Raw genomic sequence first — 144,179 nt, 5'->3', positions numbered from 1 at the left:
TATTGAAAGCCATTTTAACCTGAAGAAGAAGAAGATGATGTGAGTTTGATATTTAGTTCTAATGAGAGCAAACGTCAGTTGCTGCTTTGGTCTGGTTCCCGAGGTTGCTATCATTATATATTTTCTTGCGTGTACTCAGACTTCCGATCCGATACCGGTGCGTCTACAGCATTGTCTACACGTCGCCTTGATATTGCAAATGACGCACGAGATCACAAAATATTTGCTAAAATGACTTAGGTATGGTATAGACGTATAAACAAAGTTTATAATGACTTTTTAAAAGTTTACAATAAAATCGTACCTATAAAATATAAATAATGGCTAAAATGTAAAGCAAATAATAGGAAAGTGCTGTACTTCCATTCGTGACGCAACGTACAGCAAATTTATATAGTAACAAATCAATAACTGTTATTATAGATAACAAATTTAAATAGAGTGACGTAGATCGAAACTGGAAATCAAAAGAAAATAAACGATTTTTACTGCATTTTCAATTTATCTTAATTTTCGCCACGAAAATTCTTAAAAGAACTTTAAAGTTAGTTTTCGATTGCTGAACTTAAGTAAAATAAAAAAGCATCTAAACTTAGTGATGTTAATAAAGATTTTTTTTGCTTTATATGGGGATAACTACAATTTAATTAGTCATATTATTACTTTGACAAATACCAAGACAAAAAATAAGTATTGCGCAAGTTCAAATATCTCAAACTTAGATCAGAAATCGCCCACTTTAATTAAAAAGGAACTGTCGGATTTCCATAAAAATCATTAAATCCAAATAATTATCAAAGAACTTATGCGTACTCATAAAGTACGAGAAGATATGAATATAATTATGTACATTGGTAATCCATTACATCTGTGTAAGTGGTCTCAGCTTCATAATGCAATAATTCAACAGACTTGCGCAATAATTGACAAATAATTTCAATTATGTCGACGTGTTTGCCGACAACTAGCGTATCTTTAGAGATTTGAGTGATGTCGGCAAACCATGTCGGCGTGTTGACATACGAGTACGTACATCATAGACGCCCGCGCCGACCAAATTAACAGTACTGATCTTATTTTTGTATTAGGAACCAATATTGAAGTAAAACTTCTTTGACTTGTGGAGTAAGCTGGAGAATGTGTGACGAGAGCGTTATGAAAAGTGTGATCGGGCGAGGCGAACGGAGCAACAGAGAGAGGTGCGAGCACACACACTCTCTCTCTTTCTCTCGTAGTCAGCTACATTTCGTTTTTCTAAGACACAGTGCAGGCCTATTGCTAAAGAAGTTTTATAACTTCAGTTGTGTAGTCTAAAGCACGCTCGTTTTTTTAGAATTTTTATTAATTTTTTAAACAATTTTATTAATAATTGTGTTTGCTGGCAAACGGAAAAAACTGATTTCAATTACATCAACAAGTAATACAATGTACGTAGACGAAAAAGTAGTCAAGTAAATAGCATTATCACAGATTAATCTAAAAGTTGTAATCAGATCTCGATGAAATTTATATGTGACCACATGATAAACATCAGCTTTTCAAAATCGATAAAATTAAAAATCTTCAAAATCGGTACACACAGTAAAAAGTTATGCGGGTTTTTGAGGGTTTCCTTCAATTTCTCTGGGATACCATCATCAGATCCTGGTTTTCTTATCATGGTACTACACTTAAAATATCTCCTTTCCAACAAAAATAGAATTATCAAAATCGGTTCATAAACGACGAAGTTATCCCGAACATACATATATATATAAATACGGTCGAATTGAGTAACCTCCTCCTTTTTCGAAGTCGGCTAAAAATAAATATAATGTTATATTTGTTTATATTTAATCCATAAAAAATATTTAGATACAATTTTAAATTGATTGAAAACGATATGCTATTTCAACTGATAAAAATATTTTTGACATTTTTTTGATAAATATTTTATAAACTGAGTAATTCTTAATGTAAGCTAACAAAGAAATATCACGTTTGTCTACATAAGTTCCAATAATTTACATTATAAAGCAAATATTTTCTCTAAATGTCGCATTCTTTTCAAATTTATCAGGTATAATCAGGTACTTCCTTTTTGTCACTATCTATTTTACTGCGAGGAACTCGCCTTGATCATAGTATTATTAACTACAATTAATCTTAGGTAAACTTGATTGATTGTAAATAAAAAAAGTTTTTAAATAATTTGACTAACATCTTTTATTTTTATATTAATTATGAATATTTTATGAAAAATAAAATGAATGATACCTTTCTACCACGATAACATTTATAATATTAATACTGTGGCTGGAATTCAGTCTTAAAACAAAAAAAAAAAAATGATATGTTAGCTTAATTATGTATTGTAATATAAGAAAATAAATATTACTTGGAATAATTCAAAAGTATCAAATAATATCAGCGTTGAAATTAAAAATCAAATATCAAACGAGTCAATCTTACTACATACAGGTAATGTCTGTTTCACAGTGGTCTCCTAAGGGACAAATACCGTTGACTTCATTACCATAGTTAAGGCAATTTAAATTGTTTGACTCAAAATCGATAAAAAGATGTGTTTGAATCAGTGACGTTGCGTGGTTTTGCGCTGCCCAGGGCCCAACGAAAATTTTTCACCCCTACCAATATATTTAATTTTTTTCAACAAATTACACACACAACCACCAAATTACAAACAGCACACTCATTACAATAACAATTTTCATTGTGTTCATTAACCGACTTCAAAAAAGGAGAAGGTTTCAATTCCACTGTATTTTTATGTGTGTAACATTGCGGACGCATTTTGGAATTATTTTTTTTTTGTCAATTGAAAAAATTGTGCTGATTTGTCGCCCCCCTTTCGTTTACCGTCCGGAGCCAAGACCCTTGGCACCCCCCACGCTACGCCACTGGTTACCTTTAATTCAATTGTGATAAAAATTTATTGTATTTTTAGTATAAAAAATTTTCACTTTATAGTTTTTATAAGTTTAGTCTAATTGAGTGTGTGATTTTATTTATTATCGTTTTTTCCCAGTACAAAAATATATTGTGTAGTTGAGTTTAAATTAAAAGTCAAAATTAGGGCAAGATAGGCACATAATAAAGTTATAATTATTAAGTTCTTCGACGGTTGTATGGTTGGTGTGGACGGTTTGCGTTTCAATTACGTATGATAAAATTTGATGAAACCGTAAGTAAACACGGGAGAGCTACGTACGCACATCCAATACTAAGTCAAAATCAAAACAACTTTATTCAAATAGGCTTCAAAAACACTTTCGAAACGTAATTTTACAAATTAAAGTTTTTAAAGTGATTATTATTTTTAAAAGTAAAGCTACCACCAATTCGGAATGTAGATTCTGCACAGAAGAATCGGAAAGAAACTCCGCAGTTTCTCTTTTGAAAATAATCATACGTTTTTCTTTTCAATAGTATAGCATATAATACTACATACACTACTACTAGCGTATTATATTTTAATCTATATAAATAAAAATAAATCACCGAAATGTATGTACGCGCGTGACTTCTAAACGGCTGCTTCGTATGCATTCGAATTGTATTAAATATTTTTTTCAATCCTCAGAATTAGGTTTATGGAAAAAGAAAATTTAAAAAATGTATATATTGTCGGATAACAAATATGGCGGTATTTATTTCACCAAGTCAGCTAGTGAAATATATTTTATTTTAGTTTATTGAATTTTTTAAAAATACCACTTTAGCGTCTTATGAGAATCAAAAATAAAATCTACAGTAATACCATTTAAAATGATCCAACGCTTCAATATAAGCGCTTACCTAACATTAAACAAAAAAATATGATTAATTTATTCTCTTATAAATTAATCGTTGTCCTCTCGCCACAATGGCTTGACACATTAAATATAATTAATTAATAGTATAACAGTCCGCATTCAAATATTCTACTGCTGTTTGAATGGTGCCGACTTCTAAGTAACTATTGTGAAGTACCTACCTGCAAGTGGCGCCGTAGTTTTTAAAATTAATGATTTAGGTTATTTTACCTTCATCTTCGTATGTCTAATGTTTAATCTAATATCTTTAAACAAGCAATTTTTGTATACATATAATACATGCATAATATAGTAGAGGAATACTGATAGTTTTTGCAACAGTGCGAAACTGGGGCGGGTCGCTAGTATATATATAATCTGAATATAGGTATAATCTGAAACGACTCCAACGATTTTCATGAAATTTAGTATGCAGGGGATTTCGGGGGCGACTAATCGATATAGTTAGGATTCATTTTTAGAAAATTTCGTTTTATCCCTGGTTTTTGGCTGTAAAAGTGGCTACAATATCGTTAGAATACGAAGGTAGAGTAATATTTTGTAGCAATATTGCAAAGGACGTGAAACAGTCAACAGAAAAACATGGACAGTGAAAAACCTACCTCAATAAATGATGTTCAGCTCCATCATCAGTCTGAGGTTGCGAAAAGTTAATAATTTTGTAAGGATTGTGTGAACGAAGGTAGATCGCAAGGACTCCACTCAACCGACCAATGCAGTCATTGCGGATTATTGTTGGTTTGAGCTGATGACCTGGCCAATGTTGTAGGTGTAACATCAGGAATTTCATCCAGGTCAAATAAGCTTTCAACCCTGTTGCGCGTTTCATCCGGAGCGCGAATAAAAATGCAGCTATCGCCTGTCCAGCACATCCTGACTCCAAAAAGCTCTCGAGCTACCAGGAACGCTTTCCGTAACGTTCCGTAACGTTTGGTTAAAAATTCAGCCTTCAACCTTGTTCTCGCAAACCATACCTTACCTGGAATAATCACCTCACTAAATTTTACGACTATTGGCCTAGGTTTCTTGCCTGTGGATCGACCAAGCTGGTATGGGGACTTAATGCTAGTGCTAGATAAGTTCGGACGGTTGAGATTTTCAGCGACGAGACCGGTGATGCGAGCTGATACATACGTTTTCAGATTTGTCTTCGGGTACTCAATGAAACAGTAGCATCTTGCGCTGTGTTTTCATTTCCTAATAATTCACGATTCTGCTTAGAAGCTCGACTTGGCACTGGAGCAGAGAGAGCAGTCAGAATGACAGTCATGAAAGCATTAAAATCAGATGCCAATGAAGAGGAAGTCAACAGTGCAGCAGTGGTGAATCTCTTACCAATTCTTGTTGAAACTCGCTCATCCGTTCATGGAACATTTTCGTCATTGCTGATAACTTAATGCTCACTGAATCCATAGCAATGTGTTTTAAATAGGAATATTGTAAAATTTAAAGGACCATTACTTGCTGGTGAGTGGTATTATTCAAACACGAAAAAATTCATGAAAAAAGTTCTAATTTCAATTATAACAAATTGTAATACTAAAAGTTTTAGCAGAGATATTTAGAGGTTATTATCACTACACACCAACCCGCGAAAAAAAAGTTAAATATTAATTTGTAGGAATACATCATCACCATCAGCTCTCAGAATCTCTTTTTGGTTGGAAAAGAAAATGTGAGTGTTGGCTAAATTTATTGCTATAATAATAATTTCGAAGATTCAATTCGATAACGTAGTATAGTAAGTTTGATCTATATAGTTGCATCATCATTTGAAATTTGTACGAAATTAATACTAATTTGCAAAAGATACAATATACCTATCGTGCTTGGATTATAAATATTGATCTCAATAAATAAACGATTTATAAATGTGGTTGGTATGTTATAAATGGTTTTTGCTGATGGTAGAGCAAGATAGAATGAGGTAAATATGTATTAAATACTTTATAGAGCGCTAAAAGAAAGTTAAAAAAAACAAAAAATTAAAAAAAACAACAACTCTGTTCTAGACATAGAGATTTCATAACTAATATTTTGAACTACATCGACATCATCAAGCTATGAAACTCCTTAAAAGAAGTTATAGAGTAAATACTTACCTTTCCTCTAACAGCCTACTTTCACCAGATCCTCAAAGAGACAGTATAGGTTTTTATATAAAATAAATATTTCTACAAAATATAATATTTAGATATATTATCTGTACCGTAATCAGGCTAAGCTGTTACTAATTGTGAATACCTTTCCACAAGATGGCGTCGCTCGCTCATTACGAATATTAAGTCTAGCTATCATTCGACCCGCCCGATATCCTCTCATTACCACGACCATGTAATGTAATTTTATATTACGAAGGAAATATCACGGCAAATATATGTTTTAAGCGCGGGAAATAGTCTCTTTGCTATGCTGGTAATTTTAAAAGCAAAAATGTCTTTTGCGAACGTAAAATCTAAGTTTGTTTACACAGACTGTGTGAACATACTTAGTTTTAGTTTTATGAGTACTTCAGTTCTATAATTTTATAATGGGTTTTTAAATATCTTCCTAAAGAATAGGTCTTATGTATCAGATATATCAGGTCGTCTACGATATATAGAAAAACCATGTCGACATTTACTTTACAATTTCTTTATTTCAATCTGAACACCATAACAAGTTTTCATGGTTAGCTTAGAATTAATTAGATTGAAGAAAATACGTACATTATTAGTACATTTATTTTCGCGTGTATTTGATTTGAGGTATAGTATAATTTGGTTAAAAAGTACGTAACGATAACGTATACGATTATGAATGACGTCAAAAGTTGACATGAGTTTTAGTTTTTTTTTCTCGACGTCAATTTAATTTGGCAACTTTTTATGGGATCAGTGTGTTTATATATCACAATAGACGTCACTATTTCGGATAGTGTTTGGCCGCAAAAAGACTTGTGTGTTCTTTTATAGCCTGTCCTACTTTTAGATAAATTATTAATTATTCTATCTACATTTTATCATTGAAAAATTATTAAAATAATTCAATTGTAATGCAAAATGCAACGTTTATTTGTTAAAGAAAAATGAGTTGCGTGCGAGAACGGTACGCCTTCTCTAATTTGAGTCACTAACACTCGAAGAAAAAAAGTATATGATTATATTAATTTATATCAAAATGTAGCGTATTAAACGGTAGCTACATTTAAATGAAGGCGACGGAATCAATAGAATAACCCTTATTTTATTTCAAATTTTGTTAATATTTAAATTTTCAGTAAGGTATGTCACTGTATAAACGTTGTAGGTTTGTAATATATTACAATAATGTGTCAAAATATGAATTGTACAAAGTTGATGTCTGTTATGTTAAATTATTATTCCAATCGGTTCAGTAGTTTTCGCGAAATAACCAAACAAAAAAACCGGCTCTCCATTTATTAGTATAAATATTCTTAAAACTGGAATCAGCAGCTGTCGCGATACGCTTGAAAAATAAATATCAAAAACCTAAACTAATTAATGTTATTTGTTCGCTAATTATTGATAGATACAACTTGACAGATTTCTAACAGATGGAATGGATCATAAGATTTTCGACTGCAACCAGTTACGTCAACTTTTAAATTTACGTTTTAAACCATTTTTCCTTGCTTTCACATGCAAGAAGCACACCAAAACATAAACAATAGCTCTGTATTCTGAAACTTGAAAGTTATGATGAGTCAAGTGGTAGCGATGAAAATTGTTTTTCTCTTTATTGGGAAACGTCTATGAATGAAAATGATAAAGCAATTGAAACATTATAAATAGTGGATAGCAAATGAAATACAGTACCCCGACAAAATATTCGCTAAGTAACCAAAAATAAAACCGTAGAGCGCTCTAGGACATTGTCACTTCTATTTCATCTCAGTTTACATTTGTAGAGGTATAATTCATAACGTATCATTAGGTCCGCGATACTGATTATTATTCTGGGAATCGACACCGTTTACGCAGAACACAGAATGCTGTCTACGGCAATGGTTCTCAATATTCCCATGATACATTTGATCTTACAAGTTACTTTACGTTTAACGAAAATCAAGTCGCTGATTGGAGTGATTTATATAATAATTTGGAGAGATTTTGAAAGGTTTGAGTGTCTGTGATCGAGTGGCGTGTTTAGAGATCGATCGAGGTGATCGTGGGATATTTCAGACCGTGATTGACAGTTGATTGTTTTTTTTTTTATCGTGAAGAAGTAGCTTTTGCAGCTGTAAGCAATAATTACTGTAATCAAATTAAAATTGCGTCTTACTCGTACTTGAACTATAATAGTTTTATTTATTATTGCGTAGGTATGTTATTAGAGTCATGATTATCTGTTTGTAGAATACGTAATAACAAGTCTATTGTTATAATAAAACATTAATTAACACAATAAAACGAAAAATAAAATAATTAAAATGTTGTGTTTTATATTTCTCACATCACAAAGTAAAAGTTTAGTTTATCTTCGACGTCAAAATGATATTCTAAAAACAATAAATGTCAATAAAGCGACAAAATGCAAACATTTAAATATTTCCCTGGATATAAAAACGAAATTCGCGCGCGGTATCGATCGCATAATAACAATAATCGATTCTCACGATCGTCAAATCGGACTCAATTGGCATTCGAGATTCTAATTGTGGTGAAACTGACAGCCATCAATTTGCCGGTGCCACGGCTTCTGTTTCCCTTAGGCTAATATAAATACACTATCTGCAACTACAACACGACGATTTCAGATTACATGTACCTTACCTCTCTGTATAAAATAACTAAACTGATAGACTTGTATACGTTACTTTTCTCCGTACGTAGTCGAAGTTCGACTTCTTAATGATCTTGTTTAAATTTGTACAATAAAATTTTCAATAAAGAATATTGGTCAAAATATAAACAAAAATCTATAAAATTGGAATACAAAAAGCAAATGCATTTAATATATTTCAAATGCTTGAATTTGGAACATGTTTTTATACAATAATGTGGTGCTCTTACATAGAAACATAGGTAACGTTAATTATATTAGTGGCGAAATGATAATAAAATTGACATTCGAGTAACGCATTCGTGACAAAATATCAGTTAATATATAACATTGTTCTGTATAATAGTAGTTAATGAGATAATAATGTCAAAATGATGTGATTTGGAAATTTTTCGAGGATCGAGGATCGCGCTCGCGGCGATCGTGACGACACGCGAAATCAGTGGCTCCGATTTAATTTAGGGATATTGATTATAATTACATTGATAACTATAGTAGATTTAATAATTCTTTCGCAAATTGGATTGAAACTAAACACAAAAATTGATCTTATGTTTTGGCCTATAAATTTTTTGTTATCAATTTTTTTTTATATTATCATTCATTCGTTCATTTCTACTATCGTTGTTTACTCTCTACTAGCTGCGCTCAGCGTTTCCATGTGCCTGACTTATGATCTCGCGGGAATATCGGGATGTAAAGTAGCATATGCCTAGGTCTCGGAGCTATGTATGTATCAAGTTTCATTTCAATCAGTGCATTAATTTTGTGCAAATTGTAAAAAACACACATCCATCCTCGCGTTTATATTATAAAAGTTGATATTTTTTTAGTTTTTATTATAATTATTTACAAGTAAAGTTTTGTTGTTATTGCGACTATGGATGTTTGAGTTTTGTTTACTTACTTAATATTGTGGTGATTTACACCTTTGTAATTTGATCTGAAAATGTATATACCACATTAATTTTAGCATCGAGGCCGTATTTTAAAACATTCTAAAAATATGACTGCGTATGTGCCAGTGACACTAAATTTAAAAAGCAATTTACGGTAGGGTACTCTCATTTTAAACAATTAAACAATATCGAATTATTTTTATGTATGTGAAATTTTTGGAAACTTATTATGAACAATATTATGGACCAGAGGCGTAGCTTGGCGGCTGTCAGGGGGTCCTTAGCCCGGGCGGCAGATGAAAGCAAAACAAATCACCATTTTTTTTTCAATTGACAAAAAAATAATTTCAAATCGTATCTGTAATGTAACATACATGAAAAATACAGTAAAATTGAAAACCTCCTCATTTTTTGAAGTCAGTTAATAAACTTAATCAAAATTGTGCTTACAATGAGCGTGTTAAATTATTTTAGTAAAATATATATATATAAAAGTACGGTAGGGGCGGCAAATACCACGATACGCCACAGTTACGTCACTTTAAACCAGACCAGTTATAATTAATTATATGTACAAATTCTGAAACTACTTATTTGTATTAATGGAAGTAAAAACCAAATCTACATCGCAGTACCCACCTTTGAATTGCATTTTTCGTAGCAACTTCTTAACTATTTGAGAGCTCTGACAAAGATCCATAAATTATTTTCGATTCTATCGAGACAGGGAGCGTGGCTCGAGCTCCCGCCTAAATAATATTTAAATTTAGAACAGCGAAGGGATGGGACATGTGTGTCGTAACGCGTTTGGCGAAATGTGATTACAGTCGGTAATTAACGAGCTGCTATTTACGTCGCTACCAGACTATTAAAATATTACCACTCCGCACCAACAAAAGGGAGGCGACCGTTTCGGAATCACAATCCTTCGAAATAATGACGAGTATCATTGTATTCGAGAAAGTGTTTTACCGTTGCCCAACCGTGTCGCGGCCATTCTGTCCGGTGTCTTGAAATAAAGCACGCTTTCAATTGCAGACTAATTATTCCAACACGAGAAACTCATTCGGCGTCGTCCGTTTTTACGTGTAAAGAGAGATTAGTCGAGTCGAACGACACTCGCTCAAAGGGGGCATTGTGATGCGGTCCGATAATGATGATATGTTAAGAAAAGTATTACATTCTGACCATAATGGAACGTTGAAAAGGCGCATTTCTTATAAAATTTCATTGGGATTCAGCGCTCGTCTCGTGGCTCGTCGTCGGTGTGTCACAGACTCCTGCTTATGAATAAATTACGGCCTCACATTAATTTATTGATTGTTATTCAAATTGGGTTTCTCAATCGGAGGTTGGAGGTGATGCCTGTCTCGTTCTTTGTTGGCGCGACGTTTTAGCTTGAAACCGTGAATGTCTATGAAGGGGAATTGTTTTCAATATTCAATTATGAACAGTTATTTGCGCTTGTGAATCGGTTGCTAGTTTAAATCGCTCTAGCGCTTTTGACGTAACGAATGACATTGTTACATCCAAATTAGGTGTACTCGTTTGATTGACAAGTGCGCAATTTCACAAATCGACGATACCTACATTATTAGTTTCTATAAACGGAGTTTACCAGTTGACTGTGTTTGATTTAAATAATTTTAAGGTTAAATATTATTAATAAGAATGATATCGACTTCGTCAAAACGGTCGGCTTGAGTTGTTGTGGACCGTTATTTAAATAAATACGTAGATGTACGTACGCTCGCACAATGGGATATTAATTTTATAGCTATGTTTACGACTCAAAAGCGATAATAAAGTTTATCAACAATGTTAACGAGAATTAATATAATTATATATATTGTGAAGAATTACGGCCGCCATTTTGGCTTCGTTCGCCATCTTCTTTTTGGAACCGATCGACTTTAAGTTATTATTGTTAATGATTCTAAGAACGAGTCGCCTGTTTGTAATGACAAAGAGACTTTTTATTATTTGATCGTTCGCTCGTTTCTGTTAATTGTTACGGGGACGTGATTTTAATATATCATGCATGTTTACTGGCCTTCTTTATCGCGTATGCTAATTAGTGGTTTGTAAGTGTGTGCAACACGGTACGTATGTGTGAGTTTGCGTGAGTCTTATACCTAAGTACATATTGTAATCGCATATAATAGTCGACGAGTTCATAATCGAATTACCTACTGATAGGTACTTATTTTTTTCTAAACCAACAATAAAAAAAAGTGTTATAAGTATGATGTGTGCATCTCTATCGCACTGTAGATTTATAAAGGATAATCTAACTCTTTGTCTTTTGTTTTATAAATACTCAACACAACAGCTATTTTAACTAGTGAAGCATTGAAAGGAGCTAATGATTTTTATATGCAAAATAACAAATGCATATAAAAATATTCTGTAGAGGCAGTAATTTCGATTATATTAATAATTTAATAGCTACAAACGTATTATAATTAGATAAATGTATAACAATGACAGCAATCCCTGCATTGTGTAGATCAGTAGCACTAAGCTCACTATAAGCGCCTCTGTAAAGCTCCCGACACACTACTTTACCAAAGCGATGCTAGATATATAGCTAGATAGCTAGATATTGCATCATATTGGTTACTGAATTATTGTATTTTGTATAAAAATATCTTAAAATGAGGAAAATTGAAAAATAATAATATGACAATTTGTAAACCTGTGTTTGGGAAGTCCAATAATGAGTACAAAGTATTAAAGTAAACTGTGTAGTTAGCATTTTAGATCTAATATAACAAGTAAGGATAACGGAATGATCGTAAAATACTAATTGTATTGTGTATTGTTTGAATCATTTCTTAGTTCAAGTTTTTCTAGTGATTCTTTATTATTAGTCATATCTAATATGATATTTTAGAAAAAAGAAAAAGAGGATATTTTTTTATTTGTAATAAAAACACTATAATTAATATAATTATATTATTAGTTTATCAAAAAGCTTTTTGTTATATATTTCCACACCCTCAGTGGATTAAGCCTTAAAATGACTTTCAAGTTTTCTCTGCATTATACTTGCTGATACGACACCCAGTGGGGTCCTTACGACCTCTTGTGTTTGTAAATATACCAAGTATAAATTCAGAGGGCTACTCGCATATCATCATGTAAATTAATTTTATATTAATAAGAAAGGTAATATTAAATATATGTATTGTTTTTAGGCAAACAAACCCCCTTTTTTTAACAAATTAATCAGACTAAAATGAAAATATTTGAATTTCAATATTGAAATTTTTATGTAAAATTTAATATTTACTATATTTATTGTTGCTCATTTAGAACACCCGATATTTCTGCACTATTTCAAGCGATATAGTCATAAGCGCATTCTGAGTTATCTCCGATTTTCCAAGTTTACTATCGAAATTTTTAACATCCTAAGTTTCAGTTTGGTTAAATTTATGATTGTGTAACGTTAGATGAAGAATGATATTCGTTATTTAATCTTAATTACTAATCTTAACAGGTTTATTACGCGCTTTTTACAGTGTGAGTGAGTAGTCTCTTCGTTTTGAAGTTACAAGTTATATGCTCACTTAGCTTTTTTTTTTTTTTTTTTTTTATACGTGGGGAAAATCCATCATGGATACCCTCCAGTACGGGGGCGCCAGAGGGTTATGTCAGACTCCTACTGACTAAAAACCACCACGTGTGAGCAGTCGTCCGCCTGAGTGGGGCGAGATGGGGTCGCGTTAGCATTCGCCATCTCACCCCGGATATGCTCACTTAGCTACATTAGCCTTAGCTGCGACGACTCTTAAGGTTCTAATTTTTGCTTCTGCATGTTTTATCATAGACACTGTAGTTCTTAACGTTCCTGCGTGTGTTGCGATGAGTACGGCTACTCTCTTTACGCACTGCAGTACTGTGTATGACAAGAAAGTGCCAGGTGATATCGGAAGTTGTCCGTTTCCATGTTTCAGAGATAAAACTAAAGATATGATAAGTGAATGGTGATAAAAATACGGGAACAACAATGATAGGCGCAGGTTACTTCAAACTTTTAATAGAGATAATTATTTGTTATCTTTGTATTTATGAATGAAATACTTAAATGATACACTTAATGAATACATTTTTAAAAATTAAAATAGGAACTTATAAATTTGATACTCTATACCTACTTGGAAACAGAAAGAGTAACTAAAAGTAGCTGTTTTATATTTTATTTAAAACACAAATATATTTTTTTCCATTGAGTAAATGATTATGTAGCTGAATAGTTTTTCAATAGACATCAATCTAAAATGATGCAGTCATTTGAATCAAGTAATGAGTAATGAAAATGAATGAAGTTAGTCTTTTGTGGACGTGAGATGTGACTTTATTTATATAGATTACAATGGCTATCCCACGGGATAGGCCGAATAAACTAGGCCTCCCATATCGGACGGTCGAGGGTCTCCGCGCTACGGATCCTCCGCCCTCTCTGTTTGCCCTCTCCACTTGAATGTAAAGTTGTCACACAATTGCTTTGTCTTGTGTGGTCTCGTAACTACAGTAGCCATTTCGCCTTTAAGGACTTATGTAAACTGAATGATTTTCTAACGATATTTACTATTTCAATGCTTTTTTAAGAATTGATAGAATCAGTAGTAGGACAAGGTTTTAGTTTATATATTATGACATTTTGAAGATAAAGAGCATCTTAGTTTATTTCATTGCGCTAATTTTAAAATTAAATCAATTGATTTGAGATATTTACCTATGATCTATTTTTATGTAAGACATGGACTGTGTAATGGCAAGACTTTCGAAAATGTCACGTTGCGGCTTGCAGGATCGGAGTAAGGAAATAAAGTAAGTCAAAAACTACCCTATTATTCACATTTCTCTACTATCAACTCAAGTACCTGGATGACCGAGTTTAGCTCGGCATTTTTAGTAAATCGTGTTTTTTGGAAATCATATTTAAATGCGAATTAAATATTGATAAAATGTGAATAATATTTTCCGATTCTACCGATATAATAATAAAAAAATATAAACTGGTTGTTTAAATAAAAAACATGAGTGCAATTAGAAAAAAAGGAAATAATAATAATAATCGATCAGGTGGATGGGGATTTAGTCTTCTCGGTCGGTCCCGACCGGCCGATTTCCCACCTAAGCAACTTTATTGACAATAGCGAAATTTACCTTCGTATTCTAACGATATTGTAGCCATCCTTTCATTGCCTAAAAACAGGGACAATACGACATTTTCTAAAAATGAATCCTAACTATATCGATTAGTCGCCCCCGAAATCCCCTGCATACTAAATTTTATGAAAATCGTTGGAGCCGTTTCAGATTATATATTCAGATTATATATATATATATATACTAGCGACCGCCCCCTCCCCCAGTTTCGCACGGTTGCAAAAACTACCAGTATTCCTCTACTATATTATGCATGTATTATACATATAAACCTTCCTCTCAATCACTCTATCTATTTAAAAAAAAACGCATCAAAATCCGTCGCGTAATTTTAAAGATTTAAGCATACATAGGGACAGAGAAAGAGACTTTGTTTTATACTATGTAGTGATATATATAATATCTGAATTGGTCGTTTAATAGTATTAGATTATCGTGCTTGACTTTAATCAATTCATCATCATCATTACAGCCTATACAGTCCACTGCTGGACATAGGCCTCCATAAGTTTACGCCAAAAATAGCGTGAACTCATGTGTTTTGCCCATAGTCACCACGCTGGGCAGGCGGGTTGGTGACCGCAGTGCTGGCTTTGTCGCACCGAAGACGCTGCTGCCCGTCTTCGGCCTGTGTATTTCAAAGCTAGCAGTTGGATGGTTATCCCGCCACCGGTCGGCTTTTTAAGTTCCAATGTGGTAGTGGAACTGTGTTATCCCTTAGTCGCCTCTTACGACACCCACGGGAAGAGAGGGGGTGGCTAAATTCTTTAGTACCGTAGCCACACAGTACTTTAATCAATTGATTTATGTTAAAGATATTTCTATGGTGTTATGAAATGTCACTTAATGTTATATCAATGGCGTGTTTATCAATGTTTAAAGCGACGTCGTAACGTTCGGTTCCTCGAAGTCGCTACAAGCTGAACACCACGCCTCTTCCTGTGCCGGCCTCCGCGAAATTTTATCATTAGTTTTATCGTTTCCAATTTATTAAAAGCTTTTTTATATACTCATGCATGCATATAATAAACTTTTGTGACTATACATTTGTATGTGTCTGATAGCTTACGTATGCAAAATAGTTGGTAAAGTTCTATATATATAGTTTTGTATAGATATTTGCTCTCCCGAGTTCCGCACCGACTTCGTCCTAAGCCGAGGTGCGATCTCGCTAGGAGACACCCTTAGGATGGAACGAACATCCCGAGTCCTTCTAAAGGGCTCCCCTTCTTTCACGGCTGGAAGTCTCAGTACCCGGTCACCCTACCCGGTGACGCTGTAAGGGCCGATAGGGACAACAGTTCTAGACAATCCGAAAAAAAGCTCACCCGAGGCTACTGCCGTTTATTTTCTTTTTGATAGCTCACGCTTATAAATTACAGTTTTTTTCGGAACGATGTACTAAAAAACTCTACAGTAATTTCATACTTTGTAGACGGGTAGTGAAGTGCCCTGTGCATAACAAACGGCCACAGACCATGAAACAGTTCTTGAAATAGGATAAATCGATCATATGATAAACATAATTTGACGTCTTGTAATTATTAGTTTCTATAATTTTTTTAAAAATGAAATTAAAAATAGTATCCATGACTACAATATTTATTATTTGTAACGATTTAAGTCGAAATCTTGGAATTTAATTTTAAACCAAGAGTAAAGAACAACAACTCTGTTCATTCATTTATTTATTTTTTGACGGCTGCCTTAAAACATAACTATGTACGCGTTAGTAAAATTTAACTGTAAAACGCGTGGTTAATAAAGTCTAAATCAAGTTGATATCAAGAGTTATGAACAAATATACTTGGAAAATCACATCCCTACCTTTTTATTTATTTAACAAACTAACTAATAAACGAAGAATTAATATTTTTAAACTAAAAATGTTTCATATAAATCTATTAATAATAATTAATAATATAAAAATTCTTATTAATAATAAATAAAATCGATTAATATTTCAAATCGAATTGGTTACGTGTGAGGGAGTCACTAATTTTAAATTTTCTTGAACTATCAAAAAGAAAATAAAGGAATGGACAGGGTATAGTGCAAAATTTCAGAAGTAATAACAAGTCAATTAAATGTATTCTCCTATTATTTTTTCTTTATACTATCGATTAGTCTGTTTATATCAGCCCGATAAAATATTAGAGTTGAGTCTTAACTCTTAAACTTTTAGTTGTGAAACAATGGTCGCTCTTTGATGACTTAATTATATAATTGTTTAGCTGATTCGAATGTAGGTTTTGTATGCGATATATGATGTGTTTGGGTGGTTGAACGTTGCAATAAAAATGTTAATAGTACTGACGTGTCTCTGAGGGTGTTCACGGGAGTCATTCTCGCGCTGTGCATGTTTATTCATTACACTTTAGCTCATGAACTGCACTTAAATTAATGTGAACATGCATGAGACATGCTACTCCATTCTAATTTAGATTGATTTAAATTTAAATGCTATGTGGTAGTTTCATATTGAAAAAAATTACAATCGAGTTTTTTGTTATTGTAAGATGTATAGATGTTGTACGTTTTTTGTATACAGTAAAATTATTTATAAAAAAAAAGTTTGAAAAAGCAACTGTTATTGTAGTCTGAACAAGAACTTAAAATTACCAGCAATGATGAGAGGACATTAGTTATTATAGAAATCATATAGCAGCATTAAGCTGCTATCAAAGATTAAAAATCGACACTCTTGTCGAATCCCTCTCGAACCGAATCGAACTAAGCAATTTATAGTTAATATATGTATATTTAATTATTAATTTGTGGTGTACAATGAAATATAAAATAATAAGTAATAATGTACAATTTATGTACAAATCAAAGCAAAAAATATGGCTATAAGAATTATGTACCTGCAAGAGAAAGAAAGGGTACACTAAACAATGAAATAATTGCAACACCTTTTATGTTGCGTTACTTGTGTAAAAACTTTAATATTAATATTGTGTCCTTTCTTGGAACTTTTTTTTCGAGGAATTTTGAAATCCCAAGTATTAAGGATTAGGAGGCTTTCGGAAATCATTTCAGATAAGGTTTACATATTACGTGCTAATTCTATACGACAACCATTCAGTAGGATATAATGTAAAATCTTAATATGTATAAATTGTGCGTCACTCCTAAGCTATTTAACCGATTTTAATCTTTGCACACCGTGTGCAGTTTTATCCAACTTAAAAGATAGGCTATATTTTATTTCGATATACATAATTATTATATTCAAGAAAAAAAAGGCGCTAAAAAGTTCGCCAGGTCGGCTAGGCTAGTTATAATTTAAACAAATATATAATAATACTTTAATTATGTCTTCTGTCTAACATAGTTCACAATTTAACATTTAGAAATGATGATAAAACTTAATGTAATTATTGAGACGAGTAGTTAAACATTAATATATTTTCCATGTCCACTAACAACAATGTCTATACATTAACACTTAAATGTAAACCTCTAATTATTATTGAGTCTAGCACCGCTTTATAGCATTCTTTAATAAATAAAACTGAAGTATAATATAGCAGGGCTTTTAAATTTGGTGTTCAAATTCAAGCTTTGGTGTTTTAAATTTTTTTACTCTACTGATACTACGTGCTTAGTATCCCATGCTTGTCAGTGCTTTTGACCTATCAAATAATTTGGGGTTTTAAATAAATATCGTTTTGTTAGTTATCTATTAGCACGTGTTAGTTGGAGGATGTTATGGTTAATGGAATTGATTTGGTCTATTTGTATAAGTTTTGTGGAGTTTTAATAAAAAAAAAAAATATATGTCAGCAATTCACACACCGCAGAAGCGAAACTTCTGAAAAATCGTAGGAAGGTCGTTGCGATTGTCTATTGTCGATCATCATGGTCTCGTGAAAAAGGTCGTAAGCGCCATGCAAAACGCGTCAGTGCGTTTTGAGCAGTAATGTATTCTATCCCATTCTCTCCCAAACATTTATGTGATTCTTTCTTTATCGTGACGTATTTTTCGTTTCATAGAGTTTCAAATCACAACGATTCTAAAAAAGTTTCACTTCAAAAAACGACCGAAAAGTTTCCTATGCATTTTGACAACGTCAGCTTTTATTGTACGCGTTAAGATTTATAAAATAATTATAAATTATAGTTGTTACATAATTATTTTATCCGAAATTACTGAACTAATTTCAATAATTTGTTAAAAATAACAATATAGATTTTCCTGAAGTAATTATATTATACATAGGCTATAAAATACCATGCTGTAACTCTTATTAGTGAAACGTTAGAAAAAAAAATACAAACAAAAAAGTATAGGGGCTAAAGATTTTTTTAAAATAATGTTTTATGAAATAATTATTCAAAGTATAATTTATGATTAGCTTTTAAAATATTGAATTAAATTTCTTCTGCGACCTTAATGAACGTTAAATAAAATTTACATTGTACGCGCTTTGAATTCATTATTCGTGTTTGAAGACCAACGCCTTGATTGTGCAATTATTTGAATAATTTAACTGCAAAAATGAAATTGAAATAATTATATATTTTTATTATTTTTGAAGTTGCTGCAGTAGTTTGTTAAATTGAAAACGAAATTGATAAACGCTACTAGATACCTGTTAAGTGTACTAAGTGATATGATGTTTTTCTAGGGGCTGGAGGACGCCGAGCGTGTGTGGTCTTTTAAAAAAACCTCGAGAAGAAACAGATACGAAACATCCTATATCACAAAACGGAAATAAAAACATTTTGAACAGTGATTCATTGCAGTAGGGTCTAATTTTAGATGTTGTTATATTTGGGTCAGTATGTTTGATTTTTTTGTAAGTGTAATAGCGAAAGTGTTAGTTTTGGTGAAATATAAAAAACTATACTTTTATGCGGTTATGATTGCAATCGGATGCGGAATTATATTAACATCTGAGAATGCAAATTAGAATAAATTTGCAAAATGCGAGATTCACGCCAGACGTTGTGTGGGCGAACCATTGTTCTTTGAAATACTGTTATGTCGCTGATTTGTTTAATTACTGTATTATTCATTTTTATTGAAATTTAATTATTGACAAAATATTTAATTTGTAATTGAAAATATATGAGAAAAAACTAGGATCAATAACTTGTTTCCATTTTATTTCAGTGACATTTTGAAATTTAAGTTAAAAAGCATTAAATAACAATGCAATTTTCATACACATATTTTGTCAATGTCACTTAAGATGCAACACCAATGATGTTGATCGCTGTAGTCGTGATCATTCAATAAATTTAGAAGGAAGATGAAATAGTAGTAATTTCGTTGATAACTATAATATAATTTTATTGTCTATCAAAATGGGTACCGGCGTCCATTAATAAGCTAATGACAGCTTAGTTTGACAGCTGGTTATCGCGCCATCTAGCGGAAACAGTGTGATAGCGAGCGCGCGCTATACGTCAAAACACAAGGCCTTTTGATTTAGTGGCCGTTTCATCGAGAACTCCTTTGATTTATCAATAATTCCAAGCATGTGAGCTTGGTATTTTTAAGCACGATCTTACTTTCATGTCATACTATCTGAGATTAATCATTAATTATCGTGTTCGATGCGTATTCCGTATTATCTGATTTGGATGAGTAATTCTTTAATATCGTACTGGGAATGTCGAAATAAAATATTATAGCGTGTATTATGACGAAGTAATCGTACTGGGCCTGTTGTTATTAAGAGAGACAGATAACGTTTATATTTGAACTGACTGTTTATTGTTGAATTTATTACCGATTCTTCTCAGCAGAATCTATCTATTCTTATCAGTTCCGCAACGGTGGTAACTTTCCTATTATATAAATGGGTATTTTTAAAGACATAATAATATGATATCAAAAGTGCTTATGAACCCTATTTTAATGAATACGTATTTTTTTTATAAAGTAGAAGATTATAAAAGTTATAGTATTATAATATTTAAATAACTTTATAATCTTCTCATATACTAAAGTTGTTATATGAAATAATCGAAGACAGTTTATATGATGTTTTGTGTAAAAGTCTTCAGGAATTAATATTAGGAAATTAAAAAAGGCGAATGTGAGTTAAGCTGCGATTGTTTGTAAATAAGATGCGCCCGCGTCGTGGGGTGCGGCCTTAATCGGAAACACGAAGAAAGTGTGACCATTCGTACCTTTTATTTTTAAAAGATCATCATTGAATATATTAATGTATGGTATTTATGTTTGTATGATTGTACTATTTTCTCTAAAAAATTAATATTTTGTTACAGATTTGGAATTGTGCAATGACATTAAAAAAAGTAAGTAATTTTTTATACTTAATTTTTTTTTTACTTTTACTAGATTTTTTTTCTGAATATAATTGTGATTTTATAATCTGCGTATATTCACAATAAATTCATTGAGTTATAAAATCAAACCTCCTTCAATAAAACCATCCTCTTTCATCAAATGTATAGTAAAAAATATCATCTCGGTAATCTAATGATAACATCTTAAATAAATCACAATAACGATTTAGATTCACGATGGAATTGTTATGATTTATTCAAACGTGGGTCGATGTGAATAAACCTATATATTAACATAATACAATGATGGTTGACAGATCGGACGGATTCCATCAAAATATACTATATCTGTACCGCGACTATGTCCCTGATACAAAGTTAATGTGTGTTATACATGGATTTGTCAATAGTATAACTTTCCGGTTTTACTAAAAACGTTACAATAATAATTTTTATTAAAGAAATGTTGAAATGAAATATAACGAGGCTTTGAACTTAGTAAAAGTTTTGTTCTCACAACTAATTGAAATAATAATTGGTATTTTCAATATTAACTAATTTATTGGTATCGTCTTACAATTCAGCATATTTATATGTTTATTTATAATTTTACATTTTCGAGCCAATAGAGTTTTTATTAAAGTTTATGTTTATTTAAAAGTAAATATAATTTCCTTACATCTTTTCATAAGTACATTTTACTAAAAACTTTTCTCATTGATTAAATAAAGTTAATAAAATTTCAATACATAACAAACGGATAAAGGTTTGTTTTTAATATTAAATATTAAGGCTGACTACACGTATCGGACTATTCTTCGAAAATTGAAACGCAAAACGGAATTACCACAGCATTCTTGATTACGCTCATAAAGAAATTCAGAAGCAATTGATTCTTTTCAAGTCCATTGTATGACAGTTGTTAAAGTAAACGTCAATTATGTATAAACATGGAATGACGAGTTTACACTAAATTGAAAGTAGGTACTATAATTTATTATATTATCTATAATCCTTAAAAAATATTAGATAATCGCCATTATGTAATTATGTTGTAATTACATTTTAGTTAGCAAAAATTAGTTTGGTTTCTGTAACAACTCTCTCGTAAACCTTAAGCAAACGAGAAGAATGTATAGAATAGAGTAAGAGTATAAAAAAAGAAGAGAGAGGAGGTAAATTAAAAAGTTTACTAAATTAATGACTCTCCAAACGTCTGATAATTTGTGGTCAGCTTAAGCGAGGTTTTTTTTGTCTCCTCTTATTGAAATCGTCGTGACGTTATTTGAACGCTATCGGGAAGGGTTCTTATTGATTTTGACTGTTTGTTTTGATGGTGACTTTTCGAAGGCTAACGTAAAATATACAACCGTTGTCTTTTTTCTTTGAATTAAGTAAAACACACTCATTACGAGATAGCTTGGTTTGTGTAACTTAAAGATCTTATGTAAATAAATTCAATAAGGGTCGTTTGGCAGTAAGATATTATTTTTGATGTATTTATATTAATTAAAATGTAAAAGTATTTATATTAATTTATCTTAATAAAATAAATCTTTAAACGTATTTCCAATCACATGGTCGTTGACTTAAAAACGATTTTATTATAAATTTGTGTTGTGTTTTGTTCAATGTACAAACCATTATGTTGTCTGTCAATCATTAAAACAATAATAGGCTTATCTTAACAGAAAAGAGAAGAAAGATAAAGATAAGACACGAAATATTAAAATATGTTACCAAAGAAAATAAGTCTTTACAATATTGATGAGTGATATTTAAACATTAACCGTCTATAATATACTCGTAATAATATGCATGTCAAACTTTATATCGATATCCGACATAAGTATTTGAATTATATTAATGATGTCGATTGTCGATACGCGACAACACATGCCTACTGGGCCGACATCGATATGATTGATAACAGCACTGCTCGGTCTTTGGGTGAACGTAGATTTATAAACATTGCTACCCATCATTTAAATTTATTCCCAGGGCTATTTTATATATCAATAATCAGCTAAATAGTATTTCTTTCAAGCAGTGTTGTGTTTCTGTGGTGAGTAATAAGGAGACCAGAGCTTCTAGGAAAGGTCGGGTATAGGGTCGGCAATGCGCTTGCGACGCTTGTGGTGTTGCAGGCGTCTATAGGCCACGGTAATCGCTTACCATGTAAGCCGCACGCTTGTTTGCTGGCCAAGTTTATTAAAAAAAAAAAAAACATACAACTACTACCAAGCTTGGTTACATTAAATGTTAGGTACAGTTACAAAATGGTATCCATTTCGTGATGTGACCTATCTGCGGTTATACCATTAGTTTCCTGGTCTTTACGAGCACCACAAACGTTCAGTAATTAAACTTTGGTCTAACCTTTAACGATACCGCATACGCCATTGTCTCAACTGCTATGAAATTAACAACAATGTATATATATAATTGTAAAGCTGTTTTAAACCTACTTATTTGGTATTAGATGATACACGTAACTTAGTCTACATTGCCTATTGGTACAAAACTACTTTACGACAATATCAATACAGTTTCTATTGAGTTATAGTTGCACTTCTTAATACTGTATTAAGTTGAATTTTCCCCTATCACTCGATTTTCCTCAATATTCTTTGTGTATTTATACCTATATTATATCAGACGGTTATAATTTTATTACACGCTCATACTACATAATTATATGTATATAAAATTGTTTTAAAAAATATTAGTTTTATGTTCATTGATATTAAATAGTAAAAGATTTGTTGAGTACTTCGTTCTTTGATAAAATATTTATACTTAGACAAAATTTTGACAACTTGTTACACAAAATATTCTTGAAAATGATTGTGAATAAAAATGTTAGCAAAGTGTATATTTTAAATTCCTTGAAAGATTACTTAGTTTATATAAAGGAGAATTAGTTTTCTTTGCTTTATGTATGCATATGATGTATATTCAATATAACCATATATGTATATGTATGAATAGACTGTATTATTTCTTTGAACGACGGAAGTGACATTAGCTCGAGTTGTCCAACACTGAATATCACATCCTTTCGGTATCTTTATTGTATTAAAACCAAGAAAAACAATTAAAAAATTGATTGACTAGTTAAAAACTTAAAGAAAAACATTATACGTATTTTTGTATTCACTGAAGAACTAGTTTCAGGTATTTAGGTATATAGATATAGAACAAAACATTTGTTATGATTAGTTATGTACCACTAAGCCTCTAACATATTTGTGTGCATTTTACCTACTTATGTACAAAATACCGTCCAAATATACAATTTCTTCCTCTTTTGAAGGCGATTAATTAATTATTGTTATTTGATATGAAGGATTTTTTTAAATTGAATTATCGTGTCTCAAACATAACATAATTTTGTGATCTAAAAAATGACGGGACTTCCTGGACTCCCTTCCTCTAAAGCTCATCGGTCGCGGCGAATTCACGGATTTATGATTTTCCCTTCTGCATGACTCAGTTCAAATAAGCGAGAATCACAAAGGCTTTTTATATGCAATGCAATGATCGTTGTTTACAGTTTACGGAACTGAGTAATGTAAACACGAGAGAGCCTTGGCGTTTACATGACAAGTTCATGTTTTACAAAATATTAATGTCATGTGTCATTCGATCGCACGGAGTGATCGAAAAGGGTTCAATAAGTATTGTATGTAAGCAAAGTTATACTTTTAGTTTGACGGTCCACTTAGCGCGACGCAACGCTCGGACTTCGAAGGAAAACGACATGTTACATTTATAAAGATTCTTCGAACTATCACCCCGCGGCGGCGCGGGCGCGCCTACACACGGCACGCAATAAAACCGATCGATTATTACCTATTTGTGTGAAAAGCGGAAGGAATAGGGCCAGCCAGCGTTGAGGTGTGCTGCAGGCACGAGCGACCGTCGGCGACGCTCGTGAGAAACGTCAATATTTAAACGGCTCGCGTTGCTACGCTTAGAAATTGTCTCAACGATTTCGATATTTTCCAATGTTAAATATTATCTTAATAGTTCGTATGACCGATGTACCGGCGCACTCTATTAATTGCTCATCGATGTTGTCGTTCGCCTTGCGTCATTTGTACCACTGTGCTAACATAGATTTATCTCGATTCTAATTCGAAAGAACCCGTTTTTATTTGCGCTTTCTACGCATAAATAAATATATAATTATTAAGGTATATTAACGCCGCAGTATGTAGCACGCGTCAATCAAACGGAATGTACACGAAATCCACCGATTTGTTACTCCGCCATTTTGAATCATTTACAAAAGCATCTGCCATTTCGGTGACAATAATTAAGAGAGGTATTTGTGAACGACCGCTTTCTAGTTTTTGTTTTTCTAGAATAATTATCATTACAATAAGCCATACGTCCACTCCTTCTTATCGGTGTTGCGGTACTTTGAATGAAAATAAGTACTTGAATTATATGTCGTTTTTTCTGAAATAGTTCAAATATGTTTTATTGACAAACTATTTTTTAAAGTCTTACAAATATCAAGCAACATTGCTAATGATCGAGGAGAACTGAACGCGAGTTTGTACGTAATCGACGCTGAAAATATTTTAGCGAGTATTTGAAGCGTTAAACAGCTGTTAAGCATGAGTTAGCGGCGCGTCGCGTCCAGTGCGCTGTGATGTGTGCCGGTGACGGCGCGGCGTCACGCCGTCAATGGGTCAGGTTATTTACCTCTCCTTATCACCTTTTGTTTTGCTCAAACACTTGGCTCATTTTGAATAGTTGTAGTAGCTTCCTGCCTTCGTACGTACGTTCAGTGTTCGATGTATGTCAACTAATTTATTGACCGATGTAGTCGTCACTTTAACTAGATCGCTTTAATTTCGGGGATCCTTTTTTCGTGTCACAAAAAACTGATAGGACAAAAAGCGTTAGATGGAATGTTTGAACAAGATATCATTGGAGATCGAACAGTGAAGGGCAACAGTGAAATAGAAGGAGCCAAGCTATTCGAAGGGATATCTAAATATAAAAGCATCGGAGGCCGATCGGCGATACAAGTCCTTGTGTCCACATTAGCATCTCGACGCAGGAGTGTGTGCAAACATTGAGGGTCATCTGATGAAATGTTCAAAGGCTTTTAGTTCCCGAGAATTATTAAATGAAGCCCCAGGATCGTAATGTAAACACCGCGTGTTTGTCGAGCCAAGAACCTGTTGCTTTGTCGACGGTTTGATGTGAGGTTCGACTTATTGGCGGTTATTTTATGTCCGCTAATGTTAATGTTACTGCGGCAGTTAATAACGCAACATTGTGACATACTCGGAAACTATCCTTCTTAAATGATATCGATGTGTGTCCGCTTTTGTTCGATTTTATGCACTTTTATGGTGACTATTGAATGTCAACATTGAAAAGAGATGCATAAAACTATCTCATGCAATACTATGGCAGTTCCTATGCAATTAAACGATGATGCCTTATGAGTAGGACGGACAAGCTTATAACTTAAATAAGTATCTTGTACAATCAACGATTCCTTCGACGGTTACGCAAACTCGAAGGCAGATTTCCCTACACCGTCAACAATGCATTGCACAAATGAATGTCGCAATAGGTTCGTCAAACGGCAGATATATGTGGATATCTAGACAAACACGTAGTTAGGTCTAGGTAAACACGCAGGTAGCAGCGATCCTGGTGCTAACTCTGCTAATGTGTGGACAAAGCTGGTCGTGACGGATATCGCTAATAAATGTTCCAGGGAGCGAGAATGCGCGAACGCTCACATCACGTAGCCCTCGGGATCCTTTTGTTTTATTTCCTTTTGTCAGAATCCTACAGGTTTTTTGAATCAACAATTAACTACAAATTAAATTTCATACCAAGTTAAGTCAAGTATAATGTGTACAGTATTAAAAGAAATTTAACAAATCAAATATTAGCGATTGCGATTGAATATCAACGCTCTCAATAACCATTCGATTGACACAAGTTCTCGATATTTTTCAAATCACGCTTTCGCACCAGCGATATTTCCAACGTCATTAACAACTTAACGAACAATATTTTATTACTGGTGTATTTACATTGAATATCAAACAAGCAAGTGAACACGCCATCTTTATTACAAGTTTCTATTTGATTACGAATCATAAAAGCTACTCGCATATAGGCGATTATGATTGCTATATCTTTATACTCGTATATATTGTATTGAGTCGCGTCGGTTTCACTGAGAACTTTATCTTTAATAATCTCGTCTCGGATTAGGATTCAATATTCGTCGTAAAACAAATTTATGGCCAGTAAAGATTCGTCTTCGGTAATATTTTCGTAAAGTAGCGTTTTTCTAAGTATCGCTCATTCATTGATATCGTTACAGAATTTACTAACGCGCTAATATAAATCTTATGGCCAACAAAATTAGGTTTAAAGTCTGCAGCATGCGTTTCATAAAGGCGTTAATCAATGGTGTGTCATTCTGTTTGTATCGCAGCCAGTATTGGTTCGGGAATCTTCTGAGAATGCTGTCGAGTTCGTTCCTTATTTGTTCAAGTAGTAAGCGACTCAGTTTTAAGGGCGTCGATTGACTTTACTTTCATTACTTTTTAAATAATCGCTTCGACAGTATTAAGTAGATTATATCGAGAAATCAATGTAGATAAGATTATACAAATAATATTAAGATTTACAATACACACTTATTGGCATCTAGGGAAGCAATTAATAATATTTTGGACTTAAATAACATTTTAATTGCGGCTATAAAAACTCTTTAAAAAGTCGATTAACCCAATAGGTATCAAAACTTCAAGCAGCTAAAATGTCGAGAGGCGTCGAGTACCTACATTCCATACGTAAATAGGAAAATCTAAGAATATGCAATATCTAATGAATACAACAATTTCATGTAAACGATTTCCAATGTAAAGCGGTTACAATAGATGTACGCATCATGACCCTTAGGGCATTTAGCTGCGAGCGGAGATAAACATTACGCCGTTTGAAGTGTTAAGTTGTAGTGAAATTCCGGTCACTTTTATTGACATATACATACAATATAACATATGGCCATCTTATCGAAATACAGTTAATGTTTTATTATAAAATCACGCGCCGATTTCGACATCTATTAACGCGCTACAAATTTTGTTTGATTAGAAATTAGCGTGGGTTTTGCTAACGTTAACCGTCTCATCTCCGTGTGTTGATTTTGTCACTTTGTTGTACGTGAATAATATAATCATATGATATAGTACAAATGTATTTACTCATCTAATACGTGTTTTGATACTTGTATCAGAAATCGTCTTATGTTTATTGATAGAGCGTTTAAATCAAATTGTGGTCAAGTAAAAAAAGCACGGAATTCAGTAGCAATTGTGAACCATGAGAAAGTTGAAACATAATAAGTCGCTTTATAGGAATACATTTATTGATATAACTTTTGAGGGTTCGGCATACTTTATTATTCTATTTTATTAAATTTATTATAATAATTTCGAACTATTGGCTGTTCTTATGTCATAAAATAAAGAGTTCTTTGTACGTCCCATATACATAAAGGTATATAGTACATACTTAATATAATAAATGTCCGAGTTTAATGATCTGTTAGACCAGTTTTATAGTTTTCAAACTTTAATTTTATATCTTACAGCCAGAATTGATAGCGAAATCTTACAAAAGTCTTGATTTTTTTAGCCTTAGAAACAAAATAGAAGTCCTTCAACCTATCTAGGTAGCATCAAAATAAAACTAAAACTATTGCTAATATGAAGCAATCGTAGTTTAAAATAAACGTAGGGTTAAGTCATGTAGATCGCTGATAATTTGCATCGTCGTTAATATAACATGTAAATATTTATAAAGATATATATGAAGGAAGTTTAAATAAAATCATTTGCAAAAGTGAAATAGAAAGAAGTTTGGATGGAACCGAAGGAGGACCCTAAAAAGCATCGTTGCGGGAAGGTTGCGTGTCGTTCCCGACGAAGCGTTTATCCGAACGAAACATTTCACCGATAATAACTCCACACAATATAATAATGCGAATAATAAATAAAAATGGAAATAAAATAATAATTTTAATGTCGTAATTGAGGCCGCGGGCCGGCGGCGACCGCGCTCATTTCGAACGATCTGATTACCTACCTACACTTTTGTTATATTGATTCCGATGGAACTCCAAGTACTCTGCTATCGGGACTGGTTCCCTGCCTCATTACGTTCGGTTCGCGTGAAATGGATCCGCAATGCCTTGTTTTCATATATAAACGCGCCATTATAACTAGCCTTGGGTCCGTAATGCAAGGTTTGTCATCGATGTTCGGTGTGGCCGATTTCTTGGAAAACGAGCTATTCAATAACAGATATTAAGCGCGAAAACATTGCAAGGAGAATAGAAATTTTGAAACTATTTGACGTTTATTGCAATCGTTTATGTTTATAAATTCTCGAACGTATTACTTTTAACTAAAATATACTCGTAGTAAATACTGATGAAAACTGTAACCTAATTGTTATATGATTTTACTCAATTGATAGCTCTTTTTAGACATAAGTATTGTAAAAAGTAAAGATGTATGTGTCGTCGGTAAGTTGTAAAAAAAAAGTTTGTGTGAGTAATTCGCGAATGAAATTTTTGAAAAGTCGTAGGAAGGTAGGCCTCAGCAATTTGTTCTATCGACGCGACGATGATCACGGTTTCGTGAAAAAGGTTGTAAGCGCCATTTACATTTCAACGATTTTTAAATCACAGCGATTCTAAAAAAGTTACACTTCAAAAATACTAAACTTGTTTTACTAATTAATTAGATTACCTAGAAATATCATATATATAATATTATAAAGGAACAGTAAAGTCTCTAGCCTTTACGATATAAATCTTTGACTACATTTTTATACTATGTATGTAGGTACATATGATAACAGCTTGTAATAAAATATATAATGTTTTGTATCTGCGTAAATTTAAAGCATCGTTATAGGTCCCTTCGGGTGTTTAGTATTCGCCATATGTCATCCATGTCGTTAACATCACATACATGTGCCCGAAACAATTTACCAAAGTTAGCGCCTCGGGCGAGATATTTTATCAACCGCAAACAAATACAATATACTGAAAAAAAAAGTGTGTATTTATGTACGCACGTTAAAAGTTATACGTCATTGGCTAGCTAACTTTACGTTGTTAACTTCTTCGTTGACTAGTTAACTTCAGGGTGTCGGTTTTTTCGTGACGGTGTGCGTGCACATCGTAAAAATTTACTCTTATAATTTTTCCCTAACACGCTAAAAGGTATTCACCTAACTTCAAAAATGTAACTTTAATATTTAATATAAAACAAAATTATCATCCAGATAATTTAAAAGTAATGTCGGTTTTAATTATAACTATTGTCTTCATTGGACATAACATTTCAAACCATAATTATGTAAACAGAAATACTACATAGATGAAATAATGTGGTGATGAGAGTTAATTTGTTTTATCGATTTAATATCTTGAATTACTTTACCAGCTTGCAAGAAAAGTGCTTTACAATTCCCGCTTAAATAAAACTGTTACAGGCAATAAAAGATCACGATCAAATCTAACATAAGTAGGGTAGTAATCGGTAGATTAGGAAAAGGAAAAAAGGAAGGCTTTCCTCTACTAATGTGGTAAATAAGAATACCTATGTTTTACCTGTTACTAAGTGATTACCATAGCTATAGGTACAACAGCATGAGCATAACAAAGGCGTTGACGACACTACCCCCGAACTTGACTAGGAGCTTTGACTACCTTAGGTACTCATAACAGAAAATAGCTCTATTCGAAAACAGTATTATTTGTCTGTGTTCTTCTCTAAGATTGAGATACGTCCGTCGGGCAGCGGAATGTTCCAGACTATGAACAAAGTATTCCCTGCTGTGGCATACCTCAATGGCTTTGCTTTCTATTATTCAAATAAATTTCGAGTTTAAACCACAAAACGAAGGAAATATAATATGTACGGAAATATAGCGGATGGAAATGTTAAACATTGTTAGTTATTGAAGTATCAATCAAAATGTATTTAGCGTTACCCGTACGTGATTGTTCGCGATTAATAGCTTACAGTGACCTGATTGCGCTGGCTTAGTGCGTAACCACACTAGTAATATCGATACGAGGTGTCGAGTAACAGTAGTAAAAGTTCGTTAATAGTTGTTCTCTATTTAAAATGTAGCTATTTGAGTTCGGTTCACATATTCAGAAAACGCATAGATTTGCATACGAACCCTTTAAATTTCGAACAAGATTTTGTCTAATTTCAACAGTTGGTGTGCAAGACGAAAATTAATGTAAGTTAATGTAATTTCTATGTATGTTTACATTTTGGATTATCTGGAATAACTAAATAATTAAATATCTTAAGCTAAATTTTGAAACGAAAGATTGTTTTTCATTGTTATTAATATTTTTAAACCACTCTGCAGCTGTATGACGAATTGAGCTCCTTTTTATTATTATATATTATTAAGTATTTACGAGCTACAATGTTCTATGCGATATGCTTCAATCTTCCTTCTCAATATGTTCATTTACATTATGAAATAAATGATATTAATCACAACGTCGAACATGCCAAATTAAGTTACTTTGTTTGCGTAAATGACCTTGGAGACAAAGAAAACATGAGGGAACTATTAATTTTTTGCTATTATATTTTATCAAATATAATTTAAATACAATATTTCAAAAAGAATCAACTTAAAGTTTTGAGTTATTATTATTATGAAGAAGTTTTTTTAATGTCGCCGTCTGTATGTTAGAGACGACGCAAAGTTGTTCCTACTTGTGTCGCAATCATAAAACTTCATTAGAAAAGGCAAAAGAAATCTTTTCACAAAAATAAAGCTGATAATCTCTCCACAATTGTTAAGAATTGTCAACAAAAAAAAAAATCTTTACTAATTGTTTGATTCGAGTTCTTCGGAACTGAGCTTTGTTCAAAATACCCCTGTGTCGATGACTTAGTAAGGCACGATAAGCTTCCATTGTTCCATAATTCCTATCATTGTTCCTATTTTTTTCTTATCTTTGTAATAATATAGTGCAATTATAATAAATAGATAACACGGTGTTACGTAAAAATTTTGAACTATTGTGTATGATGTAATAATAATAATATTAATAAAAACTCTTTTTTGTACACAGTACATACAGATGAGTACAAAAGGTGTACGATGTGCTACATTAATACCTATAGAAATAACTTCTCATTTTTCTACTTTACTTACAACAATATCAAACAATTTCAGTGTGAATTTAGACGAAAATACGTTTTGTACAATTGTTTTAGTCAATATTACCCCGTTGCGGTAAAAGGGTAACTGTTGCGGTAGCTTTGACTAAATCATACAAAAACAATTTTTAGTGTTTACATGGTACAAAACAGCAGTAAGTCTGTAATTCTGCAATTAAACAAAGTTGTATTTCATACACGCAACAGGACATTTGCAGAAGAACGACGTTTAATGAGTCTCAAGTGAATTTTACCTTTTTATATATAATCGTCTGACGCCTCGCGACATTTATAAGTAATTGCCGTTTTAAACAACTAGTCCACAGGACACCTGCTTTTCTCTTATAATTTTAAAATGCACCAATTACTTAAGTCGAGACCCCAAACACTTAGATATATAGAAATAGAAAAATCAGAATACACTTTGTTAATCCGCCTGTGACGATACTTATACGATTGTTCGAGAACTTATATATACGCACTTTATTATAAAATATTTAGTAAAATTTAAATAAGCTGTTCAGTTTTAAACATGGCAAAAATTCAAATTCTAAGTTTTTCTTTGTCTTCCACAGTCTGCGCGTTTAGAAGGCGAATCCTCCGGAGAACAATCTTGTGAGAGTTCAGACGAGGGTGTAGGTCAAGAGATACCCTTGATTCATCAGTCGCAACACCTACCGCAGCATCAGTCCTTGCATCAACCCCCCACACCACCACGTCACCATATGCCACACCATAGAAATTTAAGCCATCAGATAAACAATCATCAGATTAATCACACCCATCAGAGCAACTCACCTCGACCTATGGATAGAGAGTCTAAGGTAAGTCGTCTTTTTATACTAAAAATTTATATAAACGTTTTGCCTATTTTTAGAACTGTAACAGGTTCTTTAAAGTAAAGTGGAAAAAAACTACTTAAACAAATGTAATTTTTATTTTTTTCTCTATTTCTCGCAGTTACGTTTTATATAAAGAAAAGACGGCTAGTCTCGCCAATGATTGAATTATATTCTTTGACCGGTCGAAGCTGAGCGCTTTACCAGTATAATTATAGTTAGTGATCGATACTTCAAATATCATATCATTCTCGACATGTTCGAGTCCTCTGACTAAAAACAATCAACTTATTTCTATTCTATTCTATCGATTTTTATTTTTCACAATGAAGGACTAATTTTAGAATGATAATAATGGACAAACTATTTTCACAGGGACGTGATGACTTCGAAGCTCTCAAGACCTCGTTACACCCTCACCTGTCTTCTTTGGCATCATTAGCACAAGGCACGTCGTTGTCGGCTCCCAGTAGCGTGTTCTCTCTCGCTGGTGGTAGTGCTAACTTCGCGTACACTCCACCAGCTTTCCTCGCCCCCGCCCCTCCCCCTCCCGCGCAGCCAGCAGGATCAGCGTCATCTTCCTCATCAGAGGGAAGTGCAGCCGGATGGAGTTTCGAGGAACAGTATAAACAGGTTCGTCAGGTATGTAGAGATTTTAATGTTTTATTTTGTGTTTTCGTGGCTTTTTTAGACGATTAGGTTGGCAAACAAGCGTACTTTTCACCTGATAATATAAACGTTACCGTAGCCTATAGACGTCTTTAACATCAAAAGAATTGCAAACGTGTTGCCAAAGCTAAGCTTAAAGCTGACACTGCCCAGGAGGACTGGCCACCTTACTCACCACGGAAACACAACACTGTGTCCTACCTGAATAAAAGTTTCTGATTTTAGAATATTAAACGTCACTTATTAGGTTTAAGTGTTATAAAAAATTGACATCGAGTGGTAACTGTTAGTGTACATAAAGCATAGTAAATATTTACTCGATAATAACATAATCATCGTAAACTTTTGAACCCTTCAAACAACCCTACGATACTTTATTCATAACTTCCATCACATTACGTCGGTATATCCAATGTGTGCTTTCTTTGGCACCCTGACGTAACCCGTTCGTTTCTTTGTTATATATTTCATTGGTCTTTACAAACGAGGGGTCATTTTGTCCGGATTGAATAATAATAATCTGTCGCCCGTAGCGCTTGATGGGGATAGTCGAGGGTTGCGCAGATGTAATTTTAAAATATATTTAGAGTAATATTATTTCACAATTCGTGCGTTAAAAATATAACAACAATTGAAAATTTAATGTTATTTTTTGCTCAACAAATTGGGGTGGGAAACTTTTTATAAGAAAGTCTACTTATGAAGTAAATGAGACCCACAAGCTGAGTTAATTCAGGATATTAAAGTGTTTTGACTGTCAGGAATCACTTCATTGTGATATTGTTTTCCCTTTGCTCCGTATCACCTTTCACGACGTGGGTGTTGTTAACAAGCTGTTAAGTCTTTTATCATCGGAAGAAAGAAATAAAATTATCGGCTTTCATTGATCACGCTTGCATTACCTTGTTACAAGGCGATTAACGGTAAGAATATGTAAAACGTGTGTTTAAGACGGCTGGATAAGGACTACCATTCATTATCATACTTCCCCGAAGCCCGTTCGCTTAAAAAAAACGGAAGAAGATCCTGTAATTTGCATATTATGTAATTATCTCAAAAACAATTATATAGAGGATTGGATGTTTCTCGAAAATTAGATGTTATAAAATAATTGTGATCTCTGGGCGGTAGTGTAAGTTTGCGAATAGTTAGCGCGAAAATCGCTTTGCGTTTTTTTAATGTATTGAACACTTGTAGATGCAGTTATTATATCAGAAAATTACTATAAAAGCCTAATAATATGTACATATACTTTACCTAAACTTCTCGCTATAATCGTAGTGTGAGGCCTTATTTTTACGTGGGGAAAATCCTCGTGGATACCCGTCTGGAGCCTGAGCAGCCGTCTGAGCAGACTTCCGCCTGAATGGGGCGAGATGGGGTACTGTAGCTGCATTTGTTTTTAAAAGAACTATATCAACAGCAATACAGCTTTTAATGCTTGGATAGATTGATTAATTCGTTGACTTTTTAAATTATAAATATGTGTAAAAATTAATTCTATCTTCATTGAAGAAAAACATCGTACAGGAACGCGCAGTATATTGAGTTCTTAATCCTTTTTAATGACTTAGTTTGTATTTTTGCATAACCTATGATATATTTAAATACTGAACAAGTATGAATTTTATGGGACTTAAACTGTTTTAATGGTTCAGATGTTTCGTCCGTTGCATAAAGTAATCGCATGAGTGGTGAACTTTTGCAGCGTCGCATATGGCACGGTTTTGACTAAAATTAACGTGTTTACTGCTTTTATCTCAGTCTTCGCGCTCCTTGCCTCACTTCAAAGGACATTCAATCGACTCCTTTGTGCTATGCGGATACTTTATAAATGTTACGAGTTTACGAATGAAAGTGAACCGTAAGTGGTTCACGAAAAGTATCGAAGTCTATTCTTTTTTGAATTTCGAAACCGTCTTTTCCACTTCCAATTTACGTATCCTCGTTACCTTAAAAGTTTCACTTATAATAAAAAACCTTTCGTGGATGTAGGTCAAAATTAAATAGCTTCTTGAGAATTATTACCCGATTGTTGAAGAATTATGATAAAGGATTCAATGTTTTACTATGTATTAAGTCCTTGCTTTCGCAACTTACCATAAGGCGTTGGTCAGGAACCTTTGTTCCTTGCCCTTTATAAGGGCACGCGCTAATTCCCTTTACTCGTAAATCGAACCGCATCACACAATGCGTAGCCACACAAAGAACCTATGTAATAATATTCTATTCTGAAGCAACATTGTGGAGGTGTGAATGTCGTCCAATTAAAATGTAGTGTTAATTTATTTAATCTCCATTTCTATTGAGCGTACAGACGCTAAAGTGATTTGTGAAGTTATTAATAATTTACTTTGAAATGTATCGTCGGCCGTCGCTTAGACGTATTTAAATAAATTAAAGATAAGACAACGTTAACAAAATTGCTTTAAGACACGCTGGATACTTTTTGACTTCCTATTATTAATAATTGTGTTTGCTTACAAATGAAAAAAAACGACTTCAGTTAAATCGAAAAGTAATACAACGTATGAACACGAAAAAATAGTCAAGTATATACGCATTATTAAATATAACTCGAAAAGTACTTGTCAGATCTCAATTAAATTTAAATGGAACCACTCGCGCCACCTTTCGTTTAAAAGAAGTCATCGAAATCGGTCCACCCAGTCAAAAGTTCTGAGGTAATACATAAAATAATACAATTGAATTAAGAACCTCCTCCTTTTATAAAAGTCGGTTTATTATAGTCAATTTTTTAAAATGCAAACTGAGGTAGGGCACAGTAGGAAATTTCCTGCTCAAAATTTGGAGCAGCCCGACTGTGGTAGTACCTCGACCTTACAGAAGATTACAGCTAAATAACACTGTTTTCAAGCAGTGTTGTGTTCCTGTTTGTGTGTAAGGTGACCAGAGCTCCGGGGGGAACTGGGGATGGGGTCAACAACGTGCTTGCGACGCTTCTGGTGTTGCAAGCTTAGTGTCTATAAGCTACGATAATCGCTTACCATCAGGTGAGGTTTACTTACATTATTATAATGAAAATAACTAAAATATTACATTAATAACACCATCAGTTGTAACAAAAGAAGCATAAATATAACTCCTGTATATTTTTATCGTATTGAAAATGAAATCCGTGAAGGCGCGATAAACTGAATTTAACATGCAACATTGCGGCGCGTTTGATACTGTTCGCTCTCGATTTGACGTGCTCGCTTTGTGCGATTCAAGCGAAACCACGGTACAAACTAGTTTTTTTTTAATACTACTAGGTTTGCAAATAAGCGCACGGCTCACGCGATGGTAAGCGATTACCGTAGGCTACACAGACGTCTGTACCACTAGAAGCATAGCAAGCGCGCTGTCGCGTCCAGGAGCTCGGGTGACCATCCTCACCACAGGAACACAATACTATATATAATACTTGTGAGCAATATTATTTAGCTGTGATCTCCTCTAAGGTTGAGATTCTTCCTCAGCCGAGCTGCTCCAGATTTTGATAAGGACATATCTTCCTGTGCCCTAAAATGTACATATTATTTAAAACTTTTTTTTTTAATTTTTACTACGCTTTGATAGCATTTTGTGTTTGAAGGTTATTTATGATGCTTTGATAGTAATTGCTAGGGTAATTCGTTCTGCAGCGTTTCCTATTCGTATGTAACGAAGAATATTTATTTATAAAACTAATATGCTTAAGTAAAAAATATTATCGTCTTGATTTTATTGAACATTATTAGACGTGTGAACTCTCTAATATTGCTATTTTAAATTTCTCTTATTTAATCATTTTAAAATCATGTTTATCGTATAACATACAAAAATAGTCATAATTTGAACACGACCGTTGTAGTTTGAAGTGGACCTAGAATTTACTGTCTAAAAGTAGTCTGCATTTGATTGACTAATCGTGGAAATTCACCAGAGCGTTATATACAGTACTTATACAAGTGTTAAAAAATATATTAAAAAGCTGTGTTTCAATATACAAATAACCAAATTAATTACTTACTAGAAAAGGATACCAAAGGATAGACAATCTTAAGGAATTCAATTGAAATATATTTCAAATTGGAATCATAATTTATTTCATTTCACGTTCAAACAGAAACAAATAACAATATATATACGAATGATACGCTTAATAGGTGTCACGTAGTTATCTTATGGGGCGCTCACGCCGGTATTGCATTTGTCAAAACCCGCGAAACACGCTGGGGGGCACCCTTGTTTATGGTGTACACGTTTGATTTATATAATTTATCACTTATAATTTCGCAATATATTTGTCATTATTTTAAGAACCACCAGATGCTATCAAAACGTTATTTCTCTACCGATGAGTTATATTCTTTTCGATTATTTTTAAACGCGTAATTTGTGAGTTTCTTTTTGATTTTTTTAGCGGAATTTACATTCTGGATCGTCGGTAGTTTCTCATTAACTATATTTAAATACGTAAGTATGAGTATAAATGCTATCGAAGTCTACTTGAATTAAGTACAATTTTGATGCCATTTATGAAAATTGAATGAAATATAATCAATACATATAATAAACATGTAAATATTTGTGCACGTTTATCTCAGAAACGGCCTATCCGATTTAGATGCGGTTTTCACTAATATATTGTGGGAGGCTCACTTAATATTTAGTGTTTGTTTCATGTCAATCGGTTTATAAAAAAAACATGCGAATTTAAAGAATCACGTTGAACATCTATAATAAATAAACCAAAAAATATATCCAAAAATGCTGTCCAAAGTTACTAACGATTACTTAATTTACTAAACTATTTCACGCGAACGAAGTCGTGGGCACAGCTAGTATACAATATATCTTTTTATTCTTTTGCTAAGACTTCTTATATATGTGTGGTATTAAATAAGTACCTACATAAATATGAGATTTATAAAAGGTTTAACGGCCATTTTATACAAATAAAGCGCAATTTTCCTACAGGGATTTGCGATATAATTTGCATAAATTATCAAGAACTTACTAGATCTATCAAAGATTAATCACGGTAAACTATAAAATTATTTACACAATACCAGAGTATTGTATCTAGTAGTTGAGTTAGCTTAAAGTAATGCGTTTAAATTACTACCAAACGGCTAAAAAGCTTGTAATCTTTGAAACAAGCTCGTTTAAAATGTTTTAAATGCACATGGTCTATTTGATTCGCCTTCAACCTTTTAAAGTGGTAGTAGGTTATGGGTGCGTTTGAAAAAAAAAACGAAAAAAATAAATGTGTTTTTTTTAATCTGGCAACTTAAACGATTAGCCAAGTGAGCCATCGAGCTGGTATTCGAGTGTTGGATATTTATTCCGTCTAGACGTGTTATCGGGTCGTTTCGATACTTTTATCAGGGTGGAATGTTTTATACACTCGAAATACACAATTTCGTAAAAAAAAATGTTTTTTTTTTTTTTTTTAATAGGTTTTTGCGGAAGTATTGGCATATAAACTTCATATCGTCATATATGTTTTCGTTCATTTCGTTATAAATAGATTATTTTTAATTTTATTTCATACGAAGTGCAGTCGATCGGAATTTATGCGCGTATTACGAGTATAGATAGATTCCTTAACATATTCTTAATGTTTAAGAATTGTTAACAAGCGATTTGTAATAGAATGTCATGTAGTAAATACATTAGGAAATTACCGTAGCTGTTTTTAACCAATTAGGTTAACTTTGAAAGCGTTTCGAATTTTAATAAGTCACTCAATACAAAATAGTTTGTATTATCGCTCTTACGTTCATGTCACAAATGAAACCAACTACCGCATGCTATTATCAATAATAATGCCTTTAGATAAGAGCTACAATCGCGTAAACATAAAAATCATTACACATGTACTTTTACCTATAAACAATAACAATGAAGTTACAAACAAATTAGTCAAACATTAAAAAACATTCGAGACTTCCGATCCTAATTAAGGCGTGTTTGAGTCGTTATTTTTTTTTTTTTAAGATTTAGATGCGGCCATTATCGTTAAATAGGCGATTTGTCGTTGCAATTAGCCCTAAAATGGTAAGTTCATAAATTGATACGATTACCTCTATCAACGATGCTATTAAGTCTAATATACACGACGCGTTCTGATTTATAGTTTTTAACATCAAATAATATTAAAATGTTTGTATTTTTTATTGTAGCTTTTGTCCAAATTTATTAAATATCTGTAATCTGTATATATATTCTTATTTGACGGTGATTGGTCAAAGATTATTATCTACACGAAGTACACTTTTGCCGGTAGATCGCGCCATTTTTAAAGAAGTACTCGTTTAAATCCTTACGCGGGAAGTTTTGTTGCTATTGACAGTACTGGAAAAAATATTTGACTAGAAAATGCCCGAGCATTATAAAAAAGATATTAATTTTTTTTTTTGTTAATTCTTTCTTATGCTCATCACAGCCAACAGTAATAGCATCGGTACGTCCTAAATTCTAGCGCAGCCAGTGGCAGAAAAGAGAACTAAGATCTGGGTTTATTATGGTGTACATGAATACTATGGAAAAGCCTATACCGTTCGGCCCGTTCCTTGATACTTATGCTTCGTGATTATCTATGTCATTTGTGTTTTAATAATAATATCCTTTAGATGAACATAACTAATGGTCTTGAGTAATGTATTTTTTATCTATGGTCTTTATCTTATTTAATTTTAAAACGAATACAATATTCAAGATGTTTTGAAAATATTAGAACTAATACTGCTAATTCTTATCCACGTACATTTTTATAAAATTGATTATTTTTAACTAGCCCGTTGGCGTAGTTTGTAGTGGCCTCGCTTTCTGTTCCGCGGGTTGCAGGTTCGATTCCCACCTGAGTCTGGGTGTAATATGTATATGTATGTGTGTGTGTATATATATAGTATATAATATGTATTATGTCTATGAATTTTTATCCAAAAAAATATTTAGCTATAACAGTCGGCTGTAACCTGTAACACAAACATTAAGTTGCTTAAATGGGAACAGACGGCCGTGTGTGTATGTTATAAGATATTTATTTATTTATTTATAAATAAAAAAAGTGTGCGTGTGTGCAATCCGCACTGCAGAAGTGATCTCTGAAAAGTCGTAGGAAGGTAGGCCGTTGTGATTTGTTTAATCGACGATGATCACGTTACGGTCTCGTGAAAAAGGTTGTAAGCGCCATGCAAAACGCGTCGCTTACGCCTTTTGAACAGTAATGTATTGTATCTCATTCTCTCCTATATATTTATGTGTTTGTTTCTTTATTGTGACTCATTTTCATTTTATCGAGTTTTAAGTCACAATGATTCTAAAAAAAGTTTCACTTTAAAAGTGTCTTTTTACCAGTTTAAACAAAACGAAACTAAATTTTAAATTGGAAACGAAATAAATAAATTGAATATTTATTACTGTATTTTTTCTGCGTTCATAAGTTCCGCACATATTATCGCACACTGATGCACCCCAGCTGACTGGTTATTTCTGGCTGACAGAGCGCGGGGGGGTGCATTGATAGCAACTCCGTCTGATTCGTCTGTCTATTGCAGGATTTATTATGAAAATTTTAATTAATCTATACAAATCAACAAGATATTGATATCCTTTATCATTATCCATTTGTAATATAGCGTATAATATCTCACATTAATCCTCATACTATTGGAAGAACAACACGTGGTCTAATGCAGTTTATAATATCGATATCGCAAAAGGACGCTAATTAATCGCAAAGGTCGATTTATAACACAAACATATAAAACAACAACAATTTGACAAACATATTAAAATACATTTGTCGATTTACATCAAATAACTACCTACACGAGTATTTTTATTACCTCCACGATCACACTAAACTTATAGTCATCCTCACATTCGCAAACTTTGTTTTACGTTTTACATGTTATCAATATAATGTACAAGTAATATTTTCTTAAATAATATATTTCGCGTGGTTTTGCCTGTTATTGCCAGGTTAACCTTTTTTTGGGTCATGATTTCTGTAACGTTGCTGTGTGTAGGTCATGATGCAAAACCTATAACTTTTTTTAAAGAATTCTATTTTCAAAAACTAAGCTAGTGAAGGAAAAAGCTGCTTTTCAATATTAAATTAAATAAATAAGCTATCACTATAGATTTTAAATTTTAAATCAACATCATGGTTATTGAAAGACTATTAAAATTACTGCAAATATTTCCTCAAAGTAGAAGTTACAACACAGCTTGACAGTTGATTGAAAAAGATGATCAAACAATTACGTACCATAACATAATCAGTTAGCGTAGTAATATAATTGAATAGTTTTGTATTATTACTAAACGTATATGACATCATACTTCGATCAATAATATTTACTTACATTTATAGATAAAAGGTATTATTTGTCATTGAAAAACTCATATCTAATACATTGTTATATATTGTTATACCGCTAATATTATCTTCTCATGATTCAGCCATTCACAACAAAATCATTAAGATAATATGTAAATAAATTAAAATATTAACATTTGAAAATTACAAAAAAATGTCCATGTATTTGCTTTAAGTAGGTACATCTATTCTTATATATAATATATCTTTTTGTATTTTAGTGATTGTAAGAAGGTTACATACCTACTTATGTTTCATTTGTAGTGTTCTCAGCGATATTATAATAACTTTAAACGATCCGGTGATTTTCGTACTTGATTATACAAATACTTAAATATTTAAATTAGTTTTTAATAAATAGCTACTATAATTATTATTAATTGAATATTATAAAATGCGTGAATGAAGTTCTATTTTCAAAATGGTACAGTTTGTTGAAATTTATTTTTAACAAATATAAATACAAATTAAATATGTATATTGTTAATAATTGCAAATAAGAAAGTGCATGAATGATGTTAAATTTTCAAAATGTTCACATTCGATATCCCGCCATGTGTATCGACTCAGCGCACATTAACGTGTCGGGTGTCCCGTCACTCCTGCAACGATGCACTATGCAACTTCTATTAATAAAACACGTTTTGTACTAAACGAATATCGAATTTGTCTGTTTATTTTAATTAAATGACAGCTTATTATGCTAAGTTTAATTTCTTTTTATAATTAATTCGAATTTAAGTTTAGTTTCAACATTAGAATAATTTAAATACTGTTATCGGGAGTAGTAACAAAGCTTAGTTATGTTAATACATACATATCTTAATTAAATTAAGTAATCTATTAACATTACTTCTCGATTCAGTTCAGATGTAAACAATGTATCAACAAATACACTAAAAAACAAAATCAGAAGCCAGTAAAACAACTTACTAAAGATAAAAGTTATGCAAGTATTCATTAAATCTTATTTTGATTCATCCTAATGAATTTTGTTTCCAGTTTTGTTTTAGAATAAACCATTCCTTCCCAATCAGTTTTGGGGGAACCACTTGAAACAATCAGCATTAAAAATTTATATTTTGTTATACAGCAACATCGAAGAGTTTGATTCAGTCATGATCCTAAAATATAGAAAGGTTAATAAGAATTTTTAAAGCTTAGCTTGCTACCATTTATTTATTTCTTTTATAGGTTTTAACCTATGTTGATAAAATCTTATATTCACGCTCAAACCAAGTGAAATCGAACTCATTTGAAACTTTTCCAAATCTATTGCCCTTTTTAATATTACTGACGTAAAACTTATTACGCACATTAAATTGACTTGGGGAGTAAGCTGGTGAATGCGTTACGAGAGCGTTACGAAAAGTGTGATCAGGCGAGACGAACGGAAGTTGAGAGGGAGATATAAGTTAGTGAAGATAGAAAGATTACAGTTCGTAAGTTTTACTTCAGTCGTGTGGTCTAAAGCACACTGGTTTTTTAACCGACTTCAAAAAAGGAGAAGGTTACTCGATTCGACAGTATATATTATATATATTTATTTATTTATTTTTATTTATTTACTCTTTATTGTACACCACAATATGCAAATATAAAATAATAATAATACAGACAACTTAAAAATGTGTAGTACAAGAGGCGGTCTTATGGCTAGTTAGCCATTTCTTCCAGACAACCCGAACTAGGATTAAATACTATTTATTTGAAGATCGGGTAGGTGGTGCAGTTACATTGTAATAAACTTACATACAAATATCTACACATTAATACTTACAAGCAATACATATATATACATTTGAATAATATAATATAATAAACTAATAAATATAACAACAGTATCTCATAGCACTTACAATCAATTTCGCCATAAATAAATAAAAATAATAAAAATTAATAAATACAATAAATAAATAAATTTAATTGGAATCGCCCTCAGTATTAAGGTAATGTATTTTAACTAATCTTTTGAACGTTGGGAGTGATTTGGCTTCTCTGATACATAATGGTAAATCATTCCATAGTTTAATTGCCCGAATGGTGAAAGACTGACTGAAAAATGTTGTTTTATGAACAGGCATTTTTAACATTAGTCTCCTCGAAGATCTTAGGGAAGAAGGGTCCCCGAGAAATTCGAACTTATCTTTTAAATAAGACGGAGCCTAAGGATCAAACAACGCACAGTACAGAAGAGATAAAGTATATATATATTTTATGTATGTTCGGGGATAACTCCGTCGTCTATGAACCGATTTTGATATTTCTTTTTTTGTTAGAAAGGAGATATCCTAAGTGTGGTACCATGATAAGGAAACCAGGATCTGATTGTGGGATCCCGGAGAAATCGAGGGAAACCTTCGAAAATTCGCATACTTTTTACTGCTTGTACTGGTTTTGATGATTTTTAATTTAATCAAAAGCCGATATTTATTATGTAGTCGCATTTAAATTTCATCGAGATCTGATTACAACTTTTGGAGTAATCTTTGATAATGCATATTTACTTGACTATTTTTTCATCTACCTACGTTGTAATTCTTGTCGATGTAATTGAAGTCGTTTTTTTTTTTCATTTGCCAGCAAATACAATTTATTTTAAACTAAAAAGTAATATTACATCAAATACGAATAATTACTGTAAATCATTAAAACAATGCATTGATATCACAAAATAATCTTATGTAATGCAATGTATGTTTTCTCTTTATATTATTCAGTTGATATTGTTAAAATCAGGCCATATTATTAATTAGGCAACGTTTTTTAGTTTGAGAAATATCTGTTTTTTAAATTAAAACTTCGTAAGTCTTATGTGTCCAATGAATTAGAAGATCGATTATTGATATTTTTTCTCATTTCATCAAATCATAATGACCACTTATTTTCGTAATTATCTTTTCTCTTCTTGTATTAAATATTAATTTAATAGCAAATGACAAAGATTAATTTTTTCGTTATTTAAAATTGCATGATATTTGCAATTGTTATCGTACACACGTCTTCATAAAAACATTGCATGATGTTAGTTTCGTATTACAAGAGGGCCACGCGCAAGGATTAGATCGGGGATGGTCTAAGGGAGCCTGAAATAGCCTCGCACGGGGCACAGGGAGCATCTGCCGGGTATAAATAGAACCCTTAGTAGTATCAAGGACATGAGTGTTTATGTCACGATTGTATGGAGTATGAGAACGTTGAATTGTTGTCTTGCCAATTACTTCACTTATTTAATTACTAATGCAAATTAGGTTGTTTTTATTGACTTAGTAGTCCATAAGATTAGTGTTACACTTCATTGTTTTATTATGTTGTCATTTTGTGTAGATTATTCGAAAAGTTATGTTTAAAGGGCAAAAAGGTTGCCCTGATTTAAAAATAAAAATTGCATAAGTTTTTTAAGAATAGTTTTACACTAGCTTGCAGTTTCTATTTAATACGGAATATTGTCTACGAAAGTCTCTTATTATGGAAATTAATAATATTCTTTTAAGTTCAATGAACTTGCAAGTTGTTTCCTATAAATCGATTTTGTTTGTGAATACAATTGAAATCATTCGACACTACTCTGATAAATAAACTTAATTATAAAATCTGCAAAGTCATCATTAGATACACTTATAAATTTGGAAGCGTCACTCATTAGTACCTATTACTTTACGACATTATATCATATTAATGACGTCACGATCATACGTTTGCGGAATGAAAAAGAAATCATATATTTATACAGCAACTTCCTCTAGTCCCCAAATTAAAACCAACATTTGGTTAGCAGTTTTTGCTCCGAACGTTCCAATAAAATGTTTATCACCGCTGCGTTCTATGCACATGTGACTCTTCACTGAAGATTATTCTAAAATTTCCAGATTGCCACCCGGGCAAAAAATAAATAAATCCATGAGCACAAAAAATGACCCAATCCTTGAGATTACCATGCCCTTGAAAACAGTTATTTATCGTAACGAATCGACTTATGGATAATGTCACAATCTGTTTAACTAACGATTGACAACGACGTATAAAAATTTACCGTACTACTTTACTGATTTCATTAAACTTTAGATTTATTAAAGTAATTAGTTTAATTATTTATAAATATAAACATAATTAGTATTTATATATGGATAAATAATTTGATGATCAATATTATGATATAAATAATCGATTATGTATTAACTTCTGCGTCTGTTTGTAGATATATTGATCTTATTTTTATTTCAAATATAATTGTATACATTATTATTTCATATAAATATATATATTATATATAAATAAAGACTATTGATTTGTACGTGTATGTGTGCTGTCAAATAAATAAAGTTGACATATTAATGACGATTCTATATTCGAATAGACGTCAAATGTGCGAATGTGGTAAAAAAATTTGTAGATCCCTTGCGCGTAATAAAGTGATATTGATTTACATGTGCGTAAGATATGTCGAAGCGAATATGTAAGTGTGCGTAAGGACGGGGGTGCGCGGGCGCAGCCGACCCGCGGGTTATCATTTCCTGTTCTCATTTTAAATTTACAACGTTTTTTGCTTACAGCGGGGGGGACCTGAAGCTTTATTATAAAACATGTATCCTGAATAGGGGCGTTTCTTTATTTTAACGATATTTTTTGATAAATGTGTTTTATTTTCGTAATTAAAAAGTAAATGTAAGTCAATGTACTGTTTTATAAAGCGACGTGCACAGGCAGAGCCATCGATCCGCTCGATAAAGTAAAACAATAATTTTATTGTGCAATTTATATGGGTAATTGTTTATTAGGTCGAGCACGCGGTGCGCTTTGTGACATTGTTTTTATTACCACACGATTCGATCCACTATGAACTTGCCTTTATACAATTACAACAGAAGTAAAATTAACAATAACAATAAATTAATCCAGCGACTTTTATTATTTTTATTTAGTTTATACTTTTTAAGATCTAAAAGGCAATAATTAAAAGCTATGGAATTAAAAATACCAACATTAGAGATTTATGCTTTATGCTACAATTGTGTTCTATTAAAATATACCAATATTGTTATATTGATATATTTGCTTGTAGCATTAATAAATATAAACTTTTACACATAATATATTATGAATACGTCTTTATCACTTAGGAATCGGTTCAAAATCTTTTTATGTAGGTATATACGTTTAAATTATTTTTAAGAGACATTCCATCTTGCCGTATTGTAATGGAAAAGCTAAATTAATATTCCGAATATCAACACAAAGGTGTTACGGTGGTTTAAGGTGTTATTACAACCGAGATGATATGAATAAACTTCGAGGAACTACGAAGAACAAAAACCCTATGAAAAACATCATTAATAAAAATTATATTTGCTTAAAGCATTCATGTGACTACACAAAAGCGATTGTTATGTTTATTGTATGTTTACAAAATGTTGCTCAGTTGGTATTAAATTGAAAACAAAATCAATTAGGTAGAAAATAAACATTGAAAGCTTTTGTATCATCAATTTTTTTATTTGCATAGAGTAAAATAAACTTATGCTTCCCATGTAACCTTTGTCGTTGATACATTCTTTTTAAACAATCGATGCCGTGCTGCGATTTTTTTTAAAACTAGAATAGGTTTAAACATGGAAATTACAATATGGCTCTCGTACCGAGACCAATTAAAAAGTCTTTTACACAGAATCCTAACATTTCCCCACAAAACAATCAATGCCTTTGATCAGGGCTTAATTGTGAGTTTCTGAGAAATCACTTAATGAGCTTAACGTAAACTACAAACATACAACCGATCTCATCGCTACTATAAATAAATAGGTATAATTAATCTTCGATAATTTACTTTATGTATAACGTTATTATTTATTTTTAATGATAATGCTATTTGTATTTCTTTAATTATTTAATTAATTGATACTCATTAATATAAAACTCATTTTTGATAAATAACGATTAATATACGATTGATTATTTTATTTACAAGGAATAATAACTATTTAAATAATATTCATCAAACAATTAATTAAATCAATGAATGGGATTTGTCCTCTAGAAGCGCTTCAGCGTTGTGAAAAGCGCCCGCGTCGCTATCCTATCACCCATAAGTCACGCGCTAGATTTGTTTGGACAGCGGCGATCACAAAGCTCGGCCTGCAACGTTTCCTCTTTACGACCTTCCCAACTGTAAAACACTTTGTATCTTTATCCATTGTTTTATCAATTTCAATAATTTATCCCCGACCGTGGACGGATCGTGTCCATCCACTCGTAAATAAAATGAATATCATGTGATTCCTGATTTTCCAGCGTAAACAACGCTGCCGATATGATATTCTTTCTATTTTTGAAATGCTTATGTTTAATTTTGAAGTCGATTATCTCTTAGATACGACTTAGGGTTGGTTATTTTAAGTATACGTTTCGTAAATTAAGGATGTTTAACGTGGTATGGTTCTTTATTTATGTTTTTATTTAAAATGTTTGAAAACCTAACGTCAGTAAGTTTTTTAAGAAAACCAGCCAGTATTATCTTACAAAATATTTATCTATCACTATATAGATAGAGACACCTTATATAAAAAATTGAATTATATAATTTATAATACCTTAATAATTAAGAAAATAAAAAAGAATTATTATAGCTTTTTAAAAGTCAGCAATAGAAAACCAAATATCCATTTTTTAAATATTTACCACATGTCGATTTGATGCTTAAATAGCTGCATGAAATGTCATGCAATTTTCACATTTATGCACACTATAAGTACAACTTAAAATTTGGTGTTAGTTTTATTTATTGATCTACAACCAATTGTAGTGAAATCGTAATAAGTAAAATCGTTTTCTACACGTACCTACCACGAATAAAATCACGGGTTGCACCTTGTTTTAAAATAAAAATTTATTGTAATAGGTATATTTATATAAATAAAAATGAATGTTGCTAAGCGCATAACTCGAGAATGGCTCGACCAATTCGGCTAATTTTTTTTTATGTTCCATAAGGCCTGCGTAAGGTTTTAATACTTAAAAAAAATACCTACTTATTATTAACTTTTGACAGAACAAAGTCTGTCCGGGCAGCTAGTAATTATAATAATTATGTTTTGAATAAGGAATGGCCGCTTAATCGACACATTTTATGTCCATTTTAAATTGGAACTGCGAAATATTTTCTATTAGAAATGATGATTAAAGTTGATATCGCACAATCAATCATTTGATTGGAATGAACGCAGTAAAACAAGCGCGCCACCTAGCGGGAGGGCGTGGCGTGGTAATGAAGCCAGTCCATTAACTCTTTACTAGCAGTTTATAGGTGTTTTACACACTGCTTTAATTATTGTGAAATGTGAGCCGTGAGTGATGGGGACTTGCATTTGTTTCCATATTTGCTGCATCAAGTAACAATGTACTATTATTTTTAATCGTTTTGTTGACAATGTTCCATTTTATGTGTTCCTCTAAAGGTCGTCTTCACCAAATTGCAAATTTTTAAATTATCATAAGCTACTTTTACATTTTCGTTTGTGGCCTAAGCTATTTAGTCAACGTCACAGCGTTTATCGCATTTTTTTAAATATTTTAGATACTTGCTTGTATAAAACCGAAAGGTGGCTCACTCTTTCATGGACCAATCGCGTAATGTCGAACACTAGTAGAACTTACATGTTAAATCGGCACAAAGGTTTACTATTATAAGAAAGTTAATAAACGTCAAATATTAATGGATTTCAGTAAATTCACCTCATAAATATCTCCCGTAGAGGTGTAAACGGCGTGTTAATATATAAAGGGACACGTGGTTCTTTCACCGTATGAATGAAAAATTGAAAACAATTCGTATTCAAACCGATACTTACAATTAAATACGATCTCTAGGGGATTTCAATATGTTAAAACAAGGAAAATTTTTTATATATTATAGTGATTTTGACATTTTAAAAGTTTTAAATTAGGATTAGGTTATTATGGCAAGCTTAAAATACGCTTTGAGCAAAATATCACTGCGATGTACTGCCAAGATGACGACCTAGTATATTGAGATTCTATTCCAAAAAATACATTGTAAAATGAGACATCAAAATAAATGTGTTGCAACATAATTAAAGGGGGCTATTTCGAGGGTTATTGACTATTGGGTGATAATTAAAATCGGACACAGATAAATCTTCCCCCGTGCGAAAGGAGGAGTGTGAACTATAATAGAGAATCAGTAATTGAGAATGAGTATTCAATTATAAAACGGGGCCCACTTGTGTCGATGTGAGGATGGATTGTGCGAACCGTGTAGTGTTCTTAATTGTTATCAATAATTACGATTGTAATAATATTATATTGAGCATATCTATGTATGTTAAAGTACTCATTAGGGTTGAAAAGGCTTAAAAAATAGATAAGTTTCTTTTACAATATTCTAAATAGCAGCCTAGTACTCAATGGCTTCATAATAAGATTTCCCCCTGTGTCATAGGTCTGTAATGCAAATAATTCACAGACCACGGCAGATACCTGTAAAAAGATTTGCCATGAATCCGCGACATCAAAGTAATAACTAACTGTAGTTAAAGATTCGTATGAAGTCGTTCTTCAGTTGAAAATATTGACAACACATGTATTAGTATATTGAAACTAAATCCTAAACTACATAATATTTACTTTAGAATAAAAAATATTCTAAATTTAAAATTCTCAATTTGAAAAGATCACACGATATTGTAAACATGACATTACGTTTGGAAATGGTGCAAAAAATATAATAATGTTTTGAAAACATCACCAGTAGGTTATGTCCGACTTCCAAACTCATCACTTTAATTTCAAATGTAAATGACGCGTTTGGATTGAGATTTACAAAAAATTTCATCACTATTCTTGTTTTTTTTTTTATTCTCTTTTAAGCAATTAGGCCTATTTAGACAAAGATATTACTTTCTTTTACGTTATTCTAACGGATGGAATTTTTAAATCATCATTCATCATCATTTCAAGATTGCTACTTTTAAAAGAAATTTACTAGATGCTTCTATTAACGGTTGAAACTTATTTTATTCCTTTCATAATCATGTCTAATACAACGTAAACTCCTTAAAATGATTTTAAGTTTGTCCACAATTTGTGTAAAGTCAAGTACGTCGCTATTTCACACGATTCCACTCTATATTTTTTCATGACGCGATCGTTTCAGCCATCGTAATTGTGTAAAGAAAATTACCACATATAATAAAAACATAATGATACTATATAAAAAATTATTAAATTCTAACAATATACTGTACTTAGAATATGTCGTCGACAAAAAAAATAAATAATAATTTTACGTGAACCATGAGTAATATTTACATCTTATCTATAAAAAAATCTCGATAAGCTTTCTATCTCGAAATTCGGAAGTTAATAACATGAGTCATGTAGATAATGTCTTTGTGGACAAAAAATAATAGAATAGAGAGACAACCTTTTTTATCTCTCATTTTGTTATCCCTTTCTGTTTTGTAATTTTACATTTTATCAAAACATGAATAATACTTGTTCCTATGGAAAGTTTGAATAAATACATTCCAGATGTAGCAATAGATATTAATGAATGCAATAGTCATACTTAATGATATACGGGGTTGCTATCTGAAAGAATGTTAATTACAAAGGTCTTTACCGCTTATAGCGATAGTGAGGGAAGGATAGTGCCCAGGAAATCGTTTATTACTATCTCTATAAAGGTGTAGGTATTCGAGCGTCTTCTTTGTATCAATAAAACTGTCGATGATTCATTTTTTTAAATAATAATAAAGAGTGCGTAATGTAGTGAACATTTTTTGTTTTTAAATGTTTATTATTGTATTTTATTTTGATCTTCTCGACCTATCTTTTGATTGTAGATTGCCATTTTAAATGCGGATGTCTTGTCTCGTCTTGTCTAAATGTCTTGAAATACTTTAAAAAAAATTAACAATATATGGTTTTATTTTTAAAATCTTGTACTATTTCTCTGTATATCCACCGGTATATTTTAATCTTGGCTAAAGGCCATTTGACTGAATAAACTAAACTCTAAGCTGAATTAAGCCGTTAGTGGTTACCGTAACTTCAGCTTAGCTCTGGACGAGAGAAACGTTTTTATATCTTATTACAGGACTTACAAGTTTTAAGAATGGTCTAAGCGTATATGCTTGAATTCTGTTTGTTTCCTAAGGTTCCACATCCTTACTGGCTGGCTTTTTCACTTGATCCCACTAACGTTTTTATTTATTTCACACATAAATACCAACAGTTATTCACTTCCTGTCTAATGATAAATCTTTTCAACTGTTGTTCTTATTGAATTAGTATTTTTTTCGTTTCATTGTTTCAAAGATCCTTTCTACTCGAATGCCGTAGACTTTGAGATGTTTCACTGTCACGTTTATTGTACTTATACAATAAATATCACAATGTGAATCGTCGCCATCTGTAAACAACCTTTTATTCATTTTCGATATAAAAAATTAATTCAATGTTTCAGAGTTCAGGTAAATTTTTTTTTTTTGTCTTTTTCACATCAACTAAGTCAATTTATAACGAACAAATTTCTTAACGTTAATGATTATACTGAAATTACCTAAAAATAGCTTGAGTAGAACCGAGAGAAAACTAGTCATATGGACAGACAGACTATGTTGTCGATTTATTTCTGGCCGTACCAAGACTTTGGTATTACTTAAACCAGATACTAAATATCGGAATATTTTAAATTGGTATTTATTTAAAGGAGTTATTTATAAACGTAATCATTTTATACTCAATCAAAGGAGCGTCGGGCAATAGATAATATTACTATACATATGTTTTCAAAACAGTACCTATTCGAAGTTTAATAATTGTATTAGATTATAACCTGGATAAGTTTCGATTAATGTTTCGATATCAAACCGATATGAAAAAGTAACGAAAAGTTCAACTTTTATGAACATTTAATGGAAAAATGTAGTTTCCACGAAGACATATTAAACTTTTAAGATTTCAATATATATATATTGTGTGTATATATGTGTGTGTGTGTGTGTGTATTGATGATGTGAGAATGTAGCTTAATAATTAATTTTAAACGGAATAACTCTTTTCATGTCAAAACTACGAAACTGCCCGTATCAATATTGCCGCCCGTATCTTCACCCGCCAGATTTGCCCACTTTACTCGGTTACAGACATATCAATAACAAGATGATCGCCCCATGCAACGTTGTTCAATACACGGATTTTAATTGATTATTTGTGATGAAATAATTTTCTGCCAAATTCTATATTTATCGCCACCCTTCGTTTTGTAATAGCATTGGGGCACGTGGGATTTGTTTGTAAGGTTGTTTAGTAAGCTTTGGAATTTCATTTAACACACGCGGTATTAAAATGTATGTTTTGATTAGATGATTCAAGTTATAATTTAAAATCCTAATAAATATTTAAGTACTAATCCTTATATTAATCGTAGTAAATATTAAAATCCTAGTTCTCGATTATAAAATAAACTTTATTTAGTATTTCTAGGTTTTAATAACATTACATACTCGTTGTTGTCTTACCACACATAAATTTGTGGTATTTATTTGTTAAACTATAAGTTTGTATATAATTATATTAGTATTTGGTATAAAATTTTTAACGTGACCTATAATTTGATCGTAAAACAAAATACCTATTTATAATAAAACAAACGTAATTCTTAGGATAACCTTGCACATTGTATTGCCAACGTGCTATTTATAATTACAACCTAAAACGTCTCGTAGGTACATACTGACTTATCTGCCCGTATTTCTTAATAAAAAATAATATTTTTACAGATAGAATAGAGCTGGAATTCGTTAAAATGAAACTATAGTGCTTTGTTACGGGCTGGTAGAAATTTAATAATTTTGATTGCTCGCAAACAAAGGAAAAAAACCCGACTTCAATTACATCGACAAGTAAAACAAGTTAGGTAGACGAATAGATAGTCAAGTAAATAGGCGTTATCAAAGATTGCTCAAAAAGTAGTTATCAGATCTCGATTAAGTTTAAAGTAAATCACAAAATATGCATCAGCTTGCGATTAAAACAAGATCGTGTTCATATTTCTAAATGTTTACAATATCAAAATGTTACAATATCAAAATGAAGAAAGTGAGATTTATACTAATAATTATTGTTTTAGTCCACATAGTTTGTTAATTATCTTAATACACGTATCGTTAATAAGCCCAAATTTAATTTGTTTATCAACGCTATCAATTAAATTACTTGTTATAAGAAAAATAATTGTTTATTCTGTTTGTTATGAATAATTTGTGTCAAACATTTTAATTTGCGTTCGTAAGATTATGTTTTGATAATAAATTTTAAGCTAAAATAACTTTTCACTTAATTAAATTTTTAGCTTAAATGGAAAACAGGTGAAGTGTTTAAGTAGATCGTATTTAATAGAGTACATTGTTGTTTCAATACCTGAAGATAAAAAAATAACTGATGTTTATTTATTTCATTTTGTAAGTACTTACTGAAGAAATAATTTAATTTGCATATAATCAAAATTATAGGGTAGCTTGTAGTCACTGTCTGAGCGTATGTTTCGACGTTCTGGTAAAATACAATCGTGATGTTTTTGAACTCTGACACGGGATTTTCATCCTAATGGCAGTCCTTTAGTGCAAGCTTTAGTGTGAAGCGTTTAATTTTACTGTAATGTCAATTCGGCTTGTGTACTGTTGTCAAAACAAGTTATTTTACAGTATATTTCTATGAATTATTTCGATAAAGTTTTTAGAAACAAAACATTACAAATTAATAAAGTTACGTTAAAAGACATGAACGCGAGAGCGTTTCATAAAATCTGGCGATATATTTTAGGGTCTTTTTATGTGAAACTTAATTATAGTCTTAATATGAAAAGATACTAAATTAATATCGGGATTAAAAAATGTTATCGATATAAATTTGTATAATTTATGACTTTTTAATAGGCGTTTAATCTGTTGTCGTTACCAGGAACAGGCTTATGATATGATTAATATTTAACCAAAATCAGTCACTATAATGGCATTTCTTAGAAATGTATCATTAAATTTTAACAAAAAAAGGAAATTGTAACGTAGTAGGTAGTTGTAAATATCACGTCACTTATTTGAGCCAATAGCTCACATGATAGATGGCGTTTGTGTTTCCGGAGCTACGCCCGAGGTTTGCCTATTATAGTTCGTTTCTTTGTTATTAAGACTCAAAATGTAACTTAACTTACAATGAATGTGAAAAAGAATAGGAGTCTTAGTTAAGTACAATGGTGATTAATAAAGACAATAAAACTCGAAAAAAACAATGCCTGCGACGCTCCGAGTAGAGGGGTAAGGGAACATGGCTCGGGTACAGGGTAGTTAGTTAGTGATTGTCCGTAGTCAGTAACTCGGTATTAGTTAGTGGCCAACCATCGCTGTTACAGCACTAGCTACTCTCTGGCTCTTCCGTAGACGCTTTCCATGGTAAAGCGCCATGAGTCCAACCGAGATGGTCAAATTTGATGAGGTAAGCAATTTACCTTATACTTTTCGTTAATTTTTTTTTTGTTGCAATAATGTTCGTTTTATTTATGCACGTAGTTATTAGTTTTGCATACTACCTACCTATATGTATCTGTATGATAATTTAATACCATATATATATATATATATATATATATATATATATATATATATATATATATATATATATATATATATATATATATATTTTTATATATATATCTGCATTTATTATTAAGTACTTATTTTTTTCTTTTTATTACATATGTTTTTATAAATTTTGCCAATTCTTTTAATTTTCATTTAGTTTTCTAATACTTTGTAGAAGGTTCATATGGAAATAATAATTAAGAAAATTGCGCTTAAAATTGCCGAAAAATATTCGATTATTTAAACTTCAGTCCGTCACTCAGTCTTTTCAGCTTATTGCCGTCCACTGCTGGACATAGGCTTCTTCCAGTTCGCGCCAGACATACCGGTTTTTAAAAATTAAAAAATAATTACATAATTTTTAAAAATTAATTTAAATTTAAACTTCACGTTTGGCAAATTACAAGACAGGACAATGTAACTAGCATTTATTATTTTTATTTCTTGTACCTTCCACACTACCAATGTTTCGGGGCTTATGTGTCTGTTGTATTATGTACCGCGCTGCATCATTTTCAGTAACACATTACTTACTAGTGTTTCCGGTGTTTGTGCGTTTGTTGTGTCGTGTAACATGGCCTGTTAACACATCACCAACGTTTGTCGTATTATGTACCGTGGCCTATCACTTCATTTAACAAATTATTAGCGTTTCTAGTCTTCGTTGTGTTTTGTTGTTGTGTGTACCGTAGCCTATAATTTCGATTGACATGAAAAACATTGATATTTCTCCATTCTACGTGACATTGGCGAAATCATCTTTGCTAGATTGGCACTGTTGGAAACCATTAATCTGAATGAATGAATGAACAAACATTGATATTATAATCAATATGTCGGTGGTGGTTAATCTGTGGCTGTTTAATTTTACGAGATACATTTTATAACCGGATAATGCATGAAACACAGTTATATTTAGTCATCACTATCAACGTAACAAATTTATGTGTTTTGGTCTTAGGATAATAGTTTAAGAGGTTTTATTTTTTATAAGAAGCATACTTATTGCATTGAATTATGTAAGTATGTGAAGATTTTGATGTTAACGAAAAAAAAAACTCAAAAAATTTCGTAGTCACACTTAGATACAGCCACATGATATCAATAATCGTGTTCATATTTCCAAATGTTTACAAGCGGTTTAACTGTCAATATGAAAATGAAGTAAATGAGATTTATACTAATAACTATCGTTGTCGTCCACATAGTTTGTTAATTAAATTATCTTAATACACGTATCGTTAATAAACCCTAATTTAATTTGTTTATCAACGCTATCAATTAAATTACTTGTTAGCAAAAAAATTGTTTATTCTGTTTGTTATGAATAATTTGTGTTAAACATGTTAATTTGCAAACATTTTTGAATATCATATCAAAAATTGACCGCTCCAGCGGGATTCGAACCCGCGTCTCCGACTGACCGTGTCATGTTAATTTGCGTTCGTAAGATTATGTTTTGATAATAAATTTAAGCTAAAATAACTTTTCACTTAATTAAATTTTTAGCTTAAAATGGAAAACAGGTGAAGTGTTTGAGTAGATCGTATTTAATAGAGTACATTGTTTTTTAATACCCGAAAATAAAAAAATAACTGATGTTTATTTATTTCATTTTATAAGTACTTACTGAAGAAATAATTTTATTTGCATATAATCAAAATTATAGGGTAGCTTGTAGTCACTGTCTGAGCGTATGTTTCTACGTTCTGGTAACATACAATCGTGATGTTTTTGAACTTTGACACGGGATTTTCATCCTAATGGCAGTACTTTAGTGCAAGCTTTAGTGTGAAGCGTTTAATTTTACTGTAATGTCAATTCGGCTTGTGTACTGTTGTCAAAACAAATTATTTTACAGTATATTTCTATGAATTATTTCGATAAAGTTTTTAGAAACAAAACATTACAAATTAATAAAGTTACGTTAAAAGATATGAACGCGAGAGCGTTCCATAAAATCTGGCGATATACCTATTTTAGGGTCTTTTTATGTGAAACTTAATTATAGTCTTAATATGAAAAGATACTAAATTAATATCGGGATTAAAAAATGTTATCGATATAAATTTGTATAATTTATGACTTTTTAATAGGCGTTTAATCTGTTGTCGTTACCGGGAACAGGCTTATGATATGATTAATATTTAAGCAAAATCAGTAACTATAATGGAATTTCTTAGAAATGTATCATTAAATTTTAACAAAAAAAAGGAAATTGTAACGTAGTAGGTAGTTGTAAATATCACGTCACTTATTTGAGCCAATAGCTCACATGATAGATGGATTTGTGTTTCCGGAGCTACGCCCGAGGTTTGCCGATTATAGTTCGTTTGTTTGTTATTAAGACTCAAAATTTAACTTAACTTACAATGAATGTGAAAAAGAATAAGATTGGTACAATGGTGATTAATAAAGACAATATAACTCGAAAAAAACAATGCCTGCGACGCTCCGAGTAGAGGGGTAAGGGAACATGGCTCAGGTACCGGGTAGTTAGTTAGTGATTGTCCGTAGTCAGTAACTCGGTATTAGTTCGTGGCCAACCATCGCTGTTACAGCACTAGCTACTCTCTGGTTCTTCCGTAGTCGCTTTCCATGGTAAAGCGCCATGAGTCCAACCGAGATGGTCAAATTTGATGAGGTAAGCAATTTACAATGTTCGTTTTATTTATGCACGTAGTTTTTAGTTTTGCATACTACCTACCTATATGTATCTGTATGATAATTTAATACCATATATATATATGGTATATATATATATATATATATATATATATATATATATATATATCTGCATTTATTATTAAGTACTTATTTTGTTCTTTTTATTACATATGTTTTTATAAATTTTGCCAATTCTTTTAATTTTCATTTAGTTTTCTAATACTTTGTAGAAGGTTCATATAGAAACAGTAATTAAGAAAATTGCGCTTAAAATTGCCGAAAAATATTCGATTATTTAAACTTCAGTCAGTCACTCAGTCTTTTCAGCTTATTGCCGTCCACTGCTGGACATACGCTTCTCCCAGTTCGCGCCAGACATCCCGGTTTTTAAAAATTAAAAATAATTACATAAATTTTAAAAAATAATTTAAATTTAAACTTCGCGTTTGACAAATTACAAGGCAGGACAATGTAACTAGCATTTATTATTTTTGTTTCTTGTACCTTCCACACTACCAATGTTTCGGGGCTTATGTGTCTGTTGTATTATGTACCGCGCTGCATCATTTTCAGTAACACATTACTTACTAGTGTTTCCGGTGTTTGTGCGTTTGTTGTGTCGTGTAACATGGCCTGATAACACATCACCAACGTTTGTCGTATTATGTACCGTGGCCTATCACTTCATTTGAGACATTATTAGCGTTTCTAGTCTTCGTTGTGTTTTGTTGTTGTGTGTACCGTAGCCTATAATTTCGATTGACATGAAAAACATTGATATTTCTCCATTCTACGTGACATTGGCGAAATCATCTTTGCTAGATTGGCACTGTTGGAAACCATTAATCTGAATGAATGAATGAACAAACATTGATATTATAATCAATATGTCGGTGGTGGTTAATCTGTGGCTGTTTAATTTTACGAGATACATTTTATAACCGGATAATGCATGAAACACAGTTATATTTAGTCATCACTATCAACGTAACAAATTTATGTGTTTTGGTCTTAGGATAATAGTTTAAGAGGTTTTATTTTTTATAAGAAGCATACTTATTGCATTGAATTATGTAAGTATGTGAAGATTTTGATGTTAACGAAAAAAAAAACTCAAAAAATTTCGTAGTCACACTTAGATACAGCCACATGATATCAATAATCGTGTTCATATTTCCAAATGTTTACAAGCGGTTTAACTGTCAATATGAAAATGAAGTAAATGAGATTTATACTAATAACTATCGTTGTCGTCCACATAGTTTGTTAATTAAATTATCTTAATACACGTATCGTTAATAAACCCTAATTTAATTTGTTTATCAACGCTATCAATTAAATTACTTGTTAGCAAAAAAATTGTTTATTCTGTTTGTTATGAATAATTTGTGTTAAACATGTTAATTTGCAAACATTTTTGAATATCATATCAAAAATTGACCGCTCCAGCGGGATTCGAACCCGCGTCTCCGACTGACCGTGTCATGTTAATTTGCGTTCGTAAGATTATGTTTTGATAATAAATTTAAGCTAAAATAACTTTTCACTTAATTAAATTTTTAGCTTAAAATGGAAAACAGGTGAAGTGTTTGAGTAGATCGTATTTAATAGAGTACATTGTTTTTTAATACCCGAAAATAAAAAAATAACTGATGTTTATTTATTTCATTTTATAAGTACTTACTGAAGAAATAATTTTATTTGCATATAATCAAAATTATAGGGTAGCTTGTAGTCACTGTCTGAGCGTATGTTTCTACGTTCTGGTAACATACAATCGTGATGTTTTTGAACTTTGACACGGGATTTTCATCCTAATGGCAGTACTTTAGTGCAAGCTTTAGTGTGAAGCGTTTAATTTTACTGTAATGTCAATTCGGCTTGTGTACTGTTGTCAAAACAAATTATTTTACAGTATATTTCTATGAATTATTTCGATAAAGTTTTTAGAAACAAAACATTACAAATTAATAAAGTTACGTTAAAAGATATGAACGCGAGAGCGTTCCATAAAATCTGGCGATATACCTATTTTAGGGTCTTTTTATGTGAAACTTAATTATAGTCTTAATATGAAAAGATACTAAATTAATATCGGGATTAAAAAATGTTATCGATATAAATTTGTATAATTTATGACTTTTTAATAGGCGTTTAATCTGTTGTCGTTACCGGGAACAGGCTTATGATATGATTAATATTTAAGCAAAATCAGTAACTATAATGGAATTTCTTAGAAATGTATCATTTAATTTTAACAAACAAAAGGAAATTGTAACGTAGTAGGTAGTTGTAAATATCACGTCACTTATTTGAGCCAATAGCTCACATGATAGATGGCGTTTGTGTTTACGGAGCTACGCCCGAGGTTTGCCGTTTATAGTTTGTGTGTGTGTTATTAAGACTCAAAATGTACCTTAAATTACAATTAATGTGAAAAAGAATAGGATTCTTAGTTAAGTACAATGGTGATTAATAAAGACAATAAAACTCGAAAAAAAGAATGCCTGCGACGCTCCGAGTAGAGGGGTAACATGGCTAACGGGTAGTTAGTTAGTTAGTGATTGTCCGTAGTCAGTAACTCGGTATTAGTTAGTGGCCAACCATCGCTGGTACAGCACTCGCTACTGATTTAGTTTTTTCCATGGTAAAGCGCCATGACTCCAACCGAGATGGCCAAATTTGATGAGGTAAGCAATTTACCTTATACTTTTCGTTAATTTTTTTTTGTTGCAATAATGTTCGTTTTATTTATGCACGTAGTTATTAGTTTTGCATACTACCTACCTATATGTATCTGTATGATAATTTAATACCATATATATATATATATATATATATATGTGCTGTGTGGCTACGGCACTAAAGAATTTAGCCACCCCCTCTCTTACCGTGGGTGTCGTAAGAGACGACTAAGGGATAACAAGGTTCCACAACCACCTTGGAACTTAAGAAGCCGACCGATGGCGGGATAACCATCCAACTGCTGGCTTTGAAATACACAGGCCGAAGACGGGCAGCAGCGTCTTCGGTGCGACAAAGCCAGCCCTGCGGTCACCAACCCGCCTGCCCAGCGTGGTGACTATGGGCAAAACACATGAGTTCACGTTATTTTTGGCGTAAACTTGTGGAGGCCTATGTCCAGCAGTGGACTGTATGGGCTGTAATGATGAATGATATATATATATATCGCTTTCCGTGGTAAAGCGCCGTGGGTCCAAGCGAGATGGTCAAATTTGAAGTGGTAAGCAATTTACCTTTATATATATATATATATATATCTTAATATATAAAATTCTCGTGTCATGGTGTTAAACATTGAACTCCCCCGAAACGGCTCGACCGATTTTAATAAAATTTTGTGGGCATATCGGGCAGGTCTGGGAATCGGCCAACATCTATTTTTCATACCCCTAAGTTATAAGGGGGGGGGGGGGGGGGTAAGGTTGTTAATAACATATATGGCAAAACAACGTTTGCGGGGTCAGCTAGTCTTCTTCTTTTTTAATATATAAAATTCTCGTGTCATGGTGTTAAACATTGAACTCCTCCGAAACGGCTCGACCGATTTTAATTAAAGGATTAAGGTTGTTACTAACATATATGGCAAAACAACGTTTGCGGGGTCAGCTAGTATATATATATTTCTGCATTTATTAAGTATTTATAAATTTGGCCAATTCTTTTAATTTTCATTTAGTTTTCAGATACTTTGTCGAAGGTTCATATGGAAACAATAATTAAGAAAATTGCGCTTAAAATTACCCAAAAACATTCGATTATTTAAACTTCAGTCAGTCAATCAGTCAGTTCAACCTGTTACCGTCCACTGCTGGACATAGGACTCAGCCAAGTTCGCGCCAGACATCCCGGTTTATAAAAATTAAAAGATTAATTATTTAATTTATAAAGATTAATTTAAATTTAAACTTCGCATTTGGCAAATTACAAGACAGGACAATGTCTAGCTATATTACTGTTAAATTTTACTAATATTTATTATTTTTATTTTTGTACCTTCCACACTATCAATGTTTCAGGGGCTTATGTGTCTGTTGTATTATGTACCGTGCTCCAACATTTTCTTTAACACATTACTTACTAGTGTTTCCGGTGTTTGTGCGTTCGTTGTTTCGTGTAACGTGCCCTGTTAACACATCACCAACGTTTGTGTTATTATGTACCGTGGCCTATCACTTTATTTAAGACATTACCAGCGTTTCCAGTCTTTGTTGTGTTTTGCTATTGTGCTGTTGTGTGTACCGTAGCCTATAATTTCGATTGACATGACAAACATTGATATTATAATCTATATTTTTGGGGTGGTCAATCTGTGGCTGTTTAATTTTACGAGCAACATTTTATAACCGGATAATGCGTGAAACGGTTGATTTTATTACATATCCATATCGTTACAATCGGATTAGAAACCCTTCTTACCGTGTTGATTTATCTGTCTTACAAGCTTTGAAATTTTTACTGCAAATGGCATTATTAAGGAGATTAATAAATTTACGATGCTCCTATAAAACGGGACATCAAAATTTTATCATCGATTCATCCACCTCGAGGGGAATAAGTAATTAGAATACTTTAATGTTAATTCGTTTCGTTAAATGTCTCGATATGTATTTACTTTTATGACTTACTTGCTATGTCACGAGGTTTTACACGTGTTGTGTTCCGTCCCGTGTGCTCGACACATAAACTTGTCAACCGGCTGACCTGACAGACGACTAATCTTGCAGTTTCAAACGCGCGAAGTTTTATAGTAAATAATCGTAACGTTTTCTAAAGCTTTTGAAGACTTTTTTACGCATTGATTTGGGGAGTAAGCTGGTGAATGCGTGACTAGAACGTTACGAAAAGTGTGATCGGTGTGCGAATACAAGTTGAGAGGGTGAAGTTAGTGAAGATAGAATGATTTACTTCAGTCGTGTGGTCTAAAGCACACTCGTTTTTGAAGTAAAACTTTACGTACACTTGACTTGGGGAATAAGCTGGTGAATGCGTGACGAGAGCGAACGGAAGTTGAGAGGGAGATATTAGTTAAGATAGAAAGAAAGAGAGAGAGAGAGAGAAAGAGCGTTACGTTTAGTATATGTTACTTCAGTCGTATGGTCTAAAGCACGTTTATACAGGCAGATTGTTGTCTATATTCCGTTACTTAATATTAATATCAATGCTTAACGCCATCTCTTGGGTTTATGAACAAGAGTCTCACACTTAGCGCCCTCTCTGTTTGTTAGGACACAAGTTATCGCTTTATTTCCAAATAAATTCGAATTAACCAGCGTCAGTATATGAAGGAGAAGATCTATGTCTTAGTCTTGATCTTCAGCTGACCTGGACATAATAAGTTTCATTGAAATCGGTTGAGTACTGAAAGCAACATAGCAATGAAATTAAATTGCATTAAAAATCGTTAATCAAGTGATTAATTTTAAATTCGACGCTTTGAAGGATTATTTTTGTTACATCATTATCATTATCATTATATATAATAAAACTAAGTTGATAAAATGTGCGTGCCGATAAAACTTTAAAGGAGTCCCGGCACAATAAAGGCACTTATGTAGTGTGATAGCTCTTTATCCCCCCTTGAACATGAAATTTCCCGTATTGACCTAAAGGGCGTGTTTTTAAAGATATAAGGGCTTTTCCAACCCTTCAACTTGGAAATTAAGTGTAGTGACGCCATCTGTTGTCGACTATTTGAACTTAATTCAGAACAAGGATTATTTGGGTTGCATTTCGAAAGGCGCTGCGAGCAACTGCAGCATGTGTAGTAATTGCGCGAAATTTAAAATTTCAATAATAAAGTTATTAAATTTAATGTATTCATACATCAGTAGCTAACTTATATTTTGAAGTTAAAGCAATATAATTTTAGTTATTCAAATTAGTTCTAAAAACATTTTAAAATTTAAGTTTTTAAATTTCGCGCCTTTACTACGTATGCTACAGCTGCAGAACCCATTGTTACGGTGGATGATAATGTCGAGAACATTCTAGAAGGTGTGAGAAAGAAAATATTCTCAAAATTTCTCGAATATCCTAGAACCTAGCTCTCTGAATATATAAGAGCCCGGTGTGGCCCGCAAGAGTTCGTTCGATTTGAACAGCAAAACAAGCGATTTCGAAACTAAAAGGAAAGAAGTTATTAAAAAAATAGGGATTGGAAATTTTTGTTAAATACCCGTGCGAAGCCGGGGCGGGAAGCTAGTTATAGTGTATAAGTATTTGTTGTCCCTTAAAAAAATGAGTTGAAATTTAATGTCAAAATAATTTTTTTCTATGTCATACTTAGTCACTCAAATGTAGTTATAAGTACATTACACATGTACATGTCATAACGATTCCATCACGATCGTACATGCATACGCATACGACGGGTGATTGACCGCGCGTTTGTTACACCTGCAAATAACGCGAACCATTCGCGAGGTGTGCATGTGTGCGTTACTTTATGCAAGTATGCTTTATGTGTGTTTAATTTTATGCAAGTGTGTGCAATGTTTGTAAGTGTGTGTTCATTAGGCCTTTTAGAGTGACCGTCCGATACTTAACATACATTAAGGGCTACCAACTTCTACTAACTTGATTAACTTTTTAAGTAAATTTTATTTACTACTTATTTCTGTAGCGTACAGAGCTTAACTCGCGACCGGGTCACAATACCTTTTCAGCCCCCCATTGGAAAACCATATAATATTATAAATAAATAAAATAAATAAATAAAGTCAAATAAACGAAGTCATAAATTCACTTTATTATTATAGAATCGTTGTGTAGATATAGTAAGTAATCTTATTTGTTTTATTACTTGCCAAGAATGCGTTGAACTTGAAAGGTAGGTAAAGTAACAGAGTGAAATATAGACTATAATTAATGCTAACATTAAACTTACAGCATAATTATAACATTTAATATAACCCTTAAAGTAATTTTGTTTACTATACTACAAATTGGACTTTAAAAAAATCTACCATAACAAAAGAGTTATTTTTAGCCTGATTTATTAATGAAATGTTATTTTTGAACGTTCCTTTATAGGTCGAAAAATAAAAAACTCACAATTATCTATGATAATTTCAAATTAGCTGTGAAAAATAACCGACATGATGCATGTATCAGTTTTTGCTTAAGTAACTTTAATTTTTTAAACATGTTTTTAAATGTCTGATAAATAAAATGTATTGACAAATGTTTATTCTATCAGATTTGTATATAGACTAGTGGTCGCCTGTATAGCGGTCGAAATTCGGCTATAATTAATTAAAATTATAAGTTGAACATTATTAAGGTTTTAATGAATTTATTATGGTTATGTTTGACATTTCAATATAGACAAACAATATTAATCTATAATCTATTCTCAATTTGACGTCAGACTTTAATGATAAACAAAATAATATATTTATGGGTGTGTGTGTCAAATACATGGTAGAGTGTGTAATGTTTTTTTATTAATTTAATGTACCTATATTTTATGTATAACTCCGCGTCCTTGTCCGCGTGGAATTTTTCAATATAGTTATTATTGAGTTCACAATTATAAAAAAAAAAAAACTAAAATAAAAGTAGCCCAAGTTACTCCTTATTACATCAGCTATCTGTTAGTGAAAGCCCCATCAAAATCGCTGCAGCCGTTTCAGAGATTAGACGGAACAAACAGACAGAGGGACGAAAATTTTAAAAAATTTCATTTTGGTATGGTGGTATTAAGTACCGTGTATCCATATGCGCTTACTAAAAAGCGGTTATTTTAATATTACAAACAGACACTACAATTTTATTTATTTGTATATAGATATTTTATGTTATGGTTATGGTTTCCTGCATGTTCCAACTGCTTTGTTTTCGACTGCTTTTCTTTCTTTTGCTCATTTTCCAAGAAGATATACCGATTGCTTGATCACCATTCGATAGTAAATAGTAGCTAGTATTGCAAATAGCGCGCACTTATACACCGTCCAAGAAACCGGTAAATCTATCAAAATATCGAATGATGAGATACTGGACTTTCTAGTTATGAATATTATAATGGCCATTGGCCAATTAATAGGCTATCAAAGCTGCAAATATTGTGAAAATGGTCAAGCAAGTACCACGTGCACTAAATGCAAGGTACATTTATGCTAAGTGAAGTATAGATATCGTTTTTGGGCTTATCACAATAAAACCTAAACCAATATTTGTATCGTATACATTACAAAAAATTATATGCTTATGTGGCCAGTAGCAATGTATAGTATAATATAGACATGTTTTTTTCTTAGTTTATTACTTATTACTTGTTCTTTTATTATTTTTTCCCGTGTCATTTTTGTCTCAATAAACTTTTGACATTTAAACATTTTTTTTTTACAAAAAATATATTACGACTTTAATGTAGGGAAACATTTCATTTTTTAACCGACTTCCCAAAAAAAGAGGGGGTTCTCGATTCGATTGTATTTTTTTAAATTCTAAGCAGAGTGCGATGACATGGACGCAAAACTGATAAATATCCGCAAAAAATAACTTAAACATTAATGTTTCGGGTATTTCCGTTATTTGTTGCGTCAGCCCTGCCAGTAGAAAAGACGTGCTATTTCTATTATGAATATATTATTACAGTTTGATTTAGACTATTAGTGTTCCTTTTTTTCTTCTTTATCTACGAATTAACATTTATTATATTACACTGTCACTAAATTTGAAATCTATTTTCCAGAAATCAATCATAACAAAAAAAAATATTATCCAGTAATTTTTTGTTTTTTGGACCATTCGGCGCTCCTTTGTGAGTAGCGCCAGGAGTATGATGCCTACCCCCCCCTCGCTACGCTTCTAACTTCATTGATTTAATTTTATTACTATTGACCCCATAATAATGCAAACATAATAATATTTATATAAATTTATTTCGATTGTTATATATATATATATATGTAACTTCTTATTATTCCATTTTATTCATATATTTTTTTTATAGTAGTCAAAGTAAAATCTCAAAAGTGACAACCCTAAACGTCACGCTATTCATCTTTCTCTTGTGACGAAATGTAAAGCGAAATAAGCATTAGAATTTATACGTGTTAGAGAGAGATGCATGTATTTGACTTTGTTTCGTACATTAACATAGGTCAGCGTTAACGTGAAAATCCCATACGCGTTAAATCCGATCTTTATGCTAAGTGTTAATACGGAAAATTACTTTACGTTTTTCTCAAGTAAAGACGTCAACTTTAATTATCATTTATTTACGTATGTTATGTACACTTCTGTTACTATTTAACCAACTTAAAAAAGAGGAGGTTACTCAATTCGACCGTATATATATATATATATATATATATATACATTTTTATGTATATTCAGGGATAACTTCTTCGTTTATGAACAGATTTTGATCATTCTTTTTTTGTCGGAAAGGAGATATTCCAAATGTGGTACCGTGGTAAGGAAACCAGGATCTGATGATGGAATCCCAGATAAATCGAGGGGAAACCCTCGAAAATCGTAGTGACGACTAGTGCGTTCGTTAATTTTTTTCGTCGTTTTTTTTCGTTTGCGAGCAAACACAATTATTCTAAAAAAAGAGTATATTAGATTTAGTGCATTACAGTATAAAATAAAAAATTTATAGTATATTTTGACTTTCAGGCTTTATTTCAAAAAAATATATCAAAATATGTCTTTTATAATCTATCGAATGTCAAAATGGCGTACTGCGATTAATTTAAAAAAAAAAAAAACTGCAAAATGCTAACATAATAATAATAGATTAAATTCAGTTTTATATAAAAACGAAATATTTTATTTCTACATAATAATACCTTTGTCATTAAAACTTAAAAAAAGGCTACATTTCTGCACTAATTATTATTTTTCGATGAATGAAAGCGTGTTTGAATCTCGCATGCACTCGCTAACACCATTTACACGCATCGACCGACGCTGCGACATTATAGCGCTTACAAATACCAATGTTTGAATACTGAGAAAGTGTTTATATTGTATGTTTTCGTCCTTGGTTCGATAATAGAAAATATTTTACGTCTTGGGGAGATTATTAATTAAAGAAATAGCATAGTAGCTGACCCGGTGAACTTTAACCCTCCATATTTTTTTTTATGAATGTGTATATATATAATGATTAGTGAAACATAACTATGTTCTTATAGTCATCTAGTAAATACGCATTTATTGTTTTACACAGGAATTTATTTGTTATTTTTTTTATTTGTAAGATTTTAGGTATTGTTTTAAACACTACTTATTAAGCTGTCAAAACAATTGGCACGGTTTTATTTTAATAGTTTTAGGTCAGTTTTCAAGATTAAAACTTCGGACTTGATACAAGCATTACATAAGAATCGATACGTTCGTATTTTTTATTATTCAATTTATCGGTAAACTTTAAAAAAATTAAATAAAATAAAAAATATTACTGAAAATGGTACTTATGTTGTTCTAATAATAATTAGCCTACAATGTAGACACGCGATTTATCCTATAAATATCTATCTAAAGAGTTTCTCGACCCAATAAAGTAATCCTATAAGCTTAAGATACAATTATGTCAAAAACGTTCTTTTTCAAATTCGCAATTTATCGGTCAAAGTGATTCGAATGAGTTTTCTTAGCTGTGTGAAATGAAGTTTTCATTTCATTTATTCCACTCACATAACATGTTTATATGAAATAACACTTTTTTCTATAGAAATGTTTAGTTAAAATAATTAATAATAGTTTGATATTGATTTCACTCTAATCACTTTAATTTATAGAATTCATGTGAATCAAGTCAAAACCATGTAAGCGTAGCGATTGGATGAAAATTAAAGGCATAAATATTTTAGATGTACGATAATTAAACACCTACATCACCTATTGCCTACAGATAATAAAATAAATAGTATAAATGTCAATCCGATACTTTATATTTTATACGGGTCGTATCAATAACATATTCGGTAAAGAGGTTTATAGATAATTACAGGGTGTGCTACACAGCATTAGGACGGATTAAAGCTTCGCGCCTCCTTGAAAGAGGGTACTATATCAAATTACTTTTTTATAAAAGGAAATTGTTGGGAAACTAATTTTATCAACTATTCGAACTGCCAACCTTTTAATTTATAGAATTATTAACTATTTTGAATACAGTTTTGCTAATTTCTAATCTCATTTTATTAATAATCAAGTAAAAGTGTATTTTTTAATTAATTAAATTATTGTGTTTAATAAACTATTAGTTTGGTAAGAAAAATAATAAGTGAAAATTCGAAATCTAATAAATAGTCTCAAATTGTGATAGATATAAAGAAAAAATAAATAAATTATAACTAGATAAAAGAGAACCAAAGAAAAAAAAAATTGCAGTTGATCTAATTGTTTCCCTATTAACAGTTTCAAAGTAGCATTGAATTGACCCATATGTATTCCTAACCCCTTAGTTTCGTCATTGTATTTACATTCACACCCATAACATTGAGTATCTATGAGCATGTACTCCCCTATCATGGGGCAGATAATGTAGACCCCAAAATGTTCATCTAATTGGAGATCAAAGGAGGGTGGTAATCGCGTACACGGCTTGCCTACTCGATAGTGTTGTGATTAATTAGATGTACTAATACTGGATATGGAAAAAAAATGCGTGCGTACAAAGTACACATGTCAGAAGTGAAACTTTTTTGGCAAACTAATTTTTAAGTCTCGTTATATTTATACAAATCTAAAGCTTTTGATTTCTGTTCCAACGCCATCTAGTTAGTTTGCAATGTAATAATATCGATATTAATGTTAACCTTTGTAGTTTCTATAGTACACGCTAGGTGGCTCCGTTGTTCGATAAAAACGTTGCACATCTTCGTGACGCTATTATTATTATTATTGCGCTTTAATATTCGTAAAAATAATTTACCCTTCATTTTTATTAAAGATTTAAAGCTGAAGATTTTGTTTGTTTTGAGCGCGATAATTTCAGGTTCTACTGGGTCGAAATGAAAAATTATTTTTGTGGATAGTCCATTTACCGAGAAAGGCCAGGCTAGATAATATTCTAACACGTTTTTTCCTAAAATTAACGCGAGTCAAACCACGAGGCACAGCTAGTGTTTTTATATTCATACATTACCTGTATCTCACATATTATAGGTATATAATTTATTTATTATATATTTAACAATTGTTGTTTAGTCTCAAATATTCTAACTAGAAAATTGATGTTAACAGTTCTTTTACAGATTTAAATACGAATTGAACTTAACATACGTTACATAAATAGCAAAGAAATCGCAATTAATACGCCCGAGTAGAAATTTTTTGGAGTTCCTTAGCAGGACCGGACCGGGCATGCCCGATCTGGACCGGATAAGGTATGTAACGCAGAAGATTGCTCAGGACCTTATACCGGTCCGATTCCGTACCTTTATATGGAGAAATTTATATTATGTAGTATTAGTCACAATAATAAGAAATATTGTTCTTAAATATTTTATAATATCTATCGGGTATCTATCGTCCATATCTCATCCAGTACCTAGTTCGTGGATTCGTGTTAGCGTTGCGTTAATGCTTAATGGCCGACAGAGTATTGTTTTTGACGATTACGAGATAACTTGTCCGGAATAATACTGGGGTGGTTATTCGGCTACCTATTATCGCTGGACAGTAGAGTAAAATACGTAAGTATGTACAATATAAATATACCTACAAAAATATTCGTTATATTTATATATGGAACTCTTCAATTAATTTATTTACTAAAGGATTTCCGATGAAGGCACTTATTCTAGTCTGTAAAAGATTTATATCATAACTCATAGTCTCGATCGACCCATATGTTATAGTCGTGAGTACTTAGTAATTAATGAATGAAAACAAATATTTAAAATTATTATTTATATTTAAAGTTAACGAAAATGAAGACGTTTCCTTTGTTTCAAGTCAATCAATCTGGGAAAGCAGTGAACGTTGTAACGAAGTGTAATTTTTGTGTAAACATTTGAATGGAAATCAGTTAGCGCGCTGACTGACTCTCTATCAAATATAGCGCGCTCTCAGGATGGACAGTGTCATACAATATAGCGCCAGCCCTGGGGACTATTTTAATAATTGTTTTAAATGCGTACAGTTGATATGCGAAATTTTTCATTTATATTTCCCTCTTAACGAACTTTAACCCGAAACTATATGTATGCAATAAAAAAAGCGCGTTTAAATAGTCTTTAGTTTCTTTAGGCTTAAAACATTTATAATGCCATATATCTTTAGTATAATGTAGTATAAATACATTATGTAACATACATGACAGTTGACTTCATCGCCCTAAAAACGCTTAAAATTACATAAGTTTTAATGAGAAACAATTGAAGCCTACCTCTTCGTATTAACGCGTATTATCACTAAGTGTTCTAAGAGGTTAATTTATGTCTATCTTCGGAGATCCGCCGCTCCTAGTTGAAATCCATTGAGTAGTATTTCAACACTGTTATCAATTGAGGCTTTGTTTAGACGGTCAACGAACTCGGGCTTGCCGCGTAACAATTAACTCATTTGTTCTATGTCCTTTAAGTTACAGTCGGAAGCGATTTGAAACATTAGCCTTCTCAATAGCAAAAACTTCTCATCATAATTTATTACTATTACTATAATATATATATATATGTTGAATGTTGAGTAAATGATTAATCTCATTTATGTAAATTTTAAATAATATCTATTCTAAATAATAAAAAATATTAATATTATTAAATATTTATAAATGAAAATATACTTTCTATGTTTTACGACCTGCCAGTGCACCTTGTACAGTACATATTGTTTGATGTGGTAGGTATATATTTTAATGACTATTTACTTATAAATAAACGCTCCGCTTCTGACTTGGACCGAACTGATTGTATATTTGTTTAGGTCATTAAATCCGTTTAAAACAGTAACAACGTACCTGAGGTCCCGCACCTGCTATCATAGCACTCGACTTTGTTACTTCTTCGAAAGTCAATAGGTATATTTCGTAACGCCTATTTATCACGTTTCTTAGAAAATTGATTGCTTTTTACCTTTTTACGATTATCGCTAAACGTTTGCTATTCTGTCGCTACAATGTATATTTGCAACAATTATTAATTTTGTTTGATATAAATAAGCTTTTTAGCTTTATGTACATTAGCATAAAGTAATAACTTGTTTTTGTTGACGAACTTCCGCCAAAACTAGTTAAATATAAAATTAATTATTATATCTTTATATTATTACAAGTATTGATAAATATTAATACCGTAGTAGCGTAGATCGTAATTTTAAAATAAGTAAAACCAAGAAAAATATTTTAATGCCATTTATTTATCTTATTACATTGTTGGCTACTTGTCACAAGATTGAACTCGCGACTTAGCACAACAGCTGTTTACCTAATCACTGCACTAACCGACCGTCCCCGTAAATCTATTTATTCAAATATCTATTTTATTACGTACATTATTAACCACTATTAATAATGGAACCCTCAAACTACCCTATTTCGTCATCGTTCGTTAAACTAAAAACCGTTTTCAGCGGAAGTAAACATATACATCTGCATATTTTTATCATCGGTATTTATATTTTGCGTAAGAAGTAACACTTCACGATTACCGGTACAGTTAAGTACGATCGTGACAAAACATTTTGTGGTTACATTGACTTCGATATAAATAAACACGAAGGGCTTGCGTCAAACTCGTCTAAATTATCCATTTATCGATGTTAGACGAAAATAGTTATACATATATAAATATCTACAGGAATCGGTAAATACTTTCTGCACTTATAAATCTAAGAATGATTACAAATCCACTCAGAAATTTAAAAGTCTAAAATTTTATGTTTGTCAACATCGTTTCTTGTCACAATTCATTGATGTTAAAGTAACCGTAAAAAGCTATCTAATGTAATCTCATTACCCATAAACATAGGTAGGTGTCATTAGCCATTTACTAATATTATTGTGTGTTCGCATATGATGGAAATTTGCATATATTTAATAACGGTTGGCATGTTGATATTGGAAACTGTCTTTAATTTTTATATTAGAACTTAAAACCTACTAATTATCTCACTAAAAAATGAATTATCTCTATCTTAATTAAAAAATCACGAGGGAGGCTTGTGCGAGTAACGCGTAACTAATTCCAAGTTCTATCGGGAAGATACTACGAAAGAGGGCCAGCAACTGTTGTAACGACAAAATGAAGATAATTTTCTCAGATTATATGAAATTATTGGTGATAAAAGTCGATGTTCTTTTATCATTCGCAACGGAAAGCGCTATTGGGCGATATAATTACCGTATATGTAAACGATTGGTTCGAAAATAGGTCAACTTATCATAACTCGCGTTCACACGACAAGACATTAGGTGCGTCGTTTTACTGCCATAGCTGATGGAACCTACAATGTAATTGTACGTGAAATGACAGGAAATTGCAATATACAAAACAATACCGTATATTTATATTGATAATTTTATTGTTGCATAAAAATGTTACGTTTTTACAACCGCAAGTTGCGATTACGTTGTTATTTTTACAATTTTTAATGTTTATCTTTACGATAAGCGTATAAATTGACAAGATTTGAAATTTCTCTTTTAATATTAAATGGCTTCAGTTCCAATACACGTTTTACCATTAATATACTATTTGTCATAAATATGTCTTTAGTAAAGCGTCTTCCCACTCGTTTATTTCACATATCGGAGCCATGTCGGTAATAGGCGGAGGTTACAGTACCGGCGCTCAGCGAGCCTAGGGCAAATAAATGTATATCGTCCCATCAAAATCAGCTCAATATTTAACCAAACTCAATAAGTGTAAATCCATGGCATTTCCATAAACGCTGTCTTACTTACTAGTGAGTACGGAGTTTATTTATAAACCCATCCCTCTTATATTACAAGTTGAATTATTGCTAGCAATTTGAAATTGTCTTGCGGCGGCGTGCAGTCGTACTTTAGTGTTCTCATCCGAACGCGTTTGTCTTCTCATTTATGTTGAAGAGATTTTATTTAAATTATTTTATAATATTTCTTATAAAATGCACGTGCTTAAGGTTAAACCTAATTAAACAACACGATTTTACTGCTAATCGAAACTAAACTATTTAGATTGTAAAATCGAAGCTATCCTATCTAATCCTACGCTAAGTTTTATATTGTCATTGCGACATTTAAAGTGTTTAAAACTAATTTAAATAGAATATAATATGAATTAGAATGACATTCGAAGATTATAAAGGGATTGAATGATGAAGGTTGCCAATAAAACGCAAACTTTATCGATACGAATACAATGGTCTATCAAATAATATTGTACCTTGGATGTGTTATAATGAAGCCTTGAACTCTTTGAAGAATATTGCGGTGATTCACATAATGGATTTATTTTGCATGCTGTGTTAAACCTTATTTATAAAAAAATTTCAAATGACAAAACTAGAAAAATCAAATTGTAACAATTTTACTGACGACTAGGTGTAACCTGCACGCGTTGCTACCCTTTTTTTATTTATTTTTTTGTTCGTACTAACTCGGAAACCTGTGTGTGCTCATGCACAACACTTTGCTAAAGATCGCGATATGATCAAATGCATAGTTTACGATTCTATAAAGGACTTACAGACAAACATTCATTTATATATGTTATATATATATATATATATATATATATATATATATAGATTAAGTATGACAAATAGTATAAATAAACATTAAAAGATAAGTTTGTCTATTAATATCACATCACTTATTTGAACAAACATAAAAAAAGTCAACACCAATAAAGATCTAACCGATCAAAATATGAAGTGCCAAGCTGTTGACAAATAATAACATTATTATTCATGTTAGATTATTTGCATGGAATTTGAAACAGGCAACTTTTTTAATTGGTAATAAACTTAGTTAATAATTGTATGAAAAGAAGTTAATACAGATAAAATCGAAGAGATCGATTATTTTTTTATTGATAATATTAATCGTCTGTCAGGCATATTTAAGTTACACAGCTGTAGCTATAATTAAATTGTTTTGTTTGACTACAGTTGATTTGCGCAGTTTTGCCTGCGTTGAAATAATTTTCTGCTAAGATCGTCCATAATTATTGTTAATATCCTACGAACCTACTAAATAAGATTGGTTTCGTCGAAATTAAAATTATTATAACGTATTCTATTCTGTCAAATCATCTTTGTTACTCAATTATGATGTATATTATAAACTCTATTATATCAGAAATCCAAACTGCAGAATTCAGATATACCAAAGAAAAAAAGCCGTCCAAAAGTAGCGACGCGTCAAAATATTATTTTTAATCTGTATTAGATTTGTATGTTTATTTATTCAAGCGGAAGGGGAGAGTCGGTAATTGGCACATGACAATAGGGATTAAGAAGCTTACAGTCGAGTTTTGTGATTCAAATATTGACGACCCGGTGGGCGACAATGCAGGCCTGTTATGATAATATTCCTGACGTTTCATACAATAATTTGTCCGCAAACTGTTCACATCGAGTGGCCGTTGAAATCTTTATGGTCTTTCGACGTCTGTTTTGTAATAATTGGAATGTATAATGTAGCGCGCCGCGGCTTGAGAACTAAAGGATGTATATTCATAAGTTACATTACTTTCTTATTTCTTTATCCTTACACTTTATTATTATTAAGTTAGCTTTTAAGTTCCGGTATTAAAAATCGGTGAAAATATTATTAAAACGCAAACACCGTAGACAAATTCGATTTCGAAGAAAATTATTCTATATATTGCGGTTGCGGGTTCGATCCCGCACATTACAAACATTTGTAGTGGTCATACAGGTGTTGCCGTGGTCTGGGTGTTTGTGCAGTCCTTGTGGGTCTCCCCACCGTGTCTCGAAGAGCACGTTAAGCTGTCGGTCCCGGTTGTTATCATGTAGGTACAACTGATAGCGATCGTTACTCATAGTAGGGAATATATCCGCCAATCCGCATTGAAGCAGCGTGGTGGATTAACTCTGATCCTTCTCCTACATGGGGAAAGAGGCCTATGCCCAGTAGTGGTATATTACAGGCTGAAGCCTATAGTTTATATAGAGAAGTAGTGCAGAATGCTAATATTTTTTAAAATTATGCATATAAAATACATAAAATGAATTTTAAAAAACATTACACACACCACTATGTATTTGACACACACACGCAAATATATACAGTTTTGTTTATTGTTAACGTCTGTGGTCAAATTGAGAATAGATTATTATAGATTAATGTTGTTTGTCTTTTCTTAATGTCAAACATAACCATTATAAATTCATTTGTTACTACACACACACACATATATATATATATTGACATTGTATAGTTTTATTATCACTTGTAAAGATAGCTTGTTTTATATTAGCATGTAAAAATCAGGGCTTTACTGTCTAAAGCTACGATAACTAACATAAATCATTCCTATCGTTGACTCGAGCCATGGATAATCGTGTTCAGAACGTTTTCGATTAGCGCCAACATCACAACTACTAGTTTTGTTTCCTTTTTTTATATTATGTATAATATGTGTATGTGTATTAAAGAAATCAATGTGGTTAAAATTTAAAAGATGGGTCATCCGTAGAAATATACCTATTACAAGTTTTTTTATCTTTTAGCATCTACACACGGTAGTCTATTCCTTAGGTAAGCAACTTAATGCTTGTGTTATACCCCATCGCAATACACCCAAACTCAGGCAGGAATCGCGCCAACGGGCTAGTGGATATTTTACATTATAAAAAATTGTCACTTTGTTTTAACTTTGATTGTTAAGAATTATTTTATTCTTGCATTGCAATCGTATTGGTACTCTTCTTGACAATAGAAAAAGATTTAGCTTTTAAAATACCGTTTTCCTTTTAACAACACTCTATTTAAAGCGTAGTGAAACAGGCTATGATTATTGTTCTTTGAAATGTCGCCGAACACATAGAAAGATTGTCCGCAACACATTAATGCAAATTCGTTTTTCGCACGCCATGACCTGAATGTGTCAATGTTTTAATGAAGCAAGTGTTCAAATATAAGGAGAGGAAATGGGAAGTGTCAAATGGTTTTTCGCTGTTCGTACACGGCCCAGTTCGTCCATCGCTAAGTGCCCTGTTGTAATTGTTCGTTCAATGCAAATAGCTCGTGTTTGATTGTCCGGCGCCGCAGCGTGTCGCAGCGGTTGGCTTTTGCCCGTTTCCAAGTAAACCGGACGATGTAGTTTACTTAACGGTTTTTCCCATATTAATACCACGTGCTCATAGATTTTATTCTGTGATCTGAGGTTTATTTGAATTGTTTGTATTAAGTAGATCGAATTTCATGTCTTTCTCATTGACGACAACTTGTTAGCTTATTCTATAAAAATTAAAGAATATTTTTTATCAGTTTTTATTTAATACACATATAAATATCTCTATAAAGTTTTGTTTCAAAACATAATTTTAAAAAAATATCTCTATCTTCAAAAATACTTAAACTATTAACTTAAATACGCTTTTGATGCATTTTTTTTATTTCTCATCTAATGAAATCCATGTCTCTTGCCATTGCAGTATTTAAAGAGACTAAATACTATACCGCCGTGTTTTCTACGTTAAAAGACTTATTCATCATTGGCTAGATCGACGTTTTCTGTTTTATTTAAATCAATAGACACTTTATCGGTTACGCCGTGAGCGATACCAGCATTTTATCTCTATTTAAAATTGCTAGTACTTTTAAGTGCCGGATATCGGGGCAATTATTGCTGATGACATGCGTGCTAGCGACGGGGTGTACCCAACGATCTAGATCTGTTAGTCTAATTGTTAAAAATTACTTTATCGGTACCATTTGCGTATCGTGTACTTATTTTAAAAATAATCAAGTATATATATTATTCTAATTTTAAAAGTTATTCTAATATTTTAGTTATTGTAATTTTTATAGATATAATAATTGAAGTAAGAGCACTAAGTTTGTAAATTAATAATGCCGACGATAATATAGACGTGAAAAGTGACTTGTCTCGTAAAACATTATATACGTTAACCAAGTAAACAAATTCTATGACAAGCTTCGTTTTATGTACAAAAGTATCGATTCCCACAAGATCTTTCCAACTTGTCGATATTCAAATTATTGTTTACGCTTTACGATGTTAGATTATTCATGAAGGTATGAGGAATGTAATGCATTTGCGATGTTTTTTTTTATCCGGACATGCGGGCGAGACGCACGTGGCTACTGTGCACCGTTAACTTCCTTTCGTGAATATAAATTTTTTTTTATTATTACTACCATCGCTACTCATCTAAACGCTGACATTATGTCTAAAATACAATTTACAATTTGTCATCGATCATAAATGACAGAATTCAATATTTTTATTTGTCTTTTAAATATATATTTCTTTAAATAATAAAAGTAGTTCTTGTCTCTTTTGTTACAGCTGTACGAGATCAGTAATGATCCTGGGAGGAAAGAGTTCCTTGATGAGCTTTTCGCGTTCATGCAAAAAAGGGGTAAGTAAGACGATGGACTTTAAATATTATTATTCATTTTCAAGATCGTTTGATATTACATGTAATTTATCATAAATTCAAAAGTTCAATTCATGATAGACGGTCTTTTAATATCCGACTGATTTAATATAAGCTATTATATAATAGAATAAGTTAGATGTAAAAGGTCTTTGAGAAGTGGTTTTAGACAATCAGATATAGGTTATCTCCTGTTACAAACGATTTTATATTGTGAAGATCGACATATTCGTGATAAGATCGCATATGATTAACGATGTCTGTACGTCTATGTAGAACTATTAGATGTAATTAGTTCGACTGTGAAAGATCTAGAATGTATTTAACGGCGGATTTAGTATATAATTTATTACGAGTTTTTCTCTTGGTTTTGATAACACAATTCTTTTTAAATCGAAGGAGTTTAGGCCAACAGTGTTAATTAAGTTGTTTTGGAAGTAAATTATTTACTTTGATTCCGTTAAACTTTTATCGGTAAAAAACTGAAACGTAAAATAATAAAGTCAGTCATCTATTTGATCCTCAAAGTGTATGTCTGAATTTCCAGTTTTGTTTATATAAATAGCGAAATTTCTACCGAATTCTTCGAGGACTAATTTATTGCAATACTAATGTTGTGAAATATGTAGTATATACCACAGTATTTCAAGTCGCCAGTCTTGATCTCTCTTGCTCTTTAGGAGGCAAGTATTATTTCCACTTTTACCTTCTTCTTTACATAAATATTAAAAATAATAGAGAATAATTTTTGTCTTTGGAAATTCACCATTCGTCTGTGTGCCGTATTCGTCAAGTTAATCATTAAAGGTACTTTAAATATCAAAATAGAAATAATTAAGCGAGATATTCTTTAATCACCTCGAGCGTTCAGATCGTGCGCTTGCGCACTTGATTGATAATCGTTGTCTGTCTCATTCGAACTTTGTTTAAATTTTATCTCCTCTCTCCTCACTCTTTAATTGATCTCCGTTGTTAATAGCGCCATCATTGTCGCTGGGTAGATCGTATTCATTATCAAACAGTCTTTTTATTTTTATATTATTCTTCATTCATGTTCATTCTTAGATTGAGTTTCAGTTAATTTTTTATTAATATAATTCGTTTTTAGTTAGACAATATTTTTATTGATTATTTAACAATTTGAACTTTTGGTTGCCTAGAAATTTCAAAATGCATCAATAGATGTTTTATAGCCAAATATTTATCGTTCAATATTCGACATTAAGAACAGTGCACGGTTAAAGTTTAATATTTGCTAAAAGCTGATAAAATATAGCCCATAAATCGGAATTAATAAGTGACTTCAGAAACAATTTTACGAGTTGGCTCGTTAATCGTACATCCTTGTCCGACTTGTCATAATTGAAATAAATGTTATAAATAATATTTACACGAGCTCGCAATAGTCCTCGCCGTGGTGATATCAGAAATCGGAATCGCACCGGGTCTTATCTGGTACGTAATAAATTATTATTCAATTTATCACTTGAGAACACGGCCAATAAACTTCTGGTTATTATTACGCGAGGAGATAAAAGCGTAACTAATCGTTGTTTTTCTTTCACGATTAATATTGAAAACCAATTCGAATCGAATTACTAATCGACATTAGAATATATTTTAATTGTAATACATAGCTTCGTGAGCTGTAATATAATTAAAATACTTGTTTTCAAAAGCAATCAAACATCTATAAAATTAAAGACAATGTTTGTTCGCTCAAGGTTCTAGTTATGGTCATTTGCTCATCGTTTTAATTACTAGAATTAATTTATTCGACTCGTCTCATCCAGCCAGCCTCCATTTCTGATCTGGTATTAATAATGTTTTATCATTTATTACCGCTCGTGAGTAATGAAAGTTAACCCGCCACGCCCCGCGCTGCACCGCACTCCGTCTTCATCACAGTAAAAAAAATTAACATCAAATCTCCATATCTTTTTTGTTTTTAATCAATCTCGGACGTTTAGTTAAAGTTAAAGCCAGCGACAAACCATTATAGTTGAGTTGATCGGGATGTCGATGTGGGTGTTCTTTAATCGGTTTTTTGATGTGAACCTAATTATCGATTACATTGGTTTTGCAATTACATGGAGAAATAAACGTATGTAAATGTATTTTGAGCCATTTTATAATTCATCATGCCATATATCAGTAAAGATTAGTTTGTTCTGATGCTTGTTGAAATCATGTCGATTTTGATACTAGTCGTTCAGTTTCATTTAAACTTATGATATCCATATTTCTTTCTTTTAATGAAGACTATACCCATATATTAATATAGTTTATTATTAATTTTTGTTAATTTTAAAGATTAAAAAACAATTTTTTTACATGTTAAATTTTTGTTTATAAAATAATTTTCGACTGATGGTCAATTAAGTATTTTTTTTTATTTTCTTATATTGAGGTGGGGAGAGGATAGTTACCACGTGACTAACTCGTTAGCATCTGATTGATCGGCCATCAACCCGCTTCTGTCTGACTTACTATACAGCGCGTGTATATATTTATCCACATTTTAAATAATTCTATATAGTTAAAATAATTTTACACGGTTTACTTGAGCTTTTTAAGCTTTCATTTAAAAAATATGTCAGTATTGCATGAACAATTTCGAGTAATATTAATTAATATGAGTAGTCGTTTTAAAATATATCTTATTCAACAGGATACAGTTTAATTATTTCTTGTTATGACAATGAAGTCAAAAAAAAAATATATATATATATATATATATTGATATAAACGAATCCACAGCCTGTATGCATCGGTATTGTTTTCACTTGTTAATAGCGAGTGGTACCACCTAATAACATCTCATTCGGATTCATTTCCCGTGATTAATTATCTGTTTAATCGATATAAGATGTTGTGCCAACAGCCATTTCCAGTAACTTACCGCTGTAAAACACCTCAATTTCAACCTTACCATCTACAAAATAAAGCCGATTTTGCAGAAATTGTTACCAGATCATAGATTAGATTAAAGTGTGGATCTATCAAACTTTTTTCATCGTCATCGAGGATCGCCTTTGTTAGATATTTAATTGGTGTCTTAAACTAGCTTTAGTTAATTCGATTTCGGCTTGTCTGCCCATTTGTTTGTGTCTGCTTAGCCTTACGAATGTTAATTTCTGAACTGATTGATTAGACGGCACTTCGATATATGGGCGTGGAACAATTATTGTACGAATGAATTCTGAGTGAACGATGGTATGAACGGGGTCGATTATACGACCGTTATTGTATTGTTGTTATGCGTCTAGTTAGGTAATTGTAGGATCGACATTTTCTTATGAGTTTTTAATATGTGCTAAATTGTGTGAATGAATAAAAAAATAATACATTAGTTCATACAATAGAACATAAAAGATTGGGTAATGCTGATTGCCTTTTGCTGCTGACGTTTCAAAGTAACATTTCAACAGACTGTTTTAGTAAGTAAATTCCATTTTAAATATAAAATAGAACTATTACTTATCCTGTAACATATAAAATTTTTAATGAAATTTTTAATTCGTTCGGCATTTCATTGAAGCACATTGTCACCTCAGGGCCCGAAATAACTAAATTAATGATAGCACGATCGCTGGGGAGAAGATTGATGAATGCGATTGTCACTGCAGTGTTACATTTTATTTAAGTGTTTGTTTTATACTCGCCAGCAGCTAGCTTGTTCTATCGTGTTGCGACTGTTATTAATTATTCAACCCCTTTTTTGATTCCTGTATTCTCAAAGTATGGAATAGTATACTTTGCTGGAATTATGCCTTATATTCGACTGAATTGTGTTATTAACGCCAAATGAGAATAAAAACTTTATAAACTTAATATACAATACACAAAGTGTTGGTCAGCGCCTGCGGTTATAACCTTCGTGTTATTTCAAAAATGGAAAACACAGTAAGTAGTAGTTAAAATGTGTCTTTGGAAAAAGATGGAAAATTTGGAGATAGTAAAATATTATGAACTATATCAATTTATTTACAAATCAATTTTTAATTCGTTCTAATTTTAAACGTGTTACGCGAAACCGTGCCAGCACCCTACATCTGACAGATCGTTTGTAATAAATCGGTAAACGTCAGTAGATAGCGAGGCAACATTGTGACGGTCATCTCGCGCCAATAACGGTCGAGTAGCGCCAGTCATGCAGGGCGACCCGCCTCTGACGTGCCTCAATGCATAGAATCAAGCGATTTACATTTTATTAGACAGGACTTTTCTTTCCCAGTGCCTACGTACCTATTTATTTTAAAGCGCTATATAGTAGTCATAAAAGATAAGATAAGATTGTAAACTAGACATGTAAATTTATTGACAATTTGAGCATTAGAATAAAAATAAATAAAGTATTTTAAAATAATCTAAACGGATTCTTTGTAGGTACTGTATTATTGCAATTTTTTTTTATATATTTTTATAATAACATTTTTGCTAAAAAAAAAAACGAGTATGCTTAAGGCAACACGACTGAAGTAAAACTTACGAAACATAAATCTCTCTCTTTCTATCTTCACTAACTTTTACCTCCCTCTCAACTTCCGTTCGCCTCGCCTGATCACACTTTTCGCAACGCTCTCATCATTCATTCACCAGCTTACTACCCAAGTAGCGCGCGTAAAGAAGTTTTACTACAAAAAGGGTTATGCTTATAAATTGTACCAGGGCAACAGAAGCACGCAAAAGTCTGCGTTCGCGTACAATGAATGAATAAGTCGAAAAGGTATATCACTGGATGACTTCGCCAGATAAACGTTTTTAAAGCGCTTAACGCCTAAAAAACATTGTTCCTTTTTATGTGATAATTAATGTGACATATATATTATTACATTTTTATTCGCGCGTCACTTGACTTGTTACATAAAACTAACTGCACATTTAAAAACCTCAAATGAGAACGAGCTAATTTCATTTCGAATTAATAAACCGTGATGCTATTTCCACATAAAAGTTTAATATTATACGAATTAGTTTTGTTTCACTCGAAGGAATTTTTAAGATTATGATCGATTATTTTCGTCGTGTTTTCACCGTTGTGAAAAATGCTTGAGACGTTTCGTCGACGACTGTGGCGTATCGCGATCAAACGAAACAGCTGCCTTATCCAAGAACAAATAAAAGTGTTATTAATCAAGGTTGATAGTGATGAGAACGGACTAAATCAAATTAATTTCTTTATTTTAGTTTTTGACGTCGACTATTTTGACAAAGAAATAGTTATTTGTTTTCTCATTTTATGTAATTTAAAACGTTTTTATTTTATTTTATTTACAGCTTAATCTTTTTTGTCTTCATCTAGTGTAGGTATTGGCTATATGAACATATTTTTGTATTATGATTGCCATTAAAATACATTTTAGTAACATCGATAGTAATTATACTGTAATGGCAATAAAAGGGCATTTTACATGTTAATGGCGTTAGTTTCTTCACAAGTACTTCGTTATTTATTAAATAGCAATTATTGAGGTGTAAATTAACGTTTTCGGACAAACTAAAACTTTCAAATGTACATTATATGCGTTGTATACTTATTTCTATGAAATTGAAGTTTCTATTTTTAATTGCTTTTTTTTCGAAAAAGTTTATATTTTCGTTGTCGTCGTATAGGCGGTTGTGCTTGTGAGCTCTTGTGTTTCCGGATTCTCGACACAGGAATAAATCCAAATAAGGCCGAATATATGAAGGCCGTAGAATATAAGATTTTATATTTATAGGTCTTAAAATAAATAAATAAATGTTATGGCAACGTCAACTCGAACCATGAAGTCAAACCCATCACTAGCTATTCTAGCTAGAGCGACAAATATTCGCGTGATATTCAGTCTCATTTGATGTTAATCTTAAATATTATTAATAAATCACGGCACCCGTCCGAGATTTTTTTGATGAAACCGTCTCGCCTACAAACTCTATTAATAAACTGCGTCGTCTTAAACGTTTCTTTTGTTCAAAAACTAATAAAATTTTATTTGAGTGTAGCTCTTTGATCATTTATGTGGAAACACATTATAATTCGATTTTCATTCATGCGTTCGTTCATTCATATTGTTTAAATACTTTAATAATAATAATATTAGGTCTGTTCACAGACTGCTAATAAAATTTCCGTTGCGCATAAGTTGCTCATGCCTTTACCTATATATATTTTATAATGGAAAATCTGTCAACATTTTATGTATTACAATTTGCTATATTCATCAGATAGCTTTATGTGAGTTTATAACTTATGTCTTAGAACACAGTATCAATTAAAATATCAGACGCATTTCAAATTTTTATTGTATTTAATCTGGTGCATATTTGTCAAAATTTCTCATAAAATTTTCTCATAAATATTGCTTGTGAACGTAAGAAGTCTTCGGTATTGCTACCCGTTAACAATCATTGCAAATATTACGTTGTTCCGTAATATATCTGATGACTGATGCTATGTATCGTCAATTTTATTTTATTTTTACGTCTGAAGCGAAACGTTTTGCATATTTTTAATGTTCATTAATAAAAGTCAATATGGGCCGTGACCGCTTAAGATAAACTTTGATTAATCGAGATATGAGTGATGGGGCGGATTAGCGATGCGCCTCGATATTTACAAGGTTCGTTACTTTTTTATTTTATGTAATTATTCGGTCATTCGTATATAATCGTTTTCGGATGATCAAATATTTTTCGTAATAATTATATCATTTATTATAAGCAACAAATATGAATTAGTACGATGAAAGTAGGTACCTACCTTAAGTCATATGAGACGTTACGAAATTAAAAATATAAACCAGAAAAGAATTTTATTATAATTCTTTTTCTTTAATTTTTTTTTTTATATTCGTCATTAAAATAGTTGCTATTTCAATAACGAGTAAAAGGTTTGAAAGGAATGTTTGGCTGTAAAACCATAAGCATTGGTCGATGACCGGATTTATGAAAGAAATTTAATTCGCGCCAAAAAGCATTGTTCGATATTCGCGCGTGTTTAATCGATTATGTTTAGGCATCGAATTCGACTCCAGTCAAGACTTAATTGATGTTTGAAAATTGAACCCTTATTTTAAATTTTGTTTTGTAACATTTTGATAAATAAATATTTGAGTTTTAATTTTTTTTTTTACAAATTATTAAAACGTACTTTAGATATAATTGCATTAATAAAAATAGTATTTTATTGTTCCGAGACTTAAATGCAATAAAAAGTTAACATGTGGGGAGGGGAGAGGGAGAGTGTGACCGCATTATAATACTAAAGACATGGCCCGCCGATTCTTTCCTCAGCAATTTGTATGAGGCTATTGTTGCCCGTCTGTCCATCCGCATCAAATACCCTCATAAATCATATTCGTCGTAAATTCGATATGAGCTACAATGAAAGATCTGTTCTTATTTAAATTTCGAATTCGTGTATGACATTTCCTTTTTTTAATAATGTCTTATAAATGACTCGCTATAAAAGGACTTGATGTTTCTGTGTTCTAGATTTGAATTTGTTTTTTTTTTTGTTTAGTACAGATACCTAAATAAATTCTAGCTATTACAGATTTTAATAACAAACATTATATTGCAGGTATATTGAAAAATGTGGTAATATTTGATAAAGTAAAAAAAGGTTTAATTATTATTTTTTGTGTGTTTTACTATTTTATAAATAAATAAATTAAATATAATAGACACGCGTTTAAAAGTTAGCGAATTGTCTAAAATGTTCTAGGTGAAATGTGAATGGATCTAGACTCTTAAAGCCATGCGATGTTTAGCAATTATTAATTATTATTCAAACATACAAAGTTGCAAATGTAGTAATGTTAAGAATGAGCTATTTCAACACGGACCACCTTTCTCTGTTACCAAATTAGCAAAAATAAAGGGAGGTTTTCTCTTTTGAAGCAATTACAGCGTATTATAGAGTCCAATCACAAATTGCTAGCTATTGTTGCTGCCGGCCCCACACATCACGGCTTGTTTACCCTACCGGCACGTACGTCTTACTTTGTCGCGACGACATCTGCTCTACGCGGAATCGTACTTGTGACCCTTATTCCGATGAGTTAAAAGTCAATAGCCGTAGTCATTTTAATAGTAAAATATTATCAAATTATTTAAAGCCTTACTTGTCGATACGACTTAATTTTATATTGATGGTTATTTATAAACCTTTTCTCCATGGCGAAATTCTTATCTCATCACGGAGGTCTTAGACCTTAGTAGATCGATTTGTTACCGATCGGAAACAAATATTCTGCCACCAACATACCTTTATAATGGGAAATATTGTTACTTCTATTCGATTTACAAAAAAAAAAAAATCTTATTTGACAAAAAAAAAGGTGTAAGTCTTTGTAATCTCTCTGACGCCACGGAGTTTACTCCCAGTTAATTGCTTTTGATATGATTTTTTTCACGTCGGCTAAATGTTTTATTGTGAGTACCTTTACCTGAACAGGCGCCAATATAAATTTAGAATTTTGAATGGTTGATGAATCATTCGCTAATACACGACAGAGTTGCACCTTATAGACGTAGGTATATGGTGTATGATGGTGTATAATTGTGATAGGGAAGGAATTTTATCATTGTTATGGTTTTGATAACGTGAGTGATTCAGTCATTGGGTATGTTATTCAATTAATAAATCAACATTGTCTTCAAATACAAATTAATATTTCTAATACATTCCGAGGAGTGGTTGTTATGAAATTACTAAACCTATTTCAATATGTTTTAAGTTAAATTATAATAAGTAAATATAACTATTGATTGATTCGTATATTTGACAAGTAATATATCGAATAAACATGAAATTTAAAGTCGAATAAGTCGGTTTACCTTGTATTTAAATAGAAATATATAAATTCGTTGTCACATAAATTTCTACAAACGGTCACACTTTTTACTGTCAGTCGAAAAAATTACTTAATATTACTTAATAAGTGAGTAAATTATGTTTTATCGTTATTCAGTCTTTTAAATACATAATTGTTCAAATAACCAGCAATAAAACACGTTGCTAACAGCGACGCAGAAGGAACGCGCAACAAAGGCCTATTCTGAAAATGTCAACAAGCCATAAGGAAATGGGGATAATGCACAGATTTGAAACATTGTAACAAAATGAATACAAATCGAAATTGAGTTATTCTGTAAATTATTAAGTTTGTTGTTACCAACATTTAGGTACGATAAAAAGTAAGCACGTAAAATAAATTATTCATAGTAGATTTTTTATAATAAGAGATTGAACTAAGATTCAACATCGTATACCACTCAACTCAATAAGCTTAATTTCAGTAACGATTTATGCAATGAATGTGCTATAATGATATCAAAGAAATTAAATAAAGTCACGACTGTTCGATAAGTTGTTCCTCGTCTGTATCGATCGTGATCTCTCGGCTAATTTTCTCTCCCGCTAGATGGCGTTTCGCGGAAACTGCGCCGAACGTCACGCGCCGCCCGCGCCCGCGAACATTGCTATATAATTTATTACTTATTTAGAGGTAATTGCACCCTTACCGCCCCCTCTAAATGTTTCTAGCGTGCAACTTATTCGCTTACCATTTTATTAATGTTTTAGCTGATATTAAGGCTTTGAGTTTAAATTATTATCATCAGTCAGATATACCAACTGAAATAGTTGTGTAATTGATTATAATTGGTATTTGGAAGTTGTTTGTTTATATTATAGCTGAAGAAAAATCAAAATATGTACCTTGAATAAAATAGTAATAAGAAATGTATCAGTAATGCCTGTTCAGAAGCAAAGGTAATCACAGATTTATATACAATAGTTTATTTAAAACTTTAAATGTACAAATAAACGACGATTATTATATAAACTCGCACATGAATTTATAAACGAAAAATTCGATAGAAATAGAAATGTAGTAATCGTCTATATTCAATGAAATAGTAACACGGAGGTCAGTATTATTTCATGTCATCGCTTCACACGTGAATCTGAAACTTGATATCGTACATTTGTAAACACGTCGACGAGATTCATTAATTAATCTAAATTTATAATCGATTAAATAGTTTTGTAATTCTAAATGCTATTTCAAATTTGAAGATAAGATCGCGAAAGTTAATCACGTAAAACCTAGACGTAAAACGCGTTGATGATGGCTGGCGCGTTTTAGTTTTTACAATAATGGTGCGCCTCGGTAAAATAGTACTGTAATAAAAATCATTATGACACGTTGTATGCGCTTAATTTTCTTCTGAAAATTCGTCAATTACAATCTGTTTACGCTATTCAGGTCTGTGCTAGGTGCTAGTTACTTGCCAGGCTGCTCACACGTGGTGGTTTTTTAGTTAGTAGGAGTCAGACATAACATTCTGGCGCCCACGCGCTGAAGGGTATCCATGATGGTTTTTCCCCAACGTAAAACTAACATAGCTAGTTACTTTGCTAACATAGTTAGGCACTCCTACTAGAACCGTCACTTCATCTAGCTGGAGAGCGTCCTAAGTTACGATTGCAAAGACGTGACCTGCACTCCAGAACATATCCTCTCCTACAGTTATCGATTCTACGAAAAATATGACCATCACATTTCCTTTATAACTTACTCATTATTTACACTGTCTATAACTTTGCTGCCATTCGTCATCTGACATTGGTGTTATATAGTCAAAATTACTGGGACAAGACAGGATTTCGAATACATATTTTCTGGTGTATCTCCGTCGCCCTTAAAGTAAACGAAGTCAGGGGCAGAGTTTATTATTAATGATGATAATAACTACTTTAAACTAATCTTTAAGATTGCGATGTAAGATTCCAAGTAATCAAAGCGAGTCAGTCTGCTCCAATTAAGTAATTATTCTTTATTAAATATAATTACACCGGGTGCAATTTAGAAATATCAAGGAGTACTAAATGTACATAAAAACAAGATAATAATATTTGTAATATGTTTTTATTTTTTAATGTCACATTCCAAAAAAATGAAAGCCAAGTATATCTATATATATGAGGATATACTTTAACTTGAAAATTAAATTATTAAAAAAAAAATTTGTTGCAGTAACAGCTTTTGTTTATTTGAAATATGTAAACATGTACCTACATGTGTAACAATAAATAACAACACGGCGCAGATATAGACAAAATAAATAATTGTGTTTTATCGCAAACGAAAAAAAACCGACTTCAATAACATCGACAAGTAAACGACACGTAGGTAGACGAAAAAATAGTCGAGTAAATACGCGTTATCAAAAAGGAGTTAAAAGATCTAATGGGACCACAAAACAAGCATCAGCTTTCAATTAAAATAAAAATCATCAAAATCGGTATACCATCAGAAAATTTATGCGGTTATAATACAACGTAAGGTGACGAAAAAATAGTCAAGTCAAAAATAGTCAAATACGCATTTTTAGATATAACTCGAAAAGTACTTGTCAAAACTCAATCAAATTTAAATGGGATCACATGACTGATGACACACACCACCTTTTGATTAGAAAAAAAAAAAAAAAAAATCGAAATCGGTCCACTCAGTCAAAGGTTCTGGAGATAACATCCATAAAAAATACAGCCAAATTGAGAACCTGTTCCTTTTTGGAAGTCGCTTAAAAAGAAACGTACTAGGAAGAGAGCTTACTGAATTAATGAATGGTTCAGTTACATAGGATCCAGTGGCCTATTTAAATATCAACAAATGAACTCCTGGACGAGATATAAATAAATCGGACTCGATTAGCATTTTCTCATTAATCACGGAGAGCTCTGTCACAACATGTCCACACTCTCTCTGATCTTCGTGCCGTGATCTCTCGAACTCTTGATAATGGTAGCAACTTAATTGCTTTCGAAATGTCGATTTTTCTCCATAGTGTGTGTCGAGAAAGTAGAATAGAGCGACGTTCTCATTATGAACCACAATGAAATATGAATCAAAAGCATAAACCATTAAAAGGCAATTGATAAATACTATTTTAATAAATAAAATCTAATCTCAAAAGAATATATAACCCCATTAAGAGAATTATTTTTGATCATGAACATCACAAGACTAAAGGCGCACATAGAAAAGGAACCAGTGAAGCGACAAATTGAAATTCTTGCGCTACTTATGATATCAGAAGAATAATAGACACGTCCGGAACAATCCCACAAAATATGTAATTAATTTTCATTTATCGTAATAATGGCAAACGAAGGCTGTTTATTATTGGATGTTAAGATTGGCGTATTTCCAGCTCGCGGTCATTGTTAGAATCATCGGTACATATTTCGTGATTATATAAATCAATATTTATTTTTCGTAGCAATGCTCGTTTTAGAATTGAATGAGATATTGCGAATTGAGTTTAACTCTTGTATAATAATCTATTAAAAACAAAATGAAAATAATTTGCGTACTTTGAATTCTTTGCTTTTATTACTTCATTCTCTGACGCCAAATCACTTATTATTTAAATGACGGAGACGAGACGATACAATTATTAACTCAAATCGTTTTTTATTTTGCTTCTTTAGTATGTAGCGAAAGTTTCCATTGAAGGTGAGATTTATACGAGTAATTTTGAAATTAAGGGACGTAATATAATTTATAATGTTTATATTTTAATTCACAACACCTTAGCCTTTGTTCCGTGCATCGTTCCGTCCTGATTTACACAGCTCTTTGATCATAGCGCACAGCCGTTACATTTGTTTCGCCGGAATGATATTAATCAAACACATTTATTGCGGTCGTATTCGAAATTAACTACCGTATATTAAATACTCGGTTCTTAGAAGTGGCTATCAAATATTTCCTATATTAAACCCGTTTCTGTTCTTTCCTGAAGTTTGTACGTTTTATGATAAATGCTTTATCATATCTGGAGCGGAGCCAATATGCGACATTAATGATGTGTTCAAATTGTTTTGTCATGTCATCTGTATGATGCGAAATATCGATGTGATTTTTAATAATGATCGACTCGAGGAGATATGTTAGCGTTTATGTTTCGACTTAATAAAACAAATAATAAAGAAGCAATCAAAGAATCCAGGGCAAACGAGAAGATACGGTATCTCCCGCGACGTCTGTCAAATTAGCATCACATACGAAAATAGCGTCATTCTAATTATTTTGATGACTCAACCGAAATACAATTAATCTTGCCGCTTCTGTGAACTGTCCGAATGATGGACGGTCTAAAATATCGTCGCATTTCGCGATAAATAAACTTTTGAGTCGAATATCGGATTTCGATTTCATCGTTGTTGCGTATAAAAGATTCCGTACGGGATTGGACGCCGGTGCGGTGCCGTGTCGGGAGACGAAATTTCAGGTAAGCCGTCACTAAGAACAAGAAGTGTTAATACATTACACTAGCAACCTGTCCGGATTTACTCGGCATAGGACGCACGATTGTGTGCCACCTAGATCATTAGCTTTAGAATTTTTTTTTAAGAATAATTTTGTAATCGCGATATGTTATGAACTACTGATTTATGTTAATCTACTGCACTTTCTCTTAAAATAAATGTTAGTAAAAACCGTATCAAAATACGATACCAGTCTTTGAAAGCCGAGACCGTCGATAGACGCGGTTAAAATGTCTTATAGCTTCGAATAAACTTAAGTCTGTTACCTAGAATTAGTTAAATCTATACCTATTTCTAGTGGACAGCGGAAATCATACGTCGGATCCCGATTCTCATTGGGAGATCGGCCAATGTAATTGTATTACGTTCGATCGAGTTCCACAGATCGGTAAGTTGAGACGACGGACGCTAGCGGATGTAGTCTTGATTAATTATTATTTATGAACATCTATCGTTAGTATAGTTTTGTCTTTGACACTCTGACACTAATATTTTTTTCGAAATATTGACAGGTTTGACATATCTGTGTAAATATAACAGATAAGATATATCTTACTTATCTGTTCATGATTATGATTGATTTTTCAATTACATCTTATAATATATTATGTTATATTTATTATTTTATTTGAATCTAAATTTTATTTATTGTTCACAAAATCTTAGTACAATAACAAATCAGTTCTTTGTTACATATTCTAAAACAGTATTTCGTTGTCCGCGAGCCAGTCGCCGCGTCTACGCAGCGTCTAGCGCGTCATCCCAACCGTAAATCATTTACCGAGAAATTAGAAACGCGGCTGAACTTGATCAATAAAACTCGGATCTAAATCCCCTTAAAATATGATTTCGAGTGGTCTAATCCCGCTCCGTTTTTACGATCGTATAAAAATTGATTAATATCTTTCGGTGCATTTGTTAAAGGTCACACAATGTTGCGTTGACCCATTTATTGGGATCAAGTTCACGATATTTTGGCGTCCGTGAACTCCAGACGTAACAAACTCAGCCTCAATTAACATAATTGAGTAAAATGTAAAAACAATTCGAGTCTTATATTAGACCGATCACATGAATACATTATTTTTTGATGATATAATTGTTCGCGGAGTATAAATTCTTTGTCTTCGAAAAGAATGGGGGCGTCAGTCATCAACGTCAAATGCTGATGATGTCCGCTTGGAATTTATATTTTTATTTCTCATTCGCGTTTCCGTGGACGTTGGCTCGACATGTGTCTACGTATTTGTCACCTTCTTTTCCGATATGTCACATACATTTACCAGTAACAAGTTTGACAGGTATTTTATTTTAATTCAATGCTCGATATTGAATTCACCGATTTTCTTAAACAAACGGAAATGAATACTATTTTATTTTTAGCATAGAAACTGCATTTGTCGTCTTAATCCAATATTTGTATATATTGTATAGTGATGTAATATAACCAAAGAAATAATTTATTTGGTTGATGTAATTTTATAGAAACAATCTCAGTCATCAGAGTGAATTAATACGATATCAAGAAAGGAATGCCACACGTAATAATTCTCGTTATGAATCGAATTTATTCATTGGCCACATATATTTTATTGTTGTGCCGGCTTGCCGTCCTCGCCGCAGGGCTCTATAAAATTATACGAATAAATAAGGCCCCGATCGACTTGTAATTAAAAACACAACTTATTAATAGCAGATTAAAGTTGTCGACTTTCGCGCCTCGCAACGAGTCCTGGCACCGTTTATCTTTTGAATAATAAATGAAGCTGCTTGTATATCGTCCTCAATAATAATAAAATTCCTTCACGTTTATTTATACTAATATATTCGAATTCGAATGAAAGTGTTTTAATCGAATTTGATTATATTTTCGTCATTTAAACACAAATACTATACTCATTTCTTTAAAATAATTTCCTAGATATATATTTTTATATGTTTGGCGTAATATTTCAATACGAATTACATTTATTGTTATAACAAATAGGACGGACGTAACACAGTCAAAGATCATTTTTCATTTTACATTCGATAATAAGCCGCGTCTTGTTCGAACACGTTGATATTTATGGCATAGTCCAATAATTGTTGAATTACAGTTCCGATCTCACCTCGGGCTATCTGGTATCTAGTAGGTATACTTATTTAGTATTATATTAAAACGAATATTATAAATTGCAAGTGATATAAGAAAATATTTAAATTAAGTTTTATGTATTTATAATATAATGTAGTTTTTTATAGCTGTCAAAATAGACGCGTTTTTAAATTAATGACGAAATTAACAATTTATGTAATAATGTGTAAATTAATAATAACTATACTTATTTTTCGTACTAAAAATAATCGATACTATTTTTGCTTTTTGGTATCGTATAAATACCTTTATATTTTTAGAACAGAAAGTAAAAAAAAAACGTTTTTTCCACGAACCAGCAATTTATTGATATCAAAATTGTGTCGATATATCAGAACTTATAGTGATCGTTTATACAAATGAAATTACAGATTTAATGCTATCGTTACGATACATGATTTATATCAAAAATATAACTCAAAAACACACGTTAAAGTTTACGATGTGAATTCAAGAATGCGAAGAGTATCAACAAAAGTAACTGCTTCAAAAACAACTAAATATGAGGCGAGAAGAGAACAATAAACCGGTTGATTTATTTTAATAAAGTAATTTATGAGCGCCGGCAAATTGGTCTCGTGACGGGCCGACTTATCGACTAACGAAATGCGATAAAATCGTTGTCGATACTCCGATAAACGCACATTATTAATGGTAAACTTATTGTACATCGTAATGAGTATCGACTTTCACTAGTGTTATGAAGATTCGATTATTTATTATACTTCCATACGTGCCTATGTTAATAACACTCTTATAATTCGTAAAATAGACAACATTAAACAAATCGAACATCGGTTTTCGTTCGAGGTTTCATCGAATAATCGTAATCGTGTAGTTCTGATAAGTTATCTCGGTCGTAAATTGGGCTCGTTCATAACTCGCGCGAGTTAATTACGAATAAATAAATAAATAATTGAATGTGAGCGGCCGCGGGCCTAATCGATCTTATCCGAAGTGTTCGAGGTGCTAACAAGGGCCGGCAGCTATCTCGATTTCGATTCCGTGTCGAAATGATATCAAATGTTCGCTACTGCAAATAATACCAATTTTTAATCGTTTGAAAATATTCAGACAGTAACTAATTATGTTTAATGTATCTTCCTTTCATTAAGTAATATTGATAATTTAAGTTTTGGAGAACATTCTAAATTCGTTTTAATTTAAATTAAACATTGGTCTATGTACTACTAAAACGCACAGTTTTAGTATAAATCAAAAGTGTTACACTAATTTATTTAAAGATCATTTTTTCCTTATTAGTTTTTAAATGAAGACTTATAACACCATTAAAGAGAGTTTCGCAGGTGTCAGTATGACATTACCAAACGTTTAGCCGTACCGTTTATGACAGATATTCAGTAAACGTAAGCGATACTACGGATTCCAAAGATAGCGTCCGCGGAAGACCATTGTTCTTTTTTTTCTCGGACGATTGACGCGTATCCATTTCCTAAAACTAATAATAGTACCGCCTCCAGTTCGCTATGAAATAAAGGGCATCACTCGTCGACTGACGGCCATCGAAATATACACAAGGATTCCGCTCGTTAGATGGTAATTAGCCCGCGGATCACTCGCCACTGTCTATTTAAAAAACAGTCTAAAGAATCGTTTTTATCCGATGGATTTTGGCCAATGACTCATTTGCGTTATTCGCAAATATTTTCGATCGAATTCACAGGTGGCTGATATATAAACTAATGTAAAAATATTATTATACTGTTCTCAATATTGTGTAACGTTTAACAAGTAAACGAATTCGAAAAATAGAAAAATAGTAACTAATTACATTACAATTATTTCAAATATTCACTTGATTGAAAGCTGTATCCAGGTCAAGCGTAGTGATGGATGAAGCTAAATTACCTCGACACCCCCCCCTCCCCCCTTCCCCCTCACTAACGAGCTATAGCCAAAAGATTATTTATAATAGTGATGACAGCACTTCCGACTTATACTTCAGATTTCGAGAAAGGATTGAATTCAAAAACTATTTCTGATTGCTTTCACGAAAGTTTTACTTGTCGACTGTTAGATAATTATAAATGTTAAAATGACATTGAGATTCATGCGGGTAAAATCACACGTTACAGCGAATAAAAGCTTATATAATGAGTTCGCAAATGCATCCAAGTAGGTATTTCATTTCCGTGGTCAGTATCTAAGTGGGCGCCGGATACTCCTTATCTTAATATTATCTCATCCGCGACACACGATTATGTACCTTTATGTACCTTTCTCACGGATGTCGAGGCGCTCAATTGTTTTATAGCAAACTATTTAACCCGCGCGCCTTCACCTGAACTGATGATGACGAAAAGTGTGACCTACCTCAAGGAACAAGTTTTCTTACGCAGGAAGAATTCCCAAAAATTGACTCAATATATTTTCAGATTAACGCCTTCAAAAATACTGACAGTTATAACAATTATTTATATTTTTCCGACGTTTAAAAAGATAAGCTTATATTACGTTTGTTTGAAGATCGAAATCAATTACGTTTTTAATTATTTAAGTAAATCTTTTATTTTAAACATACGTCGAAATAATTACCTCTCATCTTTACAATAATGTATATTTATTGGAATTTATCCAATATGTTAGCTCGTGTCCGCCACACGGACCTGAGGTTATTTTTATATTTCATAACCATATTTACGAGTGAAAACAGTAAGTCACAATGTTTTAACATTATCTTGATTAATTTTTGATAAATAAAACAATGATTAGTAGTAGTTAAAAATCTTTTATTTTGTTGCCATTGTATCCCTTTTTTAAATAGAAGTGTAGTAGTGAAACTTATTAAATAAAAAAATACAGTAGTTAAATGAAGTCACAACTTAACAGCACCATATACGCAAAATATATCTTATACATAATCATATCTCCGAATGAAGGTCGGCGGAAGTGATGATATTGAATAAAATATATCTACAACAAACGTTTCACGCAAGCACGAGATCTCCACTTTGATTAATTCGAAATAAATTCAGACTCCTATTCAATTATCTTTAAATGTCAATAGTTCAAGATTTGTTACAATCACGATATCTCGGAATTGGAGAATAATCGGGAACAAGAAGCCGTGTTAGCTGTAATCGTTTAAGAATTATCGTGCACTAGATAGATTGGATTTAGATCAACAATACTGGATCTTCGTATTGATTTAATTTAAATATGTAGATAGTAACTTACGTAATGTTAATTATAAAAATATGTATTAAACAAAAATTCATGAATTGCAATCTTCACAATGCCGCCTCAAACGTAAATCAAACGCGATGCGTGCCATTGTCAAACTTGGAACTTGGAAGTATATATAAGTACATGAACATTATTTATGTGGAAATCTCAAATTGACCCTTTACTTTTACCTCCTTCGCGCCGTGTGTGACACTGTCTCTGGTCCGTTTATGCTAATGGTGCATTGTCACAGCCTCCTCATTTGTTCTATCTGAGAAGCATAAGCCATTGTTGTTTTGCCCTTTGACTCCATTGTGTATTTTTTGTAACTACTGCGCCGGATTATTTTATTTCCGTTATAACATAACGCTTTGTTGTCTCGTACGCGTTATTAAAATTGAATTTACTTTTATAGGTTTTAATGATTTTGTTCTAGATAAATATAGGTAAATATTGATAGGTATACCTAGTTAGTAGTTTTGTGCAATTTCAAACTATTATAATTTCATTATGTATGTCTTCTCTGTCATTTAATATTTTATTTGACAAATTTGTTGCAATAAATCTATATCAAATTTTGACGTATCTACCTACCTAGAACTTACTTTATAAGTACCTATGTTGTTAATCTTAAAAACGAATATGTCGCTTAATGAAAATGATGGTTTAAAAAAGCTTTGTCATCACCCAGACGTTCCACATTGTAATTTAGATTGTCATTCAAATTAGACGTTAGGTGAAGCTTCAAACGCGGTGGCAGTATTTGTCTCGACACCTTCCTAAACCTATAGCTATAGTTTGGAACTTAATTCACTATCCTGCTACTTATCACTTACGACAAACTGTAAATAAGTTTAAAGTCAAAACTTGAAAATATTGTGACGATTTCTATTCAAATTTAAACTTTAAAAATAAACGAAAATTAGAAGAAATAATAGATGACAAAAATTTACTCAACCACGAATAAATAAAGAAATGTTTTAAGGAGGTTATGTATCAACAATGTACAATGGAGATTAGCAACATTGTGCTCGCAACAAAATAAATGATAAAGAAAATTAAAGGTTTGCGATGATATTTTACGATTCCCGTAAGCGACAAACGAAGCCCATAAAAATAAGTATAGACGTTAAGATATATTATTATAAAAATGCATAGACGGAAAACAAAGAAACGTCTAAGAAATATATGAAAATAATCAACGTTAAGCATTATTCCTTTTTTTTATACAATCACCAAAACATGTTCTCTAAAGTAAACGATATATACTCGTAGATATGAATTTGTAACTCAGTATGGAATCGTTGTCGAACTGGAAACAGTTAATTTTCTCGGTCCCCATAAAAAGGGTGAACATGACTACGTTTATAATAAATAACATTAATGATCTCTTGGACGATGCTACTATAGGTAACTTAAGCCAAAAATAATTAAGTACTCGTCAAGATGGACTTTAAGTATCCTTTATCGCATTACGAATAATGCATTTCTAATTACAAATATTTCTTCAACAATTCATAATTGCTTGCTTATTTAGCAATATAATTATTATATTATCTATTAATAAATATAAGTACGTATTATATTATTCTGTACTCGGTAGGTACCTTCTCGTCATTGAGTAACGTTTCTTCGCTCGATTGCCTAGTTTCTCTCGGGACATTGTGGCCTTTATGTTTACCGATAGTCGCCACCATCATTTCAAGGATTCCATTGTTGCATTCATCGCAATGATCTGCCGTAGTTGCGTCGCCTTTAGCCGCATCCGACATTTCCATTGTTGTAATTTTATTGCCGGTGTTACCGTCCTCGCCGAGGTCGTAAAGCACGCAACAGCGTTCGATACTATCTACCGCGATCCGCCGGGGTGTGATGGGATCCGCGACCGCAGCGCGCCTGTTACAGCGAACCGAAGCCACCGCAACGTCGATTTTCATTCGTTTCTAATAAATTGATACGAGGCGCGGAGCGACGGCTCTCGAGGCACGCGATTGGTCGAGCCGTACCATGAACATCGAATACTCGGGCCTCAGTTGTAAATCAACTTTACAACCTTTAATTACAGATATTTGCCCTCTTATGTGAGTGTACGGGATATCGGAGGGCTGTGCTCGCGAAAATATCGCATAATAATGGGTATTGACCTGTAATGGCTCGCCCGTAGGTACCATCGGCCGCCTTTGTCTTGATTGTTGGAGCGAGAGAATATACCTTTCTGAATGATTGCCAATTACATCGAATGGCCTCCTGAATTCCACTAAGCGATGCAATATTTAAATATCCTTCGCGGTTTTGATCTGCGTCCGTATAAATGATTTATGCGTTATTAAACTAAAGGTTTGAACGACGTGAAGTTTTAACTGTTTTTTTTTGTACATTTGACGCCAATGATATCTTGAATTATTTAATTTTTTTGGCATCAATCGCACGTTATTAATGACGAGACCGTGTGTTACATGCGTGATAAAACTGTCAGTTTCACCGAGTGATTCTAATAAGAAAGTGCTATTGTGCGCCCGCGCAGTTCCCCACAATGTTGCACCGGATAGGGCGGCTGCCATTTTAATGTCTCTCAGACGGAATTACGCTGGATTGTTCTCAGCTTTACTGCGCCCCGCGTGATTGATCGTTGTATCCTCAGCCTTATGTCATTTTCGAGCCGTATCTCTCGGAATTTGTGCAACAAATAACAAGCAATAAATAAATATTGAGTTATGATTACTTTCAAAGGTTATTTCACACAGAACACTCTTTATTGCGTATATTTTTCTATCCAATCAAGACCACATCTACTTAAATAACTAAATTAATCTCTTCTATTTATCTTTAATCGTTTACTCTTCCAATACTCATTAAAGATTACCATTTTCATATAGGTAGGTACGTATTCCAGCGGTACATAAGAACCAGTCTGAAGTGTTATAATTAATACTGAAGCACTGAAAGTGTGGAAATTAACACCAGTGTAATCGTATTTCTAAATTAAAACTTCACCTCGGACCGCAATAAATTCCACCGCTCATAAATCCGTAACGACTGTCTAAACAGGGGCTAGCTGTCGTTTATTACTTTAATGCGAATGAGAGATCAAATTGTCTAAAAATAATATCATTCGTGTCGATATAAAGAACATTACTTGTCCAAACTTCCATCCCTGCTGCGAGTATATCGAAACTGTTTTATAATATTTGATCTATTTCAATGTTTTAACAGCAACGTAACGTGAGTTTATAGTATCGATTCCCGTGGTTTTGTTCGTCGCATTAAATTTAATTTATATCCAAAATCGTAAACATTTTACAACCACATCGGTGTTAGTTCCATACGATTCGCATTTCGAACATATGCGTGATTCTATTTCTGTTTAACATTAATTTTTTTTTCGTTTATTTACGAATATGAGTTATAAATTATTGTACCTACAGTAAAATAGATAAGAAATTTCTTTTATTATACCTATTTCTCTGACTATTTTGACACGAGTAAAAATAGTTCTCATGTTAGACGTGAAGGGTGTTGATATTTGATTTAAAGTTTCGATGTACCTTCGATAATAAAAGCAGGGACGCGAGTGCGTTTAAGGCGAGGCGAGTAATTGAGATTGATCGTGTCTCGAATCTAGAGGGGCGGCGCAATCAAATGCGTATCAAGCCAATGAACGGCTGGCGACGACTCACCGAGGCTCGCTATTGGCCGCTCGCGGGGTTGAGGCATAAAGGGCCTTGATACAACTCTCGATAAGAGGTAGGCGTCGAGTGTCGATTCGATCGATTATAGCTCGTCTCGTTGCGAGCGAGCCGCTTGTGATAGGTCAATCGACTCGCCTAGATAAACACGTGCAACTTTTCTTCTCACGCGTCTCATACTTAATATCTTTAAAAACGCGACATAAAATTACGTTGTCTCATAAAAATGTAACATAACTCTAATACGGTTATAAAATTTGACCGGAATTTATATTCGCTGTTACTCTTTAAGGAGACCAGGGAATCAGTCGTTATTTACAAACTTTTATCAACAATCGGGGGCGTTTGTGCTTTGGATTTACGACAGTTGGGGGTATAGCGCACAAAGGCGAACCTTTCTAAGAGACATCGAGTGCCAATAAATATAAGAGGTGAGAATAATCGCTGCGAATGCAACACTGTAACTGTTGTATCAGGAAAGGATTCATTCTATTCGAAGCCTCATAAAACGGTCACGTAGTGAAATTCATAATACATATTTAGCATAAGGTTTCGTAGGAAAAGCAATAATTTGTCACAATTGGGCGCGATTAGATTGGCTCTGTCGGCGATTGGACATACATCGTAAATTACGGACTAACCGACCGAATTGCATGTGATGTTGCGTAGTGTGTAGTGTGTGTGAGGACCGGATTCCGTTGGCGGTCGGTTTATTCAAATGGCAAGTGCACGTCGCTCGGCGCACGCGCATCGAATCGCGTGTTTTCCGCCGGGGAGGCGGTTAGTGGAAATCGTTATTGGGGTGACTGCTTTCATAAATATTAGTTTTTGTCAACGTTTCCCTGTGATATGTTTTTGACTGGTATCTTTTAAAATTGATCTTTAGGTAACGATGATTGGTAAATAGGTATTTCCTATATAAATCTATCTTCACCTTTTATCGGAATTGGAAAGTAAGACTTTCATATCTCGATTGCAACTTACAAGTATCTAATGCTATAGTTAGTCAAGTAATCAATACAAAGCAACATATCTACCTATTCCACGATTGAATGCTTAACATCGTAAACATTTTCCCATCGAGCGCAAATTAAATAAACGCGTTAGAAACAAATAAGCGATCCTTCATTTGCTCCAATTTCAGCGCATCACTTTGTACTTAAACATAAGCACAGTAATTAATCTCTTAACGGGTGACGTTCGGAAACCCATCAGCCTCTCGTCCCGGATCCCGCGCCTCTCACCCCTCGCGCCCCTATCCATCGCGCCACCCCGCAGTAACCAGGGGAATGATTAACTGCAGACAGGAAGACGGATTGACAAATAGTCCGTTGGTATTTGCTAATGCCTCCAGTTCATCAATAAACGATACTAGGTCACGCCGTTTTATTAGAGAATTGTTTAACATTCGCGCCAAATTGTATCTATTTCTGTATTCATGAGTAACGAGAGTTTGTTATTCGTGAATAAATTACAATTTTATTTAACCACGATATTTACAAATACTTTTATTATTTATAGCCCGTAAGAATTGAGAAATATTTTTGCTATTAAAATTTAAAGTTATTATAACATAGAAATAAATTATAAGCAGTTCTGTGTTTAGCGTATTAAACAAACAGCGTTGTTTGTTCTATTCACGCGGTGATCGTTTGGAACGTTTTAAACACGGCACTTACATAACAAAACTCACCGTCGAGAGACGTGTTGTCTATTATTCGTCACGTCATTACGTTAACAGTCGAATTGCAGTAAATCAAGTCGCGAACAATCAGTTTCCGCGGGCCACACCGGCTGAGCTAAATCCGTCCGCGATGCGTCGTAACGCATCGGTACGAGTCGTAAACGATCTGACGCGCTCGCGCCTTCATAAATCATCAATCGTGCGATGCGTTGCGATTTAACATGCCAGTGACTTTACTGCCCTTACGTTTCCCGTAAAGGGTTTAACAGCTCTAAACAGAGCACGGTTGTTGCATTCGATAACTTTAGAATTGTCGTTTTATTAGTTGTATTTCGACTAGGAAATGTTAAAATAGTTTTAACGATGTTTTGCTTTCATTGTTTATTCATACACAATACATAACCTTAAAGTCTTATACAACTGATAGCGATTGTTACTCATAGTAGGGAATATATCCGCCATTAACCCGCATCGGAGCAGCGTGGTGGATTATTAACACTGATCCTTCTCCAACATGGGGAAAAAAGGCCTATGCCCAGCAGTGGGATATTACAGACTGATGAGCGCGTATTAATAAACTTTTGTCTGCTAATATTATGTTTATCGCTAACTAATTTCTACTGAAAGTTAAGAATTATTAATAAATAAATAAAAAAAAAAAACATAAAATTTATGCATCTTTATAAACTTCTTGTGTATTTTAAAATTAAGTAATATTTGTATATTTTATTGTTGTGTGATATATTTATATTTTATTGTTACAGGTTCACCTATTAATAGACTTCCTATTATGGCAAAGTCTGTGTTAGACTTGTATGAGCTGTACAATCTTGTGATACAGCGCGGTGGGCTCGTTGAGGTCATTAACAAAAAGTTGTGGCAGGAAATTATAAAGGGACTGAGGCTACCTTCTTCGATAACTTCTGCTGCATTCACCCTTCGAACTCAGTAAGTAAAACCTAAATACACCCATTTATGTACAGTAATTCCGGAATATATGCCCAAAATTTTTTCTTTTACTCATAATTCATAAAATACAAATAATATACATTTGATTTTCATATGTGCACTAACTTTGGTCCTTCATTCAACAATATGAATTTTCGTTGTCGACTAGTTAATAAATAAACCGTGTATTTTAATTGGAAAATGAATCTGCATACCGGGATATATCTACGCCTCAAACGAGCTATATATCCCTCAGACTTAATTTTGTGTAGGGAATATACGCCCTTTGTAATTTATTAGGTATTTCTTTATTAAAGATGTGTTTTTTTTTCGGTAAATAAGAACAAAGGAACCTATAAAAAACTGGAAAAAACTACCCAAACCGGTCTAGCCTTTATAGTAGGTATAGTTTTGTGGTTTGCAACAGACTTAACAATTAATTTTTATTTATAAAGACAAATATATAATTTAGTCCAAGATAACAAAACAATGTGGTCCTCCAGGAGCCCCTCCATTTTCGACACTGCTTTACCTTACTAACTCTCACGACTCGGAGACAAAGTCTTACGCACAATGGACGCACGTGAGTCGCAAGCGACGCTGACAACTTCATAATTAATAACCTCTAACTCATCACAACCGATATAAACCCTACTTTATAACCAGAGTTCCTTCACCTCGACTTTTGTCGGTTCTCACAAAGGTGTTATTCTAATTCAAACGGTCCATCGTTACGCACGACATTTACTTTTAACGCAACCTCCTTATTATGATTACTAAATACTCTGCTTTTCACTTACCATGTGGATTTCACATGGAAATTTTGTTTTTTATATACGAGATCAAGATTTTTTTTTGTGTATTTTCTCTTAATTATTACTGTTTCCTTTTTACTGATTTGCCTTTAATTAATTGCTTTTATCCGAAAAACTTGAAACTAAACTAAACGGTAAAAAATGAACAAATGAAAAGAAACAAAAGAGCAGAAGTTATTATAATTACATTAATATCTTTTGAACTGGCGTGAGCAATGCCATAAACAATTGTTATTTCATCTCAACACGTATAAAGTTTCAATTTATTGCGATAGGGTTGAAACATTTCTCGATTATTTATGAATGATTTCGTAGATAAAACTAGACGACAGTAATGACGAATGTCGTATAATTAGCTTCTCCGTTTGACAAAAGGTAGCCGACGTTTTATGATGCTTCGGTCCGTGTATTGTGGGTAGCTTTATATGAAACGTTTTTTATGAGCTGTAATGAACGGTTGAATTCGTTGACATTGTGTCCCAGTAATATTGAATCGTCATAGAATAGGATTAAGATTGTAATAGTCTCTAAGTGATAGCCTTTTGATAATTGAACTTGGAATATGATTTATATGTGTCACGTATTTCGATTCGGTTGTGTCGAATGACTTACAAGCGAACATCAGACGATATATGAAAGGCTCCGATTACAATAGATCGGTTAATATATAATACGTATTATAATTTTATGATGCATGTACTATAATTTGAGAAGGTTGGTTAATGTTTAATATTCACGTGTAAATTCTAAATATCTTAAAAACTATTATGTTAAACACTAATAGTTGTTGGTCGTAATCTCTTTGTTTTTGTTATTAAAAAAAAAAGCATTGATCAATTAGAAATAATAAGCTGTTTGGCTACGGGTATTAAAATTACATGATTATTTTTTCAGTTACAAATATTTCCTCTTTCCATACGAAGTGTACCAGTAAGTAGTGATGTGCCGGATATTTGAGTTAACGAATATCTGTAGCCATGTCCGCTTTCGTTACTTTTTTATTCGCCAAGAATACCAACAACAATATGTGGCAAAATTATAAATTAAACGAATATTTCATGAAAAATTAATTAAAATTAAACATACTATTGTGTTATCAGTGCACGAAGTGTTAATACAAAAGAAAATAAAATGGACAAAAATTAAAAAAAAGTACACGCTCTTTTAATATGAAATAAACACATACAAGTACGTATGTATGTGTGTCACATACTTACACCGATACCTGAACTGATTTATGTACAAAAAAACTCTGATAATAAAAACTCTTCTAAAAAAGACCTAGAAGTGAACTCTTAAGACCTATGTTGTTTAATATTAGCAGACTGATCAGTATGTCTCGCCTATAAGTACTTTTACTAATGCGCGAATACGCCGATGAAATTCATTTCTAAAAGTATTGTCAACCGGTCGCGAAACTCATTTCATCTACCTATACAGACAGCATTATGTGTATTCACTAAAAAACGCCGAATTTATTCAATGTATTCGGAGTGACATGTCGCTCCGATTACATTGAACAAATTCGACATGAATGCTAGTGGTTCCAAATTGCACCAAAATATCCGGCACGCCACTGGGTGTATGCCTCGCAATTGTTATCAAATGATGATATCAATTGGACCTACTTATGCAAAAGGGAACCAATCCACACAAATGCCATAATCGAGATAATGACACAGAAGCTTTCAAAAATCAACCTTCTATCGACCCTGTAAAGATCAAAATGATCTGACAATTTTTACAGTATAAAACATTTCTATGACAAAGTTATCAACCAACATAACAGCAGTTGTTTAATAAACTAACAAGATCCATACCACATGGTCCTTTAATTTTTTATTTTTTAATCAAATAAGTAGAACCATGCGGGTTGGTTCTTGTTTGCATATTAAAATAGGTGTAATCCTATAGTTTACAAAGATTCACATTACTTGTTCCTTGTTGATATAATTTTATTTACGACGTCTAAGAAGTCATGTCCTTTGTATCTGTGTTGTGTAATAAATCCTCCTTAAAATTATTATTAAAATGTTTCAGTAGAAAAGAGATTAGCTCATTTAAAAAGTTTTATCCCCTAGGATCATATAATGCGCAAAATATGTTTTTAACTGCTTTAATAAAAGAACAAGCTGTGAAGCGTCATTACGTTGCAACTGACAATAAAACTAAAATTTCACAGAAAAAGAAAAAGTCTTACTCTCGCCAATATTTTCTAGATGGTGTATCAGTTTGTAGAGATATGTTTGACAAAACATTACAGACGTTGGCAAAACGAATAAATACGTCGCTTTGTAAGGTGCGATCGCACAGTTGAATTAAAGGAAATCGTGGTTCGCATGGCGGTTGCAATAGAGCATCTCCTGAAAGCGAGGAGTTTTTTATTAACCTTATGAAAAGGTTGTCGACATATGTATTATCGCCGACAAAAACAGAAGGGGTTAAGTTTTTGGGAGCAGACAAGACTTTATCAAAAATATACGAATTATACGTCGATGAAGCGAAAACCACTGGCGTGAAAATATTATCTGCTGCAAAAGTCAACCAATTTGTTTTTACAAAATTAACTAATTGAGGACTGACATGAAGCTAGCTAAAGATGATCCCACTGTCGAGACTCTGACTTTTGACCTCGAAAACACGTTACCTCTACCCCGTATACCTACCTACAAATATCGTCTTTTACAAAAGACAACTCTGTGTACACAGTTTAGGGATACATACTGGGAGCAAAGACGAAGCTTACTGTAATGTGTGGGTAGAAGGAGAAGCTGGCCGATATGCTCAAGAGGTGGGGTCTTGCCTCATCAAACATATCATGGAAAGGCTTGATGGCAAGGTAAAATATTTGATTTTATGGAGTGATGCGTGTGGAGGTCAGAACCGCAATATAAAATTGATCTTAATGCTGAAAGCCATGTTGAATGAACATCCAACTTTAGACCAGATAAATATAAAATTCCTTGAATCAAGGCGTAGCTTCCTCCCAAATGATACAGATTTTAGAAAGATAGAATGTGCCCTTAAGCGTCAACAGAGGCTCTATACACCGGATGATTATATTCAGGTTATGAAAACTTGTAAAAAAAAACGAAACCAATGCATGTACATAGGATGAAAAGTGAAGATTTCTTGTCATCATTGAAGTTAGAAAAAAATATAATAAATAGAAAGAAAAAGATACGGAGAAAAAGTTTCATGGCTTCATACCAAAGAAATTATGATTAAATAGGATGAAATGTTCAAAATTTACATGAAAACTAATTTAAATGAAGATTTTAAGGTTGTGGATATAAAAAAAATGTTCGCGGAAGACAATATTTTATAACAAAATCGATAATGGAGCCACTTTGGCCAACAATGAAAGCTGTCCCTGACGCTAAGTTAAAGGATTTAAAAAGTATGCTACACTTAATTCCGCAAGGCACCCATGATTTTTATGTAAAACTTATTGGAAAAGATGATATAGAATATTATTGAAAAATAAAAAAGGATATGTTAAAAGAAATATGGGAAATTGACCTGAAAAACATTCAAGATCGTCTTCTATATCATCTTTTCCGATCAATAATAAAATAAATAAATAATAATAAAAGGGTATGTTAAAAGAAATATGGGATTTTTCATTGTTTTCCTATAAATTTATAAAAATTAACAAAGAACCAACCCACACAGAGATAATTTTGCAAAAAGGAATCAACGAGTTTTCCTTTTATTATTATTAAAAATGCCAATGATTTTCCTCAATATTATATTTGTATACATAGAATAAATGATTTGGTACAATATTAGAAATAAATTTTATTCAAAGTAACAAACAATTTTACTGTATACAAAATTTTGACAAAAACGGCTTTTTCTCAAAACTGTCAGTGTGTGGGTTGATTCTGTTTTGCGTAAGTAGGTCCAATTGTGCCTTATTTTTCATATGTTATAAAAAAGAAAAACATTGATATCTAACTGGAAATTTAGGCGTACCTATTTGAACTTGATCTGAAATATTTGTATTTCGATTACACATTTTTACTTTTCAGGTACATGAAATATTTGTATGATTTTGAATGCGAGAAGAAGAATCTTTCCACTCGGTCTGAACTAGATGCTGCGATAGAAGGGAACAAGCGCGAGGGACGACGTGGATCTGGAACTTATGAAGCACATCACTCAGCGATGTCTATTGTGAGTAGTGGCCGTTCTTTTTACACTTCATCATTAATATGTATATGTCGGCACTTGCGCTGTCGTACGCAATTAGCAAGGAGGTTATAAACAACAGATTATTAACCAGTTATAGATTTATTAACCAGTGTGATCTCATTCCTACATATATATTATATATTAGAGATAAAGAGAGATGAGATAAAAACTTGGACCTAAGAAGTTGCTAGTATCTTAGAGGATGTGTTCCTGTAAGTTATATCAACAATAAAAACTTAATTTCGTCTTCAAAGAGCAGGGCAAGTAATCGAATTGCTTATTCGAAAAATTCCTATATTAGTAAGTCTATTTGTTTCTCAATCATAAATATTACATTTGATGTTTTAGGAATTAGTACACCGGTTGTTGACAAAGCTTAATTTCGTTAACTTATACTCATATTTTTAAAACTTTGAAATAAAAAATTTAAAAAGAGTGTAATAGAGAAATTTTAAAAGCAAACTATTTTTAATATAAAAATAATAATAATTATTATTATTATTGTACTTGATAACTTCAGTAACTGTATGATTCACTATAGTCGAGTACTCGCTTACGGCAAATCCTCAATTTTCTTTTTAACCGACTTCCAAAAAAGGAGAAGGTTCTCAATTCGACTGTATTTTTTTTAATGTATGTTACATCAGAACTTTTGACCGTGTGGACCGATTTCGACAAAAATTTTTTTTTAATCGAAAGGTGGTGTGTGCCAATTGGTCCCATTTAAATTTATTTGAGATCTAACAACTACTTTTCGAGTTATATCTAATAATGCGTTTTTCTTGACGCTTTTTTCGTCGACCTACGTTGTATTACTCGTCGATGTAATTGTAGTCGATTTTTTTTTTCGTTTGCGAGCAAACACAATTATTCTACTACCGACTTGCTCATCGATGTATATTACTGTTACATTTCTAATTATTGTTTAATACAAATACCTACACTTTACCCGAGTAGAAATTTTTTCGTCTTCCTTGGAAGGATCGGACCAGCCATGCCTGATCAGGACTAGATAAGGCATGTAACGCAGATGATTGGTCTGGACCTGATCAGGATGAGATGAGATTTCCTGATCTGGACCCGATCAGGAAATCTCATCTCATCCTGATCAGTCGGTTCGGTCCGGTCCTTTCAAAAAATCACAAATGTATATTCTTGAAAAAATTGTTTAACAAAAAAAGCGAATTGATATTATAAATATGTTACATAACATAATTATTATGATATTTATTTCCGGTTATTTTTTCCAATGTATTATTTATTTATGTTTTTACTTTAAATATTAATTATTTTTATGTTATTAATTAATTAATTATTATTATTAATTAAATTTTATTTATTAACTTCTAATAATTAACTATTTCCTATTACTTACGACTGCTCCACTGTGTAGAAATGGACTCCCTGCTAGACTGTCCCAATAACTGTATATACCTATACTAAGTGCGCTCAAAAACATTAATAGCGCGATTCAGGCTCAGTTCGCGTAATTTCTTTCAGGCTATCTTGATCTGGACCGGACCGGGTCCTGATCCAGTGTGCCTTACTATACTTGATTATATTTTACATCAGGCTATCCTGATCTGGATCGGACCGGGTCCTGATCCAGTATGCCTTACCATACTTGATTATATTTTACATCAGGCTATCCTTGTCTGGACCAGACCTGGTTCTGATAGAGCTTGCCGGATCTGGCATGCCTCATTCTATCCTGATCCGGTCCAGATATATGATCTGGTTGAGCCTGACCTTTTTTCTAGTCGGGTATCTGGTTCTGTGAGCTTTGAGCTTTTGCTGCGTGATAGTTATAACTATAAATTAATATTGTAATGTTTATTTATCCTAAGTAAATAAAAACGCGGTCCTTATTACAATAAAAGTATCAAAACCGATAAACTAGTACAACGATTGAATTTCGTTCTAGTCACAGATAAACAGAGTTGCGCCGGCGCCAGCAAGTCTCGCCCAGCTGTCACCGATGCAAACGCTTGCCATGTCCTTCTCTGGGATACCTCCGCGTTTGCCTCAGATGCCGCCCTTCCCGGCGAATTTACTTGAAGCAGTAAGAATGTTTCAGCAGCAAGAGATATTGAGAAATGGTAAGAATTTAAGATAACAATTGTGTTTTTTTCTCACACAAAATATACCGACGCCAATTTCATTATTAGAGCTAATAACCGATTTAGTGTAGTGTTGTGTGAAGGCGCCTTAACACCGACAGATTGATTACGGATTCGATTATTTGTATATCTACAAATATTTATTTTTGGTTTGGATGTCTTTCCTTATGGGTCTCCCCAATGTTAAGGAACATCAGCCGAGTGAAGTAGAAGTAGAGTGAGAATTCGGTTGTTATCACAAATAGCTGATAACGATCGTTACTCATAGTAGGGAAATATATCCGCTAACCCGCAGTGCAGCAGCGTGGTGGATTAAACTCCGATCTTTCTCCTTCAAAGAAAAAGAGGCCTCTGCCTAGCAGTGGAATGTTACAGGCTGAATGGTGACTAAAGATAACTCAAAAACTATGCTTAGAATCTCGAAAAGAATTCAAGTAAAGTAGTTGTCATGTGTTCAGCGGTGACAGTCACTGAATGGAGAAGCATTGGGTAGCCTACATTTTAATGGGTTCGGTAGCTCTTGAGCTATGAACAAACGTTCATTAATACATGCATATAGAATTTGCTAGGCTATAATTACATAATCTGTTTGACGTTTATTACATTAGAACCTTATAATTTATTTTTTTTATTTGTACTTTTAGGTACATGACAGCATATACATTAAACGAAAATTTAATCATGTAGAGTTTTAAGTCGTGTTTAGTTAATACGTAGGTAATTGTATTCGCCTATAATTTGGAAGGAAGTTAAACTTTTTTTATTATTAATTTTATGTAATTGTACTGTCAGTTGGCGTTTTAAAATAAATAAATTTATTAAAAGCTGCAGAATCGCCCACATCGCCTTCAAACATCGCCGCCCTGGCCAATTTCGAAGCTAGCCAGGCGTTTTTTAATTTGACTCCACACTTCAGCAGAGCTAGCCTAGATCAGGAACCACAGCGGTGAGTATATAATCAATAATCGTCACTTACAAATTTATTGCTTATTCGGGTACGAAATAGCAAGTATGTCTTGCTCATATTTTCGGGGTAGTCCAATAAGGAAAAATACGATGGAGACCTTACAAAAGGTTACAGCCAGTTGATGCTGTTCTCGAGTAGTGCTGTAGTCTTGTGACGAGCAAGGTAGCCAGAGTTCCTGGGAAGGGTCGGAAACGCGCTTGCAACGCTACTGGTGTTGCAAGTATCCATATGGCTTCCGCTTACCCGTTTGTGTACAGGTGGACCGAAAGCTTGCCACCCTAGTGGTATAAAAAAGTGTGTGTGTACGCACGTAAGAAGTTATACTTCATTGGCTAGCTAACTTCACGTTGCTAACTTCTTCTTCGTTGACTAACTAACTTCAGGGTGTCGGACTTTTTTTGCGACGGTGTGCGCGCGCATCTTAAAAATTTACTCCCATCATTTTTCCCTAACGCGCCAAAAGATGTAAGTAGGTATAACTTCAAAAAACTATTCGTTAATTTTCTTAATATCTTTTTTAATAATCTAAACAAATAAATAAAACTGGAGTGTCTGTTTGTAATAATAAAATAACTGCTTTTTAATAAATGCATATGAATGTGTACACGGTACATATACCAAAGTAACGTTTTTTATGATTTTTGTCTGTCTGTCGGTCTGTTACAGCTAATATCTAAAACGGCTGGACCGATTATAACGGGACTCTGGTAGATTTAGCTGATGTAATAAGGAGTAACTTAGGCTACTTTTATTTTAGTTTTTTTTTTAAATTATAACTCTGTGAATTGAACAATAATTATTTTGTTAAATTCGAGGTCTTGTTAGGTTAAATAAAGAAATTAGTATTTTCTAATGTTTACGCGAATTTTACTCATTTAATAAAACACTTTTTTTCGGATTTTATCGGTCCTAGAGGTCCTCCCGAGACCATGGTTGCTGTAAAGTATCCGAAACGTCGGGAATCAAAAGTTAACAATAAACCGCGATAAAATCCGAAAAAAGTGTTTTATTAAAAAAGAAATTAGTAAAGAAAACGCCTGACACTCAACGGCCCCCACTAGGATTTTCTCCAGTGACGGGGGTCAGGAAACACACACAATACTCTCACGAACAAACGCCTAGACCACGGCAAATATCTGAATGGCCAACGCAAAAGTTTACTATATACGAGGATCGAACCCACAGCCGCCAGCGCAACAGCCACATTCCAGCGCTACTGTTGCGCTAACGCGGCGTAATTTTTGTATAATACATATTTAGTTCTCGGACGGTTAATTAATTCTGAAAATTTTCATAAGTATCATAAACAATTAACGCTAAACCCTAGGAAATAGTACACCAATACCTAAGGTATCCCTATCTGTTATTAAAATCCGTGCAGATATGCTTTATAGCGTTAAAATTAAGATATGCTGAAACTACTTATGATTGCTGTCTTTGTTTGTCATTTGCAAAACTGAAGAAGTTATAGTCTAACTCGATATTAATAGGTACGTGATTGCAAACAGAAAGATTAAGGAGTCCTATTTTTATCAAGTTGATATTATATGGAAAGAACTAGATGAAGATTCCTCGTTCAAAATCAAATATAGCTTTATTAAAATAAGCTTTCTTAAGCACCTGTAATTGTCACTTTACAAATCAAAATTTTAGTTATGATTAAAAAGTGAAGCTATTGCCATATTATTGAGGAATGGGCGAGAAACTCCGCAGTTACTCTTTGAAAAAAAAAAAACTGTACCTATTTCAATATAAAATTAACAAAAATTGTTTCAACAGCGAGGCGCTGAACCTCAGTGAGAGCCCAGGATCGAGCGGGTCTGGCGCTCACAGGCGTGAGGCGAGCCGGCCCTCCTCACCCGGTTTACCAACGAAGCGCCCTCGCTCGAACGGCCACGAGATCAACCATGGAGCCGGACCTTCATCCATCCCCCGTCATGTACAACTCCCAAACTCCCAACTCGCCAACGCATCAACATCTGTAAAAAAGGAACCCGAAATCTCCCCACCTCGTCCCTTCCACTTCGTTAATGGAAGCCTAAACGGAACGAGCGCTTTCATAATTAAGGTTATCGGTATGTGAGCTGTAGTTTATTCTTAGTTTTAGGAATTTACTCTATAAGTAACGGCACTAAGTGAGTTAGGACACAGCAGGAAATTTCCTGCTCAAAATATGGAGCAGCCCGACTGGGGTAGTACGTCGACCGTAAAGACAGCTAAATAATACTGTTTTCAAGCAGTATTGCGTTCCTATTGGTTAGTAAGGTGACCAGAGCTCTTAGGGTTATAGGGTTGGCAACACGTTTGCGATGCTTCTGGTGTTGCAGACGTCTATAAACTACGGTAATCGCTTACTATCAGGTGAGCCGTATGCTTGTTTGCCAACCTAGTTATATATAAATTTATTTATTTGTTTTTATGTTTGTTTGTTTCAACGCGTTTATCTCAGAAACTATTGGTTCGAATTGAATTTTTTTTTGTGTTGGTTAGTCCACCGAGACACGCTCATATTATAACGCGGCGAAATGGCGGGGAACAACCAGTAAATTATAACAATTATGACATGCTTTTTTATGAGAAAAAATTTAGAGAAGTCATATTAAGTGTTTTTGGAAGTGTTTAGCGAATTCACAATATTAAATTTTTATTTTCAGATGATGGATCCTCCGAGGGCCAATTATTAGTGTCGGTGGATGTCAATGGTTTAAAATACACCGGTACTCTCAAACCAGATCCAACACAACAAAATGGTCACTGAGATGGACCTTGATTTAATTTAGTTTGTAAATTTTTTATGTTAGTGTAATGATAGTTTTACACGGAACTTACTGAGACTGTCATTATAAGAGTGATCTGAATTGATATTTCGGTGATGTTTGAATTGTTTGGGCCATGATGGCTGCGGTAAGTTCCGTGTCAGTAGTTAAATTTATAGTTAGGTAGTTGACTTAGAATTAGTTTTATCTTTAAGCCATTTTCATGACAGCTCGTTTCAATTCATGAAAAAATTCACAAGAATTTTGCTAATTCTATAATTATTCATTTTTGATAACTTTGTTCAATATGATGATCATATTGATTTTTTTCCAACAAAGTTAATCTCTGTGATCTCTCATATCCACGTAAGACCCAGCCTAAATTTAGTTACTACGGCCTGTCTATTAGGTAATTAGTTTAGGATCAGTTTCATCAGACAAATAAATTACGAATAGATGAATAGAGCAGGACAGCAGAGAATAGACCATTAGGACTTGTTGCTCCTCAATTAATGAAACTATGACTTTTAGATTCATATTATCTCCCAAATATAGTGGAATTCCATGGTAAAAAAATAATTATATCGAAAACTTTTATCTGTTGGATAATGTCATTCGTCAAATAGTGTTATTCATCAACGCTGAAACAGAACCTTAGAGTAGCAGCGACCCATGACTCTCCGCTTTAAAAATGACAAGTTGACATCTTTAAAATAGGCGTGACGAAAGAGTTTCAAAACTTCTTCCGTAATGTGGGTACACATTTATTATTTACGAAAAAAACCTTTGTCGGTAATAAACTTAAGTTTAAGGAAGTTTAAAACTATTTTTCTATTATGTTTTCAAGCGTGCCCCAAAACGGCTGCAGGTGTCATGGCGTCAGTTCTGACGTCACGCTTAGGTAAACATATCGGGCGCGTTCCACCTAAGGCCCACAACGCCATCGACCACGACCGCTGAAAAGGATAACCGCTCAGGTGGAACGATAGAATGGGCGCCGCGTGCGTTGCGGACGTTTAGTGAAACGCGACCCTGAATGAGAGTATTGACAGCTGACAGCGGTATTTAACTAAGCTTGACGTCATGCGCTGTAATTTGTGCTTCAATCAAAATGGCCGATTGCAGTATTTTAATGCTTTATTTTATTGAAAATCATAATAATCTTATCATTTAAAATAAAACTAAACCAGTACTTTGTATTTTTTAAATATGAGTGCTCCTAAAATCATTTAATTGACGATTTTTGGAACAAAGTTCCTTATTAGATACTGTCGTCATGCCTATTAAAGATGTCTTCAAAGTCGATAACGTTTCTAATTGAATTCAGTCAATGTTTCTTTAAATCAATGAAATTGATTTATATCTTACGTTAAAGATTTAGTTCACGTAATGATTTTGGGAATTGTAAGGGGCCGCATCGTCTTAATGGTCAATTAGGTATTTGTGCCTTACGAGGATATAGATCGCGGAACTATGAAGTCTGAACACGAAACACTGACACTTGTCATTTTTAGTTTGCAGACATACGTTACGATGCTGACTCCGCATAGGGAATGTCTTATCTTAATTTTTAATAATATGTTTTGTGCATTAGGAACTTTTTATATTCGTCATACATACGTACCTATGTACAGTCTTATCTTATCTTAATTTTTAATAATATGTTTTGTGCATTAAGAACTTTTTATATTCGTCATACATATTTGTTGATTGAAAATATCAATATTACGATTCGCCTTTACATAGTTATATACGTAAGAGATGATTTATCTGAAATGTATATTTAAGAAAATATCATTTAGTTGTTTAGCCACTGTTTAACCGACTTCAAATATGTATTTATGTTCGAGGATAACTTCGTTGAGAACCGATTTTGACTATTCTTTTTATTTGGAAAGGAAATATCCCAAGAGTAAACCAGGATCTGATGATGGGATCCCAAAGAAATCGGGGGGGAATTCTCGAAAATCGTAATGATGACTAGTGCGTTGGTTAATTTTTTTCGTCTACTTACGCTGTATTACCTACTTGTCGGTAGTAATTGAAGGCGTTTTTTTTTTGTTTACGAGTAAACACAATTATTTTTAATGTCTGTTTACTTACTTAATAATCATAATTTCAAGTTTTTACACGCTTTTTATTAGCTTCACCTGTATATTTGTATGTTTGTATGTTTGTAACCGACTCCTTTGGACTTCATTTTGACCCACTTCAGACCGTTAGATTTAATTTAAACTTATCGAGAACCGATGAAAATACACTAATTTGATAAGATTATTCCGTCTTAGTTTGGTTTATTTATATAAAAGCGTGTTTGTTTTAAACTATTATTATTTTTTTAAGAGATATTTCCTTGTAAATATATCTAATAAAATGTATAATATTATTTATGTTAATCCTAATTATAACTTTAAATAATTTTATACAATTTTAATCCATGTAAATTTTTGTAAATATTTAAAGGATTAATAATTTTAGTATTATTGTATTTAAAACAATTAATAAGTACTTATATTTCCTCAAGCACATATATTTCCTCTTTTTTATAATACGTTAAAGTGACACAAATAGGTAAACTATTATTTAAAGCTGTCGCTATTAATATCTTTTCTAGAATGATAAGACAAAGTTACAACGCGCACTAGTTAATATTAGGTCTTTACCAATGAAATTGCCGTTTTTGATAAAATAAGTTGATGCGCTTTTTTTCCATTATTTTTATTGTTCAAAGTAATTACCCATAGAATCAATTCATTCTTGCCAATTTCATAGGTAAAGACCTAATATTATACATCTGTAGTGTGGCGTTATACCTCGATTTAGTGTTTTGTAAAATTACATAATATACAAAATAATTTATATGTAAAGAGTAAAACTGGGATAGATGCCTCACTTTTTAAAATAGTTACAATATATAATAGTTTTACCCTATACATTAGCTGACCCCGCAAAAGTTGTTTTGCCATATATGTTATTAACCCCCTTATAATTTAGGGGTTTGAAAAATAGATGTTGGTCGATTTTCAGACCTACCCGATATATGTACACACATAAATTAAAAAAAAATCGTTCCAGTCGTTTCGGAGGAATATGGTAACTAATATTGTGACATGAATTTCATATATATATATATGAAATTCTCGTGTCGTGTGTATATATATATATATAATCACATCACATCAGCCTATCGCAGTCCACTACTGGCATAAGCCTCCACAAGTTCGAGCCAAAAATAGCATGAACTCATGTGTGTTGCCCGTCGCGGGCACAGTAGTTATATGAAGAATAAATAAATTTGTAGCCAAAGTTACTTCTTAATACATCAGCTATCTGCCAGTGAAAGTCCCGTCAAAATCGGTCCAGCCGTTTCAGAGATTAGCCAGAAAAAACAGACTGTAGCATATATTTTTAATAGCACGTAGTTTCGTTCCTGCTGATGTATAATAGCACAGTTATGCATTAGCGTTGCTATTTACTCTTTTTCTAGGCGACTGATTTAATTTTTGGAATACCCTCGTATTGTATTACGTCGCGGTTCACCTTAGGGGGTAGTAGTGTCGCGACGCGCTGGGTTTGCTGTATTTAAGCCTCAGGGCGAGGGTTTGCGGTCTCTTTGTTGGATTCGCTCGCCGACTTAAGATCTGGGTGCAATTTTATTGTGGGTGAGTCATTGTAGTTCCTTATGGTTTAGGCTTTGCATTAGTGTAAATTGATTTTGTGAGTTTTGAAATTTGTTATAATGTCCTGGCTATGTAATTTTTGTATTGACTTCTTGTTTGCTTATTGCTGTGTAATGGTAGGGTGTGCTTTGTCTCTGGTGGGCCGTTTCCTTTGTCAACCCGGAGATAGTGGAGGGTTGGCTTCGGAAAGGCTCACCGTTTTGGTGTGTCCTTCCAGGGTCCTTGGTGTGGCGTTTGCGGCGGCGCTTGTGGATGGAGAGTGACCTCGTGGCGTCCTTCTGAAGGTCCGAGGACACCACATTCCGAGTTCTCTCGCAACCCGAATCACCTTTAACCCGAATTACCCACAACCCGAATTACATTAAACTGCTTCGGGAAGCGCGGCTACCGACGGCGAGACGACTGTTAAGTTTTTTTTTGTTAGCCCATTCTCCAGCCACTTGTCCTGGAATTAGGCAAATTATGTACTTTATTTATTTTATTCTGCACGGAGTAACTTTAGATTAAATTCAAAATGAATTGTTAAACTTGTTATTTTTTTTTATTTTTCATTATCCATAATTAATTTAAGATTCTGTAGGATTTTTTTTACTCTCTCTCGTGTAGTCACGTATTAGGAATTGTGGGTGACACTCTAACCCAATAAACAATTTGTTAACACGTAGCACTGGCGCCCAACGTGGGGCCCGAACCCACGACCGCACCGGGCGGTCTGCTGCCGAGAGCAGCTGCATTTGCTCGCTTCAGCAGACCACGTGTGCCGCGGGCACCTGGCTCAGTCCCGCGTCATACAAATTGCGTGCGTTACGTGTTAACAAATTGTTTGTTGGGTTAGAGAGTCACCCACAATTCCTAATACGCGACTACACGAGAGAGAGTAAAAAAAATCCTACAGAATCTTAAATTAATTATGGATTAAGAGAAATAAAAAAAATAACAAGTTTAACAATTCATTTTGAATTTAATCTAAAGTTACTCCGTGGAGAATAAAATAAATAAAGTACATAATTTGCCTAATGCCAGGACAAGTGGCTGGAGAATGGGCTAACAAAAAAAAAAAAAAACTTTACAGTCGTTTCGCCGTCGCACAGAGGGTGATTTGACCCAAAAAGCTGGTCAAAATTCAAAAATTCAAAATTTATAAATATTGGAAAATTTTGCTACTAGATAAGGACATAATGAATGATATACCGTAAACTTTCATTCACTCTTGCTTCGTTAAACATATCAATCAATCGTCATTTTACCGTCTCGTTTAGATCGTCTTTGTTCTATACGGTTTGCTGCGAAAAACAATAGAAATTTATATTTTATTTGAAACAAGATTAAGTGAAACTGAACTTTTTTATACAATGGATCTTTATGCACCAGGTATGTGTAATTAATGTTTATTAGTAACTTGGTATTATATTGCTTAGTATCTTTAGAAACAAGTTTTTTTCTAACTACCTTCAACATATTATTTATTTTATTCAAAGATTAAATACTTAAGTTTTTTAAATATGTTTCCCGAATGGTCCCAGCTTGTATTTTGTTTCTACTATTAACCTAATGAGTTGTGAAGAGAATTACATAAAATTTAGGTGCCACTAAGTGCCACTTTTGGAATGATATTTTTTTAATTAAATTGACTCTTTTACAAAGCCAAGTTTTATTTGTGTTCAGACACGTCGCGACGTTTGCTACGCTCCGATAAGTCTTCAAAGTCTTTAGAGGGACGACCAACACTTGATATTTTTTTTTCTCGTCATTGATATTGTCCCTTGCAGCCAATCTCGATTCATTTTCAAAAATTTATCTTCTGTTCTTTTTGCATCTATCCACCGTGACTTCATTTCCGACTTTAGCTTTGAAAATTTAATGATAAATTTTTTCCTTTCTTTACTATTTAAACTGTATTTATTTATTATTATTTCTTGTACCTTATCTATTTTTTCGCTAAAACTCTTCTCATTTATGTTCTTAGTCATCATATACAGAGTGGGGATGACAATACGACAAAAATTGATAACACAGGTAATACTAGTTTATAGGAGTATTTCAAAACCATCAAAAAAGTTCTAACGTCAAAATCAAAAAAATGATTTTTTCAAACAAACTAAATAAGAAAAATATAATAAAATTATACTACAACATGTGTGACTATAGGTTCACTGACCTGTTATGACGCGCGGTGACACAACGAACTACTACGAACTAGGTACGTTGGTTTGTTTGGTCGGTCATAGTAGGTTACTAAATTTTTAAATTCTATCTAAAATAATTATCTTCTTATAATTTAATTCATTAATTTTGACATGATGTCGCCATTAGTGGCCATATTTTTTAATTTATTAAAAGGTCTAATAATTCTATTTTTTAACTCATCAACTGTATTTACGTCTGTTGAGTACAAGTCGTTTGTTACAAAACTTCACAGAAAATGCGGGATTAAGCATTGATCTTCCCGTATCCTCTGAAAAGCATTTGAAATAGTGCGGCCATCGGTTGGACAAATACGGGTGTTCCCATATCTCTCCCGGTACTTCTGTATTGCTAAATTAGCCTTGCCGTGGCATTCTCCGTAAACAAAAATCATGTACTCCGAAGCTGTGTAATTATAACGTGGCATTGTAAATAAAATAAAAACTATTCTTACTACTAACGCGCCTAATTTCGCACAATTCACCTAATAACTATTAAACTAGGCATTTATTCTACGTTAATGTTCTTGTCACTATAAAAATAAAGCGTTAAAATATCGCACAATCACTCCAAGTCTTTCGAGATAATCCAATAATTAATTAAAACGAACAAAACTCGTGCGCATATGTAGAAAATTGACAAATCAACGCGTATGACATCAAGAAACATGAGTACCTAAATAAACGGCACAGAAACCACTGGCCGCTTGTCGCGTACGCGGCAACTCAGGGAAAAACCAAAAACAGGTTATAACATGTTTTGTTTACGCTAGCCTACGCACCAGGGCTGACAGATGTACGATTTTAATCAATACGATTTTTTTTTAATTTTTACTCATGTACGATCGCTAGACTAAAATCATACGCAAAATGTACGATTTTTATGTTCCTATTACCTGGAAGCATTTCATAATTAAAGAAACATCATTCACCGGCAAGCTTGAATTTCGTTAATTTCCCTTACTTGAATGAACCTACCACTTTTATATGAATGAGGACTCTTTGAAAAATCATATAAAGGCTGTATTTGTTTGCTTTCTAATGAAACTTATAATTTATCTTGTGGTAATAATTGCGACTTGAAAAAAAAATACATTTTGAAATAAAAAACAATTTGAAAATTATAAAACACTGGCTCAATTTGCTTTAAATTTGTTATGTTTTCCCCATTACAGTGCAATCTGTAATATGAACGAGAATTCAGCGAAGTTAATTTAATCAGAACAAAACTTAGAAACAGTTTATCCAATGATACCCTTAAGGGCACATTATTAGCCTAGCAATTAATAAGAAGAAACGAAAATGATACGAATTTTAAGCCAACAAATTCTTTTGTTAAAAAATATGACCACAGAAAATTTTGTATGAGTGTGACAAATTTTTCTAGCAGCCCTGGCACAGCCAGTTGTCCTTTACACCGTTAGAGTTAGACGTTCTCAGGGTCATTGCAACACACGTGCCACGTTGATTGTTTTTTTCAGCTGTTGCAAGATTTAATATTTTAATGTAATAACGTGGTATTTTATTATTAATAATTGTTGTTATTGTTATTTGTTGTCTTTATCGCATTTGTTGAGTTGCTCGAGCAAAAGTTTCGCGAATATTTTGATCTTGAAATAAATATAGTCAATGAAATACTTAAATTTATTAAATATTGTTGATATGCCATGTGTGCTCCCCGTGATATAACCTACTTGCAGAAACTATGTTAGATTCAGAATTTAGATTTTCAGAATTTAAAATTTAAGCATAAAAAAGAAACAATAAATTTTTAAAAAACAAAAATTATAAAAAGTAAATTATTAGAATCATACTGAATATTAAAACTATTTAACAAATGTTTTTAATATGTCTTAACACAACACTGACCTACCAAAATAGATAACAATTTTGCACGTTTTTAAATTACGCGTACGCGTAATATTATGTTTGTACCGATCGCGCTCAAAGGGTCGTTAACCTGCGGGTGACCGTTTATTAATGTTATACAACACGTAGTAATTTTAAAAAATGAAAAATCATATTTTTTGACTAAACTACTGGATGAATTTTATTGATTTTTTGTATGTGGCCTTGAAATATCATTACATATACGATGTCAAAGTTATTGTCGTATTGTCATCCCCACCTGTTATATACTGTGTCTTGATAAAACAGTTAACCCAAAAGAACCTACAACCATAAAATACGGTAAATAAATATCTGAACGCAAATAAAACTTTGCTTTGTAAAAGAGTCAATTTAATTAAAAAAATATCATTCCAAAACTTAAGTGGTAAACTTAGTGGCACCTAAATTTTATGTAATTCTCTTCACAACTCATTAGGTTAATAGTAGAAAAAAAAATACAAGCTGGGACCATTCGGGAAACATATTTAAAAAACTTAAGTATTTAATCTTTGAATAAAATAAATAATATGTCGAAGGTAGTTAGAAAAAAACTTGTTTCTAAAGATACTAAGCAATATAATACCAAGTTCTAATAAACATTAATTACACATACCTGGTGCATAAAGGTCCATTGTATAAAAAAGTTCAGTTTCACTTAATCTTGTTTCAAATAAAATATAAATTTCAATTGTTTTTCGCAGCAAACCGTGTAGAACAAAGACGATCTAAACAAGACGGTAAAATGACGATTGATTGATATGTTTAACGAAGCAAGAGTGAATAAAAGTTTACGGTATATCATTCATTATGTCCTTATCTATGACTATGCAGCAAAATTTTCTAATATTTATAAATTTTGAATTTTGACCAGCTTTTTGGGTCAAATCACCCTCTGTGCGTCGGTAGCCCCGCTTCCCGAAGCAGTTTAATGTAATTCGGGTTGAAGAGAATTCGGGTTGTGGGTAATTCGGGTTAGAGGTGATTCGGGTTGCGAGAGAACTCGGAATGTGGGGTCCTCGGACCTTCAGAAGGACGCCACGAGGTCACTCTCCATCCACAAGCGCCGCCGCAAACGCCACACCAAGGACCCTGGAAGGTCACACCAAAACGGTGAGCCTTTCCGAAGCCAACCCTCCACTATCTCCGGGTTGACAAAGGAAACGGCCCACCAGAGAAAAAGCACACCCTACCATTACACAGCAATAAGCAAACAAGAAGTCAATACAAAAATTACACAGCCAGGACATTATAACAAATTTCAAAACTCACAAAATCAATTTACACTAATGCAAAGCCTAAACCATAAGGAACTAAAATGACTCACCCACAATAAAATTGCACCCAGATCCTTAAGTCGGCGAGCGAATCCAACAAAGAGACCGCAAACCCTCGCCCTGAGGCTTATATACAGCAAACCCAGCGCGTCGCGACACTACTACCCCCTAAGGTGAACCGCGACGTAATACAATACGAGGGTATACCAAAAATTAAATCAGTCGCCTAGAAAAAGAGTAAATAGCAACGCTAATGCATAACTGTGCTATTATACATCAGCAGGAACGAAACTACGTGCTATTAAAAATATATGCTACAAGACAGACAGACAGACAAAATTTAAAAAATGTTATTTTGGTATATGTAATGTGTATACATCCATAAACATTTAGTAAAAGTGGTTATTTTAATGTTACAAACAGACACTCCAATTCTATTTATTTGTATAATATATATATACATTGATTGATTTTGGGAATTGTAATGGGAATGGAATTGTAATGGGCTGCATCATCTTAATGGTAAACTAAGTATGGGCTATATAACTAATAAATATATATTCTTATATATAAAATTCTCGTGTCACAATTTTAGATAACAAACTCCTCCGAAATGGCTGGACCGATTATTATGAAATTTTGTGTCCATATCGGATAGGTCTGATAATCGACCAACGTCTATTTTTCATATGTCTAAGTTATAATATAAGACGCAGAGGATTAAGGGGGTTAATAACATAGATGATATTACAAACTTTTTTTTAAAGAAGAGGGGGCAAACGGGCAGTTGACTCATCTACTGGTAGTAAGTGAAAACAACATCCACAAAAACAATGTTTGCGTGGTCAGCTAGTATATTTATAAATTTAGGTACGTAATATCTAAACATAGTTTTTACTGTATATTTTATTGAAATTGACTATTGTATCACTATTGTGGACTCATGTGTCTTACCCAATTAGTGAACACGCTGGGATAAATAACACCGGATACATTAAAAAAAAAATAGTTGGCGGTAGCAATGATGTTGCAATTTTATTTATATAATTTAAAACAAATATTTATATATAAAATAGCAACTTACAAAAAATGTTACTTAAGTTATTACATATTTTATGTAATTTAAATAAACGTAGTGTCATGTATACTTTCACTGCAGTACCTACAGTGAAACATATACGACAATTTTAAAATGTTAATATTTTTTTATTCCTTTATTATTGTACCATTTTTTTCCTTTTTTTTAAATTCAATTTTTATTAATGGTACTTAAATAATAAATAAAATGTCTACCTGTACATAGTACTCAATAAAAACATTTCAAAAATTTATTTTTTATTTTTATTTAAAACATATCAACAAGTACTTATTTAAATAATTCACCCATTCCTGCAGTGACACGAAATATTATAAAATATTTAAAAATAAATAAATTCGTTCGTCTTAATTAGCGAATATCAACGTCTTAAATTAAACATCTTCTAGTAGGATGTGAGTCCGTCGGAGGTCTGAATGCGTACCTCAATCATACACATACCATATCGTCACACAAACATAATATATGTACCTACCTAACAGAAAAATTATCTCAAAGTGGTCATAGAACCTTTTATACCAGTTTGAGGTTGTCCATTCGCATTCATACAAAGTGATGCACGGGTGCATTTTCTATATATTATCTTTAAATAAAGGTACAATCTGATTAAATTTTGAGCAAATAACAATCGTGAGATAAATTTTTAGACAGACACTAAAGGGGTTGCACACTAAAGTGTTTGTTTGTTGATTTAGACATTGCGCGTTGAACGAAAAATAAATAAACGTAATAAATATCTCATAACAGCCCCCAGAAGAAGGGATCCTTGTGTTGTTTCGTGTTTTTTTTTTTCGAACCCCGTCCCTTTCGTGTCTTACGTTATCAATGGACAACCCCTTTCCATAATCGTTATTTATTCAGCTTCCTCTTTATATTTTTAAACAATTAGGAGCTAATGAATTTCCAATAAATTTATAGAAACTACAGTAGTGACATCTTACAAAAATACTTCACACTAAATTAATTCATACGTAGGCCATCTATCGGAATTTATTACAACTAGAATTAACTCTGTGAAATTTCTTGACGCAATTTCTGTTAAGTAGTTTGAGCATTTAAGACTAGGTGGCGCTGTTTCAACATAAAATTGCAAAAAACTTAGAGTATACATTAATAATCAAATTATAAAATTATTACCAAATTACAAAATGAAGACTCATACAATGTTTCAAAATTAATTTTCATTGAATCAATCATCCATCATATTTCACAAAAAAATATTGTAAAAACCCTTGCCAACCCAATTTCATTTATCTTACACTAGTACCTGGGTGACCGAGTAAAGCTCGGTATTTTTAGGAAATTGTTTTTTTTTTTTAAAGCGGGCGTTTATAAAATACGTGAGATGTTTAAGGGGGGATGGGGTCGAGTTAAATCTCATCTAATCTTACGTTGGAGAGAGGTAAATATCACGCAATTATTTTTCTGATTTAAACAAAAAAAAAAAAAATACTATTTAGATCCATTTAATCCAGATTGTACATGCTTGAGATTTAATCTTAAGCGTAATCGTAATACGATTAAGATTATTCACTAATTCGTTCGAAAGAAAAATAATAATTTCAATAACAATCCAACGCGTTTACGTAAGAAACCCACATTTTGAAAAATCTCACGTGAGATTGGGGGTTGGGGGAGGGGGTTGAATAAAATCCACCAGGGGGGAGGGAGGGGCTGATAATTTAAAAAAACACCTCACGTAATTTATGGACGCCCCCAAATCATATTTAAATACGAATTACATATTTATAAAATATGAATAATATTTTTTTTTTACCGACAATAATAAAAAATATAAGTAAATAGGTATAAAAAGTCAAAAATAAAAAAATAATTAAAAAATAATAATGATAAAATATGAATAATATTTTTCGATTTTACCGACATAATAATATAAAATATAAACTGGCTATTTACATAAAAAATAACGAGTGCAATTAGAAATAAAAGAAAAACTGATAATGGATCTTGGAAACATGAGGATATGAAAACTATTATTTTTTTCGATCGATCGCGACCGGCCGATTTTCCCGGAGCTATTACATATTCATTGGCAAAAGTGAAAGTTACCTTCGTATTTTAGCCATTCTTCGTATTCTATTTCGTGGCCATTTCTTCATTGCCTAAAAAAAGGGATAAAACGACATTTTCTAAAAATGTATCCTAGCTAGATTTATTTATCTCCCCCGAAATCCCCTGCATAGAAAATTTCATGAAAATTGTTTGAAAATTGATTGTTATTGTTGAATTGAGCCGTTTCTGAGATTCAGATTATATATATATATATATATATATATATATATATATATATATATATATATATATATATATATATACAAGAATTGCTCGTTTAATAGTATAAGATTTGTACACCGCGCGCGGTTGCTATATATATATATATATATATATATATATATAGATTTATTTATTTATTTATTTATTTATTTATTTATATATACATACATATTTTTATTTTAACAGTAACAATGCCATTAAACCCTTATTGGGTTTGTCTTGGCATACCAGATGAAGGCTTTAGTATTGGCGATAATGAATTTGTCACCTAAATCACTTATAATAATAATAGTCAGACTTAATTTATTTCATTTGAATTTATACTAACAATACGCACTGGTTTGTCGAAGTCTAATCAAATAGTGAACGACTACGTATGTTCTATTTTGTTGTGTGGATCATGGGAGTACACACCCTTGGGGGACACTCTGTGAACAAGTTGCGGCGAATGCCCTAACTTGTCCCACAGTGGGACGAGCTATTCGCCCCACATTGATTTGTTGCTGATAACGGTTTTTTTATTTGTATTTTAAATTTTAGATTAACCAAAATGTTCTCAAGCTATTATTCAAGTACTTTAGTTAGTGACAGTGTAAAGAAAAAGAATTTTTAGTTTTCAATTACGTAGGTAGATACTTACTTATTTAAGTTTTATATTGCAGTGCAACTAAATAAATAAAAATAGTAGTAATTGAGAACCTACTTTCTTTTAATGTCTGTTCAACACGCGGAAAAGAGTTAAAATATACAAAATCAACAGTAATTTTTGATTATAAAAATTTTCTTTACCTTAAAAACCTTTTCCGGACTAATGTAAACACTAAATGAGTTGTTTAACGTTGAAGATCATTAACTTGTATTTATTTAATCATCTTGCCTTAACCAGACCGGTAAATCGATATGAACAAATTGACGAGTTGTTGACGCATTGGTCAGCAAGATTGGTTGATACGATATCGGTCACGAGTTTGATTCCTGCTTGAATGTTTGAATTGAATACACGTACATATATTAGATGTGACCTAACGTTGCTTACACCATTTCAATCTACTTAGGGTCGTTAAGCGATAAGCTCTAACATTTTACAACAATGTGCAAGAGTAATGCAAGTGCGTTGCTGACTCTACACCCCAGAGGCTCTTGTCGCCTTTATCACCACAGGAGTACAACCCTACTCGAGAGCAGTGTTATTTAGCTGTGACCTTTTGCAAGGCTTAGGTACTTCTTAAGTGGGACTGCTTCATATTTTGATCACGATATTTCTTGCTGTATGTACCCTACCTCAAAAAACAAACATATACAATGCAGATGAAAAATCATAAGCATAATTACACGAAAGAAGGATATAAGAAAAAGGTTATACAAACAACCATCCATCCTGACAAACGTATTTATAATATAAGTAGGATATACAAAATATATGTATAATATCCGAAGTTCCGAATATTAGAGTTGTCACTTGATGTCACTAGCCGCGATAAGATCGTTTATATGTATTAAATATTAAAAACAAAAATAATAGTAATTAAAACCTGCGGTCTTATATTGACGCCCTAACACTTTTAAATACTCAAATATATAAAAGCCTTGATTGCATTCGTGCTAAAAAATAAACTCAAATTTGCACCAATTAGGCTAATGTCAGAATTAATTCCAGAGAAATACAAATCACAATAAACGATTCAATAATTGATCGCTACAATCAGTTTTCTGAACTGATTCATACTGAAATAAACAAACAGAAAATGGCATTTATGCGCTGTTTTTATTTACGTAAATATATTACATAATACATCAATATTGAAGTGGACTAAAAGAAATGATTATCATTTACTGCGACTATAATACGAAAAAAATATAAATATCTATAACACACACAGAATAATTCAGTTCAGAGTTAAAAGCGTGGGGTGCTTGATATATTAAATGAAACAAATTCTACTTGCAACTATCTATATGCGGAGAGTTATAAAAACATAGTAAAAAGTTAATTTCGTTCGCACAGCGAAGGTGTTCGGACGTGTTTTTTGTAAGAGTTCATTTTTGCCCTATTCAAATTATGTCCAGTATATAAAGATACACAAATAGCATATTATTCAAGTCAACTGGGAGCTCAAATAATTTTGGTCCATCACGAGTGCGACACTAAAATTGTGAACTTCACCGAGAATTTATCATGCCGAAAGTATTAAGATCTCCACCAAAGGGTGACAGCCAAATCACTTTGTCCGACTCGGATATCGGTAATACTGAAATTAATATGGAATCCTTCTGCGGTGGCCAACGTTCTAAAAGACGTAGAGAATCCCCAGTTCAACAATGCTCGTCAGATGATCTTAAAGGACTACTCCTGGAATGGAAAGAAAGCCAAACAAAGGCACTTTCTAAACTCGCATCTGATATTTCAGAAATTAAAATCCAGAACCAAAGAATAAGTGAAACTAATAAAGAAATCGAGAAATCTCTTGAGTTTCTGTACTCCCATTTCAATTCATTGCATGAAAAGGTGGAAAAACTTGAAAATGAACGCAAAGCCGATCTTCTTCGAATCACTACTTTGGAAAGTAAAATAGAAGATATGGAACGCTCTATGAGATCCTCTACTGTGGAAATTAGGAATGTTCCATTAAAATACGATAAATTTGATAAGGCACAGTTATCTGACATCGTTTTAAATACTTGCAAAGCCATTAAAGTAGACATACAGAAAAATGAAATAAATGATGTTTTTGTCCTGAAAAGTAAGGCGGAACACAAAACAATAGTAACTGAGTTCAAGAGCAAAAACATTAAGCAAGAAATAATAAAAAAATCTAAAATGTACAACAAAAATAATCCGAATAACAAACTCAACACTACATCTATAGGATTAGACAATCATTCCAAGCCAATATACGTGTATAAAGCTCTCACTCCTAAAGGACGAAGACCTTTTTCCTAGTTCGTGATATTATGAAAATAGCCAATTTCAGAAGAGAAATGGACGGATTTATATTAGGAAGACCGATGAAACCCAATATATAGAAGTGAAGGATGAAGCTCAACTGAACAATTTGAAAATCCAAAAATGACTAGTATCAGAAGTGACGTTCATGTTTTACGACTAAAAGCTCTAAGGGTAATTTTTTTAGTTTTTTTGTTATATTATGCATACACATTTTTTCTACACTCCTCAATAAAACTTAATACAACTATAAATCGTCTATCTCATACACTGTACAACCAATTTACTAAGACAAATATTACGTACTCACACTTTCCTAAGATCCCTCACTCATACACTCACACACGCGCTCGTGAAATTAAACACAAGTGCTACAAAATACTTCATCTTCGTTTGTCACATTACTTATCTAAATAAAATTTGATTTTCTACAAAAAAATGCTACTAATAACTGTATTGATGAAATTAACCCTGGTGAATCGTTTTTAACTACAACAGAATCTAGCAAATATCTACTAAAGGGCTCACATAAAAGTTTAACAAATTTGACTCAAAACATTAGAAGTATTAGAAAGAATATGGAGGAATTTGAAATATTTTTAAGTAGATTAGAATTTTGCTGTGATATATAAATACTAACTGAATCGTGGATTAACAAAACTACAAACTTGCCTGCGCTATCTGGATACAATATAAATTACTCAAAAAATAACAATAATCAAAATGACGGCATAGTAGTATATACCAGAGATGATTTATCTTGTGATCTTGATGAAATACACATATTCGATGCAACATGCCTTACAGTTAAACTCAATACAGATACTTTTGTTTTTAGTATCTATAGGTCTCCAACTTATAGGAATATTAACAATTTCCTCGATTCATTAAATGATATTCTTAAGTTATATCCAAAATTCACTAATATAATAATAATGGGTGACATAAATATCGATATTAAGACAAATAGCATTGATAGTAAAGCTCCAGATTATCTCAACCTATTAGCTAGTCATGGTATCTTACCTAGTCACGAATATCTGACTAGAGGTAACAACTGCCTCGATCACGCATTGATCAAATCAAAAAACCCTACAAAAACTATAATAATAACGTCCTCCGTTACTGACCACTATTCAGTTGTCGTTGAGATGAGCGTGAACAAAATACCCAAACACAAATATAAATCAGTTATTCATAAACTAAACCATGATAAGCTTATATCAGAAATCGAGTCTTGTGACTTCAGCGATATCTTGTGTTCAACGGAGGCAAACTGGGCAGCTTGCCCAAACAACACGATTCTAAAGATAACATACTCTCGGTATAGAAATTTCTGCAATGACTTGCTTAAGAGAATAAAAAGATCATATGAACAGGACCAGTTAAAAAATGCTCAAAAAATCCAAAGACAAGCTGGAGACTCGTTAAAACCTATACTAACTCTCAAACTAATAACAAACTGCAATGGATCTACTAAAAATTAAGGAAACCCCAGATAAATCTATAGAATATTCTAATCAATACTTTGCTGATGTAGGAAAAACTTTAGCCGCTAAAATAACATCAACGTCGTGCGATCATCTTACCAATTTCACTTCGGATTGCCTTTCTAATACGACAGTGAACTCCATGTACATGTCAGAGGTTACGGATCAGGATATCTAAAATGTAATTAGCAACCTTAAGAACGACTGTGCTACCGGATGGGATAACATACCTACAAATATAATTAAGGCCATCAAAAAAAAACCAAAACATAAAAAAAAAAACAAAAAAAAACAAAAATACAAAAAAATTAGCTTCTCTTTTGACGCACATAGAGAATCTATCCATTAATGGCGGTGTTTTTCTACGGGCTTTTTGGATATCAATTGTTCATCCAATTTATAAGCATGGTGATAAAAATTCTATTAGTAATTATCGGCCCATTTCGATTTTAACAGTGTTCGATAAAATACTAGAGAAAATTATAAATAAAAAAATTCTTTCATATTTAGATAAAGAGAACATTCTCTCAAACAACCAGTATGGTTTCAGAGCCGGGAAACCGACTAAGGACGCTGTTTCTGATCTCTGTGAATTCGTAGGAGCTCAGCTGGATAAAATGTTTAAATGTGTTTCTGGATCTGGCCAAAGCCTTTGACACGGTTTCTATTCCCATGAGGAAGTTGGAGTGTATTGGTATTCGTGGCACTGTACACAAATTATTCACCGATTATTTACGTAACCGCAAGCAAAAGGTTAAGCTGGGAGATTATTATAGTTCTGATACCGATATATCCTACGGGGTTCCTCAGGGAAGCGTTCTTGGGCCTAGCCTATTTCTAATATATATTAATGAATTGTTCAATCTTAATTTACCGAACTGTAAAATAATCACATATGCAGATGACACTGTTCTGGTTTTTCATGACAAAATCTAGTGTCCCAATGGATTCAAAATAACTCTCTCACACTAAATGTCTCAAAAACCAAAGTTATATATTTAGGCATATCTAAGCGGTGTATCCCGGGAGACGGTGAGTACCCTATACGGTTTCACTGTTGTGGCTCAAGATCCATGCAAAATTCTACTCGCTCTTGTATGTGTCTCACTAAAACCGAAACTATTAATTATCTAGGAGTACAACTGGAAAAGACACTTTCATGGAAGAGTCATATAAATTTACTTTCCAAAAGGACTAGAAAATTAATCTACGTATTTAAAACGTTACGCCATGTAGCGGAATTTATTTTGTTGAAATCAGTATACTATGCACTAGCACAATCTATTATATTATATTGTTTAACATCGTGGGCGGTACCTGTAAAACGCACATGATTGAACTTGAACTTGCACAGAGAGCACTACTTAAAGTAATGACGTTTAAACCTTTTAGATACCCTACTAAAGATCTTTACCTTAACTGTGGCGTCCTCACCATTTGGCAATTATTTATTAAAGAAACCATTATAGCTCAGCACTCAAAATTAGTTTTTTTTAGAAGAAATAGCATTAGTTCGTCGTAAAGACAAAGTTTGCTACCCATAAAACAAGATTTGCGCATAAATTTCAATCCTATCTGGGCCCTTCACTCCATAATAAGATTAATGCTATTATTAACATTTACCCTTTAAATACCAAAAAATGTAAAGAAAAACTTATTAACTGGTTGAAAGTTCAGCATTATTACGATATTAAAAAGATGTTCACGCTAATAAAGTAAACAAACACACACAGATACACATACACACACAGATACACATTCACACACACACACGCACACACACACACACAGACACACACACACATGAGTTTAAACATGTACACTTAAACACACACGCACAATACGCACGCACACATACATGCACGATATATATACACACATACACACACACACACACACACACACACCTAACATACAAACAATAGTATGCATAATGTATAAATATAAATGGAAAATCTGTAAAAAATACATAATAACTATATCTAAAAAATAAACTGAAATAAATAATACATAGAAACGTGAATAAGTTTATAGTTGTTGTTGTCAAACTATACATTTTAGGTTGAACACAATGTAATTGTTACTCTACCCTCACATTAATTATTGTTATATTTTGTCAGAATGTTATTACAAATAGTGTACTTGTGATGAGCATGTAATGTAAATTTTTGCTTTAAATATGTAACGAAGGAGACCTACATCCAAGATACAGGCTATGCCTAGTTTAGATGTAGCGATGCAAAATAAGGAAATGTATAAATGTATAATAAAATGTATAATAAAAAAATCTATGAAATGTATAGTATGAAAATATAGTAAAATGCACCACACGTTTTTTTACTCTGAATTGAATTATTCTCTTAATAACTTAAATTTTATTATAATTTTATTTTGAAGTAATTAATTATGATTGATTGTTCGATCTTCTACTACTGTAATATAAAATCTTTGTAATTAAAAATTATTTTCTACTTTTTAGTTCGAGCTATAAAAGCGTGATTTTTTTTAGTTTTTTAAACTATAATTTATTTTTTCATTTCTCGCAATCTCTTTACTCGTACTTTCATGCCGCACAATATATCTTTATTTCATTCATCACCTTCTCTCACTCTTCTAATTCTTTATTTTTATTTTATCTTTAATTCTAGGGCAATGGAAAAGTACGGAATCAAAATTTTTAGTATCATCCGTTTGCGATCTTTCAATAAATAAACAAACCTACCTGCGAGCCTGCGACCGAATAATTACCACTGCGCCAACGCGTCTTTATAGTCTGTATCGGTACTAAATATTGCATCCATATACCTGAATTAATGACAACGTAGTATATGGTGTATACGTGCTTATATTAGTAACACCTGAGCCACTTGCTGTTAAGTTACCCCTTTCACTTGCACATGCGCTATCGGACTTTGAAATATATACATTACAAAATTATTTATTGTACACCGCCCTGGTGTAGCGGTGTGTGTAGTCGCCTAAAACACCAACTGTTTGCGGATTCGATTCCCGCTCGGGATGGATATTTGTATTCGTAAAAATATTTCTTTCCAGATTGAATGTCTGTCTTGGCCGTCGGTACCAGTTGTTATCATAAAGATCTGATCGCGATCGTTACTCATAGTAGGGCACATAGCCCGCAGTGGAGCAGCGTGGTGGATTAAGCTCCGATCCTTCTTCAATATGGGCCAAAATGAGGCCTATGCCCAGCAGTGGGATGTTACAGGCTAAGTCGAATAATTAATAAATTAACAAAATTATTCATAATCGTTTTCATTATTTTGATACAAATGTCAAAATTATACAAAAATGAATGTACATAATGTATACAATTGCTATATGTATATTTAGGTATATGTTTATCGTATTTTTATCTTGTAATTTTCATATTAATTAGATTAAAAGTTATTTAGTGTAACAACGGAAAAAAGGCATCAGATACCAAACGGCGAATTTACAAAATAACTTATGAACCTATCCTATGAGTTTAAATAATAGCTCAGCTTATAAAGTAGCGAAATAGCTAGAAAAATACTATCGAAAAGAAGTTAATATCGTTGATGACGTCAAAGGCGTGTATCAAATATGACAAGCAAACAAAGAGTTCTCATTACGAAAGAGCAGAGAAAGGCGAAGCGCCAGAAATGTCTTTATTATTCCTGTCGCATAGTATTTGATATTAAGGAGAAGGTACCGCAATTTAAGTTCTTAAAGTGATAGAAATAAATACGACGAGCTATTAGTATTTGTTGATAGAATTAGCGAAGAATTGATTATTTATCGATAACAATAGCCGACTGGTTAAAAAAGTCGTTCTATTAGATGTCTAGCTTTTAGCTAGCTAAATGAACAAAACAAGATCACAGCTATATAATACTGCTTTCAAGCAGTGTTTTGTTTTTGTGGTGTGTAGATCAAAGGTCCTGGGGGGATTGGTGTAGGGTCAGCAACCGCTTGCGATGCTTCTGGTGTTGTAGACGTCTATAAGCTACGGTAATCGTTTACCACCAGGTGAGCCTTACGCTTGTTTACCGACCGAGTTATTTAATAAAAAAAGAAATTAAAAAAAAAACCTTTCCACTGAAGCATATTAGTCAGCAGAAAAAACCAGGAGCTCTGGTGACTTACTAACAGGAATAGAACTCTGTTTGTTGTATTATCATTACGAAAAGCGTGATCGGGCGAACGGAAGTTGATTGGGAGATATAAGTTAGTGGTGATAGAAAGAGATAGAGTTACGTTTCGTAAGTTTTACCTCAGTCGCGTAGTCTTAAGCTTAAGTTGTTTTTTTACTTTTTTTTAAAATACGTTTTTTCTGTTTCAAAATATGGTTGCTATAAGTTTACGTACGGAATCCTAAACTGATAAAACTTGCAGCGCGCGTGATGCATTGCATGTAGCACAGTTATCGACCGATGGTGTAACGCGTGACTTGAACGTTAGCAATCGTAGGCTCTGTTCCAAGCTGATTAATTCTTTCCAGTCACACTAATGTTGTGAATGCTATAACATTCCTTACGATTATTTAAAATGTATGAAAGTAAATTCAATTTGTATATAACGTTAATACTTTATTTTCAAAAAAAAAAAAAATAGTAAAATTATTAAATTATCTTACAAGTTATGAGTTCGCTTAAATATTAAGTTAGTAGCCAAAGTATGTTCAGCCAAACTGAGAAGACCTGTGCATCAGTCGTCAACACCTTACCCCGTAGTTGGTCCTTTGTTACTGTCTCATATTATTGATTTAAATTAATAAAAAACAAAGACTGACTACAATTAACGACGGTACTAAAGATACAGTCCAACAGATGATGATTATTCAGTTGTCAAATAACAAACTGTAATTTTTAGTAAACAAGGGTATATTATAAGTCTTTAATGATAAACGGTTACCGTAGCCTGTCGACACTTGCAACATTGAGAGCATGAAAACTACGTTGCAGAAGCAGTTGGCAAAGTGTATCCCCAGGAGCTCTAGCAACTTTACTACAGGATCAGAAGTCTACATGAGAACAGTGCTATTCAGCTTTAATTTTATTTAAGATCGTAGTACTTGCCCGATGGTCTGCCTCAAATTAGGCACTATATAAGTCTAATTATAAAAACGGACAAAGATTTTCTGGTTTTATTAATTTACTTGAAAGATTTTTATATGGTTGTACTACTTTTTTCTTCTGTCTTAATTTTTATAGTTTCGAATTTTTGACTGCTTTCCTTGTTTCCATTTGATTCCTTTTATTAATGTAAGCAGTCAGTAAATATATGGGTTTTGCGAAACTCTTGCAGAAGAGCCAGATATGTGTTATTGATCAAAGGGATGAGAGGAAGTAGGGAGGTGTTATCGATGGCGACAGCTAGGGGATAGCTAGTATATCCTGTATTAACTTCCGGCCTACTCATATCGTTCGAAACGTAGCTACAGGAGCTACTTCATTCCGATTTCCTTTCTACCACCGTAAGATTCTAATCGATCTCTACATATTCGTATAAAAGGTAGAACATATTCATTTATATTCTAATATTGTATGTGTATCATTTTTGTTGTGGACTATCCACACATATACAAACTTTTTATATGAGAGTAATAACCATACTTCATTTTATGTTCTCATATTTTTTATAAAAATCTTTTTTGTTAAATGTCTAGAAATTTTATTTCGAATTCTTGTTTGTAATTTGTTTAACAATCTAATTATTCTATTATATATTTTGCTAAGTGAACGTTATTTTTGATTTTATTATTCTTTAATATAAAGTCGTTGTACATTTCGAAGATTTTATCATTATTTAATGAAGTAGTGATAAAATCTTAAAGTAAAGACTTTAATAGCTCATTCGCTAAATTGTTGTAAAATAATTTAACAATATAGTCAACTATTTGAAATTAATCAAACTTATATAATTTTTATGGATGGTACTAAACAAAAATTAATCCATGAATGGAGATTTTTCTCTGTAATCGGTAAAACTAAATAACACATTAAATGTACGTTTTCTAATAAGATTTAATGGAGAGTGATTTACTGTCACTCGTCGAGGAGTTCCGCTCACCAACTTGGAAGTTTTCCACCAGTTTGAGTTGTTTATTTGTACTTTCGAAAGCAAAGAACAAACGGATTGAGAAGTTCGTTTTGATTTTGATATTGATTGTAATGTTCATATAAGTTCTGTAAAGATATAACGTCATATTTTTAAATAAAATAAAATATTAAAATTTGTTTCCAGAACCAAACTAACCGATTAAAATAACTGTATCATAAAATAGCTAAGTATTGTGTATAAAAGGGTAAAGTTTGGATTCAGAGTTCAAATCAGGACATTCTATCCTAAACGCAAAATAATTACCGAGCAGAGTTATATAATTTATGTACCAAATAATGAAACTGTACCTACTGCCAATAATGAAACCTTACTTCATTAATTAGTTTTATTGAAAAGAGGGAGAGCATAATGCTTCGTCGAGGTTTTATGTTAATTATGTTGGAGACAATTTGATTGTGGTAAAGATTTACATTTTTTGATGTTTTTTTTATAATAATACTAGGTCGAAAAACGACCATTTGACTCCTCTGATGGTAAGCGATTATCGTAGCTTATAGACACCTGCAACAACAGAAGCATCGTTGGTGCGTTGCAAATCCTACCCCCAATTATTCCCAGTAGCTCTAGTCACTTTTCTCACAACAGAAACACAGCAACTGCTTGAAAGCAGTATTATTTAGCTTTAATCTAATAATTGAGGTACTTCCCCAGTCAGGCTGCTCCAGATTTTGAGCAGGATATATTCTACTGCGCCCAAGCCCAGTTTAGTATACATTTTCCAGTTGATTACATATAAATAGGTTATATCTATATGTTTTAAGCTGGATAAAATTCTGAAAATGTAGTGTGACAGACAGGAACTCTGGTAAATTCTTATACTATTAAACGAGAAATTCTTGTATATATATATATATATATATATATATATATAATCTGAATCTCGGAAACGGTTCCAACGATTTTCATGAAATTTAGTATGCAGGGGATTTCGGGGGAGATATATAAATCTAGCTAGGATTCATTTTTAGAAAATGTCGTTTTATCCCTGTTTTTAGGCAATGAAAAAATGGCTACAATATCGTTAGAATACGAAGGTAACTTTAGCTTATGTCAATAAAGTTGTAATAACTCAGGGGAAATCGGCCGGTCGCGATCGACCGAAAAGATCATGGTTCAAATCCTCATGTTTCCAAGATCGATTATCGTTTTTTCTTTTTTCTTCTAATTGCACTCGTTATTTTTCATTTAAATAGCCAGTTTGTATTTTTCATTATTATGTCGGTAAAATCGAAAAATATTATTCATATTTTATCAATATGTAATTCGTATTAAAATATGATTCCCAAAACACGATTTACTAAAATTACCGAACTAAGCTCGGTCACCCAGGTACTAATAAAAGTAATAATTTACATTACACTTTACAGATTTTACATTTTTTCTTTAAATATATTAGTTTCAATAATTGTAACAAACAAATTATTATAATCATATCAAAATGCAATCAAATTTCAAATTAAAATGAAAATGAAAATGAAAATGAAAATTAAAATCAAAACAAAAGTCAATACGAAAATTCAGTCAAACATAAATTAATTTATTTCCATATTATAATTATATAGTTTGAGCTAAATTTCATAAAAATAGATTTCTTTAACAAGATTCCTTATCCCACTGTTATTGTGCTAAATGTATACCTAATGTTACAAGTTTCATGAAATGCCTATTTAATTAACTAACTAAAGAGTCTATAATAGGCTATAAAAGAGCTGTAGGTTGAGCTCTAAAGACTGCGCAAAGAGCAATAACCAGAAAAGTCAATCTAACAATAACTTAAAACGTGTTCAATTAAGGAATGATGAGGAGAAATATTGTTAGTCGACACTTTATTGATAAATGTATTTTGTAAGAAATTTAATTGTATGTGATGTTTATATTCTTTGATTTCCCAACAAAAAAAAAGTTAATATTTGTTCTCTAAACCTTAAGGTTTTTTCTTTTAAAGAAGACGAAGGCAGTTTGATAATGCAAGCTGCATATTTCAAAAAGTTTAGGTTTTATACATTCTTCGTAAAAAAAAAAATTCGTCACACCTTTAATGCTATAATTTTTTTAAATAGTCACACGACCTTCTTTTCTAGGGCGCATATTATAACTACCTTTGAAAAGAATTACTAAAGTATAAGATATAATAGAATAGAATTATTAAAGTATTGTTCTAATTAATTCAAATTTTAATTTGGGCAAGTTGAGATTATGATTCTTTTTGTATTGAATTAAATAAAGCTTTATTATTCTATTTACATTATTCTATTTCTACTTATATCCTCTTTTTATTTTTATGAAAAAAAAATTAGAAGAATTCTTAATAAATTGAATAGAGCGAGAATAACAAAAAGACGGAGAAATAAAGTAAAAACTTAACTTGTTACAGAAGTTATAAAAATTCTGTTATAAGTATTAAAAACAGGTGAGAAATATATCCAAACGAAATTCCATCCCGGATGTAAAAGTTTCTTCAGCTGAGTGATTGTGTGAATGTAACTTTACTATGAAAATTTTTACGATTGTACTTGTGTCCTTGCAAAAAGTTAAATGACTTCATAAATTACGCTATTAACTTAATGTTTTTTTTTAATATTATTTAATATTCTTCGCTATCAAAAAGTTATTTTTCTGTCAAAAATTTTAATCAAAATTTAACTAACCAGTTTTCTCCAACAGACGCATTTAAAATTACACATTTGTGAACTATTTTTATGAAATTTCATTGATAAAAATCTAAAATATTATAGCACACAGTTTCAATAAAAATTTCATAAATATTTGTGTTTGTGTGATGAGGTAAGTTTCTTTTAAAAGTGTAAAATGAAGAATGCAAATTTTGATAACGACTAATAAACAAACGTTACGTTATAAAGGTGGGCCAAACGTTGGGTCGTCACGGTTACGATCGCATGCGTTAGCGATCCCGTGGTGCCTCACTATGACGACGTCGGATACCGCTGGTTCTTAGTGGGTAGTTCGTGCGCGTTCTGTCTGCGCCGGGAGTCCCACACTTTCGTCTCCTACGGGTGGCGGGATCCGTAAATGCATTTTCCAGCGACAAAAAAAAAGATGTAATTGATGGCTGTAACTTGTAGGCGCCTAAACACAGGCGTTCGCGGGTTCAATTCAATTTGAGCAAAATAAAAACTATTTATTATTATTATTGTTGTTATTATTAAGGTTTGACTCACTGCAAATACACGTGGACTGAGAAAAGGTCTTATTAATAGGAAACAGATTGAAAACTAATCAGCCACGTTGTTTTATTGCGAATTAGCGGACATGCATAACTCAGAGTTAATCTCAAGATATTGTACACCACAATTAAAAATTTAAACATACGTATATACATGTACATACATATATGTGAATATAACAGAACTAGCGGTATCCTCAAGTTTTTCTTTAACTCTGACTGTAATTGTAAAACAAATTAAAATAAAATTCGATTTAGAATTGTCATCCTACTGTTCAAATCTAGAGTATATATTATTATGTATATAGTTGCTTTATTGCTTTTTGCTCCACGGGTTGCGTGTTTGATTCTCGCTTGGGTCTCTGTGTAATTTTTTTTAAATACAAGTATGTCGACAAACAAGCATACGGCTCATTTGATGATAAGCGGATACCGTAGCCTAAAGACGCCTGCAACATCAGAAACATCGCAAGAGAAAAATATCATTTACAAAACAGTAAAAAATTATTTAGGGCAGTATATAACTACTATATTTGTCTACGGTAAAAAAGTATACAGTGTCAATATAGGCCTAGACAATATTAATTACGAACAGCTAAAAAAACTTAATAATTAATAATGTAACATTAACTCTGTAATTATTTAAACTGACAACATTGTGGCTGTGACAAAGTTATTAAAATATCGTTTGTTTAGATTTTTAATGTTTATTCAATAAAGGTTTATCCATTCATTATTTATTATAAACTCATAATTATCCGCAAAGATATTATTTAATATTTTTAAGAAGATTGCTCTCTTTTTACATGTACTGTATTATTCAAATATTTAACAAGTTATTGTAGCTGGTAGTGGTAGAAGCTAGTAGGTCGTAACCTGATAGGTTTGCCGTGGGGCATCGGCAGAATAGAATTGCGCCCCCCCCCCAAGTACCAGGAGTCGTAAGAGGCGACTAAGGTACTCGGAGCGGATCCCTGTAAGACACGAGTCAGGTCCTGCAACCGAACCAGCTCCACACGTAGCGACTGGTCGTTCCTGTGGGTCTCGCTGAAAAGGTCGAGAATGTGAGGTGTAGGCAATGGAAAAACCTGCACTTCCTAAATTGAAACCCAGGCAAAGCAGTTAACATCTGTGGAGAGGACACTCCACCATCGCAATCTCAAGAGCGGTGAAACCAACATGGATTTACACTGCTTAAAACATCTGCAATAGATATAAAGGCCATAGAGAGATAGATAACAAGTAATATAATAATATAAATAAATAAATACTGTACAGTCTACGTCCAATAATAGGATTTAAAATTCATAAGCAAAAACGCCCAGACCACAGCAAATATCTATACGATAGAAAATAAATCCTACACTGGACAAAGATGGCTCTTTTGAACTCTAGCAGCTTAATCACTCTAGCTTGAATTATTATAGTTTGTTCGTATAGGGGTAAAATAGAGATAAAGGCCGTATGTTTGCCATGAGCAAAATTGAACCAGTGACTCTACCAGCGCAACAGGCAGTGCCGTGATCGCAGCGACAACGTAAAATAGAGTGTAGTGAGTGGTAGGAAAGAAGCACTTTCCAAGATTAAGGGGGAAAGGTTTGTTATGGCCAAATTTGAAATGAAAAGCAATTGACGCAATTAAAATATATCTTGGTTATTATCTTATAATTTTTTTTGGGACTCTATCTAGGATATTAGATGCCTGCAAAAAATATTGATTAAATAATTATTTTTAATATTAATAGGCTTAGGTAAGTACTTATAATAATATCATTTTTGTTGCAAAACATATTTAGTTCTTTATTTTAAAACGTACAATAGCGGAAAAGATTTTTTCCAATGGAATATATCCATTATCAAAAAAAAAAAAAAAAAACAATAAGTCCAGTGTAAAATATTCGGTATATTGCAGGGCGTTATATTTCTAAAATATATTTTAATTAAAATTAGCGTAACAAAAATGTGGTGTTAATAAAAACTCAAGCTACAAAGAAAATTTAACTTTAAAAATTATAATTAAAATAAAAACATTGCCTGGACATAAAGAATAATAATAACGAAAAATGTATTTTTCGTTTGGGCGGTTGGAAATCTAGGGCGGGCGGCGGGGATCCTCAGTCGCGATGCATCACTCGCAGCGGCCGTACGTTTCGATCTCCCGCGCCTCGCCGCTCGTTTCATTTACAAACTAGGCGCATTGTGTTAAACGAAACGCAGTGTATACAATTTTTTTCGTTAATATAACACTAACAATTGTGTCTGTGATTGTGACTCCGAGTGTCCAAGGACTCTGAGGTAAATAATTTAATAGATAAAAGATATTCCTTTATTAAATCTCTTATTCTGCGTACACGCATATTTAATTTTCGACTATAATAATCAAGTTCCTAGGTACCTAACGGGATCGGGAGTATAATTAGTATATGTTAACTGAAATAGGATATTCTTTTATAGAAATGTGTTTAGTGGTACAGAAATCGTACAATTTTATCATGGTCTTCGACATTAGGTCCATTTTCGTCTGCCGATGACGTCACAGTACAATGTGGTTATCAAATAAACACATAAATGTTAAAACGTACGATAAGTGTTTGTAGTAGTAGTTTATTATTGACGAGAAAAAATAAACTTAACATTTTAATTTAAGTTTTATACTTTTTGTTATTATGCCAATTTCGTCGTTATTGTTAAACATCTGTGTACGTTATTGTACATTTTGAAGTTATTATTTTGTAGATTTTTTTTATTTATTTATTCGTAAACAATAAAAAAGTATTTTATATTAGACTAGCCCGTTGGCGTAGGTTGTGGGTTCTATTCCCACATCGAGTTTTGGTGTAATATATATATTTATTTATTTATATATGTATTACGAGTATTTTTAAGTAGGTATGTTTATCGAAAAAAAAATGTGGCTATACCAGTCGGCTGTCACCTATAACACAAGTATTAAGTTGCTTACTTTAGGAATATATATAATTATAGGAATTACAACTTTATTTTTTTTATTATTACTTATTATATTCTTCCTTTCTCAATTTCTCTCCGTTTTTACTTGATGCCTATATAAATCCAAATATAACTATGTATTATAATATTATATGATTTATGTTAGTAAAAATGTTAAGAATGATTTATAAAAAGTAAGTATGTTTTGTAAAATTACAAAGAATGTCACAATAAAGTTTTTGTTAACATTTTTTTAGTCTACATAAATTTTAAGACAGAA

The 144,179-nt window shown here is 32.4% G+C and overlaps 1 protein-coding gene across 1 annotated transcript; it reads left to right on the top strand.

The window, feature by feature from the left end:
• The first annotated feature begins 25,872 nt into the window (after positions 1-25,872).
• On the top strand, positions 25,873-114,811 carry LOC123661829. The gene is made up of 10 exons (XM_045596769.1): positions 25,873-26,026; positions 32,767-33,035; positions 33,426-33,692; positions 78,893-78,965; positions 103,771-103,954; positions 108,804-108,948; positions 110,891-111,065; positions 111,912-112,032; positions 113,833-114,128; positions 114,708-114,811. The coding sequence occupies exons 1-10, from the start codon at positions 25,873-25,875 to the stop codon at positions 114,809-114,811; spliced, it is 1,788 nt and encodes a 595-aa protein (XP_045452725.1).
• Positions 114,812-144,179: the final 29,368 nt, after the last annotated feature.

This window comes from Melitaea cinxia, chromosome 17 (genome assembly GCF_905220565.1).
Source record: "Melitaea cinxia chromosome 17, ilMelCinx1.1, whole genome shotgun sequence".
NCBI classification, from domain to species: Eukaryota; Metazoa; Arthropoda; class Insecta; order Lepidoptera; family Nymphalidae; genus Melitaea; species Melitaea cinxia.
The sequence above is the reverse complement of the archived record's forward strand: the minus strand, read 5'-3'. Positions and strand labels throughout refer to the sequence as shown.

Excerpts from the sequence above, each read along its gene's own strand:
- LOC123661829 (XM_045596769.1), top strand. The coding sequence starts at position 25,873 with ATGTTTGAACAAGATATCATTGGAGATCGAACAGTGAAGGGCAACAGT. Across the intron at positions 26,027-32,766 it reads ATTAGCATCTCGACGCAGGA|TTTTTCTTTGTCTTCCACAG; the intron begins GTGTGTGCAAAC and ends TCAAATTCTAAG. Across the intron at positions 114,129-114,707 it reads TTTCATAATTAAGGTTATCG|ATGATGGATCCTCCGAGGGC; the intron begins GTATGTGAGCTG and ends TTTTATTTTCAG.